The following is a 144179-nucleotide window of genomic DNA, read 5'->3' as shown; positions in this document are numbered from 1 at the left end:
ACCATCATCCCGCTCCGCTGTAATTCAGGCGTTGTAGCACGCTGGGGAGGCACTCGGTCCCCCCAGCGGGGACCCTATGATGAAGCATGTCACCAATTAGTGGTGAGTGAGGGTCCTTTTAAAAAGAGAAAGAATTTTCGTTCTCTTTTTGTGTATGCACAAGGGCAAGGGTTGCCCTTTCTGGGTGTTTTATTATTCCTGGTTTGCCGTTCTAGGGGGCTAAAGACAAGAGAATACGTATATACACTTAAAAATGTCCTTAAAAATTGCTTTTTATTTTTCACTAAGTCACTCTTGAGTTGTTTAACAATTCAGCCACATTGGTCAGGGTGGATAAGGGTCTGGAGAACATGCTTGAGATGTAAGGCTAGAAGGGTTGGGAAGATTTTTACCTTGCCATTGATGAGGGAAACGGGTTGGTAATCTGCACACCTGATTAATGGAGGGTGTGCCTGTTGGAAAGTGGATTATTAGTAGTGGTAAATATGCATCTACCACTGGCAATAAGGCCACTAACAGTCTAGGGCTCAGCATAGGTCTCAGAAAATTATGACACCGAAATGAAAAATCCAATGTAGGGAACTTGAGATATGATTTTATGTTTTTCTTTTAAAAGAATAAACACTTTCTAGCAGTTAGTCACCTTATGGAGATTTTTTCCAAAACGTTTCCAAACTTCTGGAACTTCTTCCTGAAGTTCCACTTGAGTGTCCAAATGGTCCAAAACACAATCCAAGGGTGTGGAAGCTCCAAGATGGTCCTGTAAAGTTTGGAACCACAATTGCCACAATGCACCTGGCCAAAACCCTTAAAGGTCCACTGGATACACTCCATTCAGTCGACTCTTGATGGAGTTGATTCAGGTGAGCTCTGTTATCCTGTAGCTTGCAGGGAGCCCACTCTTTATTCCTCTTGAAACAAGGTACATCCAAAGGGCTGTAGTTCTAGATAATGCAGCAGGCGCAGTCAGTTAGAATGCAGGGCCTGATGGTGCAAATCAAGTTTCCAGCTTGGCGTCCACTCATCGTTCTGCTTGAAGCAAAGCACATCCAAAGGGCTGCAGTTCCAGATAATTCAGCAGGCACAGTCAGTCAGAATGCAGGGCCTGATGGGGTAAATCAGGTTTCCAGCTTGGCAATCCTTCTTCTCACAGTTTCAAGCAGCAGAGCTGAAAGGGTGTCCCCCCTCTCAAATACCTATTTAGTATTCTCTGGGGACAAGCCGGAAGGCACTCTTTTCCAATGAGGTACAGGACAATACAAAGAGCATGACACTTTCCTCTAAAGTATAGCAAAATGGTCTCCCAGAAAGCACTATTTCTTCAAAATTCAATATGCTGAAGTTTCAGCAGGGAAGCAAGAGCCAGCTAAACCAACCTGCAGGATGGCTCATTACATTAACCCCCCTCCCTCCTACATCTGCAAATTCCTTCCTTAAGCCTGCCATGTGGCTGGGTTCAGGGTGTAAAGGAGGTAGATAGACCTGGCTTCTCTGCCTGTCCCTTTCTACCTTTGAAGCTGAAGCTTTAAGAACCTTCCTCCCTGCTCTGGCATTCCTGTTGAGCAGGGCTTCTTACATGAGATAGCCTTTTCTCCCTGGATGTCACTTATCACTTCATCAAAGCAGCCCGACTAATGCACTTAACTCTGACCAATCAGAGCAGACCACCGGAAGGCTGAATTTTGGCTACAGACAAGAACGTCTTATAACTTCTTTTCTGTATATTTTAGGATAAATCTAACAACAGCATATTGTTGGATTTATCAGTACCACTTTCCTAAGTCCTTGAATGATTATTTTGTAGGTTGTCCCTTGTGATAGGTATGGATTCATAAACGTTTGCAATGTTAACCTATGTATCGGGAGATCTACAATGGGGAAAATGAAATGTCCAATTTCTCCAGCACCAGGGAGTAAAAAATGCTTTGAGAAGGACCCTCCTTATAACAACAAACCCCCCACCACCGAAACACCTATGGGAGACTTTAGAGGTCCTGAATTTATAAAAAGGATGTAGAGTCTCACTCCCAACAGCTCCTAGCACAACATTGGAATTTTGGAAGCACTTTACTACAATGAGGGAAGTGAAATGTGCAATGTCTGTATAACCGATAGTTGCGTATGTAACAAGGACCCCCTGAATAGATGAATTCGTAATTCCTAGGTCAGGGAAAAAGACCTATTTGAGAAGTAACAGCCTAGGCAATTAAACACAGTAAATCTCCACAAGATCAAAAGATATATAGCAATGTACTACAGCTGCTTAAAAAACACGTTTTTATTAGTTAATTAACACAAGTAAAAAAAGAGGTTCATTATATGACATTAAAATAACAGTAAAAAAGTTCCATAGGGTACAGTTGACAATCACAAATTAACAATTTATGAACATTAAAAATTCTATGGGATGGGTGGCATGAAAATTCAATCTCTACGCGCGTTTCGGCGGCCAGCGCCTTCTTCCTGGAGCAGCCACACAATATTAAATGGTAATGTTAACAGAAGGTTAGCAGAAGGTAGTTGTTTAAAAATAGATATTCAAATTCTTTCTTTTGGTATTCTTTCGATGTCGGCTATGATACAACTGATTGTATAGGTGTTTGAGGATCTAAGCCCGCCAGCCGGAACCCTTTAGCGTGGATAGGTGCTTGGTAAGGATCGGTCCTTGATGATCTAGATTTAGGATCTATTGCATTATATTCGTTTCTCTTAAGATGTTGGGTTGGACTTGTTGTTTCTTGGTCTATCTTTTCCTTTTTGATACAGTCATGGGCCTTAAAACGATAGGCACTTCTCTTTTCTGTTTTCCGAAATGTAAAAGGTTTCTTGATCCTCTATGGTGCTGAGTTCAAGAGATTAAAGTTTTTGCCGCGCTCATCATCCGACGAGACGTACCGCCCGCCACCGGACATAGGGAGCCCTGCTGATCGTTACTAGGCAGGGAGATCTTTTAATCTCTTGAATCATAGCCGACATCGAAAGGATACCAAAAGAAAGAATTTGAATATCTATTTTTAAACAACTACCTTCTGCTAACCTTCTGTTAACATTACCATTTAATATTGTTGTGATTGTCAACTGTACCCTATGGAACTTTTTTACTGTTATTTTAATGTCATATAATGAACCTCTTTTTTTACTTGTGTTAATTAACTAATAAAAACGTGTTTTTTAAGCAGCTGTAGTACATTGCTATATATCTTTTGATCTTGTGGAGATTTACTGTGTTTAATTGCCTAGGCTGTTACTTCTCAAATATGAACCGATAGTGCCAGTGAGCCGGACGCGTAGACGATAGTGCCGGTGAGTGCGAGGTACAGTCAGCGCTTAGCCTGCGCTTTTAAGTTGCTCGATTTCAGGCTGCTATCCCATTTTTAAACACTGACAGACCTTTCAACTTTCTGCTTATTCTATTGTCATTTAAGCTATTGACTTTTTAACGTGCTGCTTAATCTATTGTACTGGTTCAGGGACCGTAGCCTTAGGGTGAGGGTCAATGAACTTCACGTCATTTTCCTTACAGAGGGTGCATGCTGGGTTGGTGTTGACTCCCGTCGCCACCGCTGCATCCCCGCTCTCCCTCTATGTCTCCGGTCCGCCACAGCATTGCCAATTGCATGGAGACACACAGCCCCTCTCCCTCCCTCCCCACGACAACTTCCGCTCCCGGCCAGCAATATAACTCGGATGCAGAGCCGGACGTGCATACGATAGTGCCGGTGAGTGTGAGGTACAGCCCGTGCTTAGCCTGCATTTTAAATTGCTCCATTTCATGCTGCTATCCCCTTTTTAAACACTGAAAGACCTCTCAACTTGCTGCTTCTTCTATTGTCTTTTAGGCTATTGAGTTTTTAACTTGCTGCTTAATCTATTGTACTGGTTCAGGGACCGTAGCCTTAGGGTTAGGGTCAATGAACTTCACGTCATTTTCCTTACAGAGGGTGCATGCTGGGGGGGTGTTGACTCCCGTCGCCACCGCTGCATCCCCGCTCTCCCTCTATGTCTCCGGTCCGCCACAGCATTGCCAATTGCATGGAGACACACATCCCCTCTCCCTCCCTCCCCACGACAACTTCCGCTCCCGGCCAGCAATATAACTCAGATGCTGAGCCGGACGTGCATACGATAGTGCCGGTGAGTGTGAGGTACAGCCCGTGCTTAGCCTGCATTTTAAATTGCTCCATTTCATGCTGCTATCCCCTTTTTAAACACTGACAGACCTCTCAACTTGCTGCTTATTCTATTGTCTTTTAAGCTATTGAGTTTTTAACTTGCTGCTTAATCTATTGTACTGGTTCAGGGACCGTATCCTTAGGGTGAGAGGGATGTATGACGTTACAACGCAGGCTATTACAACGCCTGCCTTTACAACGCGGTTTTTACATCGCAATCCATTACAACGCATAGCGCTTTGGGGTGCTGGATAGTTAATAGTCAAGTCAAGTCAAGTCAAGTCAAAAACCACTTTATTCGATTTAGTTAAAAATCATAAAAGCATACTACAGCAAATAAACAGATCGAATACATGTTAAAATTTACATACAGTACAATATATAAAAACAGTAAAAAAGTTCAGGTTAAAAGAAGTCAACATGTGCAAAAAAGCAAAAAGTACCACATTCCTCATAGTCCCCATAATATGGCTCATAATTTCATCTAAAAGGGGTCCGAATTGTAAAGAAGGTCATCATGTACAAGAAAGCGAAATATACCACGTCCGTCAAAGTTACCAAAGGATAAATCACAATTTCCTCTTCCTGATTCGTACAGCAGCAACAAGGTAATTTGCTACGCTGAACATCACCAAGGGCGTATCTAGCATTTGCAAGTACAGTAAAGCTGGTTTCGCTTGCATAAAAGCTTTCTCTTTCAACAGAGGTATCAAATACTTCTGCCTTGGGACATTATAGAGGGGACAGAACAGCATATGGTGCATATTATCTTGAATAGAAAAATTGTCACATTTACATACAGGTGCATCCTCCGGCTTAAACCAGCCCTGTCTGTCACAGAGTACCAAGTAAATCTGGATAGTGAATAGTTTAATTTACTATTCCAACTCCAGTCCCCGTGGACACTAGGGAAGGTGTTGGATAGTAAATTAAACGTATTCCCTATCCTAGAGCGCCACCCAGCGCAATGCGTTGTAATGGTTTGCGTTGTAATGACCGCGTTGTAATGGTAGTGCGTTGTAAAAGTTTCGTTGTAAAGGTTGTTCACCGGTGAGGGTCTATCAACTTCACATCATTTTCCTTACCGAGGGGGCGTCCTGGGGCGTGTTGACTCCTGTCGCCGCTGTCGCATTCTCGCTCACCCGCTGTGTCTGCGGTCCGCCACAGCATTGCCGATAGCGCAGAGAGACACAGCCCCTCTCCCTCCCTCCCCACGACAACTTCCGCTACCGGCCAGCAATAGAACTCGGATGCTGAGCCCGGTGCGCTCAGCGGGCGTGCCGCTGGTGCGCCAAAGGCACACCTAAAGCAAGCCCGTCTGCGCCCGTCCGCGCTCGACCTGGACCAGGGGCCAGGAACCCTGATCCTCCATTTGCAGGTCAGTTTAAATACACTAGGGAGCAACTTCTAGAGCTTAGGCCCTCAAAACTCCCTCCGTGTGAACCGCAGTAGTATCCTACCAACCTTCTTGGGCCCAGAGGAGATTGTCAGCAATGTGGATTTAAGACATTCGCCCTTAAGTATAAACAGCCTTCAACTGCACCTCGACCCCACTTTCTCTTCCAGACTGTGAAAGTGTGCAGTTCCACATCAACCTCTCGCCCTCCTGTACTTACTCTGGCATCCTTGTCTATAGACCACCAGGCCCTTGCTCTATGCTCTTAGAGGCATTGCCTGATACTTTAGCTTGCGTGTCTCTAACGAAAAACTCCATTACTCTGTGAGGTGATTTCAATCTTCACTTTGAAGTATTGGATGCCTCCTCCACCAAGAGACTACAAGATGGCCCTTCAACTTACCCAATAGGTCTTTGCACCTACTTATGAAAAAGGACATACATTGGACCTTATTTTCTCAAATGACCCCCAAGTCAATGTATCAGATGTCATCATCCTCGGATCCACCCCCTCGGCCTGGGATGACTCCTGGTGACCGACTGCACTAGGCACACCCCCAACTCCCACCAACCACGCACGCAACCTAGGGATCATCCTCGACCCTACCCTCTCCTTGACAAAGCAGGTCAATGCTGTCTCCTCCTCCTGCTTCACACCCGCTGCATGCTTCGCAGGATTTTCAATTGGCTCCCCACCGAAACAAGAAGGCCGGTCACCCAGGCCCTCGTCAGCAGTAGACTGGACTACGGAAACGCACTCTACGCAGGAGCCCCGGCCAAACTACTGAAATGGCTTCAACGTATCCAGAACGCCTCTGCGCGCCTGATCCTCGACATCCTTCGCTGCAGCCACATCACACCCCACCTGAAAGACCTACACTGGCTCCCTGTCAACAAACGGATAACCTTCAAAATCCTCACCCATGCACACAAGGCACTCCACAACACCGGACCAACGTACCTTAACAGCCGACTCAGCCTCTGCACCCCCACCCGCCAGCTCTGCTCTGCAGACCTCGCCACCGTCCCCCGCATCCGAAGATTGACCGGCGGCGGCAGATCATTCTCCCACCTCGCTGCCATGACATGGAAAACCCTCCCCATCCACCTACAGCAGACCGAAGACCTTATGACCTTCAAAAGGCTTCTCAGGACCTGGCTCTTCGAACAGTAGCACTTCCTCCCACCCCCTCCCCCCAGCGCCTTGAGACCCTTGCGGGTATGTAGTGCGCATTACAAATGCCATGATTGATTGATTGATTGATCTCAGTACCTTGGTCCAGCCACTGTCTTATTTGGTTTGGACAATGGGAAAACTGGATTTGCCAGTCATTGGAGACCTGTGCCCAAACATAAACACCAGACCAGAAAAGTCCCATGGTTCAATCAACATTTGCTATCATTGAAGAAGCACTGTAAAAGATTAGAAAGGGACTGGAGAAAGAAGTTCAACCCTGACAAAAAAATCAATTATAAAACCTCAATCAGATGCTATCACAAAGAACAAAAATTGGCTCAAGATCAATTTTACAAGAAGATTCCTTAAATGCTTACGCAAAATTAAGGAATCGCAAATTTTGCGATTCCTTAATTTTGCAATGAGAAAACATATCATACATCCCGTTTAGCGATTTTTTATTCGCAAACGCTGTATTTTTGCGAATCGCAGCGTTTGCGAATAAAAAGTATTTGATACATATGCCCCTTAGTCTTTTGTGGGTGGGTGCACGCCCCTTCGTAAACCCTGCCTAACTCCTGCATATCCCTTTGTAACACTTCTGTAATCTCCTCCCCTTTAGTCATAAGTATTCTCCATTTTCCAGCCATTAGCATTTGTCTCTCCCACATTTATTACTAAAAGGTATATGTATGTGAGCGCAGACTCTGGTGTTGGGGCAGAGGTCTTCTGACAGATAAAGATAGGAGATTGGGGAGGTGGAACCTCCACACGTAAGCAGTGGCGTCACTACGGGGGTGCGGGGGGTGCGGACCGCACCGGGTGACACCCTTACATGGGGGTGACACCATCTGGGTATGCTGTGTATGTAACACAGCTCTGCAGCCTCGCCTCTGCTCTGCTTTGCTTATCAGGAGGAACCCTGAGCCTAATAAAACATTGCGCCTCTCTCTCTGACAAGCAGAGGCTGATGTGAGCATTTAAATAATGTCTTCACTTGGACTCGCTGTCTGTTTTAACGGACAATCTTTTGAATCGTTCAACTTCTTTGAAATTAATGAGGTATTTAACAGCTTTTTAGCATATGAAATTAATACTGGATAAAAGACGGGCTTTTATGGAATCAAATGGTTGACTCTGAAGAATAAGTGGAATTTTAAATGAGGATAGGAAATGATTACGTACACATTTATAACAGGATATTCATAATTTAATAAGAAATAATTATATAGATATATTGGGGAAGATTAGAAAGAGCATCTTAACTTTTCTTTACAGGAAAGTATACTATCTATATATTTTTCGGTTTCAGTGTATAACTTTAGCAAAGTGTGTTTGTAAAGGGAACACTTATCTGTGGGTTTCGTGGCGCTGAAAAACAGACTTCTTGTTACCCAACTCACTAGCACTCATTTTATCGACCTCAAAAGGATGAAAGGTCAAGTAGACAGATCGGCATTTGAAGGACTGGTCTAAAACAGATGTATGTAATGAGTCAGAGCTCTAAAGACAGACATTATGGGGAATACATCTTAAAAGTAAATCCTATTGAGCAGAAGTATTCAAACATAATTTAAGGGGTTCTTACCAAAGAGGTTACTTTATAGTTGGCTAGAAAATGGAGTCCTTCTTTAGCAGAGGTTAAGTATGACATCGGTCCAAAATATATTACATTCAAAAGGCAATGATCTGCCCCCATCCAGGCCCCCCCACACCCTCCCCTCCCTGCTGCGCTCGTGAGGGCGAGTGTGTCTTCTGTGTCTATTTAAACTTATCCTCAGTGACGCGCGCACGAATTCAAAGCGCATTTCATGAGTTTATTTCAGACACTTTAAGAAGAGCCGAGAACTGTGAGGGAGAAACCATGGGGCCGGGGGGGGGGGGGGGGGGGTTGGAGAAGGAGACGAGGAAAGGGTTAAAAGAGCAGCAGGCGGGGGAGAGATGGTGCAGGCAGAGGGGAGATGGTGCAGGCGGGGGAGAGATGGTGCAGGCGGGGGAGAGATGGTGCAGGCGGAGGGGGAGGGATGGTGCAGGCAGAGAGGGAGATGGTGCAGGCGGAGGGGAAATGGTGCAGGCAGAGGGGGAGATGGTGCAGGTGGAGGGGAGATGGTGCAGGCGGAGGGGAGATGGTGCAGGCAGAGGGGGAGATGGTGCAGGCAGAGGGGGAGATGGTGCAGGCAGAGGGGGAGATGGTGCAGGCCAGAGGGGAGATGGTGCAGGCAAAGGGTGAGAGATGGTGCAGGTTGAGGGAGAGATGGTACAGGCTGAGGGAGAGAATGATGCAGGCAGAGGGGAGATGGTGCAGGCAGAGGGTGAGATGTGCGGGCTGAGGGAGAGATGGCGCAGGCAGGGGGTGAGATGGTGCAGACGCAGGGGAGATGGTGCTGACAGAGGGAGAGATGGTGCAGACAGAGGAAGAGATGGTGCAGGCAGAGGAAGAGATGGTGCAGACAGAGGGAGAGATGGTGCAAACAGAGGGAGAGATGGTGCAGACAGAGGGAGAGATGGTGCAGGCAGGGGGTGAGATGGTGCAGGCGGAGGGGAGATGGTGCAGACAGAGGGAGAGATGATGCAGGCAGAGGGGAGATGGTGCAGGCAGAGGGAGAGATGGTGCAGGCAGAGGGAGCGATGGTGCAGGCGGAGGGGACATGGTGTGGACAAAGGGAGAGATGGTGCAGGCAGAGAGGAGATGGTGCAGGCCGAGGGGAGATGGTGCAGGCAGAGGGTGAGATGGTGCAGACAGAGGGAGAGATGGTGCAGACAGAGGGAGAGATGGGGCAGACAGAGGGAGAGATGGTGGACGCAGGGGGTGAGATGGTGCAGGCGGAGGGGAGATGGTGCAGACAGAGGGAGAGATGGTGCAGGCGGAGGGGAGATGGTGCAGGTAGAGGGAGAGATGGTGCAGGCAGAGGGAGAGATGGTGCAGGCTGAGGGGAGATGGTGCAGGCAGAGGGAGAGATGGTGCAGGTGGAGGGGAGATGGTGCAGGCGGAGGGGAAATGGTGCACGCAGAGGGAGAGATGGTGCAGGCGGAGGGGAGATGGTGTGGACAAAGGGAAAGATGGTGCAGGCAGAGGGGAGATTGTGCAGGCAGAGGGAAGATGGTGCAGACTGAGGGAGAGATGGTGCAGGCTGAGGGAGAGATGGTGCAGGCAGGGGGTGAGATGGTGCAGGAGGAGGGGACATGGTGCAGACAGAGGGAGAGATGGTGCAGGCAGAGGGGACATGATGCAGGCAGAGGGTGAGTTGGTTCATCCGGTAAGTTGTGAGGGGGTGACACCATGAGTTACCCGCACCGGGTGACACCAACCCTAGTGACGCCACTGCACGTAAGTTTGTAAATAATATTTTGTAGTACTACAAATGTGCTACACAACTACTACAAAATGCAGTTGGTGTATAGGCTCCCTCCATGGTTTCTGACACCATTCAAACTACCAAGACAGAGAAGGAAACCCTTCCACTTATTTGGTGCACATGATGTAAATATGGCTGCAAAAAAGATGATCCCATAGAGATCTGTCTTGAAAGCAAGAAGAATACCATTCTGTAGCTTCCATATTCTTCAGCAAAAGGGCACTGTTCTTACACTTTTGTAGCAGAGACAAGCACAAGTGACTCCTCATTGCTCCATAAGACATCATTAGTAATAAAGATATTTGCTGAGGAAAAATTCTGATTGCTGACCCAATGATAACATAAGGTATGCAGGGAAACTATGCACAACTGGGCATAATTTATGCTTAGTAATTCAGCGCAGCCATATACATTAGAATGCTGATAACATTTGGATACTTTGGGTGGGGCTAGGCTAGTAAGTAAGTGATTTGCAATGAAATATGATTAGTATGTATATAACATTTGCCTTAATCTAGGTATTATCTGCTCAGTTGTTTATAATATTAATGACAATAGTGATACACACGATTTGTAGACAAATGCTGCAAAACAAATGATCATATGATAGTAAATGGCTATCTATTGTGTGCATACCAATGTGGGGGTATAAGGGTGAGACTCCTTTTACTATCACCTGCAGATAAGCGATTTATGGACAGGTAGTGTGAGTCTTTCTCTAATAGAGAATAACTTCAGGAGGAATGAGAGACACCTGCCAGTTATACTTTCTCTGAAAAATACTGTTGGTGCTAGGGATCTACTGAGGGTGACGCCAATAATATTGGAGGGAACACGAAATGGGGACTAATGTATGGCCCGGTCCTCAATGGCCCTTCAGGGCACAACACCCCTGAAAATAGGTTGCACACACTAGCCCAGCCAGAGTTGTCTGAAGGTATTTTACAATCCTCCTCAGAAGCAGGAAAGGCGTTCCCTTGTACTTTGTTAAGTGCTTAACAGTTACACATCATATGTCTAATTTGCTACTTCCAATAGTTGTGGCTGAAACAGAGGAAGTAGTGTTGTATGGCGTTTTAGGATCCGAGCAAATTTTCCCAATTCATGCCCTTATATAGATACAATTCACATTGCCCTAATATAGGCATAGAAATCATTCCCTTATTTAGACATAGCCCATGCAGTCCAAATACAGGCATGGCTACTTCCACCCGTACCAAAACATCACAAAGATTTCTTGGAAAATCGGCTTAAGCAGTCAGGGACCTCCCCTTGCTTGAATATTGATTTATCCAAGAACTCATGTACTTTACAAAGAACTACTATTCCCTTGGGGTTCTTTACTGACGTTTTTATGCCCGACTTTTCGTCAAACTAGACACCTTCAAGGTATAAATATGCCTTCACTTGCTCTAGTAAGACACGGTGGTTCAGAGCAGTTCGACTATCTAGTTGCCCGACGCAGCTCGCTACAGCAAGTCCCGAAGGAAGCCGACCCTCCAGCTGACGCACTGATCGAGAAGCTGTCCTTTCTCTTGCTGAGAATCCAGCTCCAGTGTTTCCAAACTCCCCTTGTGGGGTGTTGGGAAATCGAGTCCCGAGACAGAGTTACCAGACCTCCTTCATTCTAAACTAAGGTATGGAGCTGATTAGAACCTAAGAGAACTCTTGGCTAGATTCTTGGCAAAGAAAACCAAACCTATGCTACACAATACTTACTCCCTCCCGCGTACTAGACTTAGGTTAGGTACATTGGGGTAGGCGTATTTTAGAAGCACCAATTGAGTCTTTTTTAGTAATTGTTATTTATGTATGTATTTTTATATGGCTTAGAAACCATACACCGCTCTTACAGTATTATTTTATAATATTGTTCTCGCTGTACGCATTATACTTTGCAGCCTGCATTACAATTGTAGCAGTTCACTTTACTAGCATGAGAAAGAAGACTGTTCAACAAAACCTTTTTTTTTTTTTTTTTTAAATGCCCATCTCTCTGGTTCTCTACACCTCTGTGGAAACGAAGCATGCACGATTGACTGAGTGAAATACTTATCTATTGTTTCCACGACTCTAGAGATACATTTCTTATTCTTGGGAAACAAAGTTGTCATGTTTATGCGGTTGTCAGAGACTAATCCCTTCTTGTGTATTCCAGAAGGTTTCTAGTGACCTCTGGGCTAGCTGGCACTCACTATTAAGTTTAATACATTTGAAAGAGACCTAGTCGACCTCAGTCCTACATCTAAACTATAGGATATATTATTCCAATGCGCAGAGCCTATTGGGAATATAGGAACTACACTACAGTAGAGCTGTAGATAGTAGATATACTCAAAAATATGTACCCAACCCTTACCACTTATTTGCGGGTAACAGAATTCTCATTGATTGGAGGAAAGTCACAGTGGTGAGTGGAGCAGACCCTGTAAGGCTACTCACTCAATATGCAATAATGGATGCTTCATATCACTATGATCCATTTGTTTTTAATGAGGTGCCTCTGTTTTAAGGGAAACAACCACATATGACACAGATTTTTCTTTTGGGTTTTTCACATTGATTGGGCAAACATGGCCTGCATTATTCACTTATTCAGCACACTCAGATAAGGCACACATTCTCAAACCGGGGACTAGAGAAATTCTGTCAGAAATAATAACTAGATCTAGACTGTAAAGACAAGATGTTTGACAGTAGCGATGTACTGAAGTCCCAGGTACCATTCAGACACCTACACCTACACAAACAACTGTCATTATTCCACAGGCATAAATGCAAATATGAGGCATTGTCCAATTAAATAAAATTAAATTCTGCTCTGGGTAGCAAGGAAAAAATGATCAGTTAGAAGTGTTGTATCCACATTCGACCCCACATGGTAAAACAGTGAATAATGAACAAGTGCCCCCCAATTGAAACAGTACCGAAATCCACAGTTGTACTAGACATGAAGAAGGAGATTTGGGGCCATATGTAGGTAAATACTATTTACAGATTCTAAAATACCGAATTTTACCGATTCGGTATTTCAGAATCGGTAAATGGTATGTAGGTATTGATTCGGTAAATTTTACTGAATCGGTAACATCCGGTATTTACCGATTCGGTATTTACCGATTCGGTAATTCCCATTCATTTCTATGGGCCTGGAGGCCCATAGGAATGAATGAGAATTACCTATTCGGTAAATACCGAATCGGTAATAGGGGGAAGACTTACAAGGGTGGCAGGGTGTCACATTGACACCCTGTTGCACCCCCGAATAGTGCATGGGTGCACATGTGGCACACATACATACCCTAAGGGCATGTATGTCTGCCACATGGCACTTTTGGAAAAGCACAAATTTGCTTTTTCACAGGTTTTCGATATTTACCACCAACTTTTAGTTGGTGGTAAATACTGAATCCTTAACTCAGAAATGCACTCACTTGAGTGCTCCCTACATTAAGGATTACCGAATCGGTATTTTAAGGACTCGGTAATTTACCGAATCCTTAAATTTGGCCCCTACATCTCAAATGCCCAATACCGGTCGGTAACGGCCGAAATTCGTTAATTTCGACCATTACCGATCGGTATTGGGCTACCTACATCTGGCCCTTGCTTCCTTAGATACCACCTCTCCTGGGGAAACCTCTGTAGCTGAAACAAATACAGGAAAGGCCTGGTGGTTCACTTGCAGTGGATATGGGCATAAAGTTAGTAGATTAGGATGTTGTTCTTTATATTTCCAAGAAAAATATCTTGGGAATTTAAAGAGCAATGAAGCTCTAGTGGTCATCCACCAAAGATATGCTGTGTCTCCACAGGACCAGAAAAGACACCCTTAACACATACCCACAGAAACTCAAGTTAAAATCCAGATCATAAAAGGGGAGCAATCAGAAGGACAAGAAACGTGAAAATCCAAAGTGAAATTAGGAAAAAGATATCCCCATACTGTTGCTGGGTTGACAAACAAGGAGGATATAACTTGAAGGACAGGACAGACATTAGGGCTCTAGAGAGATCAATCCTCTGATGAACGTTATTCAAGTTTGTCACAGGATCGTGGAGATAGGAGACCAGATCCAAGTAGAGGGGCCCATTCTTTCCAATGACCTGCCAAGTATAGACCTATCGGCAGAGAAGAGGGCTCCTGTTCACAGCCAGAAAAGTTATGTTATGTTATGCTATGTCTTATCGGTAGAGTGCACATCTCACCTGGGATAGATAAGGAAGGAACTGATTTAGTCTGATGTCAAGGCAAAGAGCCAGTGGATCAATAGAATAGAATAGGATAGGATAATATTTGTAGAGCATCCTTATACCCGAGGGTGTCAATGCCCTGGCAGACAGAGAGGGAGAGAGACGCGCCTGCAGCTATCTAAGATACAAATAGCCTTGTTTTCAAAAGTTTTTTAAAAACCGGTAAGTAGTCTGCATTGGAAATGGAGGTGGGCAAAGAATTCCAAAGGTTGTTGGCTGCTACAGAAAAGGAGCTGCCGCCTCATCTGGACCTGCGAAATATAGGAGACACCAGTGTTTTCTGTGAGGAGGATCTCAAGGTCCTCCCAGGAGCATACCATTGAAAAAGGGTTTTCAGATGTGGCGTACCTTGACCTTGCATGGCCTTAAATACCATGCTCAGAACCTTAAAGGAAATACGCTTCCTGATCGGGAGCCAGTGCAAGGAGCAGATCCCCTTCCTGGCTGACTGATGCTCTGGAATATTAAGAATCAGCCTTGCCGCTGTGTTCTGTCCTACCTGGAGCTTATTAAGGGAGACCACATTGATGTTCAGGTACAGAGCATTGCAATAGTCCAACTGAGAGGTGACTAGTGTGATGATGATAGACTGATGCAATTCGGGCGGAATATACAGCAACATCTTTCTGAGAGTTCTTAGAATATAACAGCAAGTGTTAACTCTGCGGCTCACCTGTGCAACAAAGGTCAGACCCTTGTAAAAAATGAGCCCCAGATTTTTGCTGTCCTGACCGGGACAGGCAGGGGACAACAGTATGCAGGCCACTAGGCGTTTGACCAAATGGAATTCTGTGAGCTAAATACCAGGCACCTCAGTCTTGTCTGAGTTGATCTTTAGTGAATTGCCCTTCATCCAGCAAATATGTTATGTTATGTTATGTTAATTTATTTCTTCTATAGCGCTCGGCTACTCCAAGGAGCATCCCGGCGCTTTGGTGAAGAATATCAGCAGGCAAAACAACCACATAACAACTAAAAAGCAGACAGAAGAGAAAGATCAAGTTTATTTAGTAAAAAGCCACGTTTTAAGCTCTCTTCTAAAAGCAAGGAGACTGGGAGCCTGTCTGAGAGAAAGTGGTAGTTCATTCCACTCCTTCGGGACTAAGTAGCGGAAGGATCGACCTCCCATCCTTGCACGTCTAATAGCCGGGACTGTCATTTTGGATAAACAAGACGATCTCAGAGACCTGCTGGGTAAATATCGGGAGAGGCGTTTCCTTATGTACTTAGGGCCAGATCCTTGTAGAGCTTTGAAGGCAAAAGTCAGGCACTTGAAAAGAATTCTTTTAGCGATCGGTAACCAGTGTAAAGAATTCAGTAAAACCGTGGCCCCTGCTCTTCTCGGAAGCCCGTAAATAGCACGGGCTGCTGAGTTCTGGACTACTTGCAAACGGGTCAGAAGATATTTTGGAAGACCTAAGAAAAGAGCGTTTGCGTAGTCCAGTCGAGAACCGATCAAGGCCTGGACAATAATCTTCCTATGCTGGAAGGACACTAGAGGAAGAAACTTCCTCAGCATCCGTAAAATGCCAAAACATTTACCTGAGAGGCACGAAATATGTGGCCCAAAGGACAATTCACTGTCCACAATCACTCCCAAGTTTTTAGCCTTGAGAGACACATTGTCAGGAGGAAACAAGTCTTGTGGCCACCAAGCTTTCCAGTCTGGTCATACACTGTTTGAACTTTTCTGAGACTGATTGCAAATCATTTGAGATGGAGACAATAATTTGTGTATCGTCCGCATTGGAGAGCACCTGAAATCCGAAAGACCGCACAAACTTGGCTAATGGGGTCACATAGAGGTTAAAAGGAGTGGGTCTCAAAGAGGATCCCTGGGGCAACCCACAAGGAACCTACAAGGAAGGCCAAAGGCTTAACTCCAAAGCCTCCACAGCTAACAATGTGGGCCCTGCTTGACATAAAAAGTGAAGAAGCTGCAGGGCCTTTCCCGTGATTCTCACCTCCCCCAAACACTGCACCATGTGCACCGGGGAGACAGTGTTGAATGTGGGCGATAGGTTGAGCATAATCAACACTGCTGATCCACCCTGATCAACCTGTGCGTGAATGCAGTCAGTGGCTGCAAAAAGAGCAGACTTAGTGCTGTGACCTGCGCGGAACCCGTTCTGAGAGAGATTAAAGATCTCCTTGGATTCAACGTATTTCATCAGTTCAATATTGATGCATTTCTCCAGGATTTTATCATGGGCAGTGAGAAGAGTATTGGTCGAGAACTTTTCAGATCTAGAGAGTCAGCATTTGGTTTTTTGAGAAGCGGTGAGACAATGGGTTACTTCCAGATGGCCGGGTAGCTCACAGATTGAAGTATGTCATTGAGCACCTTACACAAGAAAGTTGCTACTAAGTCAGGAGCCAGTTTAAGTATGGAGGGCATAAAAGGGTACAAAGGAGCACCAGACTTTGGGCTCAGTAGAAGTTCCTTTGTTTGCTGAGCCGATCTGAGGGAAAGAGGTGAGAAAACTTATTCCCAGAGTAATAAGTGCATTCCCCGGTGACCGGTTCCTCACCTCCAGTGGGGGTGAGCTCATGAACGATTTTAAGACCTTTGTCATGAAAGTGGACTGCAACCTTATCACAGAATTCTTGGGAGGGGTTCAGCAGCTGTGTCCCTGGTGGCTCAGAGATCACCTTTATGACTTTGAACAGCATGCTAGGAGAATTATCCGCCGACTTAATTTTTTCGGTAAAAAAATTTGAATTTAGCCTGGAAGATGGCATGTTTATATATCCACAGAAGAGATTTCCCCGGGACAGGGGTCATCATGCCATTTACGTTCTTGTCTTCGGCATTCTCGCCTAAGGGGATTGAGTCTTTCTGAGAACCAGGGGGCCGAGGGTTTCAATATTCTAATGACACAACAATGTCTAGGGCCACCTTAATCCAGTCACGGAAACCCTCTGCAGTGTGGGGGGGGGGTAGAATGTGCCTCCCTTTGGATACCTTAGCCAAGGCAGACTGCCAATTTGTGGCTGTGATCTTGTTCAGTCCCCTACAGCGTATATGCCTTGGGGAGGGACCCTTATCCACCTCGATAAGGCATGGTAGAAGAACTTTAAATTCTATCAGCCAGTGGTCAGTCCAACTGAGGGGCTGTAATACCTCGACGACCAAATTATTGTGGTTAGTGAAAATGGCATCCAGAGTGTGATCGGCTGAGTGAGTTGGAGAGCGAACCAATTGCTCGTACCCCAGAGTTGTCATGAGGTCTAAAAGGAGGATTGAGTCATTATCCGGTTTATTTTCAAGATGAAAATTAAAATCCCCTGACCTGACCTGAAAAATCCCCTAGGATGGTGTGATGAGCAATGGTTACAATATCGTTGATAAAAATATTGTGCCAAATAACTCATTTAACACAATATAGGTTTGCTATACTTGTAATGGTAACTACAAAAATACCAGAAAAAAATATCATGAAGAGTAATATTCTCCAAAAACATATAAAAACATTGATTTTGTAGTATAGAAAAACTATATTGTGTTAAATTAGTTATTTGACACAATATTTTTGACAACAATATTGTTTACCATGATATATATATACAGTAAAGTAAAAGTTAAATATCATAATATATAATATAACGTAAATGAAATAAATTCCATTACTATTGAATACCATATATGAATATATATTTATATAACCATGAACACATATGTGTGTGTGTTTATATATATACATAAAATGTATTAATTTCAAACAGAGCATTTTAATCATTTATATAGTGTAACAATTAATAAGCATATCTTTTTTAGATTATATATATATATTTTAATATATTTTAAGTGTACTACTAAAAAACCATATCTATGCATTATATATAGTTAAAATGCCTAGACAGATGTTAAAAAGCAAATATAAACAATTCAATAACACGATAGCATAATTTGTTGAGGTAATAATAAAATATTAAAAATGTAAAACCCCAAACACACATTTACTAAAAATACTATAAACATGAATAAAAGTAAAAACAAATAATATAAATATAAAAAATAAACAATTAATAGAGTAGGAAAAGCGTTGGACTTTCGAGGGGTTCAATTTACTATTCCTACCCCAGTCTGCACAATAGTAGGGCAAGTGTTGGACTTCTGAGGGGTTAGATTTACAATGCCTACTCCAGTCAGCACAACAGTAGGTAAAGTGTTAGACTTCAGGGGGGTTAGATTTACTATTCCTACTCCAGTCAGTGCAACAGTAGGGAAAGTGTTGGACTTTGCAGGGGTTATATTTCCTATTTCTACTCCAGTCTAAGCAACAGTAAGGAAACCATTGGACTTCAGAGAGGTATGATTTATTATTCTCACTCCAGTCTAAACAACAGTAGGGAAAGTGTTGGGCTTTGAAGGGAGTAGATTTACTGTTTCCACTCCAGTCCAAGCAACAATAGAGAAAAATGTGGGCTTTGGAGAGGTTAGATTAACAATTGATACTCCAGTCAGCGCAACAGTAGGGAAAGCTTTGGACTTTGAATGGCCCCAATTTAGGGGCCCATTAGGATGACGGGCGGACTTCGTCCGCCCACCATCCCATCGTAGATAGGGACCGCCCGCTATAAGGGCGGGGGTCCCGTGGGGGAAATTGGGATGCGCCTGCCACAGTGGCGGGTGCATCCTGTATTTTTAACATTGCGGCGGGCGGTGCTGCGCCGCAATGCTAAGAATACATGTTGTGCATTTCAAAGCACAACATGACAGGCACCGTGCGGTGCCTGCCACGTTGTTCTTTGAAATGCAGGGGGGTACCATAGGTACCCCCATGTGCACCCCCCACCCCCCCAGAGTCCCTGGGGGCCCGCAACGGGCCCCCCCATGTAGCCTCTGCATGCCTTTCCGTGGCGGCAATGCCACCACGGAAAGGCATTCCCCAGCGCACATTGTAATATGGCTGGCGGTGTCATACAGACACAGCCACCATATTGCAGCCATTCCGTCCCAGTTGCAAGGCGACCAGGGCGGAAATGCAGCGGACGGTCTTTCCATCCGCCGCGGACCCCCCAGCCATGATAATATGGCGGGGGGTAATTCCTGCAAGGATGGCGGGCGGATCGCCCACGCCAGGCTGGCGGTGGCAACTGCCGGCCTGGCGGGGCGATCCGCCCGCCATCCTAATGGGGCCCTTAGTATTCCTGCTCCATTCAACGCAACAGTAGGCAAAATGTTGGACTTCGGAGAGGCTAAATTTACTATTCCCACTCCAATCTAAGCCATAGAAATGACAGTGTTGGACAGAATATACTTACTATTTCCACTCAAGTCTAAGCAATTGTAGGGGAAATGTTTGACTCAAGCAGGATTACATACTCAAATACAAATCCTATTAAATTAGTAAAACATTTTGTATACTTACTACAAAACATTATTAAATTACGTTACACAGAAATAAATATATATATTTATAAAACAGAAAGAAAGAAATTTAAAATTACGTATAATAGTATCACCTTCACTAACTTAAAAAAACACAGTAGTAAAATCATAGCTTATTTTAGTAACAAATGTAATCTCAGAAACAATAACCATCAAATTAATTACATAAAAAATGGACTATAACAACAATATACATAATTTCCAAATTAAATTGCATTAAATTGCACACATATAAAAATACATTTTTAAAATACAATATAGTTTCCTTTTCTTAATACTTTCTTATTTTTAAAAACTGTTAACAATTCTAAACATTTTGCAAGAAGAGTGGCCGGCTTGAGATATTCAAGCAGAGTACTAGCTAATTTGTACAGTTGAATGGAGCATTGGTTTTTAGGGTACAAGCATAAAGAAGTTTGTTAGTTCTAAAGTATATTTTGCGCCATTTTCTTTCTTTTAATAGTGCCAGCCCACATAGTATTCCACTGTTGAAATTAGAGGGGTATGAGAATTGGAGACTTACTATGTCAGTAAACCTCTAAGGTATTAGGTTATGCTGATACCTTAGAGGTAAAATTAAGCTCTTAATATGAGTGAAAGGTACACACTCCATCCATCACTATTAAGTACACCAAGTCTTTTGTGACAGCACAAGCCATATTCTGGCGTAGTGACCCCACCCCCATAAAACACGTGCCAGCCACCCAGAGTGCCAAGGAGGCGCATGTAGAAGTGAGATTCATATCAGTCTCACTGGTGAAGGGACACCCTTTGTCTACGGGTTCACAAATAAGGATCACACTGGAGTGGAAACAAAAGACAAGTTTATTTCACTCATGAGAGGAGTCCCATCATTCAGACACTGTAAGTGCCTGAGGGAGAGAAGTGATAAGCACAAGTTCAAGTACCGCATTTATACAGTTTGGTGTCTCGTGAAACACATTGGAAACAACTTCGTCATGATGAAATACAGACTGCTAACTCCTGATAAACCCCCACCCACGTCATCTTTGTAGATAGGCAAGGGAAGTTACAGGCATTGGTGGGCTTATAGATTAAACATCTGTGTGCTCAGGCCTTTCGGAAGGACAGGGCCACTACTCTTGCACGCAAGCATTATCAGTACAACCAGTTTTCAGTGAACACGTAACTTCTGACTTTGGAAAAAGTCCCTGCAGGAACACAAAATAGGGGCTGGTAGACAAAATGGAAGAGGAGTATAGGCTAACTTAACAAAATACATTTTTTACCGTTTAACAGTCCCTCCTTTTAGACTCTACTAAACACATTTTGTCTAATTAAATAATAAAAGATATATATTCCAGTTACATAAAACTTCATGAACACAGAAAGCATGAAAGAGAACAAATTAACATACTTAGTGATATAATCACCATGATCACCATATTCCACTACTTCTAAATCTGATCCTTTTGCCTGTGGGTTAACATCATCATCTGGATAACATGCTATATTTAGCTCTTTATTAAGACTTCCTATATCAAAGCTAAAAATCTTATTAGCATGTGCTGCCCACAAGACTCCAAACCAAGCCTTGCAAGAGCCATCGTGGGAGAATGGGAGTGGTATGAGAGGCATTCCCACTTTTTCCTGGTGTGCAGGCAACAATCCACAAACCCAACAATCAGAAATATTAGCAATACTATGCGTATAATGCAACATTTGAATAAATGAATAGTTCTGGTAAGAAAACCCATGTTTCGCATCTAACAGTGAAAGAGTAAAATAATAATGTTCAGGCGGTGTAGGTGTTGGGCGTACAAGTGTATGCATAGGAAATTTCACATGTAGGAACCAAGCTATTACACAAATACTAATAACACTAGATAAACTTGCTGTCAAACAAATAAATGTCCATTTAAATTTGATTTTCTTCTCCGTAGCATGTTGAACGTCCGAATAATATTCTTCCATGATAGGCATTCGCAATATTGAAGTCGACAATGCCTCTCTCTGTATAGTCTCTTATGATTTTTACCAACTCAGTTCATAAATGTTCTTTCTCAAAAGTTAAAGTTATATCCTAACTTCGATACTTAATCAATAAAGGGAACACAGTCACTTGGGCAAAATAAACACAGTTCCACATCAACAGGCTCTGCACCAGGAGCAAAACAAAAATCGTTGATATTTTGCAGTTCAAAGATGACTGTAGCAATGAAAAATCAGTGTAACAAGTACTTCAAGAAAGGTCATCCACAAGTTCATCTGCAACAGCCTGAAGGTTCGTTAAATAGATTGCTTTTTTCAAGAAATATTTCTGAGCCAACTGGTGGAAAGTTCAGATCCTATTTCCAACCCTGGGCAGAGCAAAGTATTGTATGCACGGATAATATCAGCAGTTTTCTGCACAACAAATCTTATTTTTCTTTCCATTCAAAGATTCTTTTTTTCTTCAGCTCTTGACAGTTCTCAGTTGTTTATTTCAGCATTTCTTGACTCTTTGTTATCAGCTTGCAATCCGGGTGGCTCATACACTTCAAGCCTTGCATTACTCAGTTCATTCAATGTGGCATTCTGCACTTTTTCCATGCAATTTGACCACTCAGGTGCTGTGAAACTCTGACAGTATTTCAAAAAGGGGGTGGTGATGGACAGAGTATCTGAGTTAATCAGAACACTCCTACCCAGTCAACAGATCAGGGCTTGATCCATCACCGTTTTTTAGCTCACTGCACCATCCCAGTTCAGAACCTGGCTATATGCAAATTAGTCTGTCCCTGGCCCAGTGCATCATGGGAACAAGGCAGACCAAACTACCAAGCCAATTCTTCACTGGAAAGGAAACAAGCTTCCGGGGACCGGTTTCTGGCATTACAGCCGTCTTCGGCCCGGCTTGCTTGAATCCTGATGGTGCAGTGAGCAAGGGACTCATGTCTGAGCATACACTTCCACACTTGTGGTGGCCAAAATATTTCAAAAAGGGGGTGGTGATGGACAGAGTATCTGAGTTAATCAGAACACTCCTACCCAGTCAACAGATCAGGGCTTGATCCATCACCGTTTTTTAGCTCACTGCACCATCCCAGTTCAGAACCTGGCTATATGCAAATTAGTCTGTCCCTGGCCCAGTGCATCATGGGAACAAGGTAGACCAAACTACCAAGCCAATTCTTCACTGGAAAGGAAACAAGCTTCCGGGGACCGGTTTCTGGCATTACAGCCGTCTTCGGCCCGGCTTGCTTGAATCCTGATGGTGCAGTGAGCAAGGGACTCATGTCTGAGCATACCCTTCCACACTTGTGGTGGCCAAAATATTTCAAAAAGGGGGTGGTGATGGACAGAGTATCTGAGTTAATCAGAACACTCCTACCCAGTCAACAGATCAGGGCTTGATCCATCACCGTTTTTTAGCTCACTGCACCATCCCAGTTCAGAACCTGGCTATATGCAAATTAGTCTGTCCCTGGCCCAGTGCATCATGGGAACAAGGCAGACCAAACTACCAAGCCAATTCTTCACTGGAAAGGAAACAAGCTTCCGGGGACCGGTTTCTGGCATTACAGCCGTCTTCGGCCCGGCTTGCTTGAATCCTGATGGCGCAGTGAGCAAGGGACTCATGTCTGAGCATACCCTTCCACACTTGTGGTGGCCAAAATATTTCAAAAAGGGGGTGGTGATGGACAGAGTATCTGAGTTAATCAGAACACTCCTACCCAGTCAACAGATCAGGGCTTGATCCATCACCGTTTTTTAGCTCACTGCACCATCCCAGTTCAGAACCTGGCTATATGCAAATTAGTCTGTCCCTGGCCCAGTGCATCATGGGAACAAGGCAGACCAAACTACCAAGCCAATTCTTCACTGGAAAGGAAACAAGCTTCCGGGGACCGGTTTCTGGCATTACAGCCGTCTTCGGCCCGGCTTGCTTGAATCCTGATGGTGCAGTGAGCAAGGGACTCATGTCTGAGCATACCCTTCCACACTTGTGGTGGCCAAAATATTTCAAAAAGGGGGTGGTGATGGACAGAGTATCTGAGTTAATCAGAACACTCCTACCCAGTCAACAGATCAGGGCTTGATCCATCACCGTTTTTTAGCTCACTGCACCATCCCAGTTCAGAACCTGGCTATATGCAAATTAGTCTGTCCCTGGCCCAGTGCATCATGGGAACAAGGCAGACCAAACTACCAAGCCAATTCTTCACTGGAAAGGAAACAAGCTTCCGGGGACCGGTTTCTGGCATTACAGCCGTCTTCGGCCTGGCTTGCTTGAATCCTGATGGTGCAGTGAGCAAGGGACTCATGTCTGAGCATACCCTTCCACACTTGTGGTGGCCAAACTATTTCAAAAAGGGGGTGGTGATGGACAGAGTATCTGAGTTAATCAGAACACTCCTACCCAGTCAACAGATCAGGGCTTGATCCATCACCGTTTTTTAGCTCACTGCACCATCCCAGTTCAGAACCTGGCTATATGCAAATTAGTCTGTCCCTGGCCCAGTGCATCATAGGAACAAGGCAGACCAAACTACCAAGCCAATTCTTCACTGGAAAGGAAACAAGCTTCCGGGGACCGGTTTCTGGCATTACAGCCGTCTTCGGCCCGGCTTGCTTGAATCCTGATGGTGCAGTGAGCAAGGGACTCATGTCTGAGCATACCCTTCCACACTTGTGGTGGCCAAAATATTTCAAAAAGGGGGTGGTGATGGACAGAGTATCTGAGTTAATCAGAACACTCCTACCCAGTCAACAGATCAGGGCTTGATCCATCACCGTTTTTTAGCTCACTGCACCATCCCAGTTCAGAACCTGGCTATATGCAAATTAGTCTGTCCCTGGCCCAGTGCATCATGGGAACAAGGCAGACCAAACTACCAAGCCAATTCTTCACTGGAAAGGAAAGAAGCTTCCGGGGACCGGTTTCTGGCATTACAGCCGTCTTCGGCCCGGCTTGCTTGAATCCTGATGGTGCAGTGAGCAAGGGACTCATGTCTGAGCATACCCTTCCACACTTGTGGTGGCCAAAATAATTTCAAAAAGGGGGTGGTGATGGACAGAGTATCTGAGTTAATCAGAACACTCCTACCCAGTCAACAGATCAGGGCTTGATCCATCACCGTTTTTTAGCTCACTGCACCATCCCAGTTCAGAACCTGGGTATATGCAAAGCTAAACAAGCATTAGAAATGCAATCGGGCTCGGATTTATTTGAGTTTGAGCTAATGGCATTGTAAATGCCAATGTATTGTTGCTATGTGTTATGGAGTGTGTTCATGTGGTGTGTACTGCCAGTGATCTCCTTGTGAGTGTGAGAATATTGCACCACTTGCCTGTGATGTCCTTCTTGTGAGTGTGAGAAGCTTGCACCTCTGCTGCCTGTGGTCTCCTTGTGAGTGTAAGAAGCTTGCACTGCTGCTGGAAGCGTGGAAGGGTATACTCAGATGTGAGTCCCTTGCTCATTGCACCATCAGGATTCAAGCAAGCCGGGCCGAAGACGGCTGAAATGCCAGAAACCGGTCCCCGGAAGCTTGTTTCCTTCCCAGTGTAAGAATTGGCTTTTGTAGTCTGGTCTGCCCTGTTCCCATGATGCACTGGGCCAGGGACAGACTAATTTGCATACAGCCAGGTTCTGAAACTGGGATGGTGCAATGAGCTAAAAAACGGTGTTGGATCTAGCCCTGATCTCTTGACTGGGTGAGAGTATTCTGCTTAATTCAGAGACTCTGTCCATCACCACCCCTTGTTGTAAATTATTTTGTCCACCCTAAGCGTGGAAGGGTATACTCAGATGTGAGTCCCTTGCTCATTGCACCATCAGGATTCCAGCAAGCCGGGCCGAAGACGGCTGAAATGCCAGAAACCGGTCCCCGGAAGCTTGTTTCCTTCCCAGTGTAAGAATTGGCTTTTGTAGTCTGGTCTGCCCTGTTCCCATGATGCACTGGGCCAGGGACAGACTAATTTGCATACAGCCAGGTTCTGAAACTGGGATGGTGCAATGAGCTAAAAACGGTGTTGGATCTAGCCCTGATCTCTTGACTGGGTGAGAGTATTCTGCTTAATTCAGAGACTCTGTCCATCACCACCCCTTGTTGTAAATTATTTTGTCCACCCTAAGCGTGGAAGGGTATACTCAGATGTGAGTCCCTTGCTCATTGCACCATCAGGATTCAAGCAAGCCGGGCCGAAGACGGCTGAAATGCCAGAAACCGGTCCCCGGAAGCTTGTTTCCTTCCCAGTGTAAGAATTGGCTTTTGTAGTCTGGTCTGCCCTGTTCCCATGATGCACTGGGCCAGGGACAGACTAATTTGCATACAGCCAGGTTCTGAAACTGGGATGGTGCAATGAGCTAAAAAACGGTGTTGGATCTAGCCCTGATCTCTTGACTGGGTGAGAGTATTCTGCTTAATTCAGAGACTCTGTCCATCACCACCCCTTGTTGTAAGTGAAACTCTGACAGAGCACCATCAATCCTTTGCATGTTTTCAATCCAAGCCTTTCACTTTTATTTTCACTTTGATCAGTTTCAGACGTTTCAGCTATGGGTGCAAATGACTTTTCAAGGGGACACTGCAGACATTTGAATAACCTTTCAGCCAGCTTTTTGCTACCTCCACTCGTAGGACCACAGCACTAATTTTTCCTTCAGAACCAGTACCTGACTCATTCACCCCTTTGACACCGCTTTCATCTTAGTCAGTTTTCACTTTTTGCTTTTCCAGTGCTGTTTGCTTTAGTGCTGCTTCAGACTGTGTGTGTTCTTTTACAGCTTGACTGACCCTCTTCTGTTGGCTTTTGACCACTGCTGGCATCTTTTCTTGAAGAGGAGCTGCTTTATCAGGGGGACACTGGACCATACGTGTGTGAGAGGCATACACCCAATTTGGAAGGCCACCACTGTTCACAACAGTCTTTGTCAGGATCATTTGGAACAGGCCTTTCCATTTCACAGCATCTCTCAGATCAAAGTTTTGGCACCAACCATTATGCAGATCTTGTGTAGCCGCTGCAATCTGGTGAAAAATTGCACGCTCCACATCAGCCAGACCTTCACAGCAATGGCTAGTCTTTTCATCAGTGTTTTCAACAAGTGCATTCGCATGTACATATTCAAGCCACTTCAGTGCTGCTGAAACACAGTCTTTTGAAAAGTGTAACTCTGTGCTGTCTTTGTGTTGCTTTATTGTACTTGAAACTTCAGGCAGATAGCTACAATCCAATCTGTGTCCAATATGTGGTTCTGCACACATCATCTTTGAGACCTCATTATGATCTGATTTCAGAGAAACTGGCAATCTATACCTGGGCATCAGTGTTTTCAATAACACATTTGCTACTATGCAGTTGTCCCTTTTCTCAGATTCTGTTCCGATACAACCTTGTTGTTTTGCTTCTAAAACATTTTCTTGTACCTCTTTTAGTTCTTTACAAGTGTAAGTCATTAACATCAGCATTAAATGAACAGTATCCTTTTCAGATTCACCTGTGAAAAATCCATTGAATGTATATGCTAACAGGGCACAATATTGTACAACTGAATTAGCATCTGTCTTAGATCAAAGTTTTGGCACCAACCATTATGCAGATCTTGTGTAGCCGCTGCAATCTGGTGAAAAACTGCACGCTCCACATCAGCCAGACCTTTACAGCAATGGCTAGTCTTTTCATCAGTGTTTTTCACAAGTGCATTTGCATATACATATTCAAGCCACTTCAGTGATGCTGAAACACAGTCTTTTGAAAAGTGTAACTCTGTGCTGTCTTTGTGTTGCTTTATCGTACTTGAAACTTCAGGCAGATAGCTACAATCCAATCTGTGTCCAATATGTGGTTCTGCACACATCATCTTTGAGACCTCATTATGATCTGATTTCAGAGAAACTGGCAATCTTTACCTGGGCATCGGTTTTTTCAATAACACATTTGCTACTATGCAGTTGTCCCTTTTCTCAGATTCTGTTCTGATACAACCTTGTTGTTTTGTTTCTAAAAATTTTCTTGTACCTCTTTTAGTTCTTTACAAGTGTAAGTCATTAACATCAGCATTAAATGAACAGTATCCTTTTCAGATGCACCTGTGAAAAATCCATTGAATGTATATGCTAACAGGACACAATATTGTACAACTGAATTAGCATCTGTCTCTCCCATGACAATATTGACTCCCATTTGAGCAGTTTTACTGCATGTTACCGTAAGGGCAATCAGTTTAGAATTTTGGGCTGAGGTAACTACTGAAAGCCATGAAGTTTTGACAACATAATGTATAGGGAGCACAGAATGTGCTGCTCCTAATCTGTCATTGTTACCTTTCAATCATGGGCAATCTACAAAATGGACATTTTTGGGCTCAATCAGATGTTCATCCTTAAAGTCTAACCTTGGCTGTATGCATAGATTCAAGGCACCTAGACATTCAGGTTCAGTTTCATCACAAACAATTTTATTTGTTGGCTGTAAGCTGAATGGTGAACAACCTTTATAACGCAACTTTTAGCACGCAGTGCTATTACAACGCAGACTTTAAAACGAAAACCATTACAACGCATTACACTGGGGGGCGCTCTAGAATAGATAATAGTTTTAATTTACTATCCAACACCTTCCCTAGTGTCTCCCGGGACTGGTGTTGGAATAGTAAATTAAACTATTCACTATCCAGCACCCCCTGTTTAATGCATTGTAATGGAATGCGTTTTAAAACTTGCGTTGTTACAGCATGCGTGGTAAAAGCATGCGTTGTAACAACGTACATCCAAGCTGAATACATTTGAATACTGACATTTCTTGGTCACACTATTTTCCCAAAACAAATTCACAAAGGAAGGAACCTTTTCAGCAATTGGACATTTTATCATTATTTTCTCACTCTTTTTGTGACATGAACTTAATAAAAATCCATAACAGTAAGCCACTCTTCAGCACATGGAATGTGAAAAAATATATTGCTGGGTTCGGTACCATAGGACAACCTAGAAAAGTTATTCTGCAACTCTCCTGCATTATTCTGTTCTTTTCATTTAGTTCCTGTGAACCTGTGATCAGAAAAGTTACATAAACTTCCAATCAATTCCATCAAAACTCTTTTACTCGGTTTATCTCCAATTATTAGTAAAAGTTCTGCAACTGATGGTGTTCTTGAACACGTCATCTAGTTCTAATTTGAACAAGACATGTTCTGCATGTTTTATTAATCTGACATATTTCTCTGTGAACTCCCTTACTTCTGTGTTTATTATTTCTTTCAAATCAGAAGGAAAACTTTCAATTGTCATTTCTGCTATAGCTATCTCTTGTTGGGCCATTTTAAAATGTACATCCTCATCAGGAATCTGATAATTAACATCATCTACTACTTTCTGGTGCGCACCACACTTGACAATAGACACTCACTTTGGTAACGTTAATGCAGTCAGAAAATTTTGAACTAACTCTCCATGCTGTCTCCACAATTGTGTGCCGTGTAGTAATAGCATAAGCTGCAGTTGTGGTGCCATTGGGTAGCTTAAAACAAGATCCATCTTCATACAATTCACCCTGAGCATCAGGCAGGGGCATGTCAGTCAGGCCCACTCGACCCTTTGTTTGTTCTTCAGTGGTAAAAATACAATCATGTATGTCACTGGACTGCTCTGAGGGCTAATGCAACAAAGAAGCTGGATTCAAGGTCAGGCAGCATTTAAGTGTAATGTGTGTTGCTAACAAAGTGAATTTGTACCCGGTAAGAAGACCACTCGTCAAATGTTGTGTCTGATTCAATAATTCATCAACTGAATTAGGAACAAAAAACGTAAATTTATGAGTCCTGTCGATTGTCTGATTGAAATGGCAGTTGCTGCCATGGCCTTCAGGCAACCAGGGAGTTCCCTGGCCACATATACTTTTTGCATTTAAAGTTTAACCCTTCTCTCATCACTTTCTACACTCTTTTCTTGTGCTTTTAATTGTAATTCTTAAAGTTTCTATACAATAGTCTGTTCTTCAAATTTCTTCCTATCCTTTTCTTCTTTAATCTGTTTCTGTTTAATTTGTTTTCTCCATAAACCTACGGCATCAAACATACTCTGCCCACTTTTTCTCTTAAAGAGCTGCTCTTTTACATATTGCAATTTGTTTTAAGCAAAAGTACCATTAAATGGCCACTGTAAACTGGCATCTGCCTTCATATATTTGTTCTGCAATGTGCTCAACAGTATGGAAGAATTACCGTATATAATGTACATTTCATAATTCACAGTGCCTTCGCAGTCTGTGCAAAACCAACTCTTTCTAACGGCAGTTCCCAATGGTTCCCAGCAGCCAACCGCCGCTGCTACCCGTAACCCGCTGCAGTCCGCACTTCGCTATCCAGCTATCTGCAACTTTCTCGCAGTTATGTTTCCAGCTCTAGACTACCCGCAGGAGCGAGGTGGGTGAGAAGAGGTGCCAGGAGTGTTGAGGGCATCGAGCCTTGGCCCTGTTCAGCCCAGAAAACTACAACTCCAGCAACCCTAATCCCACCAGAGCTTCACCCCTGACCTTGACCCACGGGGAGGAGGCGGGCAAGCGGGTGAATCTGTTGGATGTGACAGGAGTGGGAAAGTGTGGGGTGTGACAGCTGTTGTATTCTTGGAGTCACCAGGAGCACGGCGGACGCAGCCCAATTGGTGCAGCCTGAGGCGCCTTTAGGGGTCCTATTTGCCACCTGCTACTTGTCACGCAGTGGAGTGGAGTGGAGCGGAGCAGATCAAGGAGAGGAGCGTAGAGGGGAGCAGCTACAAAAGTAATTTAATATCTACAACCCACAATTACAAGAATAAAATGGGAGATACAAAGGAGAGCTACAGTCACACATAATCAGGGCTGTCAAGCAGTTTGGTGCACTATCACAAAGCCAGTTATCAGAAAGTTCGAGAGGAGATTCACTCACATACGAAGCCGGAGCCAAAAAACAACCCACCATGCATTCTGGTTGAAACAAAGGGAATATATCCCAGGGCAAAAAGAGACAAACTAAGAGAGCTTGTCAAGAGTCTTACAGATTTGACTCCACAAGAGAAGTCTGAAAGACAGGGAAAGTTGAAAAAAACTCCGCTGCGAACAACAGCAACAAAAGGGATATTGACAACAGAATCAGAAACAATAATAAACAAGCATTTGCAATGCAATAGGTCTCACATTTATGAGAATTTGAGCTATTGGCATTGTAAATGACAATGTATTTTATTTATGTGTTGTTTTTAAAATAGATGAATAAAAGGTATTGTCATTTACAATGCCAATAACAAACTCCTAAAAATTGTTGGTAATCACAATATTTTACGGTTTCAAAGAGCTGGCCTTGGCATACAGGGAAGTATCAAACTGCATCCGCTCTTAACTCCAAGGCAGACATAGCATTTATTGTACATTATCTGTTAATATCAAGTTCTTTGACTGCACACTGAAGCATCCCAAAGTTGCATCGTCTAAGCACTCCTGTTCACCTTTAAGTGTATGCCCCTACTAGACCAGATCATATCCTTCAACTTTACTTTTTAAAATGTCACTGATGACATACAGACCATGGTAAACCTAGAAAAACCAAAGAGCCCAAAATCATCAGGACTTGACCATAGTCTGCATGCCACAGATGAATGGATGCTGTGTAACCATCTTAAATAGTTCCTCTTAACTTTTGGGCAACGGGGAAACTTCCAATCTACAACCATAAATAAGAGACCCCATCATCAAATGAAGAAAACAATTTCTGAATAGCCACAGATGCCAACCTTTCACTGATGTCTCAAGGAAATCAAATGACAAGAAGCAACTGCACAATGTGTGCAAAGTAACGCATTGCCCCACACTTAGGCTAGCTGCAGAAACCACATGCCACTTTCACCCTTGTTATATTGTGAGAAGACAATGCAAATTAACTGTACCAAGCAACTCCGCTCTAACTACTTAAAAACTGCAAAGGATCCAAAATGCTGCAGCAATAGAGCCCTCTGCATCACTGACCATGGGTACAAATTAAGCCACTGCTACAAGCACTTCACTGGGCCCCACAGACAAACGCTTCTTCCATGCACACCAAGGACCGGCTGATCCTCTGTTGTGGCTGGGTATAGTCTAGAGACTCATTCAATTCAGGAACAGCAATAAATAATGTATAAACTGCATGTGTGTTATCCCTCACACCTCTTCCCACTGTTACACACTGATGCACAGCAACCCAAGAGCACCACTCTGATCAGTCACACTGAACACCAAAATGCTTTGCACATGGATCACACTGCAATTCTACAATCTGCCAATCACTGTCACCCCGCCTCAGCTCCCCAGGTCCGTCAGTGTGCTGACAAATGCAAAAGGGCAGCTATGAAAAACTTGCCAGAAGAGACAGTCATGGGGAAAATACAAAGGTTTTGGAGTAGATGTCTCACCCATTTAATAGTGGCATGCTACACCATCTACGCCTATCCGCACCTTGGTATGAAGGCACAACGAGGGCAGACTCAACCCAAAATATTGTGGGAGTTCTTTTATAAATCACAGCTGGATTTGTGGCAGGGATCCGGAAGGTAAGAGTTAAACATGTCATGGGGTATACAGTTAGAGTGCTACCCATAGGATAATGAGCATCACCACCTAGACAGGGGTATGAACACATAAAAAACAGAAGTACAATACTACATGCGTGTAGGACACTGACTGAAGTGCACACAACACTTACTTCAATGATGGTAACGTGGATACATCTTATGCTTTAGAGAGGAAGGCTTGTACGCATGCAATGTTTAATGTCTTTGGGCAATGAATCGGCTTGAGGTTTTACAATAATGTTAAAGTTCACAGGGCATGTGCTGCACACTGAGGCTCCTGCACACACAAGTGCAGTGCTACAACATATGACTCATACACAACTTGCAGTGCAGCACCGTGATTTCTGAAGTGTTAGGTACAGCAGCACAGGGATTTTATTTCTGAAAAGTTGGTTGCTCAGGAACGAATTGAGCTTTTGGTGATGCCGGATTTGACATGCCAAGCTGCTCTACATACATATGTGCCGTGATTTATGTTGTCAGTCGGGCAATAATGCAACTTTGCTGTGTTGGTCATTGTGAGTTATACGAAGCTGCAATATATGTTTTTGGGTTGAGATATAAATATACAGTGCCTGTGTTCGAGACTCACACAATTCTTGCAGCGCTAGAATCTGCAGTATTAATCAGTGGAATAAGGAACTTAGGGCCATATGTAGGTAAATGGCATTTACCGATTTGTAAATACCGAATTTTACCGATTCGGTATTTACAAATCGGTAAATGCTATGTAAGTATATTTACCGAAATACTTACCGAATCGGTGACATTCGGTAATTGGCCCATAGGAACCAATGGCAATACCGATTCGGTAAAATTACCGATTTTACAAGGGGGACAGGGTGTCACTTTGACACCCTGTTGCACCCCGAATTTAGGCTTGTGTGCCATGAGACACACATACATGCCCTTAGGGCATGTATGTGTGCCACATGGCACAGGTGTACATGCAGAGATGTGCATGTACACAGGAATTCGTTATTTACCATCAAATAGAATTTGATGGTAAATAACGAGGGCCATATGTAGGTAAATGGCATTTACCGAATCGTAAATACCGAATTTTACCGATTCGATATTTACAAAGCGGTAAATGCCATGTAGGTAATTATTCTGTACCAATTACCGAATCGGTAAGAATCGGTAATTACCGATTCGGTATTTAACGAATCAGTATTTGCCATTGATTCCTATGGGCCTTGAAGCCCATAGGATTCAATAGCAAATACCGATTCGGTAATTACCGATTCGGTAAAATTACCGATTTTACAAGGGGGACAGGGTGTCACTTTGACACCCTGTTGCACCTCTGTTTCTGGCTTGTGAGCCATGTGACACGCAGACATGCCCTTAGGGCATGTCTGTGTGCACACATGGCACAGGTGTACATGCACAGATGTGCATGTACACAGGAATTCGTTATTTACCATGCAATACTATTTCATGGTAAATAACGAATTCCTAAGGGCCTGTGGCACTGTTTCCAGTGCCACCTACATCCCATATTACCGATTCTGTACATCTACCGATTCGGTAATTTACAGATTCAGTAAATTTACCGATTCAGTAAATATACAGAATCGGTAATATTTTGGCCCCCTACATCTGAAACTCCAAATACCAGTCGGTAACGGCCGAAATCGGCCGTTACCGACCGGTATTTGGCCACCTACATATGGCCCTTAATGTTTCTGAAGCGCCGGTCTTTAGTTATAAATGTGTAGGATGATTTCACTGGGGAACAAATGATGGTCACTAATACTCCAATGCCTGCTGTCTCTGCAGAGTTGACCACTGTAGTTCCGGAGCACAACAAGTCCGCAATCATATCTGTAGAATGTCTGCAGTGCTGGTCCCTGACCACCTGTACTCTCAAGGCATTCATTCTATAGCATTGGTGAATTAAACTAACACAAAGTATCATGTGAAATGTTGGTCACTTTAGAGCGCACACAGATTGTAACCACATTAGTCAATTTCGCTTGCCTGCTACAGAAGTGATGGCCACTGGGGTCATGTCCTGGTTTTGGTCACTGACTACAGTTGCGGAAGAAGGACCACGCCTCGAACCAAATGCTGCTCACCAGGCGCCATGCAAAGATGGCACTGGGGCACTTAATGCACAAGGGCCGTATGACCAGGCGCGGTGCGTCCATTGGGGCGTAGGGGCGAAGCCCCACTAAGCCCCATGGAATGGACCCACCACGTCCTCACTAGAAGCCAAACACAATTATTTTTAAAAATCGCGCTATCTGCAGGCCGGGAAACCAGGAGACACCCGACCGTCCCGGAGTGCGCAAGCGGGGTGGGGGGGGGGGAAGGATCGGGCTGCTGCAGCTGCGCAAGTGTATTTTTGGGCACAAACATGCCCGCGCATGCGCAGATCGTTTTCTTGTGAATTCCCCCTTAGAGAGAGGACCAGGGGGCGGGCCGCAGCCCCCGGGGTTACACAGGGCGACTGGGCGAGGAGTCATGGTGCCCCCCCAGCCAATCCTGGCGCAGGATTGGCTGGTCACTACATAGCCCGGTTACATAACCCCTGACGGATAGCACGGCCGACTTTGGTGCTGGGAAACCAGGTTCGAGCCTCTTATCGAACAATAAAAATGTATACATGACTTACTTTGGTGTTAAATAAATAGATATTTAAAAAAAAAAAAAAAAAAAATGATGTTCCGACTAAGGTGTGAAATTGGTGTCGAATAAATACATGTTTTTAAAAACAATTAATATTAATCATGTATCATTGGTGCTGGAGTACAAGGTTCGAGACTGGTATTAAACACTGACAAGCTGTGTGCAAGTTATATGGTCATAAAAATACATGAATGATGGATGCAGGATGGGTGGATGCAGGATGAATGATGGGTGGATGAATGGATGGGTGGATGCATGAATGAATGATGGATGCAGGATGGATGCAGGATGGGTGGATGGGTAGATGAATGAATGATGGATGCAGGATGGATGCAGGGTGGATGGATGGGTGCATGAATGAATGATGGATGCAGGATGGGTGGATGGATGGATGATGGATGAATGATGGGTGGATGCATGAATGAATGATGGATGCAGGATGGGTGGATGAATGATGGATGCAGGATGGATGCAGGGTGGATGGATGGGTGCATGAATGAATGATGGATGGATGGGTGGATGCAGGAATGGATGCAGGATGGATGATGGATGGGTGGGTGGATGGATGGATGCATGAATGAATGAATGATGGATGCTGGATGGGTGGATGGATGGGTGGATGAATGAATGATGGATGCAGGATGGATGGGTGCATGAATGAATGATGGATGCAGGATGGATGGATGGGTGCATGAATGAATGATGGGTGCATGAATGAATGATGGATGCAGGATGGGTGGATGGATGGGTGGATGGGTGGATGCAGGAATGGATGCAGGATGGATGATGGATGGGTGGGTGGATGGATGGATGGATGCATGAATGAATGAATGATGGATGCTGGATGGGTGGATGGATGGGTGGATGAATGAATGATGGATGCAGGATGGATGGGTGCATGAATGAATGATGGATGCAGGATGGATGGATGGGTGCATGAATGAATGATGGGTGCATGAATGAATGATGGATGCAGGATGGGTGGATGGATGGGTGGATGGGTGGACACATGAATGGATGCAGGATGAATGATGGGTGGATGAATGGATGGGTGGATGCATGAATGAATGATGGATGCAGAATGGGTGGATGAATGAATGATGGATGCAGGATGGATGGGTGGATGGATGATGGATGGATGCAGGATGGATGGGTGGATGGATGGGTGGATGCATGAATGAATGATGGATGGATGCAGGATGGATGGGTGGATGCATGAATGAATGATGGATGCAGGATGGATGGATGGGTGAATGCATGAATGAATGATGGATGCTGGATGGATGGGTGGATGCATGAATGAATGATGGATGCAGGATGGATGCAGAATTGGTGGATGGATGGGTGGGTGGGTGGGTGGATGGATGGATGGGTGGATGCATGAATGATGTATGGATGGATGCAAGGTGGTTCGGGCTCGTTCGCTCGCTGCGGTGCAATATGCAAATTAGTTTACGCCTCACCACTTTCAAATGTCACCAGCCGCCCCTGCGTATGACCACAATTACGGTATGACCTGCAGAGGATGACTGAATTGTTTTTACACTTAACGCACACTGATGATGGTAGGCTGCATACCTAAACTTACATGTCCGTGTGCTCCTGGGGACAGTCTGTTAGATCTGTGGTGGCTCAGTAAAAGTGTGTAGTGTACACTACGTGTGGTCTGTACAAGTTTTGGCAGAAGCATGGGCTTGCGCTCCACCACCTTTCTGCAGTGATGGGCAATGTAGCAGAGCCTGCCCTTCATCAGGGTACATGCTGCGCTGCGTCACTTCTGCTGCACTTTCCAAAGACAAAAAAACTACGAGCTTTAAGTGCTCGCCTATAAAAGGGTCTTTATCTACATGGTGTACAAAATGTTTGTGCAGCGAAAGTTGCCACACATTCACGTGTTAATATATTTTACAAACACACCCAGACTCGGGGGCGTGGCTTCGCCGGCAACTGAGATGGCCGCACTGAGCTGAAGCTCTCCAGCATTATGTAACCCATCCGACACACCTGGATCACATAGGCGGGCCAAAATCATTCACAGGGCGTCAGAACTGCACAGCACCCGATGGCGATCCGCTAATCCGAGGTTCTACCCGCCTGTAGCGCGATCTGAATGAAATAGTCGAAGAGACGCGCGGCCGCAGAAAAACAAGATGGCAGCCCGGTGACCAGTCCCGGCAACACCCTCCGGCTATCGGCTCCGCGATCGGCGATACGGGGAATAATGGTGGAAATCCTGTGATTGCTAAATCGTGCATCCTACCCAGCGGTGGCGAAGGCTAGCGGGTCGGGCAGACATCGGCACAGCGCCGGGCGGACCATTCTGCAGCCTGGTGTGGATTACTGCCGCGACGAAGGGGAGGCGAGTGTGCTGAGGGCTGCCTTTCAATTCACAGCTATGGCAAGGTGCGGTGAGTAGCGGCCGACTTTACCGCCCCCCCCTGAACACTTCGAACATAGCGTTGCCCAGGGACCGTTCCCCCCTCCTCCCGCTGTGCACCACCCACAAAGCTGCATGCACTTTCCTTGCTGGGCTCTCCACCTCCGACCAAAGGTCCGCCTCTTGCCATAAGAAGACCGCCATTACCTCCTGGGCCACACAGCACACTGTGATACCAATAAGTGTGCACTCCTCTACAGAACCGGCCACTGTGAGAACAGACCACAACCCTGGTGAATTCCCATTTGCACTGCCATGCTCGATTCATTTGCCTACGCACAAACACCGCTTATCGTCACCACACGAGCCCTGGCGGTGTGATTTCCCGCCTGACTCCGATTTTGAGGACTGCACATTACTGGGGTTTGCCACCACGCATCTTCAAGTCTCCGTCTCCCCCACACACACCCCGGCTGGCTGATGCGGCATGGGCCGCAGAGACATGAAACAAAGCCAACTCTCTTTTGAGAAGTCGACGGACGTGCACAAGAACCCACCTCCCAACATGACGACGGGCTGTCAGAACTCCTCCACACCCGCAGAAGACATGGGCCAACCGGGCCCCCTGATACAGGAAATGTAAACAGGGTTCAAAGCGTTGGACGTCCGTTTCGATACTCTGGACAAGCACATAACCGACCTGGGGCTAAACTTCAAATCCACGACCGACGCCTGGAAGTGGTGGAATCTCGGACATCCGACTTAGAAGATGGCATGGCTCAATCCCTGAAGAGGATCGACAGGATGGAGAGAATACTGAAAGAAGTGGCAATAAAAAATAAGGATTTGGAGGACAGGAGCCGCCGCAATAATATCCGCCTCGTGGGCGTGCCGGAATCTACAGCGACTGGACGCATGGACAATCTGGTGGAAACCATCCTAATAGATCTTTTTGGAAAAGAAGCGTTCACCCTAAACTTTGGGGTAGAACGCGCGCACAGGTCGCTTGGCCCGAGACCCAACCCTGGCCTCCCTCCAAGACCCATCATTGCTAGGATAATGAAATTCCGTGACAGAGACATTGCATTGCGGATGGCCAGAGAAAAGGGTGACCTCACCTGGCAAGGTTCCAAACTGTCATTATACCCTGACTTCACCACTATGGTGCAAGATGCCAGGAAGAAATTCCAAGGAGTTAAAGCTACCCTCAGGAACCTGGGATTGAAATATGGCATGTTATATCCTGTCAGGCTGCGAGTGGAAGTCAACGGACGCTCCCGTATATTTGAGACCCCCGCGGAGGCATAGAACTTCTGCCACACTTACAGAAACAATAACAAGGATCCGCCGGACGCTGTTGCTGCTTCCCCTCCTCTGAGCGGGTCCGATGCCAGTGCAGACCTGTTCTCCACGTCCGGCCCAGGCTGAACTCATATCCTTTAGAACATTGTCGCTGCAAGTGTTCCTTAAATTGTACCTTATGATACATTGGAATTATTTGTTCTTGGTTACTAGTATACTGGTTAGTGAACGTCCCCCTGTTTGGTGTAACTGTGCTTATCGCATTATCATGTACCCCATAGATTTAGTTTTACAAACATGTCGACTGTTTTGGGTACTGGGGGGTATTGTTGGCAATTGGATATTGCCTTTCCGATTGGGCGGGAAGGTTGGGTGGGGGGAGGTGGGATGGGAATTATTGTTTTTGCAATGCATTGAGTTCAGGTGAAGTTCACCTATTGACACATTAGCAGAGTACAGACATAGGCTGTTCCTTTGTATCGCGAATGTCATGCAGTTATGGCGCACATAGGACACAATATTGGCCCCTCCAACATCACCCTGGCTACATATTAGAGGCCTGAACGATACTCGAAAACGACGCCAGGTTCTACAATATTTGAATTGGCACAAAGTAGACATAGCACTGATACAAGAGACCCACCTCCCCTCCCCTCCACGGACCGGTCCCGGTTTGCAGCATCATGGGGCCCTAACTATTACTTCACTAACTATAGCAATTACGCCAGAGGTACGGCCATCCTCTAAGCGACTCCCCTTCAAATGCCATTCTGTCATACATGATGACTCCGGCAGATTTGTTATTGTAGAGGGCACGCTTTTTCACTACAAGATTGCATTAGGATGTGTATATGGCCCCAACACTGACTCTCCAGATTTCTTTCATAACCTCTATGCGAAATTTTTACAACTGGGCTCCACACCCCTGTTATTGGGAGGAGACTTCAATGTTACATTTGACCCTATTTTGGACAGTACATCAACGGCCCTTGACCCGAAACCCAGAGCAAGCAAAGCCCTGCATTCCTTGTGTGACCGTCTCTCATTAACAGACCTGGGGCGGATACGTGACCCGAACCACACTACGCACACACACTACACTGGTGCTAGTAATACCTGGACACGGCTCGACTACTAGCTAGCCTCCCCTGAGCTTTCCGGATGGTTCCACAATATACATACCCTACCCAGATCTTACTCTGACCACTCACCAGTACTGTTGGGGCTGCTTATCCCCCGCCCAGAAGGGTACGAACGGCAGTGGAGGTTCCCGACACGTGCTCTAGAGGACGACCAATTTAAGCAGGAACTATCTGTGACCATTGAGGAATACTTTGATATAAACACGGGCTCAGTGGACTCCGAGGCGGTATTATGGGAGGGCTTCAAGGCTTACATGAGAGGCATCTGTATTTCAAAGAGCCCTGGGACACTTAGGGATCTGCGACACACACTATCCCGACTTGAAACAGACTTGACTACACTAGACGCTTCCCAGAGGATGACTACCGATCCTGGGTATGGTATAAAAAGAGCAACTTTACTCCTGCAATATAGAGAGGTGGCTGAAAAGGAAATTTTGTATATGGGTAAATACCATAGCGCAAAGGTTTCCGGAGAGGGGGACCACCCCGGCAGGATCTTAGCTCAGATGCTTAGACCTCCCTATGCGAAATCCTATGTCACAGAACTACAATCCGTATCAGGCCACACAATTACAGACCACCTACTAATACAGGAGGAGTTCCTATCCTATTTCAAAACATTATACACTACCAAGCTGGGGCACGACCACTCTGGTCAAGAAGAATACCTCTCGGGAATAGCATTAGTTTACCTAGAAAAATTCATGCAAGATTTCTTAGCAGAACCCATAACCACTGATAGCATATATGAGGCCATTGATGCACTGAACACATCCACGGCCCCAGGATTAGATGGCTTCACACCCAAATTTTACAAAGCATATAGAGACTTGCTGACCCCTTACTTACTGGATGTTTACGCAGAGGCCCTGGAGACCCAACAACTCCCTTCTACCTTGAGAGAAGCCATAAAATTATTGCTACCAAAACCTGGCAAGGATCCCCTCCAATGTGGCTCCTATCGCCCAATGTCACTATTAAATTTAGACTATAAAATTCTAGCGAAAGCATTAGCATGTCGCCTCTCCCTACTCATGGAATCCATAATCTCCCCAGCCCAGTCAGGATTCATTCCACACCGCTCCACTGCGTTCAATCTCAGGACCTTGTTTAACACCCTACACAGTTTAGACCCAGAGACACCTGCAGAGGCGATCCTACTGGATACTGAAAAAGCTTTTGACTCCCTAGAATGGCCCTTTTTTCTCTCCATAATGCAGCGTATGGGAATGCCCCAGGGCTTTATAGCAACCACAGCCTTGCTCTACACGCGCCCTACAGCTAGACTTCGACTAAACGGGACGCTCTCTGCCCCCTTTGGTCTATCGCGCGGGATGCGTCAGGGATGACCCCCTCCCCTTTATTATTCATTTTAGCAATGGACCCGCTGATTTGGCACTTCCAAGAAAAATACCTTCATAGGAGTTTGGTATTTAGGACTGGCCCCTTATTAGTCTCATTATACGCGGACGACACAATCTTGTATGTCCACGATCCCCAAACAAATCTTGACCCACTACTGAGAGAGATCCTCCGATTTTGGTAACTTTTCCGGCCTGAGAATCAATTGGCGTAAGTCAGTGGTCTTCCCGCTAACTGCAGGAACGCATCACTGGACCCCAGAATTTCCACTAGACTGGTGCACTGACTCAGTGAAATATTTAGGAATCCATATCTATCGAGATACTGAGCAGATAGTGCACCGTAACTATGGGGTAGCAATTCCCCAGCTGGAGACTCGAATTGACTCCTGGCTCAAACTTCCACTCTCCAAGGCGGGACGTGTTGCCCTGATAAAAATGATAGTCCTCCCCAAATACCTATATTTATTTCAGAACATACCAATCCCCCTAACCAACACATTTTTCAGTACTCTGCGATCCTTGTTGATCAAACTAGTTTGGGGTAACAAAACGCCCAGGGTACAATGGCAAGTGATGACTCTTCCTTATGACCGGGGTGGCTTTGGGCTACCTTATTTGCATTTATATTATTTGACTGCACAAGCCAGCTTCGCACATGACTGGTACCATCCCGACGCCAGGGTTTCCTACCTCCGCCCCAAATCTGACTTTGTTCTCCCTGACGTACTCGCCTCGGTACTACCTTCTGGCATCCCCTGCGATCCCCAAGATATTCAGCCAGTTTATACCAGCAGTTGGGCATGGCTTAAGCTAAGTAGAATCCCCCACACGAATATCCTATATTCCTCCTCCCTTCCTCTACCAAATGCTCGCTTGCTACCTATAACTGTAAAAAAACTAGTCCAAAGGACCTGCGCCAAATTCAACTTCCACACAATAGGGGATTTCTTTTCGGCTGGCCATATCTTTGATATAGAGGATATGTCCCTGTTTTCGGAGGCTACATTCATGGACAGGTTTATACTGTCCAGACTGCGAGCAGCACTACGAGATAGGTTCCCAGACTACCCGCTGGAACCAACTTAATTCCACCCATAACATTGGTAATAGACAGCAACAAGGGGCTACACCTCATATCACAGCTTTATAAAGCTTGCTCCGTTGTGATGCCAGTGGATGACACGAGGGTCCGCTCTGCCTGGGAAACCGACCTGGGCAATTCAATCACAGATGAGCAATGGCTGGCATGCTTTAGGGTCACTGAAATGGTATTGTTAATTTTAACCGCTGACGGAGGCCCAGGTATTAAAGTCTAATTTTCACCCTCGGGTACTGGGACCACCGCCTAGCCGTTTTAACATCACTCCCTTAACTATCTTCACTGCACACTCAGCAATATACCAGCTCCGCTGTAGTCAGGCGTCGAAGCACACCCGGGGCACGCTAGGTGCTACTGGGTGGGCCCGATGATGAAGCATGCCACCAACTAGGTTGGTGGGTGAGGGCTTTATGAACACACCTGCCGGGTGTTCACACTCCGTGACAAAACATACCAGAGTCTTCCCCCTCCCTTAATAACTTTTGTAAATTAAGTAATTTGAGCTAGTCTCTTTTTGATTAAACCACATTGTTAAATAGTAAGCATAGACTGCTACACTTTACATTCCTGCGTAGACTTTATGCTACACCCGCCAGAACACACAAGATAGACCCATCCAGACCGCACTCCTGTCAGCCCTGCCAAACCCCGCATGCAGACTTCTCACATCTGGCTTGGAGCTGCTCACGGATCCATGATTTCTTGGTAGAAATCCATAAACTCCTCAGTACAATGATCCACATTCCATTGGAGCCACTACCGAGTTAGCACTATTTGGGTATGTGGTGCAAATCCCTTCGAAGGTTTGTAGATTTGTTGCTATCTCCTTACTCCTAGCTAAAAGGGAAGTTGCAATATGTTGGGGTAGTAAGAGAGCACCGACGAAAAAGGGATGGTTGCAAAGCACAGCAACTTGCACAACGAAAAGTGATATGTATGCCAGCACTATCTCGTCATCTTCTAGACCCAAAGATATCTGGGGGCCTTTTCGAACTTTCCTGGCCTCACAGCAGCAAACCCCTCCGGGGTGGGCTGAAGGGGATATTATACTCCTGACGTGATTGTATACATCCTGTGAAATATGATACGAAATGCTGCAGTTACAACTGAAATTCAGAAGGCTTCTGGAGAATCGAGCGTGTTTACCTTAGACTGTAGATCGACCAGGGTTACTGCTAGGTTTTATGGAATGTATTCGCTGAGATGTGTCACTGATGCGCTGTAATATTATATACGGATGACTTTACTGAACTGCCTTGCCGAGAGGTACTTGATACTTAATGCAATCGAACTCTGTGCTCTGGTTTGTACCTTCAAAACTGCTAAATAAAGTTAAAAAAAAAACACACCCAGACTCGTATGAGAGCATAATGCACCCTGGGCCCGAATACAAATGACAACAATGCCAGTTACCAGTCGGGTTTTAAAAAAAAATCTCCTCTCACGAAAGTTTTTTGGGGAGGATGATTGAAGGTCGAGCCCCGTGAGTGTAACTACAGAGCACAGTAACGAGCAGTGTCCAACAAGTCGTGCACTGGTTCACCGTTAAACGCGAGAGGCATTTGCGACTGACTGCAGTGATGAACATGGGTGTCTATGAACACACAGTGTCTGCTGATTACATAGGAGGTTCAAGTACATATTTCGGTCCATTACACATCGATGATCAGGAAGACACACGGGTTCGTGCACAAGTAACAGCTGCCGTCTGGACACAGATGAGGATTTCAATTCCCAGACACAGAGGCTCGTGCATATACAATGCACATGTTGCACACACAATGCACATGTTGCACCCACACTCATGCACGGGATGATTGCAGGGCTATATCATAACAAGAGCAGTGCGGGAGGGGAAACAGGGGGCCTCCACGATTGTGTTGGTTCTCAGGTCATTCAGCAGTGTCCTCTAGGGCAGGGTAGTGAGTGGAGAAAGCTTTACTCAAAGGCATTAACAGCCTGATTCATGTACATGCCGTTTTGCGTGGCCCTAATAGCGAATCATAGCGACTCGCTATTGAGGACACGCAAAACGGCATTCATGTAGGAATTGCTAATAAAATAGCGATTCCTACATGTTCTTTATTTGCGAGTAGCAATTTGCTACTCGCAAAAACTCCCCATTCATTCCTATGGGCCAAGAGGCCCATAGGAATGAATGGGGAGTATCCCTTATTTGCGAGTAGCAATTTGCTACTCGCAAATAAGATAGCGATTTTAAGGGTGCCAGGGGTGTCCAAAGGACGCCCTGTAGCACCCCTAAAATGCACATTTGGACAGGTGTTGCGCACACACATGTCCAAAGGACATGTGTGTGTGCAACATGCAACTTAGAAAAATGCTTTTAAAAGCATTTTTCTGAGTTTTTGCTATTTACCGACAGGTCTGACCTCTCGGTAAATAGCGGCCCCAAAAGTGCAAAATCGCAATTTCTTGATGTGTCATGAATAGCATTTGAGGAATCTCTATTAGAGATTCCTTAAATGCCATTCCTCGCAAATATGCGAATTCTTAAATAGCGATTTTTGCTTTTGGGATTGTGAATACCAAATGCAAAAATCGCACTCGCAAAGGGCCAGATTCTCAGAATCTGGCCCTTTTGCGAGCGCTATTGCCTACATGAATCAGGCTGTAAGACCCTACACTAAGGACACGCTAAAGTGTAACATGGCCGGCCGGCGGGGGCGCAATCGGCCGTACCGTGTTAAATCCTTACCGTGCACAGCACATGTGGGGTGTGGGGTGTGGGGAGGGCGGGCGGGTTAACACTGTAAAAGTTGCGGCAAAGCTCGTGTGCATTCTGGTAGATTCTTTGTGCAACGTGAATAAAATAAAAAATAGCTATAAAGTATTCTGCGCCTCTTGTTGTGTGCTTTATGACCGTGCAAGGTTTTCACGCCGGAGTAACAGAGACGGTCCGTGAACAGGAAAGCAGTCCCCCAGCATGTACACAGCCGCGTGCGTTACCTGGTGTTGAAGAGGCAAGGCTGGCACCGGCCTGGTGCTCCTCCGGTCTTCGGGATACTAGGCTCCTGGCGAAGCTGCACGGAGATGGAGTGGGGCAGCCCTTTTTCGAGCACACCTCTCAGCTCAACGCTCACGTCCTGCTGGGCGGCCCCTCTCGCCAGTGGTGACGCGGCTGAAGGGAATCCCAGTTCCTTGCCAACACCTAGCATGACAAACAAGGAGCAAGGGGCAGGTGGTGGTGGGGGCTACAACACCGCGAAAAGTGGTGCGTGCATATTAAAGTATGCGCAAACAAGGCGCCATGTAAAAAAAAAAAGAAGTAGTCTCTACATTAAAAGATTCTGCCCTGCAGCGTAGGTTAATTGGAGTTGGTCGATGCTGCTTCCTCCAGAAACAGAAGAAAACGGAAGTGATGCTTCACCCATCCAACCAATAATAAGCAAGATAACAACAGCAATGGCAGATTTCACCAACGGCAAGCAACTAAACAAAGAGAAACTCCATGGGTGGAGTTTGACTACTAATACTAATTACTTAATGCCTCGCAGAGGCAGCGCATGCGCTGCCTACTGCGAGACCTAAAAATAAGGAGGGGTACAAGATAACGGATTTCTTCATATCAAAGCACCCAGCAGTATCAACACCCACACTTAATCCCCAGATAGTTGGACATACAGCAGAGTTGGAGGTAGTCAGTCGGTCACACACAGGAAGTTAAATCACCCCCTGCTGAAAAGAACAAACGCACGAGGAAGCACCTGTGGGACATGACATACAAGGAGCCACAACAACAAATAGAGTAATAATTCAAGCAGAGATTCATAGCGCAGCAATACTAGACCTACTCTTGTTTCCACATCCAATAGGCTGGAACAGTTCGAGTCCAAAGGATTTAAAGGAAGATCACCGGACCCGAACAGGAACATCGGAGACACAGGAATAACCATTTATTGAACTATTTGAAACATCATCCCAAATACAAGAGGTCAGTCATATAAAGTCTAACTTATCAGAGCACCTAATATTAAAATCTACAGGGGAGGTGAGGACACAGAAGGATAAATCTTCAATCAGGCTTAGCCCACTTGTGACAGGTAGAGGAATCCCACAGGCGAATAAGCAATTTATTTTCAAAAACATATCAACATTATCTCAATCACCATTGCTCAAGAACAGCGAGCAAAAGGTACAGGAGGCCACAGGCACCAACAGAGCTTCCCCTATAGGGAACAAAGAGAACCAGGGTCGAGCAGAGAAGGAGCGAGATAAATCCTGGGGAGCTCTCCTTACAACAATTTACGCAATGTTGACAGCTATATTCCACTAAGCAGATAAACAGGATCTTCAGGTAGATTTGTTAAATATCTTGGCAGTACACATAGTGGGCATCGACAAAAAATTACAAGCATTAAACAACCTGATCGAGAGAGCCCAAAAACATAATTACATACAGCAAGTAACATGTCGTTGTGAAACCCTAGGAGGCACGCCCGAAAGCTTGACATCACTTTTTATTGATGTATTGACCGAAGTAAGGGTACAAGAAGCAAGAGTATATACATGACAAATTGTTCAAGAACATGAATCAGAAGATTTAGAAGTCTCATTAGGAAGAAATGAAAGTCAAACACATCAAAGAAATCAGAATACAGTAGTAGAGCGTTCATCCCCCAGACAAAAAACTGGGAGAGAATTAGCAAAAGTTCTAAAGGAAAAGATGTTTGATCTCCAAACAAAATCTAATATTGGACATCAAAGTAAGGAGTGTGAAGAGATAGGAGAGGAGGATCTACAAAACATTACAAAAGGGATAAAAATAGACAAAGGAAAGCTAGAAAGAAGGGAAAATTGATACAACAAAAAAACTTATGGCTGTTGTTCAATCAACATACAAAAAAAAGAAAATCGACGGTGGAGACAACAAAAAAGGTGGAAGAAGACACCTAGGAAACATCGCAGGAACCCAGACGCGAGTCTCGATCTTTTTCAAAGAATGATGAACAACAACTAATTTGCATAGAGGGGACACAAAAGGAAGACCTGGACCTGGGCCCAGCAATAAAAACAAAGCCTCATCAGTCTGGAGGCAAAGCATTGCAGAAAATAAAGGAGAAAAAATACAAGGACATAAATCAGCAAAGTTTGGAAGAAATTAAAGATTAAAAAGAATGGATAGTAACAACTCTTAAGGAAAAACAAAACTTAACAGTGCGCAACGGAAAGCAAAGCGCTGAGCCGAATCAGAGACTCGTGCAATCAACAAATGAACACTGCAGAGAAACAAACCAACAATGAATAAAAGGCGGTGAGGGGGAAGAACGTAGAACACAACAAGATCGCAATTCAATATTGAACATAAAAAAGACTCTATCAGTCAACAGTAATTTGGAGAGGCAAAAAACAAAAAGGGAACCAATCGAAAATAAGTTGCTACTAATACCACACTAGGGGGTCGATTCCGATCCTGGAAAAAAAATGTCCGTACGATTCGTATCCAGAGCCCTCTCCGTACGAATCGTAAACATGCCGTACGACCTGACGAGTACGATCTGGACAGGGGTATGAGGACGCGATTCGTACGGTCGACGTCATGATCGCGGGGGTACGCACCGTACCCCTGCGATCATGGGGTGTACCCACCGTACCCGGGGGGGCCGTTCCGTAACTGTTTCGAGGCAAACTCTGCTTATCCAGATGTTTTCGGCTCCCGTAGAAAAAGCGTAGTACGGTGCGTACCCGACACGAATCGTACTTGCTGGGTCGGAAAAACCAGCCACGAACCGTACGGATGTCGCGTACAGTGGGTTCCGAGGGAGATTCGTACGGGGATTTGATTCGTACGGTCTCTGTATGATTCGTACAGATTCCAGCCCCTGGTACGAATCGTACTTCGTCGTACGTACGGAGGACGTTGCAGGGTACGATTTGTACGGGAAAAATGCTCCGTACGGCTATTCGCAGCGGTTTTTCCCGAATCGGAATCAACCCCTATGTGTCACGAGGCCCAATCGACAACTTGAATAGAGGCACAATTTTAAAACTAACAAAGGAAATAAGAGAACTCACATTAAATCTTCAGATTTGATATCAGTGGAATTTATGCCTCATCCTCTCAGAAACAACAGAGAGGCGACAATGACGAATTGGGCTTCAAAGAAAAATAAAAGAGCAAATCAAGAATAACCACAGTATCTTTAGGGCATGGGGGATAAAGTTACAGTCAATCGAACCCCCTTGCTATGCAGAACCACTACTGCCCGAATATGAAAGAGAATTTTCAATTCTAAAGAGAGCTGCAGGAGCAGGTCGAAATTGGGATTCTTTCGAAAATTTAAGGACTACAAAGTATTCCAGCAATGAACAGGTGAAGGAGGCACACTGGGAGAACTTTAACACAGCAAGGGCTTCAAACCTGGAAGGACCCTGGGCCCCTATCAGTAGAGCAACAACTCAGTCTTGACAATAGGTTAATTAGATCAATATCAGAACAAGACAGGCTGAACTTCTGCTCCTGGAATGTTCATGGGCTTGAGAATCTCCTACAGCATCAAGAAGCTATAGAATTTTTACAACAGTACGACATTATCCTGATGCAGGAAACGTGGTGACATGAGCCAATACAAATAACTGGATATATATCATGTCTTGGTAGAGAAAACGTCAAAATGTGGGCATCCCAAAGGCAGACTAGCACTCTTCTGTTCGACAAAACTCAGATGGCAAACAGAACACTTAGAAATTGGGACAAATTGGGTTCAGGCACAAGTAATAGTAAGAGAGAACGATAGTGGGGAATTGCCAGCATTCATATTAATAAACGTCTACATCCATCCTAGAACAGACCAAAAAGAGAAGTATATAAAATTCCTGTACGAAATACTCAAAACTATTCGGAGACCATACAAACAGACAATTTTCATAATGTCAGTAGATTTTAAAATACATTTAAGTAAAATCACGAAGATGAAGAATCGGTGCCAAAAAGGGAACACATAAAACCAAGTTGAAAAAGCTTGGATTAAGGCTCCTGAATGTGAATTCAAAAGACGATACACCGGCCGCCATTACATTTACCATGGGAATAAGTGCTCCACAATAGATCACACTCTAGTAAATGAATCTGCAATGCAACAGGTATGTCACTTTCAAATTAGCTCCCGGAGGAGAGTGATCATTTTCCACAGATCATTGGAATAAAACACAAGTTTGAGCTGAATCAACAGTTCAACAATCTATTGTCTGCTCCCTTAACACATAATTAAAAAAGCGTGAAATGGAGGGGAACAGGGATTGAAAACCTGCTGAGTGAAGTATATCTGCAAGCTGGGTCATAAAATCTTATGGAAAAAGCAGACAAAATAAGGGGGGGGCAAGAACAAATAAGAGAAGGGTATCTACAAACAGCTTGGGAATGATTAAAAAACATATTACTGGAAAACGTACAACAAAAAATCAGATTCACTGGACCAGTTTTAATAGAAACCAGAAAGCAAACATGGTACAGCAGGAAGCTGTGTAATGAAAAAATGCAAATTCTGTGAGAAAGCAGAATAATAATGAAACAGACAAATCAAGGTACAAGAAGTGATAAAAACAGACTACGTGCACTGAGAACCCAGTACAAGAAACATTGTTGGAAGGCCAAAAAAAGATACCAAGAGGATCTGTGGAATAGACTGCTCTTGGCAAGCCGACAACAGAATATCAAAAACTTCTAGCAACTGATAAACGGGCTGTATATAGGGCATGTATGACATCAAAACTCAGGTATAAATGCAACTATGTGGAAAAAATACAAGGACGAAATGTACGCTAAAACAGCGTCAAAAGAACCGCTGGAGGGAGACTGCAAAATGAACACCTGCCATGTATCACCCAATCAGGCAAAATTCATCAACAACAAAAGGGACATAAAGAATAAAACTAACAGCTACGAGAATCTTTTAGCTGGCGTGGATACTGAACAACTTGAAAAAAACATAACTAATTTAAAATTAGATGGAGCAGCCTACCTAACGCTCAATTCAAGGGAAATCCTCCTTATTGGGCAGAGTATTTTTCACCACTATTTAACGAGCCATATCTCACGGCCTCTGTACCAGATTCCTGGAAAGGCAGCATCTTCCAGACCATATTTAAAAGTGGAAACCCGTCCGTGCCAACAAGCTATATACTTATAGCATTAATAGATGTGGAGGCAGAGCTGGATTTAACCAGTTTACTTCAGCATTTCAAAACCTGGCTAGAAGACATCAATCTTTTACCCCGGCTACAAACAGGGTTTAGGGCAGGTATGGGGACTCTAACAAACCTAACAGCCCCTTCATTATTAGATGAAAAGGCCAAAAAGATGAAAATGAAGTTCTTCGCCTGCTTTGTAGACCGTAAGTCTGCCTTCGATCGAGTACCCCAGGATGGCTTGTGAAACAAAATTGCCTCATGGGGCGTACCAGGTAGCCTTTTGAAGGCGATTAAAGAGTTATACACAGGAACCTGGGCCCAGGTCAAAATTGGAGCCGGCAAGAGTGTAATGAATAAAGTATTCACAAACAAAAGATGAAAACAGAGGTGTGTGTACTTGCTCCATGCCTATTTAACACATATCTAGCAGACCTTGCACAAGCCGCACAGAAAATCAACTTTCATCCGCCTATATTGGCTCAAGAAGAAATAGAATATTTACAGCAGGCAGATGATATTGTCTTATTATTAAGCCAAACTCCAATTGGACTTCAGCGAAGTATGGATGCCTTAAAAACGTAAATGATTTCAAAAAGGGGGTGGTGATGGACAGAGTATCTGAGTTAATCAGAACACTCCTACCCAGTCAACAGATCAGGGCTTGATCCATCACCGTTTTTTAGCTCACTGCACCATCCCAGTTCAGAACCTGGCTATATGCAAATTAGTCTGTCCCTGGCCCAGTGCATCATGGGAACAGGGCAGACCAAACTACCAAGCCAATTCTTCACTGGAAAGGAAACAAGCTTCCGGGGACCGGTTTCTGGCATTACAGCCGTCTTCGGCCCGGCTTGCTTGAATCCTGATGGTGCAGTGAGCAAGGGACTCATGTCTGAGCATACCCGTCCACACTTGTGGTGGCCAAAATAATTTCAAAAAGGGGGTGGTGATGGACAGAGTATCTGAGTTAATCAGAACACTCCTACCCAGTCAACAGATCAGGGCTTGATCAATCACCGTTTTTTAGCTCACTGCACCATCCCAGTTCAGAACCTGGCTATATGCAAATTAGTCTGTCCCTGGCCCAGTGCATCATGGGAACAGGGCAGACCAAACTACCAAGCCAATTCTTCACTGGAAAGGAAACAAGCTTCCGGGGACCGGTGTCAGGCATTACAGCCGTCTTCGGCCCGGCTTGCTTGAATCCTGATGGTTCAGTGAGCAAGGGACTCATGTCTGAGCATACCCTTCCACACTTGTGGTGGCCAAAATAATTTCAAAAAGGGGGTGGTGATGGACAGAGTATCTGAGTTAATCAGAACACTCCTACCCAGTCAACAGATCAGGGCTTGATCCATCACCGTTTTTTAGCTCACTGCACCATCCCAGTTCAGAACCTGGCTATATGCAAATTAGTCTGTCCCTGGCCCAGTGCATCATGGGAACAGGGCAGACCAAACTACCAAGCCAATTCTTCACTGGAAAGGAAACAAGCTTCCGGGGACCGGTTTCTGGCATTACAGCCGTCTTCGGCCCGGCTTGCTTGAATCCTGATGGTGCAGTGAGCAAGGGACTCATGTCTGAGCATACCCTTCCACACTTGTGGTGGCCAAAATAATTTCAAAAAGGGGGTAGTAATGGACAGAGTATCTGAGTTAATCAGAACACTCCTACCCAGTCAACAGATCAGGGCTTGATCCATCACCGTTTTTTTAGCTCACTGCACCATCCCAGTTCAGAACCTGGCTATATGCAAATTAGTCTGTCCCTGGCCCAGTGCATCATGGGAACAGGGTAGACCAAACTACCAAGCCAATTCTTCACTGGAAAGGAAACAAGCTTCCGGGGACCCGTTTCTGGCATTACAGCCGTCTTCGGCCCGGCTTGCTTGAATCCTGATGGTACATTGAGCAAGGGAATCATGTCTGAGCAACCCTTCCACACTTGTGGTGGCCAAAATAATTTCAAAAAGGGGGTGGTGATGGACAGAGTATCTGAGTTAATCAGAACACTCCTACCCAGTCAACAGATCAGGGCTTGATCCATCACCGTTTTTTAGCTCACTGCACCATCCCAGTTCAGAACCTGGCTATATGCAAATTAGTCTGTCCCTGGCCCAGTGCATCATGGGAACAGGGCAGACCAAACTACCAAGCCAATTCTTCACTGGAAAGGAAACAAGCTTCCGGGGACCGGTTTCTGGCATTACAGCCGTCTTCGACCCGGCTTGCTTGAATACTGATGGTGCAGTGAGCAAGGGACTCATGTCTGAGCATACCCTTCCACACTTGTGGTGGGCAAAATAATTTCAAAAAGGGGGTGGGGATGGACAGAGTATCTGAGTTAATCAGAACACTCCTACCCAGTCAACAGATCAGCGCTTGATCCATCACCGTTTTTTAGCTCACTGCACCATCCCAGTTCAGAACCTGGCTATATGCAAATTAGTCTGTCCCTGGCCCAGTGCATCATGGGAACAGGGCAGACCAAACTACCAAGCCAATTCTTCACTGGAAAGGAAACAAGCTTCCGGGGACCGGTTTCTGGCATTACAGCCGTCTTCGGCCCTGCTTGCTTGAATCCTGATGGTGCAGTGAGCAAGGGACTCATGTCTGAGCATACCCTTCCACACTTGTGGTGGCCAAAATAATTTCAAAAAGGGGGTGGTGATGGACAGAGTATCTGAGTTAATCAGAACACTCCTACCCAGTCAACAGATCAGGGCTTGATCAATCACCGTTTTTTAGCTCACTGCACCATCCCAGTTCAGAACCTGGCTATATGCAAATTAGTCTGTCCCTGGCCCAGTGCATCATGGGAACAGGGCAGACCAAACTACCAAGCCAATTCTTCACTGGAAAGGAAACAAGCTTCCGGGGACCGGTTTCAGGCATTACAGCCGTCTTCGGCCCGGCTTGCTTGAATCCTGATGGTTCAGTGAGCAAGGGACTCATGTCTGAGCATACCCTTCCACACTTGTGGTGGCCAAAATAATTTCAAAAAGGGGGTGGTGATGGACAGAGTATCTGAGTTAATCAGAACACTCCTACCCAGTCAACAGATCAGGGCTTGATCCATCACCGTTTTTTAGCTCACTGCACCATCCCAGTTCAGAACCTGGCTATATGCAAATTAGTCTGTCCCTGGCCCAGTGCATCATGGGAACAGGGCAGACCAAACTACCAAGCCAATTCTTCACTGGAAAGGAAACAAGCTTCCGGGGACCGGTTTCTGGCATTACAGCCGTCTTCGGCCCGGCTTGCTTGAATCCTGATGGTGCAGTGAGCAAGGGACTCATGTCTGAGCATACCCTTCCACACTTGTGGTGGCCAAAATAATTTCAAAAAGGGGGTGGTGATGGACAGAGTATCTGAGTTAATCAGAACACTCCTACCCAGTCAACAGATCAGGGCTTGATCCATCACCGTTTTTTAGCTCACTGCACCATCCCAGTTCAGAACCTGGCTATATGCAAATTAGTCTGTCCCTGGCCCAGTGCATCATGGGAACAGGGCAGACCAAACTACCAAGCCAATTCTTCACTGGAAAGGAAACAAGCTTCCGGGGACCGGTTTCTGGCATTACAGCCGTCTTCGACCCGGCTTGCTTGAATACTGATGGTGCAGTGAGCAAGGGACTCATGTCTGAGCATACCCTTCCACACTTGTGGTGGCCAAAATAATTTCAAAAAGGGGGTGGTGATGGACAGAGTATCTGAGTTAATCAGAACACTCCTACCCAGTCAACAGATCAGCGCTTGATCCATCACCGTTTTTTAGCTCACTGCACCATCCCAGTTCAGAACCTGGCTATATGCAAATGAGTCTGTCCCTGGCCCAGTGCATCATGGGAACAGGGCAGACCAAACTACCAAGCCAATTCTTCACTGGAAAGGAAACAAGCTTCCGGGGACCGGTTTCTGGCATTACAGCCGTCTTCGGCCCGGCTTGCTTGAATCCTGATGGTGCAGTGAGCAAGGGACTCATGTCTGAGCATACCCTTCCACACTTGTGGTGGCCAAAATAATTTCAAAAAGGGGGTGGTGATGGACAGAGTATCTGAGTTAATCAGAACACTCCTACCCAGTCAACAGATCAGGGCTTGATCAATCACCGTTTTTTAGCTCACTGCACCATCCCAGTTCAGAACCTGGCTATATGCAAATTAGTCTGTCCCTGGCCCAGTGCATCATGGGAACAGGGCAGACCAAACTACCAAGCCAATTCTTCACTGGAAAGGAAACAAGCTTCCGGGGACCGGTTTCAGGCATTACAGCCGTCTTCGGCCCGGCTTGCTTGAATCCTGATGGTTCAGTGAGCAAGGGACTCATGTCTGAGCATACCCTTCCACACTTGTGGTGGCCAAAATAATTTCAAAAAGGGGGTGGTGATGGACAGAGTATCTGAGTTAATCAGAACACTCCTACCCAGTCAACAGATCAGGGCTTGATCCATCACCGTTTTTTAGCTCACTGCACCATCCCAGTTCAGAACCTGGCTATATGCAAATTAGTCTGTCCCTGGCCCAGTGCATCATGGGAACAGGGCAGACCAAACTACCAAGCCAATTCTTCACTGGAAAGGAAACAAGCTTCCGGGGACCGGTTTCTGGCATTACAGCCGTCTTCGGCCCGGCTTGCTTGAATCCTGATGGTGCAGTGAGCAAGGGACTCATGTCTGAGCATACCCTTCCACACTTGTGGTGGCCAAAATAATTTCAAAAAGGGGGTGGTGATGGACAGAGTATCTGAGTTAATCAGAACACTCCTACCCAGTCAACAGATCAGGGCTTGATCCATCACCGTTTTTTAGCTCACTGCACCATCCCAGTTCAGAACCTGGCTATATGCAAATGAGTCTGTCCCTGGCCCAGTGCATCATGGGAACAGGGCAGACCAAACTACCAAGCCAATTCTTCACTGGAAAGGAAACAAGCTTCCGGGGACCGGTTTCTGGCATTACAGCCGTCTCTGGCCCGGCTTGCTTGAATCCTGATGGTGCAGTGAGCAAGGGACTCATGTCTGAGCATACCCTTCCACACTTGTGGTGGCCAAAATAATTTCAAAAAGGGGGTGGTGATGAACAGAGTATCTGAGTTAATCAGAACACTCCTACCCAGTCTACAGATCAGGGCTTGATCCATCCCAGTTCAGAACCTGGCTATATGCAAATTAGTCTGTCCCTGGACCAGTGCATCATGGGAACAGGGCAGACCAAACTACCAAGCCAATTCTTCACTGGAAAGGAAACAAGCTTCCGGGGACCGGTTTCTGGCATTACAGCCGTCTTCGGCCCGGCTTGCTTGAATTCTGATGGTGCAGTGAGAAAGGGACTCATGTCTGAGCATACCCTTCCACACTTGTGGTGGCCAAAATAATTTCAAAAAGGGGGTGGTGATGGACAGAGTATCTGAGTTAATCAGAACACTCCTACCCAGTCAACAGATCAGGGCTTGATTCATCACCGTTTTTTAGCTCACTGCACCATCCCAGTTCAGAACCTGGCTATATGCAAATTAGTCTGTCCCTGGCCCAGTGCATCATGGGAACAGGACAGACCAAACTACCAAGCCAATTCTTCACTGGAAAGGAAACAAGCTTCCGGGGACCGGTTTCTGGCATTACAGCCGCCTTCGGCCTGGCTTGCTTGAATCCTGATGGTGCAGTGAGCAGGGGACTCATGTCTGAGCATACCCTTCCACACTTGTGGTGGCCAAAATAATTTAAAAAAGGGGGTGGTGATGGACAGAGTATCTGAGTTAATCAGAACACTCCTACCCAGTCAACAGATCAGGGCTTGATCCATCACCGTTTTTTAGCTCACTGCACCATCCCAGTTCAGAACCTGGCTATATGCAAATTAGTCTGTCCCTGGCCCAGTGCATCATGGGAACAGGGCAGACCAAACTACCAAGCCACTTCTTCACTGGAAAGGAAACAAGCTTCCGGGGACCGGTTTCTGGCATTACAGCCGTCTTCGGCCCGGCTTGCTTGAATCCTGATGGTACAGTGAGCAAGGGACTCATGTCTGAGGATACCCTTCCACACTTGTGATGGCCAAAATAATTTCAAAAAGGGGGTGGTGATGGACAGAGTATCTGAGTTAATCAGAACACTCCTACCCAGTCAACAGATCAGGGCTTGATCCATCACCGATTTTTAGCTCACTGCACCATCCCAGTTCAGAACCTGGCTATATGCAAATTAGTCTGTCCCTGGCCCAGTGCATCATGGGAACAGGGCAGACCAAACTACCAAGCCAATTCTTCACTGGAAAGGAAACAAGCTTCCGGGGACCGGTTTCTGGCATTACAGCCGTCTTCGTCCCGGCTTGCTTGAATCCTGATGGTGCAGTGAGCAAGGGACTCATGTCTGAGCATACCCTTCCACACTTGTGGTGGCCAAAATAATTTCAAAAAGGGGGTGGTGATGGACAGAGTATCTGAGTTAATCAGAACACTCCTACCCAGTCAACAGATCAGGGCTTGATCCATCACCGTTTTTTAGCTCACTGCACCATCCCAGTTCAGAACCTGGCTATATGCAAATTAGTCTGTCCCTGGCCCAGTGCATCATGGGAACAGGGCAGACCAAACTACCAAGCCAATTCTTCACTGGAAAGGAAACAAGCTTCCGGGGACCGGTTTCTGGCATTACAGCCGTCTTCAGCCCGGCTTGCTTGAATCCTGATGGTGCAGTGAGCAAGGGACTCATGTCTGAGCATACCCTTCCACACTTGTGGTGGCCAAAATATTTTCAAAAAAGGGGTGGTGATGGACAGAGTATCTGAGTTAATCAGAACACTCCTACCCAGTCAACAGATCAGGGCTTGATCCATCACCGTTTTTTAGCTCACTGCACCATCCCAGTTCAGAACCTGGCTATATGCAAATGAGTCTGTCCCTGGCCCAGTGCATCATGGGAACAGGGCAGACCAAACTACCAAGCCAATTCTTCACTGGAAAGGAAACAAGCTTCCGGGGACCGGTTTCTGGCATTACAGCCGTCTTCGGCCCGGCTTGCTTGAATCCTGATGGTGCAGTGAGCAAGGGACTCATGTCTGAGCATACCCTTCCACACTTGTGGTGGCCAAAATAATTTCAAAAAGGGGGTGGTGATGGACAGAGTATCTGAGTTAATCAGAACACTCCTACCCAGTCAACAGATCAGGGCTTGATCCATCACCGTTTTTTAGCTCACTGCACCATCCCAGTTCAGAACCTGGCTATATACAAATTAGTCTGTCCCTGGCCCAGTGCATCATGGGAACAGGGCAGACCAAACTACCAAGCCAATTCTTCACTGGAAAGGAAACAAGCTTCCGGGGACCGGTTTCTGGCATTACAGCCGTCTTCGGCCCGGCTTGCTTGAATCCTGATGGTGCAGTGAGCAGGGGACTCATGTCTGAGCATACCCTTCCACACTTGTGGTGGCCAAAATAATTTCAAAAAGGGGGTGGTGATGGACAGAGTATCTGAGTTAATCAGAACACTCCTACCCAGTGAACAGATCAGGGCTTGATCCATCACCGTTTTTTAGCTCAGTGCACCATCCCAGTTCAGAACCTGGCTATATGCAAATTAGTCTGTCCCTGGCCCAGTGCATCATGGGAACAGGGCAGACCAAACTACCAAGCCAATTCTTCACTGGAAAGGAAACAAGCTTCCGGGGACCGGTTTCTGGCATTACAGCCGTCTTCGGCCCGGCTTGCTTGAATCCTGATGGTACAGTGAGCAAGGGACTCATGTCTGAGGATACCCTTCCACACTTGTGATGGCCAAAATAATTTCAAAAAGGGGGTGGTGATGAACAGAGTATCTGAGTTAATCAGAACACTCCTACCCAGTCAACAGATCAGGGCTTGATCCATCACCGATTTTTAGCTCACTGCACCATCCCAGTTCAGAACCTGGCTATATGCAAATTAGTCTGTCCCTGGCCCAGTGCATCATGGGAACAGGGCAGACCAAACTACCAAGCCAATTCTTCACTGGAAAGGAAACAAGCTTCCGGGGACCGGTTTCTGGCATTACAGCCGTCTTCGTCCCGGCTTGCTTGAATCCTGATGGTGCAGTGAGCAAGGGACTCATGTCTGAGCATACCCTTCCACACTTGTGGTGGCCAAAATAATTTCAAAAAGGGGGTGGTGATGGACAGAGTATCTGAGTTAATCAGAACACTCCTACCCAGTCAACAGATCAGGGCTTGATCCATCACCGTTTTTTAGCTCACTGCACCATCCCAGTTCAGAACCTGGCTATATGCAAATTAGTCTGTCCCTGGCCCAGTGCATCATGGGAACAGGGCAGACCAAACTACCAAGCCAATTCTTCACTGGAAAGGAAACAAGCTTCCGGGGACCGGTTTCTGGCATTACAGCCGTCTTCAGCCCGGCTTGCTTGAATCCTGATGGTGCAGTGAGCAAGGGACTCATGTCTGAGCATACCCTTCCACACTTGTGGTGGCCAAAATATTTTCAAAAAAGGGGTGGTGATGGACAGAGTATCTGAGTTAATCAGAACACTCCTACCCAGTCAACAGATCAGGGCTTGATCCATCACCGTTTTTTAGCTCACTGCACCATCCCAGTTCAGAACCTGGCTATATGCAAATGAGTCTGTCCCTGGCCCAGTGCATCATGGGAACAGGGCAGACCAAACTACCAAGCCAATTCTTCACTGGAAAGGAAACAAGCTTCCGGGGACCGGTTTCTGGCATTACAGCCGTCTTCGGCCCGGCTTGCTTGAATCCTGATGGTGCAGTGAGCAAGGGACTCATGTCTGAGCATACCCTTCCACACTTGTGGTGGCCAAAATAATTTCAAAAAGGGGGTGGTGATGGACAGAGTATCTGAGTTAATCAGAACACTCCTACCCAGTCAACAGATCAGGGCTTGATCCATCACCGTTTTTTAGCTCACTGCACCATCCCAGTTCAGAACCTGGCTATATGCAAATTAGTCTGTCCCTGGCCCAGTGCATCATGGGAACAGGGCAGACCAAACTACCAAGCCAATTCTTCACTGGAAAGGAAACAAGCTTCCGGGGACCGGTTTCTGGCATTACAGCCGTCTTCGGCCCGGCTTGCTTGAATCCTGATGGTGCAGTGAGCAGGGGACTCATGTCTGAGCATACCCTTCCACACTTGTGGTGGCCAAAATAATTTCAAAAAGGGGGTGGTGATGGACAGAGTATCTGAGTTAATCAGAACACTCCTACCCAGTGAACAGATCAGGGCTTGATCCATCACCGTTTTTTAGCTCAGTGCACCATCCCAGTTCAGAACCTGGCTATATGCAAATTAGTCTGTCCCTGGCCCAGTGCATCATGGGAACAGGGCAGACCAAACTACCAAGCCAATTCTTCACTGGAAAGGAAACAAGCTTCCGGGGACCGGTTTCTGGCATTACAGCCGTCTTCGGCCCGGCTTGCTTGAATCCTGATGGTACAGTGAGCAAGGGACTCATGTCTGAGCATACCCTTCCACACTTGTGGTGGCCAAAATAATTTCAAAAATGGGGTGGTGATGGACAGAGTATCTGAGTTAATCAGAACACTCCTACCCAGTCAACAGATCAGGGCTTGATCCATCACCGTTTTTTAGCTCACTGCACCATCCCAGTTCAGAACCTGGCTATATGCAAATTAGTCTGTCCCTGGCCCAGTGCATCATGGGAACAGGGCAGACCAAACTACCAAGCCAATTCTTCACTGGAAAGGAAACAAGCTTCCGGGGACCGGTTTCTGGCATTACAGCCGTCTTCGGCCCGGCTTGCTTGAATCCTGATGGTACAGTGAGCAAGGGACTCATGTCTGAGGATACCCTTCCACACTTGTGATGGCCAAAATAATTTCAAAAAGGGGGTGGTGATGGACAGAGTATCTGAGTTAATCAGAACACTCCTACCCAGTCAACAGATCAGGGCTTGATCCATCACCGTTTTTTAGCTCACTGCACCATCCCAGTTCAGAACCTGGCTATATGCAAATTAGTCTGTCCCTGGCCCAGTGCATCATGGGAACAGGGCAGACCAAACTACCAAGCCAATTCTTCACTGGAAAGGAAACAAGCTTCCGGGGACCGGTTTCTGGCATTACAGCCGTCTTCGTCCCGGCTTGCTTGAATCCTAATGGTGCAGTGAGCAAGGGACTCATGTCTGAGCATACCCTTCCACACTTGTGGTGGCCAAAATAATTTCAAAAAGGGGGTGGTGATGGACAGAGTATCTGAGTTAATCAGAACACTCCTACCCAGTCAACAGATCAGGGCTTGATCCATCACCGTTTTTTAGCTCACTGCACCATCCCAGTTCAGAACCTGGCTATTTGCAAATTAGTCTGTCCCTGGCCCAGTGCATCATGGGAACAGGGCAGACCAAACTACCAAGCCAATTCTTCACTGGAAAGGAAACAAGCTTCCGGGGACCGGTTTCTGGCATTACAGCCGTCTTCGGCCCGGCTTGCTTGAATCCTGATGGTGCAGTGAGCAAGGGACTCATGTCTGAGCATACCCTTCCACACTTGTGGTGGCCAAAATAATTTCAAAAAGGGGGTGGTGATGGACAGAGTATCTGAGTTAATCAGAACACTCCTACCCAGTGAACAGATCAGGGCTTGATCCATCACCGTTTTTTAGCTCAGTGCACCATCCCAGTTCAGAACCTGGCTATATGCAAATTAGTCTGTCCCTGGCCCAGTGCATCATGGGAACAGGGCAGACCAAACTACCAAGCCAATTCTTCACTGGAAAGGAAACAAGCTTCCGGGGACCGGTTTCTGGCATTACAGCCGTCTTCGGCCCGGCTTGCTTGAATCCTGATGGTACTGTGAGCAAGGGACTCATGTCTGAGCATACCCTTCCACACTTGTGGTGGCCAAAATAATTTCAAAAATGGGGTGGTGATGGACAGAGTATCTGAGTTAATCAGAACACTCCTACCCAGTCAACAGATCAGGGCTTGATCCATCACCGTTTTTTAGCTCAATGCACCATCCCAGTTCAGAACCTGGCTATATGAAAATTAGTCTGTCCCTGGCCCAGTGCATCATGGGAACAGGGCAGACCAAACTACCAAGCCAATTCTTCACTGGAAAGGAAACAAGCTTCCGGGGACCGGTTTCTGGCATTACAGCCGTCTTCGGCCCGGCTTGCTTGAATCCTGATGGTGCAGTGAGCAAGGGACTCATGTCTGAGCATACCCTTCCACACTTGTGGTGGCCAAAATAATTTCAAAAAGGGGGTGGTGATGGACAGAGTATCTGAGTTAATCAGAACACTCCTACCCAGTCAACAGATCAGGGCTTGATCCATCACCGTTTTTTAGCTCAGTGCACCATCCCAGTTCAGAACCTGGCTATATGCAAATTAATCTGTCCCTGGCCCAGTGCACCGTGGGAACAGGGCAGACCAAACTACCAAGCCAATTCTTCACTGGAAAGGAAACAAGCTTCCGGGGACCGGTTTCGAGCATTACAGCCGTCTTCGGCCCGGCTTGCTTGAATCCTGATGGTACAGTGAGCAAGGGAATCATGTCTGAGCATACCCTTCCACACTTGTGGTGGCCAAAATAATTTGAAAAAGGGGGTGGTGATGGACAGAGTATCTGAGTTAATCAGAACACTCCTACCCAGTCAACAGATCAGGGCTTGATCCATCACCATTTTTTAGCTCACTGCACCATCCCAGTTCAGAACCTGGCTACATGCAAATTAGTCTGTCCCTGGCCCAGTGCATCATGGGAACAGGGCAGACCAAACTACCAAGCCAATTCTTCACTGGAAAGGAAACAAGCTTCCGGGGACCGGTTTCTGGCATTACAGCCGTCTTCGGCCCGGCTTGCTTGAATCCTGATGGTGCAGTGAGCAAGGGACTCATGTCTGATCATACCCTTCCACACTTGTGGTGGCCAAAATAATTTCAAAAAGGGGGTGGTGATGGACAGAGTATCTGAGTTAATCAGAACACTCCTACCCAGTCAACAGATCAGGGCTTGATCCATCACCGTTTTTTAGCTCACTGCACCATCCCAGTTCAGAACCTGGCTATACGCAAATGAGTCTGTCCCTGGCCCAGTGCATCATGGGAACAGGGCAGACCAAACTACCAAGCCAATTCTTCACTGGAAAGGAAACAAGCTTCCGGGGACCGGTTTCTGGCATTACAGCCGTCTTCGGCCCGGCTTGCTTGAATCCTGATGGTGCACTGAGCAAGGGACTCATGTCTGAGCATACCCTTCCACACTTGTGGTGGCCAAAATAATTTCAAAAAGGGGGTGGTGATGGACAGAGTATCTGAGTTAATCAGAACACTCCTACCCAGTCAACAGATCAGGGCTTGATCCATCACCGTTTTTTAGCTCACTGCACCATCCCAGTTCAGAACCTGGCTATATGCAAATTAGTCTGTCCCTGGCCCAGTGCATCATGGGAACAGGGCAGACCAAACTACCAAGCCAATTCTTCACTGGAAAGGAAACAAGCTTCCGGGGACCGGTTTCTGGCATTACAGCCGTCTTCGGCCCGGCTTGCTTGAATCCTGATGGTGCAGTGAGAAAGGGACTCATGTCTGAGCATACCCTTCCACACTTGTGGTGGCCAAAATAATTTCAAAAAGGGGGTGGTGATGGACAGAGTATCTGAGTTAATCAGAACGCTCCTACCCAGTCAACAGATCAGGGCTTGATCCATCACCGTTTTTTAGCTCACTGCACCATCCCAGTTCAGAACCTGGCTATATGCAAATTAGTCTGTCCCTGGCCTAGTGCATCATGGGAACAGGGCAGACCAAACTACCAAGCCAATTCTTCACTGGAAAGGAAACAAGCTTCCGGGGACCGGTTTCTGGCATTACAGCCGTCTTTGGCCCGGCTTGCTTGAATCCTGATGGTGCAGTGAGCAGGGGACTCATGTCTGAGCATACCCTTCCACACTTGTGGTGGCCAAAATAATTTCAAAAAGAGGGTGGTGATGGACAGAGTATCTGAGTTAATCAGAACACTCCTACCCAGTCAACAGATCAGGGCTTGATCCATCACCGTTTTTTAGCTCAGTGCACCATCCCAGTTCAGAACCTGGCTATATGCAAATGAGTCTGTCCCTGGCCCAGTGCATCATGGGAACAGGGCAGACCAAACTACCAAGCCAATTCTTCACTGGAAAGGAAACAAGCTTCCGGGGACCGGTTTCTGGCATTACAGCCGTCTTCGGCCCGGCTTGCTTGAATCCTGATGGTGCAGTGAGCAAGGGACTCATGTCTGAGCATACCCTTCCACACTTGTGGTGGCCAAAATAATTTCAAAAAGGGGGTGGTGATGGACAGAGTATCTGAGTTAATCAGAACACTCCTACCCAGTGAACAGATCAGGGCTTGATCCATCACCGTTTTTTAGCTCAGTGCACCATCCCAGTTCAGAACCTGGCTATATGCAAATTAGTCTGTCCCTGGCCCAGTGCATCATGGGAACAGGGCAGACCAAACTACCAAGCCAATTCTTCACTGGAAAGGAAACAAGCTTCCGGGGACCGGTTCCTGGCATTACAGCCGTCTTCGGCCCGGCTTGCTTGAATCCTGATGGTGCAGTGAGAAAGGGACTCATGTCTGAGCATACCCTTCCACACTTGTGGTGGCCAAAATAATTTAAAAAAGGGGGTGGTGATGGACAGAGTATCTGAGTTAATCAGAACACTCCTACCCAGTCAACAGATCAGGGCTTGATCCATCACCGTTTTTTAGCTCACTGCACCATCCCAGTTCAGAACCTGGCTATATGCAAATTAGTCTGTCCCTGGCCCAGTGCATCATGGGAACAGGGCAGACCAAACTACCAAGCCAATTCTTCACTGGAAAGGAACCAAGCTTCCGGGGACCGGATTCTGGCATTACAGCCGTCTTCGGCCCGGCTTGCTTGAATCCTGATGGTGCAGTGAGCAAGGGACTCATGTCTGAGCATACCCTTCCACACTTGTGGTGGCCAAAATAATTTCAAAAAGGGGGTAGTAATGGACAGAGTATCTGAGTTAATCAGAACACTCCTACCCAGTCAACAGATCAGGGCTTGATCCATCACCGTTTTTTAGCTCAGTGCACCATCCCAGTTCAGAACCTGGCTATATGCAAATTAATCTGTCCCTGGCCCAGTGCATCATGGGAACAGGGCAGACCAAACTACCAAGCCAATTCTTCACTGGAAAGGAAACAAGCTTCCGGGGACCCGTTTCTGGCATTACAGCCGTCTTCGGCCCGGCTTGCTTGAATCCTGATGGTACATTGAGCAAGGGAATCATGTCTGAGCATACCCTTCCACACTTGTGGTGGCCAAAATAATTTCAAAAAGGGGGTGGTGATGGACAGAGTATCTGAGTTAATCAGAACACTCCTACCCAGTCAACAGATCAGCGCTTGATCCATCACCGTTTTTTAGCTCACTGCACCATCCCAGTTCAGAACCTGGCTATATGCAAATTAGTCTGTCCCTGGCCCAGTGCATCATGGGAACAGGGCAGACCAAACTACCAAGCCAATTCTTCACTGGAAAGGAAACAAGCTTCCGGGGACCGGTTTCTGGCATTACAGCCGTCTTCGGCCCGGCTTGCTTGAATCCTGATGGTGCAGTGAGCAAGGGACTCATGTCTGAGCATACCCTTCCACACTTGTGGTGGCCAAAATAATTTCAAAAAGGGGGTGGTGATGGACAGAGTATCTGAGTTAATCAGAACACTCCTACCCAGTGAACAGATCAGGGCTTGATCCATCACCGTTTTTTAGCTCAGTGCACCATCCCAGTTCAGAACCTGGCTATATGCAAATTAGTCTGTCCCTGGCCCAGTGCATCATGGGAACAGGGCAGACCAAACTACCAAGCCAATTCTTCACTGGAAAGGAAACAAGCTTCCGGGGACCGGTTTCTGGCATTACAGCCGTCTTCGGCCCGGCTTGCTTGAATCCTGATGGTACTGTGAGCAAGGGACTCATGTCTGAGCATACCCTTCCACACTTGTGGTGGCCAAAATAATTTCAAAAATGGGGTGGTGATGGACAGAGTATCTGAGTTAATCAGAACACTCCTACCCAGTCAACAGATCAGGGCTTGATCCATCACCGTTTTTTAGCTCAATGCACCATCCCAGTTCAGAACCTGGCTATATGAAAATTAGTCTGTCCCTGGCCCAGTGCATCATGGGAACAGGGCAGACCAAACTACCAAGCCAATTCTTCACTGGAAAGGAAACAAGCTTCCGGGGACCGGTTTCTGGCATTACAGCCGTCTTCGGCCCGGCTTGCTTGAATCCTGATGGTGCAGTGAGCAAGGGACTCATGTCTGATCATACCCTTCCACACTTGTGGTGGCCAAAATAATTTCAAAAAGGGGGTGGTGATGGACAGAGTATCTGAGTTAATCAGAACACTCCTACCCAGTCAACAGATCAGGGCTTGATCCATCACCGTTTTTTAGCTCACTGCACCATCCCAGTTCAGAACCTGGCTATATGCAAATTAGTCTGTCCCTGGCCCAGTGCATCATGGGAACAGGGCAGACCAAACTACCAAGCCAATTCTTCACTGGAAAGGAAACAAGCTTCCGGGGACCGGTTTCTGGCATTACAGCCGTCTTCGGCCCGGCTTGCTTGAATCCTGATGGTGCAGTGAGAAAGGGACTCATGTCTGAGCATACCCTTCCACACTTGTGGTGGCCAAAATAATTTCAAAAAGGGGGTGGTGATGGACAGAGTATCTGAGTTAATCAGAACGCTCCTACCCAGTCAACAGATCAGGGCTTGATCCATCACCGTTTTTTAGCTCACTGCACCATCCCAGTTCAGAACCTGGCTATATGCAAATTAGTCTGTCCCTGGCCTAGTGCATCATGGGAACAGGGCAGACCAAACTACCAAGCCAATTCTTCACTGGAAAGGAAACAAGCTTCCGGGGACCGGTTTCTGGCATTACAGCCGTCTTTGGCCCGGCTTGCTTGAATCCTGATGGTGCAGTGAGCAGGGGACTCATGTCTGAGCATACCCTTCCACACTTGTGGTGGCCAAAATAATTTCAAAAAGAGGGTGGTGATGGACAGAGTATCTGAGTTAATCAGAACACTCCTACCCAGTCAACAGATCAGGGCTTGATCCATCACCGTTTTTTAGCTCAGTGCACCATCCCAGTTCAGAACCTGGCTATATGCAAATGAATCTGTCCCTGGCCCAGTGCATCATGGGAACAGGGCAGACCAAACTACCAAGCCAATTCTTCACTGGAAAGGAAACAAGCTTCCGGGGACCGGTTTCTGGCATTACAGCCGTCTTCGGCCCGGCTTGCTTGAATCCTGATGGTGCAGTGAGAAAGGGACTCATGTCTGAGCATACCCTTCCACACTTGTGGTGGCCAAAATAATTTAAAAAAGGGGGTGGTGATGGACAGAGTATCTGAGTTAATCAGAACACTCCTACCCAGTCAACAGATCAGGGCTTGATCCATCACCGTTTTTTAGCTCACTGCACCATCCCAGTTCAGAACCTGGCTATATGCAAATTAGTCTGTCCCTGGCCCAGTGCATCATGGGAACAGGGCAGACCAAACTACCATGCCAATTCTTCACTGGAAAGGAACCAAGCTTCCGGGGACCGGATTCTGGCATTACAGCCGTCTTCGGCCCGGCTTGCTTGAATCCTGATGGTGCAGTGAGCAAGGGACTCATGTCTGAGCATACCCTTCCACACTTGTGGTGGCCAAAATAATTTCAAAAAGGGGGTAGTAATGGACAGAGTATCTGAGTTAATCAGAACACTCCTACCCAGTCAACAGATCAGGGCTTGATCCATCACCGTTTTTTAGCTCACTGCACCATCCCAGTTCAGAACCTGGCTATATGCAAATTAGTCTGTCCCTGGCCCAGTGCATCATGGGAACAGGGCAGACCAAACTACCATGCCAATTCTTCACTGGAAAGGAACCAAGCTTCCGGGGACCGGATTCTGGCATTACAGCCGTCTTCGGCCCGGCTTGCTTGAATCCTGATGGTGCAGTGAGCAAGGGACTCATGTCTGAGCATACCCTTCCACACTTGTGGTGGCCAAAATAATTTCAAAAAGGGGGTAGTAATGGACAGAGTATCTGAGTTAATCAGAACACTCCTACCCAGTCAACAGATCAGGGCTTGATCCATCACCGTTTTTTAGCTCAGTGCACCATCCCAGTTCAGAACCTGGCTATATGCAAATTAATCTGTCCCTGGCCCAGTGCATCATGGGAACAGGGCAGACCAAACTACCAAGCCAATTCTTCACTGGAAAGGAAACAAGCTTCCGGGGACCCGTTTCTGGCATTACAGCCGTCTTCGGCCCGGCTTGCTTGAATCCTGATGGTACATTGAGCAAGGGAATCATGTCTGAGCATACCCTTCCACACTTGTGGTGGCCAAAATAATTTCAAAAAGGGGGTGGTGATGGACAGAGTATCTGAGTTAATCAGAACACTCCTACCCAGTCAACAGATCAGCGCTTGATCCATCACCGTTTTTTAGCTCACTGCACCATCCCAGTTCAGAACCTGGCTATATGCAAATTAGTCTGTCCCTGGCCCAGTGCATCATGGGAACAGGGCAGACCAAACTACCAAGCCAATTCTTCACTGGAAAGGAAACAAGCTTCCGGGGACCGGTTTCTGGCATTACAGCCGTCTTCGGCCCGGCTTGCTTGAATCCTGATGGTGCAGTGAGCAAGGGACTCATGTCTGAGCATACCCTTCCACACTTGTGGTGGCCAAAATAATTTCAAAAAGGGGGTGGTGATGGACAGAGTATCTGAGTTAATCAGAACACTCCTACCCAGTCAACAGATCAGGGCTTGATCAATCACCGTTTTTTAGCTCACTGCACCATCCCAGTTCAGAACCTGGCTATATGCAAATTAGTCTGTCCCTGGCCCAGTGCATCATGGGAACAGGGCAGACCAAACTACAAAGCCAATTCTTCACTGGAAAGGAAACAAGCTTCCGGGGACCGGTTTCAGGCATTACAGCCGTCTTCGGCCCGGCTTGCTTGAATCCTGATGGTTCAGTGAGCAAGGGACTCATGTCTGAGCATACCCTTCCACACTTGTGGTGGCCAAAATAATTTCAAAAAGGGGGTGGTGATGGACAGAGTATCTGAGTTAATCAGAACACTCCTACCCAGTCAACAGATCAGGGCTTGATCCATCACCGTTTTTTAGCCCACTGCACCATCCCAGTTCAGAACCTGGCTATATGCAAATTAGTCTGTCCCTGGCCCAGTGCATCATGGGAACAGGGCAGACCAAACTAGCAAGCCAATTCTTCACTGAAGAGGAAACAAGCTTCCGGGGACCGGTTTCTGGCATTACAGCCGTCTCTGGCCCGGCTTGCTTGAAACCTGATGGTGCAGTGAGCAAGGGACTCATGTCTGAGCATACCCTTCCACACTTGTGGTGGCCAAAATAATTTCAAAAAGGGGGTGGTGATGAACAGAGTATCTGAGTTAATCAGAACACTCCTACCCAGTCTACAGATCAGGACTTGATCCATCACCGTTTTTTAGCTCACTGCACCATCCCAGTTCAGAACCTGGCTATATGCAAATTAGTCTGTCCCTGGCCCAGTGCATCATGGGAACAGGGCAGACCAAACTACCAAGCCAATTCTTCACTGGAAAGGAAACAAGCTTCCGGGGACCGGTTTCTGGCATTACAGCCGTCTTCGGCCCGGCTTGCTTGAATCCTGATGGTGCAGTGAGAAAGGGACTCAAGTCTGAGCATACCCTTCCACACTTGTGGTGGCCAAAATAATTTCAAAAAGGGGGTGGTGATGGACAGAGTATCTGAGTTAATCAGAACGCTCCTACCCAGTCAACAGATCAGGGCTTGATCCATCACCGTTTTTTAGCTCACTGCACCATCCCAGTTCAGAACCTGGCTATATGCAAATTAGTCTGTCCCTGGCCTAGTGCATCATGGGAACAGGGCAGACCAAACTACCAGGCCAATTCTTCACTGGAAAGGAAACAAGCTTCCGGGGACCGGTTTCTGGCATTACAGCCGTCTTTGGCCCGGCTTGCTTGAATCCTGATGGTGCAGTGAGCAGGGGACTCATGTCTGAGCATACCCTTCCACACTTGTGGTGGCCAAAATAATTTCAAAAAGAGGGTGGTGATGGACAGAGTATCTGAGTTAATCAGAACACTCCTACCCAGTCAACAGATCAGGGCTTGATCCATCACCGTTTTTTAGCTCACTGCACCATCCCAGTTCAGAACCTGGCTATATGCAAATTAGTCTGTCCCTGGCCCAGTGCATCATGGGAACAGGGCAGACCAAACTACCAAGCCAATTCTTCAGTGGAAAGGAAAGAAGCTTCCGGGGACCGGTTTCTGGCATTACAGCCGTCTTCGGCCCAGCTTGCTTGAATCCTGATGGTGCAGTGAGCAAGGGACTCATGTCTGAGCATACCCTTCCACACTTGTGGTGGCCAAAATAATTTCAAAAAGGGGGTGGTGATGGACAGAGTATCTGAGTTAATCAGAACACTCCTACCCAGTCAACAGATCAGGGCTTGATCCATCACCGTTTTTTAGCTCACTGCACCATCCCAGTTCAGAACCTGGCTATATGCAAATTAGTCTGTCCCTGGCCCAGTGCATCATGGGAACAGGGCAGACCAAACTACCAAGCCAATTCTTCACTGGAAAGGAAACAAGCTTCCGGGGACCGGTTTCTGGCATTACAGCCGTCTTCGGCCCGGCTTGCTTGAATCCTGATGGTGCAGTGAGAAAGGGACTCATGTCTGAGCATACCCTTCCACACTTGTGGTGGCCAAAATAATTTAAAAAAGGGGGTGGTGATGGACAGAGTATCTGAGTTAATCAGAACACTCCTACCCAGTCAACAGATCGGGGCTTGATCCATCACCGTTTTTTAGCTCACTGCACCATCCCAGTTCAGAACCTGGCTATATGCAAATTAGTCTGTCCCTGGCCCAGTGCATCATGGGAACAGGGCAGACCAAACTACCAAGCCAATTCTTCACTGGAAAGGAACCAAGCTTCCGGGGACCGGATTCTGGCATTACAGCCGTCTTCGGCCCGGCTTGCTTGAATCCTGATGGTGCAGTGAGCAAGGGACTCATGTCTGAGCATACCCTTCCACACTTGTGGTGGCCAAAATAATTTCAAAAAGGGGGTAGTAATGGACAGAGTATCTGAGTTAATCAGAACACTCCTACCCAGTCAACAGATCAGGGCTTGATCCATCACCGTTTTTTAGCTCACTGCACCATCCCAGTTCAGAACCTGGCTATATGCAAATTAGTCTGTCCCTGGCCCAGTGCATCATGGGAACAGGGCAGACCAAACTACCAAGCCAATTCTTCACTGGAAAGGAAACAAGCTTCCGGGGACCCGTTTCTGGCATTACAGCCGTCTTCGGCCCGGCTTGCTTGAATCCTGATGGTACATTGAGCAAGGGAATCATGTCTGAGCATACCCTTCCACACTCGTGGTGGCCAAAATAATTTCAAAAAGGGGGTGGTGATGGACAGAGTATCTGAGTTAATCAGAACACTCCTACCCAGTCAACAGATCAGGGCTTGATCCATCACCGTTTTTTAGCTCACTGCACCATCCCAGTTCAGAACCTGGCTATATGCAAATTAGTCTGTCCCTGGCCCAGTGCATCATGGGAAAAGGGCAGACCAAACTACCAAGCCAATTCTTCACTGGAAAGGAAACAAGCTTCCGGGGACCGGTTTCTGGCATTACAGCCGTCTTCGGCCCGGCTTGCTTGAATACTGATGGTGCAGTGAGCAAGGGACTCATGTCTGAGCATACCCTTCCACACTTGTGGTGGCCAAAATAATTTCAAAAAGGGGGTGGTGATGGACAGAGTATCTGAGTTAATCAGAACACTCCTACCAAGTCAACAGATCAGCGCTTGATCCATCACCGTTTTTTAGCTCACTGCACCATCCCAGTTCAGAACCTGGCTATATGCAAATTAGTCTGTCCCTGGCCCAGTGCATCATGGGAACAGGGCAGACCAAACTACCAAGCCAATTCTTCACTGGAAAGGAAACAAGCTTCCGGGGACCGGTTTCTAGCATTACAGCCGTCTTCGGCCCGGCTTGCTTGAATCCTGATGGTGCAGTGAGCAAGGGACTCATGTCTGAGCATACCCTTCCACACTTGTGGTGGCCAAAATAATTTCAAAAAGGGGATGGTGATGGACAGAGTATCTGAGTTAATCAGAACACTCCTACCCAGTCAACAGATCAGGGCTTGATCAATCACCGTTTTTTAGCTCACTGCACCATCCCAGTTCAGAACCTGGCTATATGCAAATTAGTCTGTCCCTGGCCCAGTGCATCATGGGAACAGGGCAGACCAAACTACAAAGCCAATTCTTCACTGGAAAGGAAACAAGCTTCCGGGGACCGGTTTCAGGCATTACAGCCGTCTTCGGCCCGGCTTGCTTGAATCCTGATGGTTCAGTGAGCAAGGGACTCATGTCTGAGCATACCCTTCCACACTTGTGGTGGCCAAAATAATTTCAAAAAGGGGGTGGTGATGGACAGAGTATCTGAGTTAATCAGAACACTCCTACCCAGTCAACAGATCAGGGCTTGATCCATCACCGTTTTTTAGCTCACTGCACCATCCCAGTTCAGAACCTGGCTATATGCAAATTAGTCTGTCCCTGGCCCAGTGCATCATGGGAACAGGGCAGACCAAACTAGCAAGCCAATTCTTCACTGGAAAGGAAACAAGCTTCCGGGGACCGGTTTCTGGCATTACAGCCGTCTTCGGCCCGGCTTGCTTGAATCCTGATGGTGCAGTGAGCAAGGGACTCATGTCTGAGCATACCCTTCCACACTTGTGGTGGCCAAAATAATTTCAAAAAGGGGGTGGTGATGGACAGAGTATCTGAGTTAATCAGAACACTCCTACCCAGTCAACAGATCAGGGCTTGATCCATCACCGTTTTTTAGCTCACTGCACCATCCCAGTTCAGAACCTGGCTATATGCAAATGAGTCTGTCCCTGGCCCAGTGCATCATGGGAACAGGGCAGACCAAACTACCAAGCCAATTCTTCACTGGAAAGGAAACAAGCTTCCGGATACCGGTTTCTGGCATTACAGCCGTCTCTGGCCCGGCTTGCTTGAATCCTGATGGTGCAGTGAGCAAGGGACTCATGTCTGAGCATACCCTTCCACACTTGTGGTGGCCAAAATAATTTCAAAAAGGGGGTGGTGATGAACAGAGTATCTGAGTTAATCAGAACACTCCTACCCAGTCTACAGATCAGGAGTTGATCCATCACCGTTTTTTAGCTCACTGCACCATCCCAGTTCAGAACCTGGCTATATGCAAATTAGTCTGTCCCTGGCCCAGTGCATCATGGGAACAGGGCAGACCAAACTACCAAGCCAATTCTTCACTGGAAAGGAAACAAGCTTCCGGGGACCGGTTTCTGGCATTACAGCCGTCTTCGGCCCGGCTTGCTTGAATCCTGATGGTGCAGTGAGAAAGGGACTCATGTCTGAGCATACCCTTCCACACTTGTGGTGGCCAAAATAATTTCAAAAAGGGGGTGGTGATGGACAGAGTATCTGAGTTAATCAGAACACTCCTACCCAGTCAACAGATCAGGGCTTGATCCATCACCGTTTTTTAGCTCACTGCACCATCCCAGTTCAGAACCTGGCTATATGCACATTAGTCTGTCCCTGGCCCAGTGCATCATGGGAACAGGGCAGACCAAACTACCAAGCCAATTCTTCACTGGAAAGGAAACAAGCTTCCGGGGACCGGATTCTGGCATTACAGCCGTCTTCGGCCCGGCTTGCTTGAATCCTGATGGTGCAGTGAGCAAGGGACTCATGTCTGAGCATACCCTTCCACACTTGTGGTGGCCAAAATAATTTCAAAAAGGGGGTAGTAATGGACAGAGTATCTGAGTTAATCAGAACACTCCTACCCAGTCAACAGATCAGGGCTTGATCCATCACCGTTTTTTAGCTCACTGCACCATCCCAGTTCAGAACCTGGCTATATGCAAATTAGTCTGTCCCTGGCCCAGTGCATCATGGGAACAGGGCAGACCAAACTACCAAGCCAATTCTTCACTGGAAAGGAAACAAGCTTCCGGGGACCCGTTTCTGGCATTACAGCCGTCTTCGGCCCGGCTTGCTTGAATCCTGATGGTACATTGAGCAAGGGAATCATGTCTGAGCATACCCTTCCACACTCGTGGTGGCCAAAATAATTTCAAAAAGGGGGTGGTGATGGACAGAGTATCTGAGTTAATCAGAACACTCCTACCCAGTCAACAGATCAGGGCTTGATCCATCACCGTTTTTTAGCTCACTGCACCATCCCAGTTCAGAACCTGGCTATATGCAAATTAGTCTGTCCCTGGCCCAGTGCATCATGGGAAAAGGGCAGACCAAACTACCAAGCCAATTCTTCACTGGAAAGGAAACAAGCTTCCGGGGACCGGTTTCTGGCATTACAGCCGTCTTCGGCCCGGCTTGCTTGAATACTGATGGTGCAGTGAGCAAGGGACTCATGTCTGAGCATACCCTTCCACACTTGTGGTGGCCAAAATAATTTCAAAAAGGGGGTGGTGATGGACAGAGTATCTGAGTTAATCAGAACACTCCTACCAAGTCAACAGATCAGCGCTTGATCCATCACCGTTTTTTAGCTCACTGCACCATCCCAGTTCAGAACCTGGCTATATGCAAATTAGTCTGTCCCTGGCCCAGTGCATCATGGGAACAGGGCAGACCAAACTACCAAGCCAATTCTTCACTGGAAAGGAAACAAGCTTCCGGGGACCGGTTTCTAGCATTACAGCCGTCTTCGGCCCGGCTTGCTTGAATCCTGATGGTGCAGTGAGCAAGGGACTCATGTCTGAGCATACCCTTCCACACTTGTGGTGGCCAAAATAATTTCAAAAAGGGGATGGTGATGGACAGAGTATCTGAATTAATCAGAACACTCCTACCCAGTCAACAGATCAGGGCTTGATCAATCACCGTTTTTTAGCTCACTGCACCATCCCAGTTCAGAACCTGGCTATATGCAAATTAGTCTGTCCCTGGCCCAGTGCATCATGGGAACAGGGCAGACCAAACTACAAAGCCAATTCTTCACTGGAAAGGAAACAAGCTTCCGGGGACCGGTTTCAGGCATTACAGCCGTCTTCGGCCCGGCTTGCTTGAATCCTGATGGTTCAGTGAGCAAGGGACTCATGTCTGAGCATACCCTTCCACACTTGTGGTGGCCAAAATAATTTCAAAAAGGGGGTGGTGATGGACAGAGTATCTGAGTTAATCAGAACACTCCTACCCAGTCAACAGATCAGGGCTTGATCCATCACCGTTTTTTAGCTCACTGCACCATCCCAGTTCAGAACCTGGCTATATGCAAATTAGTCTGTCCCTGGCCCAGTGCATCATGGGAACAGGGCAGACCAAACTAGCAAGCCAATTCTTCACTGGAAAGGAAACAAGCTTCCGGGGACCGGTTTCTGGCATTACAGCCGTCTTCGGCCCGGCTTGCTTGAATCCTGATGGTGCAGTGAGCAAGGGACTCATGTCTGAGCATACCCTTCCACACTTGTGGTGGCCAAAATAATTTCAAAAAGGGGGTGGTGATGGACAGAGTATCTGAGTTAATCAGAACACTCCTACCCAGTCAACAGATCAGGGCTTGATCCATCACCGTTTTTTAGCTCACTGCACCATCCCAGTTCAGAACCTGGCTATATGCAAATGAGTCTGTCCCTGGCCCAGTGCATCATGGGAACAGGGCAGACCAAACTACCAAGCCAATTCTTCACTGGAAAGGAAACAAGCTTCCGGATACCGGTTTCTGGCATTACAGCCGTCTCTGGCCCGGCTTGCTTGAATCCTGATGGTGCAGTGAGCAAGGGACTCATGTCTGAGCATACCCTTCCACACTTGTGGTGGCCAAAATAATTTCAAAAAGGGGGTGGTGATGGACAGAGTATCTGAGTTAATCAGAACACTCCTACCCAGTCAACAGATCAGGGCTTGATCAATCACCGTTTTTTAGCTCACTGCACCATCCCAGTTCAGAACCTGGCTATATGCAAATTAGTCTGTCCCTGGCCCAGTGCATCATGGGAACAGGGCAGACCAAACTACAAAGCCAATTCTTCACTGGAAAGGAAACAAGCTTCCGGGGACCGGTTTCAGGCATTACAGCCGTCTTCGGCCCGGCTTGCTTGAATCCTGATGGTTCAGTGAGCAAGGGACTCATGTCTGAGCATACCCTTCCACACTTGTGGTGGCCAAAATAATTTCAAAAAGGGGGTGGTGATGGACAGAGTATCTGAGTTAATCAGAACACTCCTACCCAGTCAACAGATCAGGGCTTGATCCATCACCGTTTTTTAGCCCACTGCACCATCCCAGTTCAGAACCTGGCTATATGCAAATTAGTCTGTCCCTGGCCCAGTGCATCATGGGAACAGGGCAGACCAAACTAGCAAGCCAATTCTTCACTGAAGAGGAAACAAGCTTCCGGGGACCGGTTTCTGGCATTACAGCCGTCTCTGGCCCGGCTTGCTTGAAACCTGATGGTGCAGTGAGCAAGGGACTCATGTCTGAGCATACCCTTCCACACTTGTGGTGGCCAAAATAATTTCAAAAAGGGGGTGGTGATGAACAGAGTATCTGAGTTAATCAGAACACTCCTACCCAGTCTACAGATCAGGACTTGATCCATCACCGTTTTTTAGCTCACTGCACCATCCCAGTTCAGAACCTGGCTATATGCAAATTAGTCTGTCCCTGGCCCAGTGCATCATGGGAACAGGGCAGACCAAACTACCAAGCCAATTCTTCACTGGAAAGGAAACAAGCTTCCGGGGACCGGTTTCTGGCATTACAGCCGTCTTCGGCCCGGCTTGCTTGAATCCTGATGGTGCAGTGAGAAAGGGACTCAAGTCTGAGCATACCCTTCCACACTTGTGGTGGCCAAAATAATTTCAAAAAGGGGGTGGTGATGGACAGAGTATCTGAGTTAATCAGAACGCTCCTACCCAGTCAACAGATCAGGGCTTGATCCATCACCGTTTTTTAGCTCACTGCACCATCCCAGTTCAGAACCTGGCTATATGCAAATTAGTCTGTCCCTGGCCTAGTGCATCATGGGAACAGGGCAGACCAAACTACCAGGCCAATTCTTCACTGGAAAGGAAACAAGCTTCCGGGGACCGGTTTCTGGCATTACAGCCGTCTTTGGCCCGGCTTGCTTGAATCCTGATGGTGCAGTGAGCAGGGGACTCATGTCTGAGCATACCCTTCCACACTTGTGGTGGCCAAAATAATTTCAAAAAGAGGGTGGTGATGGACAGAGTATCTGAGTTAATCAGAACACTCCTACCCAGTCAACAGATCAGGGCTTGATCCATCACCGTTTTTTAGCTCACTGCACCATCCCAGTTCAGAACCTGGCTATATGCAAATTAGTCTGTCCCTGGCCCAGTGCATCATGGGAACAGGGCAGACCAAACTACCAAGCCAATTCTTCAGTGGAAAGGAAAGAAGCTTCCGGGGACCGGTTTCTGGCATTACAGCCGTCTTCGGCCCAGCTTGCTTGAATCCTGATGGTGCAGTGAGCAAGGGACTCATGTCTGAGCATACCCTTCCACACTTGTGGTGGCCAAAATAATTTCAAAAAGGGGGTGGTGATGGACAGAGTATCTGAGTTAATCAGAACACTCCTACCCAGTCAACAGATCAGGGCTTGATCCATCACCGTTTTTTAGCTCACTGCACCATCCCAGTTCAGAACCTGGCTATATGCAAATTAGTCTGTCCCTGGCCCAGTGCATCATGGGAACAGGGCAGACCAAACTACCAAGCCAATTCTTCACTGGAAAGGAAACAAGCTTCCGGGGACCGGTTTCTGGCATTACAGCCGTCTTCGGCCCGGCTTGCTTGAATCCTGATGGTGCAGTGAGAAAGGGACTCATGTCTGAGCATACCCTTCCACACTTGTGGTGGCCAAAATAATTTAAAAAAGGGGGTGGTGATGGACAGAGTATCTGAGTTAATCAGAACACTCCTACCCAGTCAACAGATCGGGGCTTGATCCATCACCGTTTTTTAGCTCACTGCACCATCCCAGTTCAGAACCTGGCTATATGCAAATTAGTCTGTCCCTGGCCCAGTGCATCATGGGAACAGGGCAGACCAAACTACCAAGCCAATTCTTCACTGGAAAGGAACCAAGCTTCCGGGGACCGGATTCTGGCATTACAGCCGTCTTCGGCCCGGCTTGCTTGAATCCTGATGGTGCAGTGAGCAAGGGACTCATGTCTGAGCATACCCTTCCACACTTGTGGTGGCCAAAATAATTTCAAAAAGGGGGTAGTAATGGACAGAGTATCTGAGTTAATCAGAACACTCCTACCCAGTCAACAGATCAGGGCTTGATCCATCACCGTTTTTTAGCTCACTGCACCATCCCAGTTCAGAACCTGGCTATATGCAAATTAGTCTGTCCCTGGCCCAGTGCATCATGGGAACAGGGCAGACCAAACTACCAAGCCAATTCTTCACTGGAAAGGAAACAAGCTTCCGGGGACCCGTTTCTGGCATTACAGCCGTCTTCGGCCCGGCTTGCTTGAATCCTGATGGTACATTGAGCAAGGGAATCATGTCTGAGCATACCCTTCCACACTCGTGGTGGCCAAAATAATTTCAAAAAGGGGGTGGTGATGGACAGAGTATCTGAGTTAATCAGAACACTCCTACCCAGTCAACAGATCAGGGCTTGATCCATCACCGTTTTTTAGCTCACTGCACCATCCCAGTTCAGAACCTGGCTATATGCAAATTAGTCTGTCCCTGGCCCAGTGCATCATGGGAAAAGGGCAGACCAAACTACCAAGCCAATTCTTCACTGGAAAGGAAACAAGCTTCCGGGGACCGGTTTCTGGCATTACAGCCGTCTTCGGCCCGGCTTGCTTGAATACTGATGGTGCAGTGAGCAAGGGACTCATGTCTGAGCATACCCTTCCACACTTGTGGTGGCCAAAATAATTTCAAAAAGGGGGTGGTGATGGACAGAGTATCTGAGTTAATCAGAACACTCCTACCAAGTCAACAGATCAGCGCTTGATCCATCACCGTTTTTTAGCTCACTGCACCATCCCAGTTCAGAACCTGGCTATATGCAAATTAGTCTGTCCCTGGCCCAGTGCATCATGGGAACAGGGCAGACCAAACTACCAAGCCAATTCTTCACTGGAAAGGAGACAAGGTTCCGGGGACCGGTTTCTAGCATTACAGCCGTCTTCGGCCCGGCTTGCTTGAATCCTGATGGTGCAGTGAGCAAGGGACTCATGTCTGAGCATACCCTTCCACACTTGTGGTGGCCAAAATAATTTCAAAAAGGGGATGGTGATGGACAGAGTATCTGAGTTAATCAGAACACTCCTACCCAGTCAACAGATCAGGGCTTGATCAATCACCGTTTTTTAGCTCACTGCACCATCCCAGTTCAGAACCTGGCTATATGCAAATTAGTCTGTCCCTGGCCCAGTGCATCATGGGAACAGGGCAGACCAAACTACAAAGCCAATTCTTCACTGGAAAGGAAACAAGCTTCCGGGGACCGGTTTCAGGCATTACAGCCGTCTTCGGCCCGGCTTGCTTGAATCCTGATGGTTCAGTGAGCAAGGGACTCATGTCTGAGCATACCCTTCCACACTTGTGGTGGCCAAAATAATTTCAAAAAGGGGGTGGTGATGGACAGAGTATCTGAGTTAATCAGAACACTCCTACCCAGTCAACAGATCAGGGCTTGATCCATCACCGTTTTTTAGCTCACTGCACCATCCCAGTTCAGAACCTGGCTATATGCAAATTAGTCTGTCCCTGGCCCAGTGCATCATGGGAACAGGGCAGACCAAACTAGCAAGCCAATTCTTCACTGGAAAGGAAACAAGCTTCCGGGGACCGGTTTCTGGCATTACAGCCGTCTTCGGCCCGGCTTGCTTGAATCCTGATGGTGCAGTGAGCAAGGGACTCATGTCTGAGCATACCCTTCCACACTTGTGGTGGCCAAAATAATTTCAAAAAGGGGGTGGTGATGGACAGAGTATCTGAGTTAATCAGAACACTCCTACCCAGTCAACAGATCAGGGCTTGATCCATCACCGTTTTTTAGCTCACTGCACCATCCCAGTTCAGAACCTGGCTATATGCAAATGAGTCTGTCCCTGGCCCAGTGCATCATGGGAACAGGGCAGACCAAACTACCAAGCCAATTCTTCACTGGAAAGGAAACAAGCTTCCGGATACCGGTTTCTGGCATTACAGCCGTCTCTGGCCCGGCTTGCTTGAATCCTGATGGTGCAGTGAGCAAGGGACTCATGTCTGAGCATACCCTTCCACACTTGTGGTGGCCAAAATAATTTCAAAAAGGGGGTGGTGATGAACAGAGTATCTGAGTTAATCAGAACACTCCTACCCAGTCTACAGATCAGGAGTTGATCCATCACCGTTTTTTAGCTCACTGCACCATCCCAGTTCAGAACCTGGCTATATGCAAATTAGTCTGTCCCTGGCCCAGTGCATCATGGGAACAGGGCAGACCAAACTACCAAGCCAATTCTTCACTGGAAAGGAAACAAGCTTCCGGGGACCGGTTTCTGGCATTACAGCCGTCTTCGGCCCGGCTTGCTTGAATCCTGATGGTGCAGTGAGAAAGGGACTCATGTCTGAGCATACCCTTCCACACTTGTGGTGGCCAAAATAATTTCAAAAAGGGGGTGGTGATGGACAGAGTATCTGAGTTAATCAGAACACTCCTACCCAGTCAACAGATCAGGGCTTGATCCATCACCGTTTTTTAGCTCACTGCACCATCCCAGTTCAGAACCTGGCTATATGCACATTAGTCTGTCCCTGGCCCAGTGCATCATGGGAACAGGGCAGACCAAACTACCAAGCCAATTCTTCACTGGAAAGGAAACAAGCTTCCGGGGACCGGATTCTGGCATTACAGCCGTCTTCGGCCCGGCTTGCTTGAATCCTGATGGTGCAGTGAGCAAGGGACTCATGTCTGAGCATACCCTTCCACACTTGTGGTGGCCAAAATAATTTCAAAAAGGGGGTAGTAATGGACAGAGTATCTGAGTTAATCAGAACACTCCTACCCAGTCAACAGATCAGGGCTTGATCCATCACCGTTTTTTAGCTCACTGCACCATCCCAGTTCAGAACCTGGCTATATGCAAATTAGTCTGTCCCTGGCCCAGTGCATCATGGGAACAGGGCAGACCAAACTACCAAGCCAATTCTTCACTGGAAAGGAAACAAGCTTCCGGGGACCCGTTTCTGGCATTACAGCCGTCTTCGGCCCGGCTTGCTTGAATCCTGATGGTACATTGAGCAAGGGAATCATGTCTGAGCATACCCTTCCACACTCGTGGTGGCCAAAATAATTTCAAAAAGGGGGTGGTGATGGACAGAGTATCTGAGTTAATCAGAACACTCCTACCCAGTCAACAGATCAGGGCTTGATCCATCACCGTTTTTTAGCTCACTGCACCATCCCAGTTCAGAACCTGGCTATATGCAAATTAGTCTGTCCCTGGCCCAGTGCATCATGGGAAAAGGGCAGACCAAACTACCAAGCCAATTCTTCACTGGAAAGGAAACAAGCTTCCGGGGACCGGTTTCTGGCATTACAGCCGTCTTCGGCCCGGCTTGCTTGAATACTGATGGTGCAGTGAGCAAGGGACTCATGTCTGAGCATACCCTTCCACACTTGTGGTGGCCAAAATAATTTCAAAAAGGGGGTGGTGATGGACAGAGTATCTGAGTTAATCAGAACACTCCTACCAAGTCAACAGATCAGCGCTTGATCCATCACCGTTTTTTAGCTCACTGCACCATCCCAGTTCAGAACCTGGCTATATGCAAATTAGTCTGTCCCTGGCCCAGTGCATCATGGGAACAGGGCAGACCAAACTACCAAGCCAATTCTTCACTGGAAAGGAAACAAGCTTCCGGGGACCGGTTTCTAGCATTACAGCCGTCTTCGGCCCGGCTTGCTTGAATCCTGATGGTGCAGTGAGCAAGGGACTCATGTCTGAGCATACCCTTCCACACTTGTGGTGGCCAAAATAATTTCAAAAAGGGGATGGTGATGGACAGAGTATCTGAATTAATCAGAACACTCCTACCCAGTCAACAGATCAGGGCTTGATCAATCACCGTTTTTTAGCTCACTGCACCATCCCAGTTCAGAACCTGGCTATATGCAAATTAGTCTGTCCCTGGCCCAGTGCATCATGGGAACAGGGCAGACCAAACTACAAAGCCAATTCTTCACTGGAAAGGAAACAAGCTTCCGGGGACCGGTTTCAGGCATTACAGCCGTCTTCGGCCCGGCTTGCTTGAATCCTGATGGTTCAGTGAGCAAGGGACTCATGTCTGAGCATACCCTTCCACACTTGTGGTGGCCAAAATAATTTCAAAAAGGGGGTGGTGATGGACAGAGTATCTGAGTTAATCAGAACACTCCTACCCAGTCAACAGATCAGGGCTTGATCCATCACCGTTTTTTAGCTCACTGCACCATCCCAGTTCAGAACCTGGCTATATGCAAATTAGTCTGTCCCTGGCCCAGTGCATCATGGGAACAGGGCAGACCAAACTAGCAAGCCAATTCTTCACTGGAAAGGAAACAAGCTTCCGGGGACCGGTTTCTGGCATTACAGCCGTCTTCGGCCCGGCTTGCTTGAATCCTGATGGTGCAGTGAGCAAGGGACTCATGTCTGAGCATACCCTTCCACACTTGTGGTGGCCAAAATAATTTCAAAAAGGGGGTGGTGATGGACAGAGTATCTGAGTTAATCAGAACACTCCTACCCAGTCAACAGATCAGGGCTTGATCCATCACCGTTTTTTAGCTCACTGCACCATCCCAGTTCAGAACCTGGCTATATGCAAATGAGTCTGTCCCTGGCCCAGTGCATCATGGGAACAGGGCAGACCAAACTACCAAGCCAATTCTTCACTGGAAAGGAAACAAGCTTCCGGATACCGGTTTCTGGCATTACAGCCGTCTCTGGCCCGGCTTGCTTGAATCCTGATGGTGCAGTGAGCAAGGGACTCATGTCTGAGCATACCCTTCCACACTTGTGGTGGCCAAAATAATTTCAAAAAGGGGGTGGTGATGAACAGAGTATCTGAGTTAATCAGAACACTCCTACCCAGTCTACAGATCAGGAGTTGATCCATCACCGTTTTTTAGCTCACTGCACCATCCCAGTTCAGAACCTGGCTATATGCAAATTAGTCTGTCCCTGGCCCAGTGCATCATGGGAACAGGGCAGACCAAACTACCAAGCCAATTCTTCACTGGAAAGGAAACAAGCTTCCGGGGACCGGTTTCTGGCATTACAGCCGTCTTCGGCCCGGCTTGCTTGAATCCTGATGGTGCAGTGAGCAAGGGACTCATGTCTGAGCATACCCTTCCACACTTGTGGTGGCCAAAATAATTTCAAAAAGGGGGTGGTGATGGACAGAGTATCTGAGTTAATCAGAACACTCCTACCCAGTCAACAGATCAGGGCTTGATCCATCACCGTTTTTTAGCTCACTGCACCATCCCAGTTCAGAACCTGGCTATATGCAAATTAGTCTGTCCCTGGCCCAGTGCATCATGGGAAAAGGGCAGACCAAACTACCAAGCCAATTCTTCACTGGAAAGGAAACAAGCTTCCGGGGACCGGTTTCTGGCATTACAGCCGTCTTCGGCCCGGCTTGCTTGAATACTGATGGTGCAGTGAGCAAGGGACTCATGTCTGAGCATACCCTTCCACACTTGTGGTGGCCAAAATAATTTCAAAAAGGGGGTGGTGATGGACAGAGTATCTGAGTTAATCAGAACACTCCTACCAAGTCAACAGATCAGCACTTGATCCATCACCGTTTTTTAGCTCACTGCACCATCCCAGTTCAGAACCTGGCTATATGCAAATTAGTCTGTCCCTGGCCCAGTGCATCATGGGAACAGGGCAGACCAAACTACCAAGCCAATTCTTCACTGGAAAGGAAACAAGCTTCCGGGGACCGGTTTCTAGCATTACAGCCGTCTTCGGCCCGGCTTGCTTGAATCCTGATGGTGCAGTGAGCAAGGGACTCATGTCTGAGCATACCCTTCCACACTTGTGGTGGCCAAAATAATTTCAAAAAGGGGATGGTGATGGACAGAGTATCTGAGTTAATCAGAACACTCCTACCCAGTCAACAGATCAGGGCTTGATCAATCACCGTTTTTTAGCTCACTGCACCATCCCAGTTCAGAACCTGGCTATATGCAAATTAGTCTGTCCCTGGCCCAGTGCATCATGGGAACAGGGCAGACCAAACTACAAAGCCAATTCTTCACTGGAAAGGAAACAAGCTTCCGGGGACCGGTTTCAGGCATTACAGCCGTCTTCGGCCCGGCTTGCTTGAATCCTGATGGTTCAGTGAGCAAGGGACTCATGTCTGAGCATACCCTTCCACACTTGTGGTGGCCAAAATAATTTCAAAAAGGGGGTGGTGATGGACAGAGTATCTGAGTTAATCAGAACACTCCTACCCAGTCAACAGATCAGGGCTTGATCCATCACCGTTTTTTAGCTCACTGCACCATCCCAGTTCAGAACCTGGCTATATGCAAATTAGTCTGTCCCTGGCCCAGTGCATCATGGGAACAGGGCAGACCAAACTAGCAAGCCAATTCTTCACTGGAAAGGAAACAAGCTTCCGGGGACCGGTTTCTGGCATTACAGCCGTCTTCGGCCCGGCTTGCTTGAATCCTGATGGTGCAGTGAGCAAGGGACTCATGTCTGAGCATACCCTTCCACACTTGTGGTGGCCAAAATAATTTCAAAAAGGGGGTGGTGATGGACAGAGTATCTGAGTTAATCAGAACACTCCTACCCAGTCAACAGATCAGGGCTTGATCCATCACCGTTTTTTAGCTCACTGCACCATCCCAGTTCAGAACCTGGCTATATGCAAATGAGTCTGTCCCTGGCCCAGTGCATCATGGGAACAGGGCAGACCAAACTACCAAGCCAATTCTTCACTGGAAAGGAAACAAGCTTCCGGATACCGGTTTCTGGCATTACAGCCGTCTCTGGCCCGGCTTGCTTGAATCCTGATGGTGCAGTGAGCAAGGGACTCATGTCTGAGCATACCCTTCCACACTTGTGGTGGCCAAAATAATTTCAAAAAGGGGGTGGTGATGAACAGAGTATCTGAGTTAATCAGAACACTCCTACCCAGTCTACAGATCAGGAGTTGATCCATCACCGTTTTTTAGCTCACTGCACCATCCCAGTTCAGAACCTGGCTATATGCAAATTAGTCTGTCCCTGGCCCAGTGCATCATGGGAACAGGGCAGACCAAACTACCAAGCCAATTCTTCACTGGAAAGGAAACAAGCTTCCGGGGACCGGTTTCTGGCATTACAGCCGTCTTCGGCCCGGCTTGCTTGAATCCTGATGGTGCAGTGAGAAAGGGACTCATGTCTGAGCATACCCTTCCACACTTGTGGTGGCCAAAATAATTTCAAAAAGGGGGTGGTGATGGACAGAGTATCTGAGTTAATCAGAACACTCCTACCCAGTCAACAGATCAGGGCTTGATCCATCACCGTTTTTTAGCTCACTGCACCATCCCAGTTCAGAACCTGGCTATATGCACATTAGTCTGTCCCTGGCCCAGTGCATCATGGGAACAGGGCAGACCAAACTACCAAGCCAATTCTTCACTGGAAAGGAAACAAGCTTCCGGGGACCGGATTCTGGCATTACAGCCGTCTTCGGCCCGGCTTGCTTGAATCCTGATGGTGCAGTGAGCAAGGGACTCATGTCTGAGCATACCCTTCCACACTTGTGGTGGCCAAAATAATTTCAAAAAGGGGGTAGTAATGGACAGAGTATCTGAGTTAATCAGAACACTCCTACCCAGTCAACAGATCAGGGCTTGATCCATCACCGTTTTTTAGCTCACTGCACCATCCCAGTTCAGAACCTGGCTATATGCAAATTAGTCTGTCCCTGGCCCAGTGCATCATGGGAACAGGGCAGACCAAACTACCAAGCCAATTCTTCACTGGAAAGGAAACAAGCTTCCGGGGACCCGTTTCTGGCATTACAGCCGTCTTCGGCCCGGCTTGCTTGAATCCTGATGGTACATTGAGCAAGGGAATCATGTCTGAGCATACCCTTCCACACTCGTGGTGGCCAAAATAATTTCAAAAAGGGGGTGGTGATGGACAGAGTATCTGAGTTAATCAGAACACTCCTACCCAGTCAACAGATCAGGGCTTGATCCATCACTGTTTTTTAGCTCACTGCACCATCCCAGTTCAGAACCTGGCTATATGCAAATTAGTCTGTCCCTGGCCCAGTGCATCATGGGAAAAGGGCAGACCAAACTACCAAGCCAATTCTTCACTGGAAAGGAAACAAGCTTCCGGGGACCGGTTTCTGGCATTACAGCCGTCTTCGGCCCGGCTTGCTTGAATACTGATGGTGCAGTGAGCAAGGGACTCATGTCTGAGCATACCCTTCCACACTTGTGGTGGCCAAAATAATTTCAAAAAGGGGGTGGTGATGGACAGAGTATCTGAGTTAATCAGAACACTCCTACCAAGTCAACAGATCAGCGCTTGATCCATCACCGTTTTTTAGCTCACTGCACCATCCCAGTTCAGAACATGGCTATATGCAAATTAGTCTGTCCCTGGCCCAGTGCATCATGGGAACAGGGCAGACCAAACTACCAAGCCAATTCTTCACTGGAAAGGAAACAAGCTTCCGGGGACCGGTTTCTAGCATTACAGCCGTCTTCGGCCCGGCTTGCTTGAATCCTGATGGTGCAGTGAGCAAGGGACTCATGTCTGAGCATACCCTTCCACACTTGTGGTGGCCAAAATAATTTCAAAAAGGGGATGGTGATGGACAGAGTATCTGAGTTAATCAGAACACTCCTACCCAGTCAACAGATCAGGGCTTGATCAATCACCGTTTTTTAGCTCACTGCACCATCCCAGTTCAGAACCTGGCTATATGCAAATTAGTCTGTCCCTGGCCCAGTGCATCATGGGAACAGGGCAGACCAAACTACAAAGCCAATTCTTCACTGGAAAGGAAACAAGCTTCCGGGGACCGGTTTCAGGCATTACAGCCGTCTTCGGCCCGGCTTGCTTGAATCCTGATGGTTCAGTGAGCAAGGGACTCATGTCTGAGCATACCCTTCCACACTTGTGGTGGCCAAAATAATTTCAAAAAGGGGGTGGTGATGGACAGAGTATCTGAGTTAATCAGAACACTCCTACCCAGTCAACAGATCAGGGCTTGATCCATCACCGTTTTTTAGCTCACTGCACCATCCCAGTTCAGAACCTGGCTATATGCAAATTAGTCTGTCCCTGGCCCAGTGCATCATGGGAACAGGGCAGACCAAACTAGCAAGCCAATTCTTCACTGGAAAGGAAACAAGCTTCCGGGGACCGGTTTCTGGCATTACAGCCGTCTTCGGCCCGGCTTGCTTGAATCCTGATGGTGCAGTGAGCAAGGGACTCATGTCTGAGCATACCCTTCCACACTTGTGGTGGCCAAAATAATTTCAAAAAGGGGGTGGTGATGGACAGAGTATCTGAGTTAATCAGAACACTCCTACCCAGTCAACAGATCAGGGCTTGATCCATCACCGTTTTTTAGCTCACTGCACCATCCCAGTTCAGAACCTGGCTATATGCAAATGAGTCTGTCCCTGGCCCAGTGCATCATGGGAACAGGGCAGACCAAACTACCAAGCCAATTCTTCACTGGAAAGGAAACAAGCTTCCGGATACCGGTTTCTGGCATTACAGCCGTCTCTGGCCCGGCTTGCTTGAATCCTGATGGTGCAGTGAGCAAGGGACTCATGTCTGAGCATACCCTTCCACACTTGTGGTGGCCAAAATAATTTCAAAAAGGGGGTGGTGATGAACAGAGTATCTGAGTTAATCAGAACACTCCTACCCAGTCTACAGATCAGGAGTTGATCCATCACCGTTTTTTAGCTCACTGCACCATCCCAGTTCAGAACCTGGCTATATGCAAATTAGTCTGTCCCTGGCCCAGTGCATCATGGGAACAGGGCAGACCAAACTACCAAGCCAATTCTTCACTGGAAAGGAAACAAGCTTCCGGGGACCGGTTTCTGGCATTACAGCCGTCTTCGGCCCGGCTTGCTTGAATCCTGATGGTGCAGTGAGAAAGGGACTCATGTCTGAGCATACCCTTCCACACTTGTGGTGGCCAAAATAATTTCAAAAAGGGGGTGGTGATGGACAGAGTATCTGAGTTAATCAGAACACTCCTACCCAGTCAACAGATCAGGGCTTGATCCATCACCGTTTTTTAGCTCACTGCACCATCCCAGTTCAGAACCTGGCTATATGCACATTAGTCTGTCCCTGGCCCAGTGCATCATGGGAACAGGGCAGACCAAACTACCAAGCCAATTCTTCACTGGAAAGGAAACAAGCTTCCGGGGACCAGTTTCTGGCATTACAGCCGCCTTCGGCCTGGCTTGCTTGAATCCTGATGGTGCAGTGAGCAGGGGACTCATGTCTGAGCATACCCTTCCACACTTGTGGTGGCCAAAATAATTTAAAAAAGGGGGTGGTGATGGACAGAGTATCTGAGTTAATCAGAACACTCCTACCCAGTCAACAGATCAGGGCTTGATCCATCACCGTTTTTTAGCTCACTGCACCATCCCAGTTCAGAACCTGGCTATAAGCAAATTAGTCTGTCCCTGGCCCAGTGCATCATGGGAACAGGGCAGACCAAACTACCAAGCCAATTCTTCACTGGAAAGGAAACAAGCTTCCGGGGACCGGTTTCTGGCATTACAGCCGTCTTCGGCCCGGCTTGCTTGAATCCTGATGGTACAGTGAGCAAGGGACTCATGTCTGAGGATACCCTTCCACACTTGTGATGGCCAAAATAATTTCAAAAAGGGGGTGGTGATGGACAGAGTATCTGAGTTAATCAGAACACTCCTACCCAGTCAACAGATCAGGGCTTGATCCATCACCGTTTTTTAGCTCACTGCACCATCCCAGTTCAGAACCTGGCTATATGCAAATTAGTCTGTCCCTGGCCCAGTGCATCATGGGAACAGGGCAAACCAAACTACCAAGCCAATTCTTCACTGGAAAGGAAACAAGCTTCCGGGGACCGGTTTCTGGCATTACAGCCGTCTTCGTCCCGGCTTGCTTGAATCCTGATGGTGCAGTGAGCAAGAGACTCATGTCTGAGCATACCCTTCCACACTTGTGGTGGCCAAAATAATTTCAAAAAGGGGGTGGTGATGGACAGAGTATCTGAGTTAATCAGAACACTCCTACCCAGTCAACAGATCAGGGCTTGATCCATCACCGTTTTTTAGCTCACTGCACCATCCCAGTTCAGAACCTGGCTATATGCAAATTAGTCGGTCCCTGGCCCAGTGCATCATGGGAACAGGGCAGACCAAACTACCAAGCCAATTCTTCACTGGAAAGGAAACAAGCTTCCGGGGACCGGTTTCTGGCATTACAGCCGTCTTCAGCCCGGCTTGCTTGAATCCTGATGGTGCAGTGAGCAAGGGACTCATGTCTGAGCATACCCTTCCACACTTGTGGTGGCCAAAATAATTTCAAAAAGGGGGTGGTGATGGACAGAGTATCTGAGTTAATCAGAACACTCCTACCCAGTCAACAGATCAGGGCTTGATCCATCACCGTTTTTTAGCTCACTGCACCATCCCAGTTCAGAACCTGGCTATATGCAAATGAGTCTGTCCCTGGCCCAGTGCATCATGGGAACAGGGCAGACCAAACTACCAAGCCAATTCTTCACTGGAAAGGAAACAAGCTTCCGGGGACCGGTTTCTGGCATTACAGCCGTCTTCGGCCCGGCTTGCTTGAATCCTGATGGTGCAGTGAGCAAGGGACTCATGTCTGAGCATACCCTTCCACACTTGTGGTGGCCAAAATAATTTCAAAAAGGGGGTGGTGATGGACAGAGTATCTGAGTTAATCAGAACACTCCTACCCAGTCAACAGATCAGGGCTTGATCCATCACCGTTTTTTAGCTCACTGCACCATCCCAGTTCAGAACCTGGCTATATGCAAATTAGTCTGTCCCTGGCCCAGTGCATCATGGGAACAGGGCAGACCAAACTACCAAGCCAATTCTTCACTGGAAAGGAAACAAGCTTCCGGGGACCGGTTTCTGGCATTACAGCCGTCTTCGGCCCGGCTTGCTTGAATCCTGATGGTGCAGTGAGCAGGGGACTCATGTCTGAGCATACCCTTCCACACTTGTGGTGGCCAAAATAATTTCAAAAAGGGGGTGGTGATGGACAGAGTATCTGAGTTAATCAGAACACTCCTACCCAGTGAACAGATCAGGGCTTGATCCATCACCGTTTTTTAGCTCAGTGCACCATCCCAGTTCAGAACCTGGCTATATGCAAATTAGTCTGTCCCTGGCCCAGTGCATCATGGGAACAGGGCAGACCAAACTACCAAGCCAATTCTTCACTGGAAAGGAAACAAGCTTCCGGGGACCGGTTTCTGGCATTACAGCCGTCTTCGGCCCGGCTTGCTTGAATCCTGATGGTACAGTGAGCAAGGGACTCATGTCTGAGCATACCCTTCCACACTTGTGGTGGCCAAAATAATTTCAAAAAGGGGGTGGTGATGGACAGAGTATCTGAGTTAATCAGAAAACTCCTACCCAGTCAACAGATCAGGGCTTGATCCATCACCGTTTTTTAGCTCACTGCACCATCCCAGTTCAGAACCTGGCTATATGAAAATTAGTCTGTCCCTGGCCCAGTGCATCATGGGAACAGGGCAGACCAAACTACCAAGCCAATTCTTCACTGGAAAGGAAACAAGCTTCCGGGGACCGGTTTCTGGCATTACAGCCGTCTTCGGCCCGGCTTGCTTGAATCCTGATGGTGCAGTGAGCAAGGGACTCATGTCTGAGCATACCCTCCCACACTTGTGGTGGCCAAAATAATTTCAAAAAGGGGGTGGTGATGGACAGAGTATCTGAGTTAATCAGAACACTCCTACCCAGTCAACAGATCAGGGCTTGATCCATCACCGTTTTTTAGCTCAGTGCACCATCCCAGTTCAGAACCTGGCTATATGCAAATTAATCTGTCCCTGGCCCAGTGCACCGTTGGAACAGGGCAGACCAAACTACCAAGCCAATTCTTCACTGGAAAGGAAACAAGCTTCCGGGGACCGGTTTCTGGCATTACAGCCGTCTTCGGCCCGGCTTGCTTGAATCCTGATGGTGCACTGAGCAAGGGACTCATGTCTGAGCATACCCTTCCACACTTGTGGTGGCCAAAATAATTTCAAAAAGGGGGTGGTGATGGACAGAGTATCTGAGTTAATCAGAACAGTCCTACCCAGTCAACAGATCAGGGCTTGATCCATCACCGTTTTTTAGCTCACTGCACCATCCCAGTTCAGAACCTGGCTATATGCAAATTAGTCTGTCCCTGGCCCAGTGCATCATGGGAACAGGGCAGACCAAACTACCAAGCCAATTCTTCACTGGAAAGGAAACAAGCTTCCGGGGACCGGTTTCTGGCATTACAGCCGTCTTCGGCCCGGCTTGCTTGAATCCTGATGGTGCAGTGAGAAAGGGACTCATGTCTGAGCATACCCTTCCACACTTGTGGTGGCCAAAATAATTTCAAAAAGGGGGTGGTGATGGACAGAGTATCTGAGTTAATCAGAACGCTCCTACCCAGTCAACAGATCAGGGCTTGATCCATCACCGTTTTTTAGCTCACTGCACCATCCCAGTGCAGAACCTGGCTATATGCAAATTAGTCTGTCCCTGGCCCAGTGCATCATGGGAACAGGGCAGACCAAATTACCAAGCCAATTCTTCACTGGAAAGGAAACAAGCTTCCGGGGACTGGTTTCTGGCATTACAGCCGTCTTCGGCCCGGCTTGCTTGAATCCTGATGGTGCAGTGAGAAAGGGACTCATTTCTGAGCATACCCTTCCACACTTGTGGTGGCCAAAATAATTTCAAAAAGGGGGTGGTGATGGACAGAGTATCTGAGTTAATCAGAACACTCCTACCCAGTCAACAGATCAGGGCTTGATCCATCACCGTTTTTTAGCTCACTGCACCACCCCAGTTCAGAACCTGGCTATATGCAAATTAGTCTGTCCCTGGCCCAGTGCATCATGGGAACAGGGCAGACCAAACTACCAAGCCAATTCTTCACTGGAAAGGAAACAAGCTTCCGGGGACCGGTTTCTGGCATTACAGCCGTCTTCGGCCCGGCTTGCTTGAATCCTGATGGTGCAGTGAGAAAGGGACTCATGTCTGAGCATACCCTTCCACACTTGTGGTGGCCAAAATAATTTAAAAAAGGGGGTGGTGATGGACAGAGTATCTGAGTTAATCAGAACACTCCTACCCAGTCAACAGATCGGGGCTTGATCCATCACCGTTTTTTAGCTCACTGCACCATCCCAGTTCAGAACCTGGCTATATGCAAATTAGTCTGTCCCTGGCCCAGTGCATCATGGGAACAGGGCAGACCAAACTACCAAGCCAATTCTTCACTGGAAAGGAACCAAGCTTCCGGGGACCGGATTCTGGCATTACAGCCGTCTTCGGCCCGGCTTGCTTGAATCCTGATGGTGCAGTGAGCAAGGGACTCATGTTTGAGCATACCCTTCCACACTTGTGGTGGCCAAAATAATTTCAAAAAGGGGGTAGTAATGGACAGAGTATCTGAGTTAATCAGAACACTCCTACACAGTCAACAGATCAGGGCTTGATCCATCACCGTTTTTTAGCTCACTGCACCATCCCAGTTCAGAACCTGGCTATATGCAAATTAGTCTGTCCCTGGCCCAGTGCATCATGGGAACAGGGCAGACCAAACTACCAAGCCAATTCTTCACTGGAAAGGAAACAAGCTTCCGGGGACCCGTTTCTGGCATTACAGCCGTCTTCGGCCCGGCTTGCTTGAATCCTGATGGTACATTGAGCAAGGGAATCATGTCTGAGCATACCCTTCCACACTTGTGGTGGCCAAAATAATTTCAAAAAGGGGGTGGTGATGGACAGAGTATCTGAGTTAATCAGAACACTCCTACCCAGTCAACAGATCAGGGCTTGATCCATCACCGTTTTTTAGCTCACTGCACCATCCCAGTTCAGAACCTGGCTATATGCAAATTAGTCTGTCCCTGGCCCAGTGCATCATGGGAACAGGGCAGACCAAACTACCAAGCCAATTCTTCACTGGAAAGGAAACAAGCTTCCGGGGACCGGTTTCTGGCATTACAGCTGTCTTCGGCCCGGCTTGCTTGAATACTGATGGTGCAGTGAGCAAGGGACTCATGTCTGATCATACCCTTCCACACTTGTGGTGGCCAAAATAATTTCAAAAAGGGGGTGGTGATGGACAGAGTATCTGAGTTAATCAGAACACTCCTACCAAGTCAACAGATCAGCGATTGATCCATCACCGTTTTTTAGCTCACTGCACCATCCCAGTTCAGAACCTGGCTATATGCAAATTAGTCTGTCCCTGGCACAGTGCATCATGGGAACAGGGCAGACCAAACTACCAAGCCAATTCTTCACTGGAAAGGAAACAAGCTTCCGGGGACCGGTTTCAGGCATTACAGCCGTCTTCGGCCCGGCTTGCTTGAATCCTGATGGTTCAGTGAGCAAGGGACTCATGTCTGAGCATACCCTTCCACACTTGTGGTGGCCAAAATAATTTCAAAAAGGGGGTGGTGATGGACAGAGTATCTGAGTTAATCAGAACACTCCTACCCAGTCAACAGATCAGGGCTTGATCCATCACCGTTTTTTAGCTCAGTGCACCATCCCAGTTCAGAACCTGGCTATATGCAAATTAGTCTGTCCCTGGCCCAGTGCATCATGGGAACAGGGCAGACCAAACTACCAAGCCAATTCTTCACTGGAAAGGAAACAAGCTTCCGGGGACCGGTTTCTGGCATTACAGCCGTCTTCGGCCCGGCTTGCTTGAATCCTGATGGTACAGTGAGCAAGGGACTCATGTCTGAGCATACCCTTCCACACTTGTGGTGGCCAAAATAATTTCAAAAAGGGGGTGGTGATGGACAGAGTATCTGAGTTAATCAGAAAACTCCTACCCAGTCAACAGATCAGGGCTTGATCCATCACCGTTTTTTAGCTCACTGCACCATCCCAGTTCAGAACCTGGCTATATGAAAATTAGTCTGTCCCTGGCCCAGTGCATCATGGGAACAGGGCAGACCAAACTACCAAGCCAATTCTTCACTGGAAAGGAAACAAGCTTCCGGGGACCGGTTTCTGGCATTACAGCCGTCTTCGGCCCGGCTTGCTTGAATCCTGATGGTGCAGTGAGCAAGGGACTCATGTCTGAGCATACCCTTCCACACTTGTGGTGGCCAAAATAATTTCAAAAAGGGGGTGGTGATGGACAGAGTATCTGAGTTAATCAGAACACTCCTACCCAGTCAACAGATCAGGGCTTGATCCATCACCGTTTTTTAGCTCAGTGCACCATCCCAGTTCAGAACCTGGCTATATGCAAATTAGTCTGTCCCTGGCCCAGTGCATCATGGGAACAGGGCAGACCAAACTACCAAGCCAATTCTTCACTGGAAAGGAAACAAGCTTCCGGGGACCGGTTTCTGGCATTACAGCCGTCTTCGGCCCGGCTTGCTTGAATCCTGATGGTACAGTGAGCAAGGGAATCATGTCTGAGCATACCCTTCCACACTTGTGGTGGCCAAAATAATTTCAAAAAGGGTTGGTGATGGACAGAGTATCTGAGTTAATCAGAACACTCCTACCCAGTCAACAGATCAGGGCTTGATCCATCACCGTTTTTTAGCTCACTGCAACATCCCAGTTCAGAACCTGGCTACATGCAAATTAGTCTGTCCCTGGCCCAGTGCATCATGGGAACAGGGCAGACCAAACTACCAAGCCAATTCTTCACTGGAAAGGAAACAAGCTTCCGGGGACCGGTTTCTGGCATTACAGCCGTCTTCGGCCCGGCTTGCTTGAATCCTGATGGTGCAGTGAGCAAGGGACTCATGTCTGAGCATACCCTTCCACACTTGTGGTGGCCAAAATAATTTCAAAAAGGGGGTGGTGATGGACAGAGTATCTGAGTTAATCAGAACACTCCTACCCAGTCAACAGATCAGGGCTTGATCCATCACCGTTTTTTAGCTCACTGCACCATCCCAGTTCATAACCTGGCTATACGCAAACGAGTCTGTCCCTGGCCCAGTGCATCATGGGAACAGGGCAGACCAAACTACCAAGCCAATTCTTCACTGGAAAGGAAACAAGCTTCCGGGGACCGGTTTCTGGCATTACAGCCGTCTTCGGCCCGGCTTGCTTGAATCCTGATGGTGCACTGAGCAAGGGACTCATGTCTGAGCATACCCTTCCACACTTGTGGTGGCCAAAATAATTTCAAAAAGGGGGTGGTGATGGACAGAGTATCTGAGTTAATCAGAACAGTCCTACCCAGTCAACAGATCAGGGCTTGATCCATCACCGTTTTTTAGCTCACTGCACCATCCCAGTTCAGAACCTGGCTATATGCAAATTAGTCTGTCCCTGGCCCAGTGCATCATGGGAACAGGGCAGACCAAACTACCAAGCCAATTCTTCACTGGAAAGGAAACAAGCTTCCGGGGACCGGTTTCTGGCATTACAGCCGTCTTCGGCCCGGCTTGCTTGAATCCTGATGGTGCAGTGAGAAAGGGACTCATGTCTGAGCATACCCTTCCACACTTGTGGTGGCCAAAATAATTTCAAAAAGGGGGTGGTGATGGACAGAGTATCTGAGTTAATCAGAACGCTCCTACCCAGTCAACAGATCAGGGCTTGATCCATCACCGTTTTTTAGCTCACTGCACCATCCCAGTTCAGAACCTGGCTATATGCAAATTAGTCTGTCCCTGGCCCAGTGCATCATGGGAACAGGGCAGACCAAACTACCAAGCCAATTCTTCACTGGAAAGGAAACAAGCTTCCGGGGACCGGTTTCTGGCATTACAGCCGTCTTTGGCCCGGCTTGCTTGAATCCTGATGGTGCAGTGAGCAGGGGACTCATGTCTGAGCATACCCTTCCACACTTGTGGTGGCCAAAATAATTTCAAAAAGAGGGTGGTGATGGACAGAGTATCTGAGTTAATCAGAACACTCCTACCCAGTCAACAGATCAGGGCTTGATCCATCACCGTTTTTTAGCTCACTGCACCATCCCAGTTCAGAACCTGGCTATATGCAAATTAGTCTGTCCCTGGCCCAGTGCATCATGGGAACAGGGCAGACCAAACTACCAAGCCAATTCTTCACTGGAAAGGAAACAAGCTTCCGGGGACTGGTTTCTGGCATTACAGCCGTCTTCGGCCCGGCTTGCTTGAATCCTGATGGTGCAGTGAGAAAGGGACTCATTTCTGAGCATACCCTTCCACACTTGTGGTGGCCAAAATAATTTCAAAAAGGGGGTGGTGATGGACAGAGTATCTGAGTTAATCAGAACACTCCTACCCAGTCAACAGATCAGGGCTTGATCCATCACCGTTTTTTAGCTCACTGCACCATCCCAGTTCAGAACCTGGCTATATGCAAATTAGTCTGTCCCTGGCCCAGTGCATCATGGGAACAGGGCAGACCAAACTACCAAGCCAATTCTTCACTGGAAAGGAAACAAGCTTCCGGGGACCGGTTTCTGGCATTACAGCAGTCTTCGGCCCAGCTTGCTTGAATCCTGATGGTGCAGTGAGCAGGGGACTCATGTCTGAGCATACCCTTCCACACTTGTGGTGGCCAAAATAATTTCAAAAAGGGGGTGGTGATGGACAGAGTATCTGAGTTAATCAGAACACTCCTACCCAGTCAACAGATCAGGGCTTGATCCATCACCGTTTTTTAGCTCACTGCACCATCCCAGTTCAGAACCTGGCTATATGCAAATTAGTCTGTCCCTGGCCCAGTGCATCATGGGAACAGGGCAGACCAAACTACCAAGCCAATTCTTCACTGGAAAGGAAACAAGGAAGCAAGCCGGGCCGAAGACGGCTGTAATGCCAGAAACCGGTCCCCGGAAGCTTGTTTCCTTTCCAGTAAAGAATTGGCTTGGTAGTTTGGTCTGCCCTGCTCCCATGATGCACTGGGCCAGGCACAGACTAATTTGCATGTAGCCAGGTTCTGAACTGGGATGGTGCAGTGAGCTAAAAAACGGTGATGGAACAAGCCCTGATCTGTTGACTGGGTAGGAGTGTTCTGATTAACTCAGATACTCTGTTTATCACCACCCCCTTTATGAAATTATTTTGGCCACCACAAGTGTGGAAGGGTATGCACAGATGTGAGTCCCTTGCTCACTGCACCATCAGGATTCAAGCAAGCCGGGCCGAAGACGGCTGTAATGCCAGAAACCGGTCCCCGGAAGCTTGTTTCCTTTCCAGTAAAGAATTGGCTTGGTAGTTTGGTCTGCCCTGTTCCCATGATGCACTGGGCCAGGGACAGACTAATTTGCATGTAGCCAGGTTCTGAACTGAGATGGTGCAGTGAGCTAAAAAACGGTGATGGATCAAGCCCTGATCTGTTGACTGGGTAGGAGTGTTCTGATTAACTAAGATACTCTGTCCATCACCACCCCCTTTATGAAAATATTTTGGCCACCACAAGTGTGGAAGGGTATGCTCAGATGTGAGTCCCTTGCTCACTGCGCCATCAGGATTTAAGCAAGCCGGGCCGAAGACGGCTGTAATGCCAGAAACCGGTCCCCGGAAGCTTGTTTCCTTTCCAGTAAAGAATTGGCTTGGTAGTTTGGTCTGCCCTGTTCCCATGATGCACTGGGCCAGGGACAGACTAATTTGCATGTAGCCAGGTTCTGAACTGGGATGGTGCAGTGAGCTAAGAAACGGTGATGGATCAAGCCCTGATCTGTTGACTGGGTAGGAGTGTTCTGATTAACTCAGATACTCTGTCCATCACCACCCCCTTTATGAAATTATGTTGGCCACCACAAGTGTGGAAGGGTATGCTCAGATGTGAGTCCCTTGCTCGCTGCACCATCAGGATTCAAGCAAGCCGGGCCGAAGACGGCTGTAATGTCAGAAACCGGTCCCCGGAAGCTTGTTTTCTTTCCAGTAAAGAATTGGCTTGGTAGTTTGGTCTGCCCTGTTCCCATGATGCACAGGGCCAGGGACAGACTAATTTGCATGTAGCCAGGTTCTGAACTGGGATGGTGCAGTGAGCTAAAAAACGGTGATGGATCAAGCCCTGATCTGTTGACTGGGTAGGAGTGTTCTGATTAACTCAGATACTCTGTCCATCACCACCCCCTTTATGAAATTATTTTGGCCACCACAAGTGTGGAAGGGTATGCTTAGATGTGAGTCCCTTGCTCACTGCACCATCAGGATTCAAGCAAGCCGGGCCGAAGACGGCTGTAATGCCAGAAACCAGTCCCCGGAAGCTTGTTTCCTTTCCAGTAAAGAATTGGCTTGGTAGTTTGGTCTGCCCTGTTCCCATGATGCACTGGGCCAGGGACAGACTAATTTGCATGTAGCCAGGTTCTGAACTGGGATGGTGCAGTGAGCTAAAAAACGGTGATGGATCAAGCCCTGATCTGTTGACTGGGTAGGAGTGTTCTGATTAACTCAGATACTCTGTCCATCACCACCCCCTTTATGAAATTATTTTGGCCACCACAAGTGTGGAAGGGTATGCTCAGATGTGAGTCCCTTGCTCACTGCGCCATCAGGATTCAAGCAAGCCGGGCCGAAGACGGCTGTAATGCCAGAAACCGGTCCCCGGAAGCTTGTTTCCTTTCCAGTAAAGAATTGGCTTGGTAGTTTGGTCTGCCCTGTACCCATGATGCACTGGGCCAGGGACAGACTGATTTGCATGTAGCCAGGTTCTGAACTGGGATGGTGCAGTGAGCTAAAAAACGGTGATGGATCAAGCCCTGATCTGTTGACTGGGTAGGAGTGTTCTGATTAACTCAGATACTCTGTCCATCACCACCCCCTTTATGAAATTATTTTGGCCACCACAAGTGTGGAAGGGTATGCTCAGATGTGAGTCCATTGCTCACTGCACCATCAGGATTCAAGCAAGCCGGGCCGAAGACGGCTGTAATGCCAGAAACCGGTCCCCGGAAGCTTGTTTCCTTTCCAGTAAAGAATTGGCTTGGTAGTTTGGTCTGCCCTGTTCCCATGATGCACTGGGCCAGGGACAGACTAATTTGCATGTAGCCAGGTTCTGAACTGGGATGGTGCAGTGAGCTAAAAAAACGGTGATGGATCAAGCCCTGATCTGTTGACTGGGTAGGAGTGTTCTGATTAACTCAGATACTCTGTCCATCACCACCCCCTTTATGAAATTATTTTGGCCACCACAAGTGTGGAAGGGTATGCTCAGATGTGAGTCCCTTGCTCACTGCACCATCAGGATTCAGGCAAGCCGGGCCGAAGACGGCTGTAATGCCAGAAACCGGTCCCCGGAAGCTTGTTTACTTTCCAGTAAAGAATTGGCTTGGTAGTTTGGTCTGCCCTGTTCCCATGATGCACTGGGCCAGGGACAGACTAATTTGCATGTAGCCAGGTTCTGAACTGGGATGGTGCAGTGAGTTAAAAAACGGTGATGGATCAAGCCCTGATCTGTTGACTGGGTAGGAGTGTTCTGATTAACTCAGATACTCTGTCCATCACCACCCCCTTTATGAAATTATTTTGGCCACCACAAGTGTGGAAGGGTATGCTCAGATGTGAGTCCCTTGCTCACTGCACCATCAGGATTCAAGCAAGCCGGGCCGAAGACGGCTGTAATGCCAGAAACCGGTCCCCGGAAGCTTGTTTCCTTTCCAGTAAAGAATTGGCTTGGTAGTTTGGTCTGCCCTGTTCCCATGATGCACTGGGCCAGGGACAGACTAATTTGCATGTAGCCAGGTTCTGAACTGGGATGGTGCAGTGAGCTAAAAAACGGTGATGGATCAAGCCCTGATCTGTTGACTGGGTAGGAGTGTTCTGATTAACTCAGATACTCTGTCCATCACCACCCCCTTTATGAAATTATTTTGGCCACCACAAGTGTGGAAGGGTATGCTCAGATGTGAGTCCCTTGCTCACTGCGCCATCAGAATTCAAGCAAGCCGGGCCGAAGACGGCTGTAATGCCAGAAACCGGTCCCCGGAAGCTTGTTTCCTTTCCAGTAAAGAATTGGCTTGGTAGTTTGGTCTGCCCAGTTCCCATGATGCACTGGGCCAGGGACAGACTAATTTGCATGTAGCCATGTTCTGAACTGGGATGGTGCAGTGAGCTAAAAAACGGTGGTGGATCAAGCCCTGATCTGTTGACTGGGTAGGAGTGTTCTGATTAACTCAGATACTCTGTCCATCACCACCCCCTTTATGAAATTATTTTGGCCACCACAAGTGTGGAAGGGTATGCTCAGATGTGAGTCCATTGCTCACTGCACCATCAGGATTCAAGCAAGCCGGTCCGAAGACGGCTGTAATGCCAGAAACCGGTCCCCGGAAGCTTGTTTCCTTTCCAGTAAAGAATTGGCTTGGTAGTTTGGTCTGCCCTGTTCCCATGATGCACTGGGCAGGGACAGACTAATTTGCATGTAGCCAGGTTCTGAACTGGGATGGTGCAGTGAGCTAAAAAACGGTGATGGATCAAGCCCTGATCTGTTGACTGGGTAGGAGTGTTCTGATTAACTCAGATACTCTGTCCATCACCACCCCCTTTATGAAATTATTTTGGCCACCACAAGTGTGGAAGGGTATGCTCAGATGTGAGTCCCTTGCTCACTGCACCATCAGGATTCAAGCAAGCCGGGCCGAAGACGGCTGTAATGCCAGAAACCGGTCTCCGGAAGCTTGTTTCCTTTCCAGTAAAGAACTGGCTTGGTAGTTTGGTCTGCCCTGTTCCCATGATGCACTGGGCCAGGGACAGACTAATTTGCATGCTGCCAGGTTCTGAAATGGGATGGTGCAGTGAGCTAAAAAACGGTGATGGATCAAGCCCTGATCTGTTGTCTGGGTAGGAGTGTTCTGATTAACTCAGATACTCTGTCCATCACCACCCACTTTATGAAATTATTTTGGCCACCACAAGTGTGGAAGGGTATGCTCAGATGTGAGTCCCTTGCTCACTGCACCATCAGGATTCAAGCAAGCCGGGCCGAAGACGGCTGTAATGCCAGAAACTGGTCCCCGGAAGCTTGTTTCCTTTCCAGTAAAGAATTGGCTTGGTAGTTTGGTCTGCCCTGTTCCCATGATGCACTGGGCCAGGGACAGACTAATTTGCATGTAGCCAGGTTCTGAACTGGGATGGTGCAGTGAGCTAAAAAACGGTGATGGATCAAGCCCTGATCTGTTGACTGGGTAGGAGTGTTCTGATTAACTCAGATACTCTGTCCATCACCACCCCTTTTATGAAATTATTTTGGCCACCACAAGTGTGGAAGGGTATGCTCGGATGTGAGTCCCTTGCTCACTGCGCCATCAGGATTCAAGCAAGCCGGGCCGAAGACGGCTGTAATGCCAGAAACCGGTCCCCGGAAGCTTGTTTCCTTTCCAGTAAAGAATTGGCTTGGTAGTTTGGTCTGCCCTGTTCCCATGATGCACTGGGCCAGGGACAGACTAATTTGCATATAGCCAGGTTCTGAACTGGGATGGTGCAGTGAGCTAGAAAACGGTGATGGATCAAGCCCTGATCTGTTGACTGGGTAGGAGTGTTCTGATTAACTCAGATACTCTGTCCATCACCACCCCCTTTATGAAATTATTTTGGCCACCACAAGTGTGGAAGGGTATGCTCAGATGTGAGTCCCTTGCTCACTGCACCATCAGTATTCAAGCAAGCCGGGCCGAAGACGGCTGTAATGCCAGAAACCGGTCCCCGGAAGCTTGTTTCCTTTCCAGTAAAGAATTGGCTTGGTAGTTTGGTCTGCCCTGTTCCCATGATGCACTGGGCCAGGGACAGACTAATTTGCATGTAGCCAGGTTCTGAACTGGGATGGTGCAGTGAGCTAAATAACGGGGATGGATCAAGCCCTGATCTGTTGACTGGGTAGAAGTGTTCTGATTAACTCAGATACTCTGTCCATCACCACCCCCTTTATGAAATTATTTTGGCCACCACAAGTGTGGAAGGGTATGCTCAGATGTGAGTCCCTTGCTCACTGCACCATCAGGATTCAAGCAAGCCGGGCCGAAGACAGCTGTAATGCCAGAAACCGGTCCCCGGAAGCTTGTTTCCTTTCCAGTAAAGAATTGGCTTGGTAGTTTGGTCTGCCCTGTTCCCATGATGCACTGGGCCAGGGACAGACTAATTTGCATGTAGCCAGGTTCTGAACTGGGATGGTGCAGTGAGCTAAAAAACGGTGATGGATCAAGCCCTGATCTGTTGACTGGGTAGGAGTGTTCTGATTAACTCAGATACTCTGTCCATCACCACCCCCTTTATGAAATTATTTTGGCCACCACAAGTGTGGAAGGGTATGCTCAGATGTGAGTCCCTTGCTCACTGCACCATCAGGATTCAAGCAAGCCGGGCCGAAGACGGCTGTAATGCCAGAAACCGGTCCCCGGAAGCTTCTTTCCTTTCCAGTAAAGAATTGGCTTAGTAGTTTGGTCTGCCCTGTTCCCATGATGCACTGGGCCAGGGACAGACTAATTTGCATGTAGCCAGGTTCTGAACTGGGATGGTGCAGTGAGCTAAAAAACGGTGATGGATCAAGCCCTGATCTGTTGACTGGGTAGGAGTGTTCTGATTAACTCAGATACTCTGTCCATCACCACCCCCTTTATGAAATTATTTTGGCCACCACAAGTGTGGAAGGGTATGCTCAGATGTGAGTCCCTTGCTCACTGCACCATCAGGATTCAAGCAAGCCGGGCCGAAGACAGCTGTAATGCCAGAAACCGGTCCCCGGAAGCTTGTTTCCTTTCCAGTAAAGAATTGGCTTGGTAGTTTGGTCTGCCCTGTTCCCATGATGCACTGGGCCAGGGACAGACTCATTTGCATGTAGCCAGGTTCTGAACTGGGATGGTGCAGTGAGCTAAAAAACGGTGATGGATCAAGCCCTGATCTGTTGACTGGGTAGGAGTGTTCTGATTAACTCAGATACTCTGTCCATCACCACCCCCTTCATGAAATTAAAAACGTACATGGACATCCATTGTTTAGAATTAAACTTGAAGAAAACCAAAGTGGTCCGCCTGGAAGAACCCATAAAAAAGAAGCCTTTGTGGTTCTTGAAAGGGAAAAAAGTTGAGGAAGTCAAGTCTTACAAATATTTAGCATTCAACGTGGATTATCAAATGAAAGGCAAACAACGCATAGAGGCAGCGCAGATGACAGTGCAATCTTTGAATTACTGCTTAAAAATTCTAAGAGCGAAAATATGCTGCCCCTCATTCAGACATCTGTTAACGGTGTTGAGTGTTCAGTTAATGCCAACAGTGACCTATGGAATGAAAACACTGAAAGGACGTGAAGAAGGCATTTTAAATAAAAGCCAAACAAGAGTTTACAAATCAGTGTTTGGTATAACAAAAACAGCATCCCCAGCACAGGTGTGCTTAGAGTTCGGATTGTTGAATCAAAAATATCAATGCAAAGGAGTCTTTATAAAACTATGTTGGAGACTACGCTCCTCTGATATGTGACAATCAACTACATATGCTGGCAGGAAATAGAGGAGCAAAGAAAGAAGAATAAAAAAGATATCTGGGGGCTACATTTAAAACAGGCTATAGAGGAACTGGGATTTACAAGAAGTCTGGAGTGCAAGTATTGGGAAACAGGCCTTTTACAAGGTAATAAAATCCACAAATTAGCACCTCTCATGTTTAACAGAAAAGACCAACCTTGCACTCAGAAGACATGCCTGGACAGTTATTAATTCCTACAAAAAGCTACAGCCCCAGGAATACCTTGCAGCACATTTTTCATTAAAAATAAAACATTAGTTCATGCAGTACCGCTTTGGAAAATAGGAGACAAAAGATCTAAAGCCATCCTGGAAGGAACAGACATCAAATAAGGAATGCCGCCTATGTAAATATAAGGAAGAAAGAATAGCTCACATTTTTTGCATTTGCCCGAGGTATCTGAAAGAAAGGAAACAAATGCTGAAAGCAATTTTTAGAGAGCTAGAAATAAGTACATGCAAGCAGTTACGCGTTGGCTGGGCGGCACGTCTATACCGCTTACATGTCGTGGAGTAAAATTTGCAATATTAAACACGAATACAAAAGAACAATCAATATAAGTCATCTGAACTTTAAGAAACGGATCACTAATGGGAAGCAAAACCATTAGATACATTTTCGAATAAAAAAACAACAACAAATTTGCTCAAAGCATCAGCACCTTAATTCAGGGTCACTGTATCAATCAATCAAACAATCAATCTGGGGTTTTATAAAGCATGCTACTCATCCGTGAGGGTCTCAAGGTGCCTGGGAGGAGGAGGGAGGGGTGCAGCTCCGGTTGAAGAGCCTGGTCTTGAGGTTCTTCCTGAAGTTATGGAGGGTGGGGGAGTGTCTGATGTTCACAGGTAACTCGTTCCAGGCTTTGGCTGCGATGTAGGAGAAGGCTCTTCCTCCTGCTCTGGTTCTGCGGATGCGTGGGAGTCTCTGCAAGGGCGAGGTCTGCGGAGGTATTTAGGTCCGATGTTGTGGAGGCATTTCAAAAGCATGGGTGAGCAGTTTGAAGGTAACTCTCTTCTTGACTGGGAGCCAGTGGAGGTCATATAGGTGTTGGGTCATGTGTTCGTACCGTGGTTCTGCAGCGTTCTGGATGGTCTGAAGTCTGTAGGAGAGTTCTGTTGATTCCGGCGTAGAGGGTGTTACCATAGTCCAGTCTGCTGGTTATGAGTGCGTGGGTGATGGTTTTTCTGCATTCTGGGGGTATCCATTTGAAGGTCTTGCGGAGGATCCAACGCAAGTTGAAACTGGTGGAAGCGATTTGATCTTTTGGCTCATGGTGAGGGAAGAGTCAAGGATGATGCCAAGGTTCTATGCGTGGTCTTTCGGGGTGGGGGGAACTCCCGAAGGCAGAGGGCCAACAGGTGTACCCCTCTGCCACCCTGGCAAAAAACACCCCGGAAAGCAGCTTGGTTCACCACCGATCTACAAGCAGCCAGGTGCTCCTGCAGACGCCTCGAGAAAACCTGGCAAAATTGGAAAACCACCTGAACTGTTACCGGAACGCCCTGCAGGAATACCACCAGCGTCTAAGAGACACCAAGCGAACTTTCATCAGAAACAAAATCCACACCAACGCAACCAATGCCAAAGAGCACTTCAACATCATACAGCAATTCACCAAGCCCCCCAGCGTAGCCACGGACATCACATCATCTCAGGAACTCTGCGACAAGCTCAGCTCCTACTTCCACCCGAAAATCAAGGCCTTCTTTGACAACTTCAGAGGACAGACACTGGACACCACCCCACGCTCCACCACCACCGGCAATGAGACGAACATCACTACCTGGAATCCTGCCACTGTCGAACACACCACTGTGACCATGAAGAACACCCACTTAGGAGCCCCATGGACCCCTGCCCATCACACATCTACCACAGAGATGCAGCCGCCATCGCACCCGAACTAGGATGCACCATCAACGCCTCTTTCGAATCCGGCATCTTCCCTGACAACTAGAAGCGGGGGGAGGTTAAACCTCTCCTCAAGAAGCCCACGGCCGACCGGACAGACCTGAAAAACTACTAGCCCATCTCTCTCCTCCTTTTTCCACCAAAGTCACAGAGAGAATTGTGAACACCCAGACTCTCATGAGGAGGTAGAGGGTCCGAGGATGAGGACCTCAGTCTTCTCTGAGTTGAGCTTCAGGCAGCAGCTTTTCATCCAGGTGGCTACGTCTCTCATTCCTTCCTGGAAACAGAGTCTGGTGTCTTCGGGGTTTTTGTGAGGGAGAGGAGGAGTTGGGTGTCGTCGGCGTAGGATAATATGCTGAGCCCGTGTTGTCCTGATGATGACGGCGAGGGGGGCCATGTAGATGTTGAAGAGCGTGGGGCTGAGCGATGATCCTTGGGCAACTCTGCAGTTGATCTGTGTGGGTTCAGAGAGAAAAGGAGGGAGTCTGATCCTCTGTGTTCTGCCGGAGAGAAAGGATCGGATCCAGGAGAGGGTGGTTCCTCGTATCCCTGCGTCGTGGAGTCTGGCTGCGAGAGTGCGATGTGAGACAGTGTCGAAAGCTGCGGAGAGGTCATGGTGGATGAGGGCTGAGGTGTGCCCCTGGTCTAGTAGCATGTGGATGTCATCAGTGGCAGCAAGGAGGGCCGTCTCAGTGCTGTGGTTGCTGCGGAATCCGGACTGGGTGGCATCTAAGATGAAGTTTTCTTCGATGGAGGCGGTCAGCTGGGTGTTCACAATTCTCTCTGTGACTTAGGTGGAAAAAGGAGGAGAGAGATGGGCTAGTAGTTTTTCAGGTCTGTCCGGTCGGCCATGGGCTTCTTGAGGAGAGGTTTAACCTCCCCCCGCTTCTAGTTGTCGGGGAAGATGCCGGATTCGAAAGAGGCGTTGATGGTGCATCCTAGTTTGGGTGCGATGGCGGCTGCATCTCTGTGGTAGATGTGTGATGGGCAGGGGTCCATGGGGCTCCTAAGTGGGTGTTCTTCATGGTCACGGTGGTGTGTTCGACAGTGGCAGGATTCCAGGTAGTGATGTTCGTCTCATTGCCGGTGGTGGTGGAGCGTGGGGTGGTGTCCAGTGTCTGTTCTCTGAAGTTGTCAAAGAAGGCCTTGATTTTCAGGTGGAAGTAGGAGCTGAGCTTGCCGCAGAGTTCCTGAGATGATGTGATGTCCGTGGCTACGCTGGGGGGCTTGGTGAATTGCTGTATGACGTGGAAGTGCTCTTTGGCGTTGGTGTGGATTTTGTTTCTGATGAAAGTTCGCTTGGTGTCTCTTAGACGCTGGTGGTATTCCTTCAGGGCGTTCCGGTAACAGTTCAGGTGGTTTTCCGATTTTGCCAGGTTTTCTCGAGGCATCTGCAGGAGCACCTGGCTGCTTGTAGATCGATGGTGTGGGGTGCGACGTGGTCAGCGATGTTGGTCGCAGACTGGGTGCATGGTCTGGGGGGTCTGTAGGCGAGGGTGCCCCATAGTGTGGTCCTGGGGTTGGTCTGGATCTGGAAGTGGACATGTTCTGTGTTGGAGTGGGGGTCGCTCAGGTTGGAGGTGGAGAGTCAAAGGGAGGTCTCGTGAGCGATGGAGAGTCCTCCTCCTGGGCGGTGGGGGCGGTCTTTTCTCTGGATCTTGTAACCATTGGGGATAGCGGTGGCAATGTTGGGGCAGAGGTGGCGCTTGTCAATGTTTTGGTGAGGTAGGCGACATTGGGCGAGAGGGTGTCGAGCAGCTCCCAGATCTCTATGGCGTGCCTGTGCAGGGAGAGTAAGTTGAGGAGGATGCATGCCAGGGCTCCGTTCGTGCGGGCGTCCAGCGAGTTATCAGCAGTCTCGGGGGCGCAATCGAGGGTGAAGGATCGTCGGCAGTGTCTGCAGGAGAACTGTCCTTGGGTGGTGTTCGGTGTGGCTCTTACACAGCTGTTGAGTCTTCCGGGATTGCGCGCATGGAGGGCGGCGGAGGTGTATCGGCGTGGTTCCGGAGATCAAGGGTTCCGGGTGCTGGCCACGGACGGGCGCAGACGGGCTTGCCTTCGGCGCGCCTTCGGCGCATATGCTGCGCAATCGCGCAGCGGCCGCCATTAAGTAGGGAAGGGGGCGGGATTGGAGGAGAGGAGGCGGGGCTGTGTCGGGGGCTGGGCCGCAGGGGCAGCAACGGCGGGAAAGGCAGATGCAGTCAAGAAAAATGAAAAAAAACAGCAAGGGAATAAAAATTAATAAATAAAGTTATCCAAGGAGAAGGTAGAAAAACGGAGGACCAGGTGGCAAGAGCCTGGTGCAACTGCTAGCAACCAGGAAACCAGAGAGCAGGGGGCGAGGGGGACCCCAACTAGGGCTGTCACCAGTATTCGCCTGTGCTCTACGGCGGACTGCGGGCACGAACCCTGATGGGGGGAGGGCTCTGCAGCACGGCGAAGCGGCACAGAAGCGGAGCTGCTGGGGAGACTGCTGGCCTGGACCAGATGTCAAGGTCTCACACGCGCTCCCCTGCAGCCGCCGCCATTATGTAACTTACAAAAGAAGAACAACAACCTCCTGGGGCAATAAAACTTAAGATCTATCAACTTAAACCAAGCATTGGAATGGGCCTTGAAAAAAGAATAAAGCCATCACTCCAAAAACCCCAGGGCAACAAGAAGGTAGACCAACGAACTGAAACGTATTTCAATATAATAACCCCTTATATTTTAAAGGACGACTCCAACTAGTTTTTCATCATATTTTCATATGGAATTGTAAGAATTTATTTTTTTTAGGACAATATTAGGTAACGGTTAATTTGCACAAAGCTCTTGTACTTTAAAATAAGGGGACTATATTAAAAAACTAAAGAAAACGGTATTTAAGTGAGGCATTGACTTGCAAGACCTGTACAAATGCAAACGGTTCAAAATGTAACTATACATTACCTTTTTTTAAATATTTTACAGGTATTCATGAACAGATTAACTATTATGTAAATTAAGGAATGTACTTTTGTGTAATGATTTTTATTGCTTATATACCTAAATAAATAAATATGAAATACGTGCAAGAATCTACCGCCACCAATATAGATTTGTATTTATTTATTGGCTTGGACAGACCAACATGATCCAGGTAAATGGTGTGGAAGGGTTGTGGTGCTTTCTCCAGCGGAATTGCTGTGTCCTCACTATGATGGAATGTTTCATTTGCTTAAAAATCTCACATTGTGGGATATCCTGCTTAATTTTTTTAGGCATGAAAGGCCACAATTTATGTCTCCACAAGATTTGAAGTGTAGCTGAAAATTCTGCAGGCGCTGAACATATCCATTCACGGGCTGCTTTGATCAAACTGTGCCAGTTTGATTGAATGGCTATTTCCCAATCACCTATCATTGGAATAATGACTTTCTTGGTTCCATCTTTTCTTAGGAAGTGATTGCACTTCTCAGAGAAGCCAGGATGAAGAATTTTTTGTGTGATGATTGGGTGATGAGACTTTTTTGAGATCAGACTTAATTTATGACAAGATTACGGATGCTAATGTATGTATCTACGACTGTATAACAGACTTTGCTGCCTGATTGGATTAGAATAATCTTTTGATTGAGTTTCCTCCGTCTCCTGTGTCAGAGTGTACTGTGTGTCTTCCAACTGAACCTTTGGAAGCCAGCTTCCTGCGCCCAGAGCTGTTTAACTCTTATAGAATTCAATCTTGATTCTTTGCAACCATTGAATTCCCAGTGTTGTTGTACCCTTGAACACAGAATGATGAGCTGCATACTATTCATATAGGCACTGAAGCATTAAGGGTCCATTAGGATGGCGGGCGGGCTTTGTCCGCCCGCCACCCTAACGGAGATCGGGACCGCCCGCCATAAGGGCGGGGGTCTCGTTGGGGGTATTAGGATGTGCCCGCCACAGTGGCGGGCACATCCTATATGTTTTACATTGTGGCGGGCGGGTGCTCTCTGCACCGCCCGCCACAATGCAAAACATAAGTTGATGCATTTACATATGCAAAGCGGCAGGCACCGCGCGGTGCCTGCCGCTTTGCATATGTAAATGTGGGGGGGTACCATAGGTACCCCCCATGTGCCCCCCCGACAGTGGTGGCAACCTGGGGGCCCTGCAGGGGGCCCCCGTAGCAATATCCGCCTGCCTTTCTGTGGCGGCATTGCTGCCGCGGAAAGGCCCCTACATTGTGCCATCGTAATATGGCTGGCGGTGTCCACCATATTAATCTATTACCGCCGCGGTCACAAGGCGACCGCGGCGGCAAAGCGGCGGACGGTCTTTCCGTCCGCCGCTGTCCCCTCCGCCATCCTAATCTGGCGGAGGGGAAAACGACAGTGGTTGTCGGGCGGATTGCCTCCGCCAGGGTGGCGGTGGCCACCGCCACCCTGGCGGAGGCAATCCGCCCGACATCCTAATGTACCCCTTAGTGTTCGGCAAGGCTACAAGAAGATCATTCAATTTTGCTATTTGTACAGTTTCGTCACCTAAGGGCTTAATGTGTATATGCTTTACCTTAAATTATGAATCCTTGAAAGCACTTTGCACAACTGTGCAAGCCACGGGGTACTGGAGTTTGGTGTCTACTGCAGTCTGCTGACCGATTTGCGTAAAAACATTACAATAGTCATGTAATGGCCTTAATAGCAATGTCTCAGGAATTGTTTCTTAATATTGGAGTTCTTGCATTTTTAAAGTCGGATCATATACACATTGTACAAGCAAATTGGTTGTCTACTAGCAGAGTTACAGGTCAATATTTGAAATGACTGTCATTAGGTCTCGCCTGCGACAACACATGTGCTGCATGCACTCTCGCTTGTGAGATATATGGTATATAACAAGGGGCTTGTAGCCAATCTTACCTAGGGCCAGATGTAGGAGCCATTTACCGACCGGTAAATGGGTTTTTGGGATGTAGGGGCACTTTTTTACAGAATCAGTAAATTTACCGATTCGGTAAATTTACCGATTCTGTAATATACCGAATCGGTATTTTTACCAATTCGGTAAATCTCAGATGTAGGTGGGACTCTTCAGAGTCCCAAAGGCCCCTACAAATTCGGTATTTTACCACCCAATCCAATTGGGTGTTAAAATACCGAATTCAGGTGTGCATGCACATGTGTGCATGCACATGTGTGCATGCACACCTATGCCATGTGACCTATGCCATGTGACAGACAGACATGCCCTTAGGGCATGTCTGTGTGCCACATGGCGCACATGTCAATTTTCGGGGTGCCAGAGGGTGTCAAAGTGACACCCCCTGCACCCTTGCTAAAATCGGTATTTACCGATTCTGTAATTACAGAATCGGTATTTCCCATTGATTCCTATGGGCTTCACAGCCCATAGGAATCAATAGGAAATACCGATTCGTTATTTACCGAATCGGTAAATACCGAATATTACCGATTCGGTAATTCCACATCTGGAATTACCTAGATCTCCCCCCCTCTATTTTACCACTTCTTAAATACCGAATCGGTAAAATTCGGTATTTAAGAAGTGGTAAAATAGATTTACCTACATCTAGCCCCCAGAGCCTTGTGGGTCCGGATTTCACACCATAAATGCTATTTTGCTGGGACAGTCTAACTCCCAGTCCCTCTCAGTAACCCCCTCCCGTCTCCGCAGTCATGCTCTAGCGTCCATGATAAACCTCCGATGACTTGAGGCTATGCCAGTGTTAAGAAGGGTAAACACCCAAAATATCGAATTTTAAATATCAACTGTGCAGAATATCGAAACAAAATATTGAGAGGACAGAATATCGAATCCCCAAAATATAGTTGTGTAGAATATCGAATTTGAGGTAAGAAATATAGTTTTCCATAATATTGAATTTAGAAATATCGTTTTCCATATCGAGAGAAAAAAATTGTGTTATGTATGCTAGTATATGTGTTAAAAGTATATATTATGCTTGTAATGTATGTTTGAATTTTTTTTGTTATTAATTTTATGTTACATATATTTTTCAGTATTTTGCTTCCGTAGCGGGTTGCGGGTTTATAGGGGAATAGGGTGGGAAGTAATCTAATTATAATATATTTTTTAATATTTATTTATCATTAATTAATTATATGTAAATACATTTTTGTGTAATTTAATTATGTGGTGGGTTGTGGGTTTATAGGGGAATAGGGTGGGAAGTAATTTATTTGAAATTAATGAATTAATTATTTTATTATTTAATATGTAATAATTTATATTGTTAATTAAGGTAACTTATTAATTTTAAATTATTTACTCATTGATTATTAACCGGTAATAATGAATGTTAATTATGTTAATTGTGTTAAAAATGTATTAATTAGTCATTAATTAGGCATTAATTATTAATAATTAATTTGTTAATATGTTAATTGTGTAAACAAAAAACTTAGGAGTAGGTTGAGCGTTGATAGGGGGAGTAGGCTGCGAAGTAATTTAATTTAAAATCAAATTTTCTTTTTGTATATAATACTTATTAAAAGTTATTTTAGAGTGTTAATTGTGTGAATTAATTTAGATATGATGGTTATTATTTTTATTGTTAATTGTCATAAGCTAGTTAATTAATTGTTAATTAACTATGTTAATTGAGTAATATTTTACAATATTGGAGGTGACGTTTATAGAGGAAAATGGTGGGAGGTAAATAAATTGTTATTAATTAAATGTTAATTCATTTTAATTATGTTGCAGGAGTGTGTATACTAAGTTATTCCCCTATGCTATCCAACACTTTCCCTATTGTTCCACTCACTGGAGTGGGAATAGTAATTTTTACCCACCCACTATCCAACACTTTCCCTACTTTTCCACTCGCTGTTGTTGGAATAGTAATTTGTACCCACCCGCTATCCAACACTATCTCTACTGTCCACTCACTGGACTGGGAATAGTAATTTTTACCCAGCCGCTATCCAACACTTTCCCTACTGTTCCACTGACTGGAGTGGGAATAGTAATTTTTACACATAAGCTATCCAACACTTTCCCTACTGTTCCCCTCACTGGAGTAGGAATAGTAATTTTTACACTCCCGCTATCCAACACTTTCCCTACTGTTCCACTCGCTGGAGTGCGAATAGTAATTTTTACAATCCCGCTATCCAACACTTTCCCTACTGTTCCATGCATTTGTTTGGCATTGATATTCTGGACAGTCAATATTCTGTCGCTCGATATTTTGGCATCGATATTCTGGACAGTCAATATGCTGTCCCTCGATATTTTGGCATTGATATTCTGGACAGTCAATGTTCTGTCCCTCGATATTTTGGCATCGATAGTCTGGACAGTCAATATTCTGTCCCTTGACATGTAGAGGCCCATTAGGATGACGGGCGGACTTTGTCCGCCCGCCATCCCATCGTAGAAAGGGACCGCCCGCCATAAGGGCGGGGGTACCGTGGGGGAAATTAGGATGCGCCTGCCACAGTGGTGGGCGCATCCTGTATTTTTAACATTACGGAGGGCGGTGCTGAAAGCACCGCCCGCCCCAATGCTAAGAATACATGTTGTGCATTTCAAAGCACAACGTGACAGGCACCGCACTGTGCCTGCCACGTTGTTCTTTGAAATGCAGAGGGGTACCATAGGTACCACCCATGTGCACCCCCCACCCCCCCGGAGTACCAGGGAGCCCGCAACAGGCCCCCTCAGGTAGACTCCTCATGCCTTTCGCCGCCACAGAAAGGCATTCCCCAGCGCACATTGCAATATGGCTGGCGGTGTCAAACAGACACCACCACCATATTGCTGCCTTTTCCGCCCCGATCGCAAGGCGACTGGGGCGGAAATGCGGCGGACGGTCTTTCCGTCCTCCGCGTACCCCCCAGCCATGATAATATGGCGGGGGGTCATTCCTGCAAGGATGGCGGGCGGATCGCTCCCGCCAGGCCGGCGGTGGCTACCGCCGGCCTGGCGGGGGCGATCCGCCCACCATCCTAATGGAGCCCTTAGTCACTGATCCATCATAAGAAGTGATACCAGTGTACACTTCTGCTGTTAAGTGGCTGTTTATGTAGTAACATGGTATTGTAGTCTAGCTACTTAAAGGTGATAAATGACTACAAACCCCATAATTCAGCAAATCATACATAGACTACAGCTGCCAGAATGTATGGTATTATTACTTCGAAATCAAGGATTGGAATTGTGGTATCTCCCCCGTGACTCAAAGTCCTGTTAAATGTGCTGCATTTAAACAAATCAATGTGTTGAAGTACGCAGGCCTCAGAACGCATTGCTTTGTTAAATGACAAATAACAGACGGGGGCTGCAGTTATTATTTGACAACAATAACAATGTGGGAGTTTGTTTCGGCTCAACACTTGTGTTTTTGCTTCGTTAACTGGCTCATAAAGCCTTATGAAAAGGATGCATTCTGATTGGCAGCACTGGCGTCAGTATTTACCTGAGTCAGACCATGATTCATAGAATCAGGATGTGTTGACCTTTACTGTTACAGATGGAATTTTCAACTATAGATAGTAAGTCAGACGAACCACATTTTCAATTACCTTAAGCATGGCAAAGGAATGGAATGTTGCACAATGGCAAAACATTCACCCCCAGTCACAGATCTGGGTTTAATCCATCGTTATTTTGCACACCAAGCCACCCCAGTTCAGACACGGCCATATGCAAATCAGTCTTGACCCTGTGCCTCATGGGAACAGTCCAGTGCAGAGTAGAGTAGAGTGGAGAAGTGTGGCTCAATGGTTAGAGCAGGCAGACCTCGATGCATAGCTCTGGCCAGGGACCAGGGTTCGATTCCCGCCTCGGCAGGTCTCGGGCTCATTAATTCCCCTGACCGGATATTCTCGCCTCAGTGCCTGTTCTGATCATGGGTCCCACGCTGCAACTCTGGGCAATAGCTTGCTTAGTCTCCACAACGGCCCCCACAACACGAGGGATGCCTGGTCTGCACCATGGGGGTGCCCAGGAGTGGACACTTCACAGGGAAAGCCAGGAAGGGTTCCCTTGCGGTATTCGTACAAGCGCCGGGAAACCCACTGCGGGTAGCTGTGCGCTATACAAGTACAAAAAACATAACAACAACAACATAAAGTGTAGTAAAGTGGGTTTGGAGTCGTAGAGTACAGTGGTGTAGACTGGAGTAGCGTACAGTACAATGCCATAGAGTAGAGTGGCATACAGTACAGTGGTTTAGAGTGAAGTGGGGTAGAGTGAAGTGGAGTAGAGTGAATGGGGTATAGTGAAGTGGGGTATAGTAGATAACGTAGAGCACAGGGGTGTACAGTAGAGTGACATAGAGTGAAGTGGTGCAGAGTAGACATAGAGTGGAGAAGAGTACAAGAGACTAGAGTGGCGTAGAATGAAGTGGAATACAGTGTCTTGAAGCTGTGTACAGTAGAGGGGCATAGAGTTCAGTGGAGTGGCATAGAGTACAGTTGTGTAAAATAGAGCAGCATACAGTGAATTTTAGGTAGAGTGAAGCAGGTTAGAGTAGATTGGAGAAGAGTATAGTTTTGTAGAGTACAGTGCTGTACATTAAAGTGGGATACAGTGCAGTGGGGGTAGAGCAGAGGGGCGTACAGAAGAGTGGCATAGAGTGAAATGCGGTAGCATAGAGCAGCATTGAGTGGAGGAGAGTCGCAGAAAGTGGTGTGGGGTAGAGTTGGTCTGAGTGCTGTAGAGTAGAGTGGGGTAGGCTGTAGTGCTGTAGAGTAGAGTAGCATACAGTAGAGTGAAGTGGGCTGGAGTAAAGTGGTGTAGAGTAGAGTGGCATAGAGTGGTGTCGTGTATTTCTATAGGTTCTGAATCGATCCCCCTATTCCTGACCCTATTCTGGTTAAACTACCTAGCTAGTTAACTAACAGTCAGCCCATGAGGCAAGAAAACCCCCATGATGCAGATACCGTTATCTGACGCAGTCACACTACGGCACAGGAACGTGTTATCTGATTAGGTCATAACGCTTGAGATCTAATTAGACAAGCGACATTCCTCCAGCCCCTGATAAGGCATACGACGTTCTCATAACAAATCAAACCTATGACAACCTGGATAATCCGTGCGGCCATTGTTTTGATTTCACAGAGAACTTTAGTAAAGAATGTGCTAACGGGCAAGTCGTATGACATCTTTATTGACGTACCTATGTCCATCCTTACGTCAATCCCGGCACCTTTAAGGTATAAATATTGCCGACCTTGCCCTATGCAAACACACGCGTGGTGACAAGACGGAGCAGCCATACTTGCCGAAGCCGAGAGCAGAAGCAGACCCCGCAGGCAACAGCCCCGCCTTCCTGACGCGCTGAGAGACGCGCTGCTATCTCAAGCCGAGAGACCCAGCGCCGGCGCTTCTGGGCAGCCCTCGCAGGCAGCGTGGAATATCGAGAGCAGAGAAAGAGATACCATTCCTCATTCATCCTAAATTCCAGGTACAGAACTGAATAACCCCTCACAGAGAATTCTTTAGTTATTCACTTGGCAAAAACAAACTTAACTTAAACTGTAACTTTCTATTCCCGCCCACGCATTAGACTTAGGTCAGGTACACGGGGTAGGCGTATTTAGAAACACCAGTTGAGTACGTTTAGTCAAATGTATATGTGTATGTAAATATATTTTAATCATTTTAAACATCATATGGCTCAGAAACCATATCAATGTTTTTACAGTATTATTTTATACTATTGCTTCTAATGTATGCACTTTACTTAACAATAAGTATTGCAATAATATCGATCCATTTCTCTTGTACGAGAAAAGAGACTGATCAATAAATAACATCTTTTATTGAACACGCCCGTCTCTTCCTTTTCTCTACATTCTGATGAGACTAAGAATGCACGTACTGACTGAGTAAAATAATTGCCTTGTGCTCACACGACTCTTGAGATTGACTCTTGATTAGGGGAGAGCAAAGTTGTCATGTTCTATGGTTGTCAGAAACTAAATCCCTTCTTGTCTAATCAGGGGAGTTAATCCTTCCTTGAACATTCGAGAAAGTTTCTAGCGAACTCTGAGCTTAGCTGGCAAACCCAAAAATTAAGTCTAGTATCGACAGTAGTAGACCTAGTTAACGTCTGGCCTAGGCCTTTACTGCTGTAGGTACTATTCCAATGCGCAGAGCCTATTGGGAAAATAGGAGCTACACTACATGGCGCCCAACGCGTTTGGAAAGGGCGATAAAACTAACGTAAGACATTTAGAGTAACTCAGTCGTGCTTTCTCACTCAGACCCCTTTTCCCAAATGCTCCAAAGACGTCTGGAGTGGGTGAAAGGTTATATCCTCCAAAACCTCGCAGGAGGGAACTCCTATGTATGGTTCTTGGTATAGTCAACGTTGAAGGATAAACAGTTCCAAAATATTGTGCATCTAATCTCTGATTCCATAAGAAACCTGATCTGCAAATAAAAATAATACCATCCTGTCAGTAAAATGGGAGACAGTGATGGAGAAAGAGAGGCAATTAGATTAGCTACTGAAATAGCAGATGCTGATGCTACCATGCAAGCAGCAGACGCGGATATAATACTCATTCCGGTCATTAAAAGGAGATCTATAACCTTAAAACTTATAGAAAATGGACTGACACCTAGAGGTGGCACAGTCATATTCGTAATTGAGGCACACGAATATCGGCAGACAGAGGTATACTATACATGGATACATTTTCCAGCAGCAAATGCTGTAACAAAGTACTTCCACTATTACAAAATAGAGGAACCTCCTAATGAGTACACTCCTTTCGAGGAGGTGGAAGTACCACTCAAATTCCAAGAGCATTTGCTCTTATTTGATGGCGCCCTAAAACATAATAATCACATTACAAGGCTCGGTCCTTTAGGAAGACCAGGAGCAACGTGGCCGGTCTTAGCCGGATACACACCACATCCAGACATCGAAAGAATGCCTGCAGCAGAGCTGTTAATACAGCTAAAACAACTACTAAAAATTCACAGACAATTAGTTCAGTATGTAATGCGGACTTCAACAATTCAGCCAGCGATTAAACTTCCACAGCTGACCCCTCACCAGGGGAACACAAATAAAATTACACCACAGAACATCCAATCCTGCCTAGGTAAAGTTCCAGCTAAACAGGAACAGATACCATTCTGGTTGGCACAGAAAATCACCCAAATAGAGGCGGTGTTTCCTGACACCACCCCGCTGGAAAAACACAGGATTCTGACTATATGTCTCCCAATGGGAATCGCACCACACATTGAGGACTGTGACACTTGGGGTACAGTCTTTGCTTCCATCTATACAAAAACGCACGGTGTTCCATCCATTTCGGTAATACCAGATGTGCTAAAACAAATTCAAGATGAATATGGTCCAGAACCTGCTTTAACTCTTGGTATGAAATTACTGAAAGACTTCAAGCAGGTCTCGGCTATATTATTAGCCAACATAAAAGGTGAAGCAGCAAACGTGGCGATCCGCCAGAGGTTAAAAGAGACAGATATAGCAGACCAACCAGCTGAAATTGCCAGAATCATAGAAAAATCCTATGAAGAACTAGGCAGAGATAGTCTAGGTGGAATACCAGTAAAACCGCAACTGACTACAAGTCCAGAAAAAATGTTTTTTAATAATAATAATAATTCACCAAAAAAGAACTGGGATGGAAATAAACAATCCAATCCTAAAGAAAAGAAATTCCAGTCCAGAGGAAGGTCTCCTAGGCGAAGAGAGAAATCTCCAAACCCGAGACAAAGGTCACCCCAGAGTGACCCCTCTGGGAATAGATATAACCTTAGAAATAGGGATAATATTAAAAAACCTGATAGATATCAAGACATTGATACACGTCCCTCTCAATCTTTTCAGAATTCCTCGCAGAAATCGGAAAGAAGAGGACGATCAGAAGAGCACGCCAAGTCCAAAGACAAGGAACCTGCTCAACTGAAAAAGAAATCACAATTTCCAAAAAAGAAGGTAGCCAGTATCAAGGTAGTTAAAAATGCCGAGAATACTGAGGACACAACTGAAAAACGGAGAGTGGGCTCAGACAATGCTAGACAGCGCAGCAGAGGTGAGCATAGCTCGCAAAGTCCTTATGAATCATCTGGAGACAGTGGACACGAATGAATACCTTCAAGTGGAAACTGCAGATACCAGAGTTAGCAAGCCCCACAAAATATACGAGATAACATTACGTATAGAGGGAGATAAGACTAGGAAAATAAGGGGACTATTTTGGGATAACCTCTCCAAAGGCTATGACATCCTTCTAGCTGAAAAAGACTGGCCACCAGAGTTTGTCAGGGAGTGCCCTCATGGCGAAGAAGTAATTATGCCTGCCTTCTCGAATCAAATACCGATTCATAAAAAATATACACTTGCTAGAAAGTGGGCAGTGGCCTTAGCACCTGCTTTATATAAAAATCATGTAGGATGGGATGAGGATTCTCCTCCTCACAAAATCCAGTTAAAATCACAACCAACTGCACAAAGGCAGTACCCAATTAAGCAAGAAGCTAAAAAACAAGTAAATGAAATACTAGATCAGCTAGAATACCAGGGGGTGATTGAAACTTGCACCTCACAAATGAACAATCCTTTGTTTCCGGTCGCCAAACCAGACAACTCATATCGTCTAGTTTTGGATTACCGACACCTTAACACATGTTGCAAAACCTTTGCAGTGCAAAACTCACACAGTGCTGCACTAATGAATAACATAGTGCGCAAAAAATACAAAACAACCTTGGACATCTCCAATGGATTCTTTTGTCAAAACATAGCACCAGAGAGCAGATATTTAACAGCTTTCTCAGTAAATGGCACTCAAAAACAATTCTGTCGGTTAGCCCAGGGGTACAAGAACAGCCCGGGGGTATTCTCAGCGAGAGTAACAGAATTACTACAACTATATGATGATGAAGCATTATCTTATGTCGATGACATTTACTTAACAGATGATGACTTGGAGACTCACTTGAAAAGAGTGAACACCATAATACTTGGTTTCGCTGCAGAGGGTTACAAATTCAACTTCAAAAAGTCCAGAATTGCCCATCTGACGGTCCTATTCTTAGGATATGAGTTATCAAGTGAAGGTAAAAGCCTGGCAGACAATTTCCTAGAGAAATGTGCCGTTATCCAAGCTCCTAAAACACTAAAAAACCTACAGTCAATTCTAGGCTTCCTAAATTTCGGAAGAACATATATTGCAAATTACGCAGAAAGGGTCAAACCCCTTTATGATCTAATTAAACCAGACTTTAAAAGATCCAGTTGGACTCAAGCACACACAGAAATTTTGAGATCCTTACAAACAGACATGCTAATTAAAACAAAATTAGAAACCCGTGATAATACACGCAACCTTGTGATCCGAGTCATCCCAGGGAGATGCGGATTCACATACCTAACCTCTAATGAGGGAGAAAAGGTACCAATTGCATTCAAATCACATTTGTACACAAAAGCTGAACAGAGATTCAACAACAAAGGAAAAATTGTTCAAGCAGTTCAAACCGCAATAGCTAGAGAAAAAGACATAGCTGACGGTAGACATATCACAGTCAGAACAGCTGAATCAGCCTTTGAGGCATTAACAACACCGTGTAATTTACCAACAACAACATTGGATCCAGAATGGTTACAATGGGTAAATTCAATCACAACGGACAAAGTATATTACTTCTTTGATCCAGAACTAGAAGAATTAAAAAATCTAAAATATGAAAAAACGTATCCTCTGCCAATCGACATTCTGCCTCTACGACATTACGCCTGTGTAATATATACAGACGGACATGCTCAACCCTCAGTTTGGGGAGAACATGCATACAATCCCACATGTGAGATTACAAAAGAAGTGTGGCGCGGAGGTAAACTAAGACCTCTATTAACAAAGACACACTCAGTAGAAACCAATTCAGAACAACAAACTGAAATATTAGCCTTGAAAATGGCGCTAGATAATACGGATCGCGAATTCCCGACACTTATAGTGTCAGATTCGTATTACTGCGTCAAAGCATATAACAAGGATTTGCAGACATGGATTCAGAACGGTTACAAAGATGACACAGATGCACCAATAAAGCAGAGACTGCTCTGGGAACAAGTAGCTCTTTTGAAAAAAGAACTACCAAAGACTCACGTGACACACTCACTGAGTCACCAGCGTGATGGCGTTCACGTTGTAGGGAATTCATTGGCTGAAACAGCCGCAGCGACAGCCAGTAAACCGGCTCCCGTAGATCGAAAAAAGCGTACATTAAAATACATTGACGGCGAAACATTGCTGGCGGTGAAAACGTCATCAAAAGGCGACTGCTCAGCGTTACCGATCAATTATCCACTCAATTATACATACATAATCGATGCAAACTCCGTCCCTTTTGCTCGAATCCCTGGAGTGGGGGATAGAGTGATTCCAAACATGGACAGGAGAAACTTGTTAATCGCAGACGCACACATGGGCGAGGGTCACAGACACCTTAAATTAAAAGATTCTCTGGAAGAATTACAATCACGGTACTGGTGGCCAGGCATGAGCCTGCACTACACCATGTTTGTAAAAAACTGCCCAAACTGCAACATAGATCGCAGTGGGGAGAGAAGCAGTTTAATACCTCGTCGTATCAAGGCAGATAATATTACCAACAAAAAGAATGGCTTGCGATTAACATATACAGGCTAGTTTCCACTTATAATGTAGATCACCAGCACTCGGCTGACGTCCGGACTATTATACAAGATTTGCGAGTCTAAATGGCATATACGCTAAGAGCATGCTACGTTCGACCATTTATTTCACTCAAGCAAACCAGCCTGGGGGGGAAACATGGCCAAATGAGCACAGCCCAGCGGGAATCTTCTCACTTCCTTCCTGAGGGTATGGGACGGTGTAAAGAAAAAACCAAGGCAGAAAGCAATCTATAATAGAAAGGATATTAGGTTCGGGAGCTGGGTGGGTCAAACATCTAATAAGTGTCCAACATAGTCTAAATAACTTGCCAAGAAATTCTCTGAAGGGATTCAGTCCGTACGAATTATTATTCGGAACTAGGATGTTGATCTCTGACCTTGATAGTCAGACTTCAGTGGTAATAGAAAAAACCTTTGATGTCAAAGACCGTTTGGCTATTTTGCAGGACTTAAACAAAACAAGAAAAGACCTGAGCAACATACAGTTGAAACAACAGCCAACAACCACTGAAGAATCACCACCTGTCCCAGCAAGACCTGTCTGGATTCCAAAAGTCGGGGATCTAGTCAGGGAGAAGATCGCGGTAAAGAAGGAATTTGGGCCTTCTTACAGAAAAGCAGTTCCTGTCTTGTCTGTCAACGGGACAAGATCAGTTGTACTACCGCCACTTGCTGGAAAAAAGGAGAACCGAGTTGTATCCATCGACCTGGTAAAACCACAACATGTGGCCGATAACAAACAGTAGGCCAAGTGGACTCCCAATAAGTAGCAGAACACCAAGGTTTGCTACCAGTACAGAGGTCCTATCAAAGAGGCTCATCACATTCGAAACGCCTACAGAAGAACAACAAGGACTATGCAACAATGCAATAGAACTAAGACCTCTGAAAACCCAAATAAAGACATTTAGCAGAGAGACACCAATCTATACTGAAGTACCAAGTGAAAATGCAAAAAACAAAAATCCTGAACCAATTGGAACAATTGATAGAACTGCATCTGGTTACTTCATCAACTTCGATGATTCCTCTGACGGCTTCAGTGAACAAAAGACACAGCCATCATCAAAATCCTTTAAAGACAAAGCAAAGGAACTTTTGAAACAACTAAAAGAAACATATCTGATTTCTCCATGGATTGAATTTTGGGTGGGTTTTGGTGCATTTATCCTCATACTTTGGCTCATCATGGTATTTACCTTGGGACGCTTCATTGAGGGAAAATATGCTAAAATGGACACAGCAAGTCAGAACATCAACTTGGTCCTCAAACCACACACATCTTCACACGTCAAGAAACGAGAACTTTCTTCAGAACTTTCTTCAGCCAACTTCACAGCAATTCCAATACCTGGTGGGGTAGCCTGGGACAACACTGACTATGAAATTTATGGTCCAGTCGAGATCCTGAAATATCCACACCAAATCAAGATCTCCTTGAGTGATTTTGCAAAACCAAACTCATTTGCTGATGATTGGGACTTTGAAAGTATAAATAATATGATGTCTGACTTAGTAATGTCTGCTAAATTTACAAAACATGATTATTTGCAGGGTTCTACAAATTATGATAGTATGTATTGCTATAACCATTATGGTAACCATTTCTTGCATAAATCTGCACAACCTAGAAATGTTTTAAATTATAATCAATGGGAACATTGTGCTACACCTCCAAAAGGGAGCTCTAGAACCGTTTATGACAAATATTCATATTTTTCAGGTTTTAACATAACTAATGCTGAAACATTTTATTACAAATTGTCAAACAAGACAGGGATGAAAACCATGATAACCAACACAAAATTGATTTATTCTGATTCGTTCTTTGAAAAAATGAATACTTTTGGATTTGATTATTGGGACAAAAATGTTGATTTGAAAAGTGTTTGGGGTACAAAAGAATGGCAAGTACAGGGTTTAGAAGCTTTGTTTAGAGCCTGCATGATCCCAGAACAAATGATATTTTTAAATGACACTGTTCAACAAACCACCTGTCTTGGCTTAGCCAAAATCAAAGATTTAAATAACCTGTCTATTCCAAAGCCAACAATGTTTAGCAATAGCTCTGAAACAGATGAAGAAATAGACATAAACCATATACTTAACCAAAACAGAACACATCCTGATTGGAAACAATGGTTGATCTGGCCCACAGATACAAATAACTGTCAAGATAGATTCCTGAATAAAACACAGGGTTTCAAAATGACCAGGCCAGACCCTAGATATCCCCAAAGACATCACCCAGGGATAATAACAACCTACAGTGTGGGCAAATTATACCTTCAATGGCTACAAACTTCCACACTGCCTGTAATTAAGCAACACCTAACTTTACTTACTGATGGTGCTGACTTGCGTGATTTCATACTGGGACCACGCAAACAGCGTCATAAGCGTTTCATAGCAGCCTCTGTATATGCAGCATACAATGAGGCCTGGAAGGTTACTCAAATTGAGACAGCAGAGAGAATACGTGAAATTGATCGTATTAATTTGGAAAAATCACTTTCTGTAGTGGACAATGGGTTAATGACTCTGTCCTCCAGAATTTTTTCATTGGACAGCATTGTGTCTTCAGCAATCGATATATTATCGCAAGACTTACTGTTATTACAACATGGACAGTCACAATTGCGTTCTATTGTACAGCTTGGCTGGACGTTACAAAATCTGCGTTCAGGCTACGTGCCTTGGCGTTTAATCAACACAACGTCACTATTCCAAATCTTTAACCTTACTGATAGACAAATCGGTATGGCGCAGAAGGGTGCTGATTATACAATCTTGAGCATTGAAAAACTAGAAAGATTACCAATGACAATGTCAGAACGACCTGTCAGTGAATGGATAATCCACGGAATCATAAATATTCCAATCTCAACCTTCAGGTTTCAATACTGCCAAAAATATATACAGGCTGGCATGTACGAGAAATTGGGAAAGGGGTACCTTAAAACAACTTGGAACCTGCCCTATTCACATGCATGTGTCAGTAACAAAGGACAGAAAGTGTTTCTTAGTGGCAACAATTGTGCTATGTCACTAAGCGGCACGCTTCTGTGTAACGGTATTAGTTTGCATGGAGCCTGTGAAGGGAATTCATACAACCTTTCATGTCACCAGCAAGGCGCACCTGCAACTGAAATAGAACCATTCTTTCAAAGACTCTATAATGGGAGTTACATTCTTATTGTAGACCGCAGATGTTGTAGTCTTATGCCCGGGACTCCTTATCTCGTCACTACGACGGCGAAGGTCAAGTGCTGTGGACGTTCTTTGTTCCCCAGCTCCTTTCCAGACAGGGAGGCAAGGGCATGGCCCGGTTTGAAAATTACTTCTATTCGAATAGATACTTTAAGCAGAATGAAAACAGTGCTTCTTCAGACGCCTACAAGGCTCACGTCATCTAAAGAAACGTATGATCTACAAGTCGCAAGGACGACTGCAGAGATACATACATTATTATCAACTAATTCCCCCGTACATTTCGCGGAAATCCTGAGCGAAATCTTAAATATTTCTGATACCACTGGGGTCTCAAAGGTATTTAAGACAGTATTTTCGATGGCATTAACACCATTCAAAGCCATACTGGGTATTTTTCCAGATTTCGTCCATTCGATTTTTGGCGGACTTCCCCTGATCCTAGGAATAATTGCAGGAATCCTATTCCTAGTCCTTATTTTCCGTTATGGCAACCCATGTCACAGATCAAACTCTCGCGACAATGGAAGATACGATCCTAGCCATTGGATACCGGGACCGGATATCAAAAATCCTGGGACTCTCCCGGCTTAGAGACCTAAACATGACTTGGTTTCTATCATTTCGACCAATGTGGCAAAGGTGTGTTTTACCTGTACTAAGGTGTCTGCTATGCGGAGAAGAATGCGTGTTAGACACCTGTCTGACGCTACAATCGGATGCGCCGGTGGATGCAGATACACTGTTGGTTCCTACCAAGGTTCACGCACTGTGCTGCCCTCAAAGGCTGCCAATTCTGATGACGGCATTCCTGGAATCTTCACCACTGCGATTGAAGAGTAGTGAAGTTCAAGATGAAAGCAGCATCGAACAGGTACGACCTTCTGTCAGCAATGTAAATCAGAATGTCAATGGAGACAATCATGCGCACGAATGCATGGTTACCCCTATTTCCGACTTAGAGGAACTTTCCCATGAAGCTGTTGACAGTTTTTTCGAAAGCCTGAATGATATGATGTTCTCTCCGGAACAGAAATAGAGACTTTTGAGTAAACTCGCACACGGCGTTCCCTGAATTCGGCCTTCAACTTTAAAAATAAAGTCACATGAACAATTACAATCCAGTTCACGGACAGCAACCTTTTTCAGCAAGCCCTTAAAATATTTTTCTATATATTTTTTCCCCGGGACACTGATCTTCTGCTTAAAGTAAGAAACTATTCCTAGAGAACTAAGATTTCTATTTTTAGATACTTTATATAGACTTTAGCTGCCCGCTGGTATGTTCACAAAATATATTATGTGATGAAATGGTTTTGACTTTTCTTTCTGTATAGCCATATTAAGAGCCATTTCATGTGTATTTCTCATATACCAACAAGCAATAATGCATAAAATGCGTGCTTACTTTTGCATTTAATTCATAGCTTAAGTGCATACAATATATGACTGCAATTTTTCAGTATATTTGAAAATTTCAAAATGCATTTATGTATTTTGGGGTGGTAAGGTATACACTATACTCTATAGTATGTTGTACTATGTTATACTATGCATAGATTAGTAGATATGACCATAGTTAGCGTGGAGTGGGTGTCGTGTATTTCTATAGGTTCTGAATCGATCCCCCTATTCCTGACCCTATTCTGGTTAAACTACCTAGCTAGTTAACTAACAGTCAGCCCATGAGGCAAGAAAACCCCCATGATGCAGATACCGTTATCTGACGCAGTCACACTACGGCACAGGAACGTGTTATCTGATTAGGTCATAACGCTTGAGATCTAATTAGACAAGCGACATTCCTCCAGCCCCTGATAAGGCATACGACGTTCTCATAACAAATCAAACCTATGACAACCTGGATAATCCGTGCGGCCATTGTTTTGATTTCACAGAGAACTTTAGTAAAGAATGTGCTAACGAGCAAGTCGTATGACATCTTTATTGACGTACCTATGTCCATCCTTACGTCAATCCCGGCACCTTTAAGGTATAAATATTGCCGACCTTGCCCTATGCAAACACACGCGTGGTGACAAGACGGAGCAGCCATACTTGCCGAAGCCGAGAGCAGAAGCAGACCCCGCAGGCAACAGCCCCGCCTTCCTGACGCGCTGAGAGACGCGCTGCTATCTCAAGCCGAGAGACCCAGCACCGGCGCTTCTGGGCAGCCCTCGCAGGCAGCCTGGAATATCGAGAGCAGAGAAAGAGATACCATTCCTCATTCATCCTAAATTCCAGGTACAGAACTGAATAACCCCTCACAGAGAATTCTTTAGTTATTCACTTGGCAAAAACAAACTTAACTTAAACTGTAACTTTCTATTCCCGCCCACGCATTAGACTTAGGTCAGGTACACGGGGTAGGCGTATTTAGAAACACCAGTTGAGTACGTTTAGTCAAATGTATATGTGTATGTAAATATATTTTAATCATTTTAAACATCATATGGCTCAGAAACCATATCAATGTTTTTACAGTATTATTTTATACTATTGCTTCTAATGTATGCACTTTACTTAACAATAAGTATTGCAATAATATCGATCCATTTCTCTTGTACGAGAAAAGAGACTGATCAATAAATAACATCTTTTATTGAACACGCCCGTCTCTTCCTTTTCTCTACATTCTGATGAGACTAAGAATGCACGTACTGACTGAGTAAAATAATTGCCTTGTGCTCACACGACTCTTGAGATTGACTCTTGATTAGGGGAGAGCAAAGTTGTCATGTTCTATGGTTGTCAGAAACTAAATCCCTTCTTGTCTAATCAGGGGAGTTAATCCTTCCTTGAACATTCGAGAAAGTTTCTAGCGAACTCTGAGCTTAGCTGGCAAACCCAAAAATTAAGTCTAGTATCGACAGTAGTAGACCTAGTTAACGTCTGGCCTAGGCCTTTACTGCTGTAGGTACTATTCCAATGCGCAGAGCCTATTGGGAAAATAGGAGCTACACTACAGTGGTGTGGCATAGCATAGAGAGCAGTGGGGTAAAGTGCATTGAGTGTGGTAGAGCGGTGTAGAGTGTAGTGGAATACAGTGACTTGAAGTTTAGTAGATTAGAGTGGAATACAGTAGAGTGGCATAGAGTAGAGTGGTGTAGAGTGAAATGCGGTAAAGGGAAGTGATATAGAGTAGAGTAGCATAGAGTGAAGTGGGGTAGAGTGATGTAGAGTACCTTAGAGTGCAGTGGTGCAGAGTGGAGTGCAGTAGCATGGAGTACAGTGGCATACAGTGTTGTAGAATGGAGTCCAGTGCCTTGGAGTGGCGTAGAGTGCAGTGGCATAGAGTACAGTGGAGTAGAGTGCAGCGGCATGCAGTAAAGTGAAGTAAAGTAGAGCAGGGTGGAGTAAATTCGGGGAGAGGAGTTGGCCTAACAGCTAGGGCACTCGACCTCGGACCTGGGGATCTGGGTTCGAGTCTCGGTAACGACGCCAAAACCTCCTGTGATTCTGGGCAAATCACTTAATCTCCCCGTGCCTAAAAAAATGAAAGTGTGTCCTCATGTAACGTAACTGGAAAAATATGTAAAGCGCTCTAATACCTGATTCGGTTCGGGTCTAGTTCGCGCTATATAAAACTCTGCCAAAAAAAATAAAAAAATAAAAATGTAAAGGTCATGGTACTTATAGAGCTCACTGTCACCAGACAGTCACCTTGCGGTGTCGCCTATTCGGCTTCCTGGCGCTGATACTCATACCGCTGTGGAACCCCTCCTGGCTTTCCCTCTGAAGTGTCCACTCCTGGGCACCCCCAGGGTGAAGCCAGGCATCCTTAGCGCTGTTGGGGCCGGTGTGGAGGCTAAGCAAGCTATTGCCCAGAGTTGCAGTGTGGGGCCCGTGATTAGAATAGGCACCGAGGCGAGAATTAACAGGTCCAAGGAAATTGAGCCCGAGACCCCGCAGAGGCAGGAATCGAACCCTGGTCCCTGGCCAAAACTCTGCATCAGGGTCTGCCGCTCTAACCATTGAGCCACACTCCTCCACGTAGACTAGAAGTAGAGTGACATACAATGCAGTGGCATAGAGTGCAGTGGCATAGAGTTGTGCAGAGTGGCGTACAGTGGAATAGAGTAAAGTAAAGTGACATAGGGTGGAGTGGAGTTGAGTGGCTTGGAGTGGGGTAGAGTAGAGTGACAGAGTACAGTGTCATAGAGTAGAGGGGGTAGAGTAGAGTGGGGTAGAGTACAGCAGCATAGAGTGGCATACAGTACAGTGGCGTATAATAGACTGGTTTTGGTTTATAGAAGAGTGGCATTCAATGAAGTGGGGTAGAATGAAATAGGGTAGAGTAAAGTGGGGTAGAGTAGAGTGTAGTAGAGATGGGTGTCGTAGAGTGAAGTAGGGTAGAGTGAAGTGGCATTGAGTGGTGTGGAGTGGCATTGAGTGGAGTTGACTAGAGCGCCACAGAGAGGAGTGGAGTGCTGTGGCTTGGAGTGGCATATAGTAAAATGGCATGGAGTGGTGTAAGGTTGAGTGGCATTATGGGGATAGGAGCGGGGTTGAGTAGCATACAGAGGTACTGTGTGGAGTGCAGTAGCATGGCGTAGATTGGAGTGGCATAGAGTGCAGTGACCTAGAGTAGAGTGGTGCAAAGTATAATAGAGTGGCGTACAGTGCAGTGGCGTAGAGTAGAGGGCAGTGGCGTACAGTGCAATGGCATACAGCACAGTGTCATACAGTGCAGTGGTGTAGAGTGCAGTTGCATAGACTGCAGTGGTGTACAGTGCAGTGGCGTAGAGTGCAGTGGAATACAGTCCAGTGGCTTACAGTGCAGTGGCGTGCAGTGGTATACAATTTAAGGATGCAAGTATAGGAGTGCATTATATTACACTACACTGCTCTACTGTACACCACTGCACTGCAGTTGAATAGAGTGCAGTGCTGTATAGTGATGTACAAAAGAGGATGATGGACGGAGCGTTTGAACAAATCAAACACTCACCCCCAGTCAACTGATCTGGGTTTAATCCATCACCATTCTTTAGTTCACTCAGCCACCCCAGTTCAGACATGGCTATATGCAAATCAGTCTGACCCTATGCCTTGTGGGAACAGTCCAGCCCGAACTGCCAAGCCATGTCTTCCCTGGACCGGAAACAAGCATCCTGGGACCGGTTTCGGATTCATAATCCTCATCAGCCAGGCTATCTTGAACCCAGTGGCCAAGTGAACAAGGGACTCACGTCTGAGCATACCCTGCCACACTTCGGGCGAACAAAGCGATACAAAAGAGGATGACGGTCCAGGGAAGACATGGCTTGGCAGTTCGGGCTGGACTGTTCCCATGAGGCACAGGGTCAGACTGATTTGCATATGGCCATGTCTGAACTGGGGTGGCAGAGTGGGCTAAAGAACGGTGATGGATTAAACCCAGATCTTTTGACTGGGTGTGAGTGTTTGATTGACTCAGATGCTCCGTCCATCACCACCCCCTTTTGTACCGCTTTTGGCCACTATAAGTGTGCCAGGGTATGCTCAGGCGTGAGTCCCTTGCTCACTTTGCCACTGGATTCAAGCAAGCCGGGCTGAAGACGGCTGGAATGCCAGAAACCAGTCCTCGGAAGCTTGTTTCCGGTCCAGGGAAGACATGGCTTGGCAGTTCGGGCTGGACTGTTCCGATGAGGCACAGGGTCAGACTGATTTGCATATGGCCATGTCTGAACTGGGGTGGCAGAGTGGGCTAAAGAACGGTGATGGATTAAACCCAGATCTTTTGACTGGGTGTGAGTGTTTGATTGACTCGGATGCTCCGTCCATCACCACCCCCTTTTGTACCGCTTTTGGCCACTATAAGTGTGGCATGGTATGCTCAGACGTGAGTCCCTTGCTCACTTTGCCACTGGATTCAAGCAAGCCGGGCTGAAGACGGCTGGAATGCCAGAAACCGGTCCTCGGAAGCTTGTTTCCGGTCCAGGGAAGACATGGCTTGGCAGTTCGGGCTGGACTGTTCCCATGAGGCACAGGGTCAGACTGATTTGCATATGGCCATGTCTGAACTGGGGTGGCAGAGTGGGCTAAAGAACGGTGATGGATTAAACCCAGATCTTTTGACTGGGTGTGAGTGTTTGATTGACTCAGATGCTCCGTCCATCACCACCCCCTTTTGTACCCCTTTTGGCCACTATAAGTGTGGCAGGGTATGCTCAGACGTGAGTCCCTTGCTCACTTTGCCACTGGATTCAAGCAAGCCGGGCTGAAGACGGCTGGAATGCCAGAAACCGGTCCTCGGAAGCTTGTTTCCGGTCCAGGGAAGACATGGCTTGGCAGTTCGGGCTGGACTGTTCCCATGAGGCACAGGGTCAGACTGATTTGCATATGGCCATGTCTGAACTGGGGTGGCAGAGTGGGCTAAAGAACGGTGATGGATTAAACCCAGATCTTTTGACTGGGTGTGAGTGTTTGATTGACTCAGATGCTCCGTCCATCACCACCCCCTTTTGTACCCCTTTTGGCCACTATAAGTGTGGCAGGGTATGCTCAGACGTGAGTCCCTTGCTCACTTTGCCACTGGATTCAAGCAAGCCGGGCTGAAGACGGCTGGAATGCCAGAAACCGGTCCTCAGAAGCTTGTTTCCGGTCCAGGGAAGACATGGCTTGGCAGTTCGGGCTGGACTGTTCCCATGAGGCACAGGGTCAGACTGATTTGCATATGGCCATGTCTGAACTGGGGTGGCAGAGTGGGCTAAAGAACGGTGATGGATTAAACCCAGATCTTTTGACTGGGTGTGAGTGTTTGATTGACTCAGGTGCTCCGTCCATCACCACCCCCTTTTGTACCGTATAGTGATGTACAGCACAGTGGCATACAGTAGAGTGGTGTAGTGTTATATAACACACCCTTCACTTGCATACGTTAGTTTTTTTTTAAGCATTTCTAAGTACCAAAGAATTTTTGCGGAAGTACCGCGGTACTTTAAAGCAATATAAATAATGTTAACTACCTGAACACACTATTCTAAACTGGCTCATATCTTATACCTTAAAAACATGTGAATAAGCTAAATTGTACATACAAAGCTAAAACACAGCTTTTTTGATCATGAAGGGGCCCAGGTACCTACTGGACTATCAGAAGATCTCTTACCTACCAATGGTTTGTCACATCATACTGTTACAGACTCTGTTCCTATAGTGGCATCCTCGGAGTCGATTTCTGAAGCTATACATCCTGAATGGATATACCAGCCGGGGTAGTTTCTCCAGACAATTTAAGGTCTAATGCCCTTACACACCCTGCTTAGGTAATGCCAGCAACCTCACCTGTGTTACTAACTTCCCTGGGATCTCCAATACCTGCAAATACGACCGGATCAATATCAACAGGCGAGCAGGAAACTGTTAATTCATCTTTTGATGTTATCCTGCAAACATTAACGAACCACCGGAAGGAAGCCCAAGAACACTTTTTGTTGTTACGGGATGATAAAACTAAGCTACAGAGCAGCTTGCAGGACATTACCCTTAAGATTGGGGGACTGTCTCAAGAAATAGATGAGTTACAGCAGCGGGTGGTTAAGGTTGAAGAGGGATCGACACGAACAGAATCTGTTATTAGCCAACACGATTCCCAGCTAGTAGCATTACAATTAAAAGTTGAAGATTTGGAAAATCGCCAACGGCGATCCAATCTGAGACTTTTTGGAATACCGGAGGGAATCGAGGGGGCGGACCCTAGGGCATTTGTTGTGAGTTTATTCCAGAAAGCTTTTACAGACTTGTCTGATTGGGACTGGGACTCCCAACTCCAGAGAGTTCATAGGCTACCATTGGTTCAGAGGAATAAACAGGGTAAATACCCCCGGCCATTCCTTGTTCATTTTGGGAATTTCCTTTTGAGACAGGCAGTTTCATTAAAAGCTAAATCAAATTCACCTGTCACAGTAGGAAATTCGACCTTCTTTGTAAGATCAGAACTTAGTAAGGCCACTATGGACAGATGGTGGCAATTACGCAAATTCATTGATCCGTTTAAATCCCTGGGCGCTCAAGTGTTCCTACAGGAGCCTGCTCGCCTAAAGGTTATCAAAGGAGGACACACATTTTTTCTTATGGATGTAAAGGAAGCCCAGAGGGTATTAGCCACATTTTCTTAATTTAAATGATGAGGAAAATCAGGTTCTTATACATCTTATACTCTTGTAGGGGCTGACTGTTTTTTTTTTCCTTCTCTGATTTTTTCTTTTTCTTTTTTTTTTTATTAGCTGGGTTGAGTGTAGGTTGAGCCGATGCTGCTTCTCCAGTTAGCTGCCAATACTCCGGGAGCAGGTTTTTTGGGGGGGGGGGGGCGCTCCCTCTTGAGGGAGGGGAGGGAGCTGGGTGAGAGAGGGGTGGGGGGGCTGGGGTGAGTGGGGTGGCATTTTTTTGGGAAAAAGCATCTCAGGAAGGAAGATTCTTTGAAACTGATTGAGGGAGGATTGCACGAAGTAATACTACAGATTGAAAAGATTAATTTGAAATGTATCTTTAAATGCCATTACTGTTAAAGTGTTTAGCATGGAATGTTGCAGGACTCAATAATAGAAATAAAAGACGTTTGGTAAGGGAAGAATTAGCATTGTATAATCCCCATTTTGTTTTTCTGTCTGAAACTCATATTGCTTATAAGGATAAAAAGATTTTGGGTCAGTTGGGGTACGAGGTTATAATTTGATCTAATTTTAACGCTTCTATAAGGAGAGTTGCTGTTCTTAAAGATACACGCTTTAAGACTGAAATTTGTAAATCTGTATGTGACAAGAAGGGCCGATGGGCTGTCGTCCAACTAATGATTGAGAAACGTAAATTTGTTTTTTGTGTGGTTTATGGACCCAATACCGATGAAGCTTTTATCTTCGACCAACTGAATATGGAACTGCTGGGATGTGAAGGCAAATTAGTTATTATGGGTGATTTCAATTGCATTATGAATTATCAACTTGGCACTACTAGACGAGATGCCTTTCAACGCATGCGTCGAACTCGGGCGGCCTTTCTAGAAATTGGATGCATCCACAATGTCAAAGATGTTTGGCGTAGCATCTATCCGGATATACCCGGTTACCTGCTATTCTGCCCCTCACAGACTCCGCTCGCGCATAGATATAGTCTGGTCATCGAATACTCTTTCGAACTCTTGCTCTATAGAACTTCTCCCTCGTGTCACATCAGATCATAATCCTATTTTATGTTCATTTAATATTGAGCGCAATTATCCAACACCTCGGGCATTTTCTTTTCCTAGACACTTGTTTACAAATACTTTATTTATATCTCAACTTAAAGCACATATTTTGGACTTTATTGAACTTAATATTAACTCCACTAGATGTACTATAGTGTGGGATGCCTATAAGGCAAGTATACGGGGCTTCACTCAGTAATTCCTCTTCCGAGAGAATTCCGAACTCCGTAAAAAAGACAAATCGCTGATCAATGAGATTCTGTCTGTAGAGCGTTTGCTGGCTGAGGCTCTTCGGGTGCGCTCACCTAATGCTTTTGAACTATGATTACAATTAGGAAGGTTAAAAACGACTCTTAAGACAATCTTTTGGGAAAAAAGTAGCATAAAATGGCATAAGTATCATGTTACTCATTATGAGAGCGGGGACAAAATCGGGAAATTATTAGCTTATAAGGCAGCGGATGAGAGAGCTAATACTCTGATTAAGAAATTGATTGGTCCAAATAATATCACATATGAAGAACCATCACAGATATTGGATCAGTTTTCTAAATTTTATAAGAAACTATATACCCCAGAAACTTACCCGACACCGACTAATATTCAGGATTATTTAGCTGACAACATTCCAAGAAACTTAGACTTACCCGAGCTTGATCAGCTGTCTGACTAGATCAACCAGTTATAGATTAGACAGGCTATTTTCGCCCTACCATCAGGGAAAGCGTCTGGGGAAGATGCCATACCCGTTGAAATCTATAAGATCTGTATTGAAGAATTATTACCTCTTCTTCACCAAGTTATTAACTTTATTGGGGATAACGGAAAAGCACCTGGTTCTTGGAATGTTGTTAAACTAGTTTTCTTTTAAAAAAAAGATAAACCGGCGGAGGACTGTGGCTCATACCGCCCTATTTCATTAGTTAAAGCTGACGCTAAGGTGTTTGCCAAGGTTTTAGCTACTCGCCTGGCCCTTCTTGTCCCTAAAATAGTCAACCCGCAACAACATGGGTTTGTAATTGGTAGAGATACTACGGCTCATATTAATATGGCCATTACCGCCTTTGACATTGCAGAGACAGAGACCACCCCACTCGGTATGATCCTGCTGGATGCAGAAAAGGCTTTTAACTGAGTGGGGTGGGACTATCTTTGGCAGGTAATGACAAGCTTTGGCTTCAGTGGCAAATTTTTAAGTTGGATTCAATCTTTGTATGACAACCCAACTGCGAAGGTGAGCTATGCGGGCCTGACTTCAACTAGCTTTTCTATATCCCGGGGCACTCATCAGGGGTGCCCTTTGTCACCGCTTTTGTTTGCTTTATCTATGGAACCTTTTCTTTATGCCTTACAGTCACAATCTGATATTATTTCTTTTAAATGGGGCCCTCATTCACTGAAGATTACGGCATATGCCGATGACATCGCCATTTATTCTACTGATGTTATAAAAGCAGTCAAGGGAATCATTGGCGAAGCAAGCAGATTCGGTGATGTCTCTGGCTATAAATTAAACTTAAATAAAAACCAAATAATTGCTAATTATAAACCGGAGGTTGTGATACCCGGATTGGGTAAGACGGCCACATACCTAGGGGTGAAAATTTCAGCCAAAATTAAAGAAATAATAACTATAAATTATGATGCCTTAGTTAAAGCTACGATAAAGTCGTTAAAAAAACGGCATAAAATTCCCATTAATATTATAGGTAAGATTAATTTGATAAAAATGAAAATATTACCTAAATTAAATTATTTATTCCGTTCTATCCCTTTGTCACTGAGTAATTCTTTTTTTTAAAAACTAGACGGAATATTTAGCAGCTTAATTTGGGGTATCGTAAAGCCCGGCGGTCTATGGAGCTGCTCAAGGCTGCACCTGATAACGGGGGACTGAATTTCCCAGATTTTAAGTTGTATTTTTGGGCAACTTTTTTAAGATGCCTATGGGGTCTACTTGGCACAGACAATAAACTTTATTTCTTTACTTTTATGTTAAACTTGGACTCTAAATTATTCTTGTTTAGGGTAAACGATCCTAATTATTTCAAAAGGGTGAAATTTAAGTCTGCTAAGGATTTAGTTCAAATTTGGCGTAATATTTTGGTTTTCTGGACTTCTTTTTTTCACCCTAAACTCTTATTATGGGGAAATCCTGGCCTACCTGGAATTTTTAATGATGGCGCAACTAATAGTTGGGGTGCATGCAGTATAAAAACACTGGGGGACTTATATGGGGCACAAGGTTTTTTGAGCTTTGAGTCACTTAAGATTTTACATAAGGCTACGGAACCTATGAGGTTTATATACATACAATTATATGATTTTTTTATTCGGAAGATGAAACTTTTTGAATTACTGGACTCGGATATTTGGGACTGTTTGTATTCTGACAAGAATAAATCTTTAATTAGTATTGGGTATAAATGTTTTAATGCGTATAAGGTTGCTGATTGCTCCAAGCTGGCGGTAAAGTGGAGTCAAATGTTGGGGATTAACATTACCCCGAATATGATTAGCATATCCCTTCGCAACAGCAATGGCTCCACTTCCTCTTCTAGCTTGAGGCTTCAGCAATTTAAAACTACCTGTATGCTGTATCATACCCCAGAAAAGATATCAAAATGGTCTACAAATGCCTTATATACTGAACGAACTAAATGCCCTAAGTGTGCCCTCGTGGCTGCAGACTTGCATATGTTTTTTTCGTGTCCCAAGCTATCAGAATTTTGGATGGCTTTGGACATAGTTATTAAACGAAAAATTGATTTGCTCCCCGTCTCTTACAGCACCTTTAATTTTACTTGATATTTACTCTGTTAATGTCCCACAGCAAACTTTAATCACTTTCATATTGTCATGTGCCAAGTTAACAATTGCCCATGCTTGGATTTCTCTTACTCCTCCACATATCATGGAATGGTGGTCTCTCCTTAATGAAATCTATGTGATGGAATTCGCTCTGGCTAAACAAAGAGGTACAAAATCACTAATGAAATTTGAGAAAATTTGGGACTCTTTTTGTAAGTGAAATCCAATATGTGTTTAAGTCATTGTTATTGTCTGCAACATTTGGTTTGGTCATATGGCTCTCCAGCTAGGATTTATATTTATGAATTCTGTACCAAAAGTAATTTTCATTCTGTCTATTTGTGTATTCTTTTTATGTTTTTGTTATGTAACAATGTGTATCTTCTGTTCAATGAGTCGCAATAAAAAAAATTTATAAAAAAACCAAAGCTAAAACACAGCCAAAGTGTGGTCTAAGCAATATGACTGCCTTTTTTTTGTAAAGATTTCCATTAGCCAATCATATACTGTTTTGTAAAAACATTTCATTGGTATGTGCCGCAGTATACCGCGAAAGTACAGGAGTATACTGTGGCTCAATAGCTAACCAAGATTTACTCCCTTAATACTACAAAACTACTGAACAGATTTTCATAAAATACCAACAAGGATCCTTTCCAGACTATGATCTGTTTTCTAGCAAATTTCAGGAAAATCGTTCAGCCGTTTTGTCGCTACATTTGTGTCAAAAGTTTAGGGAAATGCATTGTTGAAAAAACATATTTTGGCTCCCCCTTTTTTCTTTGCTACACCCCTTAAGCAGTCACCGGGAAACTAGTTCAACTCTGTACACACTGTTGTCAACTTGCTATTCAAACTACATTAACTATGTCTTGCACCTTCTCCATACACTGCTTATACCCTTTTATATTACATCACTTATAACGTTATATCCTAGCATTCCTAACAACACTCATGACTTGTCTAATGTAATCATTTATAAACATTGTGCTTTATAGAGTGGTCAGTTATAGTTAATGCAGTATGGGTGCAGAGTTGACAACAGTGTGTATGGAGGAACGTTTGTTATAGGAATTTGAAGATGGTGTGTAAATCTTAAATGTAAGGTCTAACTGTAAGTTTAGAATTTGTAATGTTTGGGTTGTGTGTGTTTGGTTTGAATAGAAAGAATAAATAAAGTTAAAGTAATTTGAAAGTGGCGTGTAAATTATAAATTTAAGGTATAACTATTACTTTAGAATTTCTGTCTGTGCAGTAAACCTTGGTTTGTATAGAAATAATAAATACAGTTAAAGTAATCTGAATGTGGTGCGTAAATTATACATTTAAGGTACAACTATTACTTCAGAATGTCTAATGTTTGTGTAGTTAAACCTTGGTTTGTATAGAAAGAATACATCAAGTTTCTCTAACTAGAACTAATCTTTAACCTTTGTGTGTGTCAATGAATTTCAATGGTTTTTAATTTTTAATAAAAATATGTTTCTAATTGTAGAGTGGAGTGTCGGCGAGTGTAGTGTTGTTAAGTGGGCTGTCATGAACTACATTAAAGTAGAGTGTAGTGTTGTACAGTGAGTGTCATAGGATGGAGTGGAGTGGTGTAGAGTAGTGTCATACAGTGAAATAGCATACAGAGTTATGTTCAGTCATTTACATGCGGTTCTCACCATATTAATCACTCTAACTCAAAACCGGTCAAAGCGAAGATGCTGTTTACATCTAATTCCAATCGTAATATAATGTGTGTGGAACCTACCCTGGCCAAAATGCTGACCAATGGGTTAGTGTGATTAATATGGTGGGAACTGCATACAAATGACTGCACATAACTCTGTATTCCCCGGACTTGATCTAAAGAAGCCATTTGGCTTTTATTTTCCGCTGTCATTTTTTTATATTATTTTGAGGAGATCGTGAATATTGACATCACACTATAGGACTGATTGTGATATCGGAATGCATGCTCTCATAGCAATGGACAGGGGTGCAGTCAGGGGAGAGGATGTAGCCTTACGGCTAGAGTGGTTGACGTCGAAGCTGGTGAACCGGGTTTGAGTCTTGGCAACAACGCTCAACATCCTGTGAGTCTGGGCAAATCACTTAATCTCCCCGTGCCTAACAAAAATGAATGTATCCTCATGTAACGAAACTGGTGCTATGTAAAGCGCTCTGATAGCCAGTATCTTTAGTTCTAGTTTGCATCATATAAAACTCAAAACAAATGTTAAATCCCGGCACCCCATGACAGGGCACAGGGTGCAGGAATTAACATTCGGCAGTCTTGCACCCATGGGGGCCCTGCTGGGGGAACCCAAAGACCGTTTCTCAATACCTTTCTGTGTTGGAAAGGCCGGCACAGAAAGGCAGTGGGAAACTGCAATCGTAATCTCTTGGCCGGAAAGAGCCGGGCGAGAAATTACTGCAGGCCTTCCAAATGGTGGACGGGCTCCCCGAGCTCGTCGTCAGCCATTTGGAACTCTTGTTTGTAATAATTTCTGACTGAATCCATCAAAATGGGTCTGCAACTGAAGCCGTGACTCCTTTCTTGAGTCATGGCTTCAGTTGCAGCGTGTGCGGACGGAGCTAGGCTGACAGCTCGCGGTCTCTTGATGTTAATTAAGTTACATCTTAAATCAATTCTTTGGATTCTTCACGTGAAATCTATTGTGGTGCTGACAAGCACGTTGGAATAGCTTGAGTTATACCATAGCTATTGGGTGCTGACTGAGTTCGCACAAGTGGCACACCAGTGAAGGTTGCCCACTCACTTTGGGGTTACTTTGTTTTCGTGCATATTGAGTCCCCATCCTCTTCCCGTCCTGATGAAGATCCGTCCCTGAGGAAATCAGCCACCCTGTTTGTTTTTGGGTCGAAACGTCGACAACTTTCCCCCGAGCCTGTACCTGTATTGCTCTTCCAACGTTCCTTTCCCTTGTGCCAATTACAATACGGAGGATCAACCAATCACGTGCCAGCAAGGAAGAGTTACATTTTTTGCGATTAAAACATCAAGGGCAGGCTCACTCGTGTTTTATACTAAGGATTGAACATTAGTCCCTGTTTTAAAAAAAACCTTGTATATCAATCTATATCCTTTAATAGACCTTCTTGGTCGCTCTACCTACACGAGCACTTACTATCACTCTTTTCTGTGCACGTCACTTGACAGTGAACCCCTTGTGTAAATAACTGTATTTTTTACGTTGCGAAAGCATATTATGTCATTTTTCCAAGTATATATTAAATAAGAGAGTCTCTCGGACCTTGGTGAGACACAGTTTTTTGTTTCAAGTGTGGTTTTCTTGCATCAACGAATACTTCGGGCTAATATGTTTGTTGTGTTTTGACTTGTATCAACCATAACGGATTTAATCGGATGGTGATCAGAAGTAAAATGAATATTTGATATAATTTTACATTGTATATGTTGAATCAACGTCTAGGACAATTTCTGTCTATAATACTTGATACCCAGGTCCTTTGACTCCAATTGGGTTACCCCCCCTGTTAATAACGGGTCCCTTTTATTGGCTTACTGGAGGGACAGGTCAGGTTTGGGGCTATTAGGTCCCAGGTTTGGCTGTGCCCAACAGTGTCCATATGGGGGAGGTCCCTAACTAAATGTAAGGGAGATCCCTCAGGAGTTTTTAAAACATTCACCTTGCTAGGGCTCCTAGCTTTGGTGCCCCTAATCTGCTGATGGGGGAGTTCTTGTGGACAGGGGGCCCTTTGGGGTCCACTGGCCTTCCTGACCTCTACAGCCCTGGGCTGACTGAGGCAGGGTAGAGAGGGGCAGGTTACCTGCTCCAGACTGGGTCCCACCTTGGAAGGGTCCACTGACATCAGGGGCTCTGCCAGGCTAGGCCTGACTACCTCTGGGGCAGTTTCTTCACAAGGGGTAGGGTCAGTTCCCTGAAGAGGCTGACTCTCACCTAATGTCTGGTGGGAGGGAGACTTTTCTTCCTCCCCAATGCTCTCTGTTTGAGTGGAGTGATCCAAAGTTTCAGGCTTCACAACACTGAAATCTGTTTGAGTTTGGGCTATGACCATCACAGCCCTACCAACCTTTTCAGGGAGGAACTCTGTTTGGGTGTGGGCTGTTACCATCACAGCCCTTCCAACCTCTTTAGGAAGGAATTCTGCTTGAGCTGGGGCTGTAGCCATCACAGCCCCACTAACCTTTTCTGGAAAGCCTACCATTCTGGAATGGGTTTCTTGTTCTACCTCAGCCCGGGCTGAGATCTCTAGATCATTTCCCAGTAGACAATCTACAAGCACGTTTGTAGACACTGCCACTCTCCATGGGCCAGTGACACCTCCCCAGCTGAGATTTACTACTGCCATGGGATGATCTTTCTGCACTCCATCAATGTTGGTCACCTGATAGGTGAACCCAGGTAAAAGTTGTCCTGAGGGGACTAGACTGTTAGTCACCATAGTGATGCTAGGCCCTATGTCTCTATATGCTTCAACTTTCTGCCCATTGATGAGGGGCTCTTGTCTGTACTTTCCCAAAGTGTTGGGACAAGCAGTGAAGTTGGCAAACCCCATGCCATTCTCACAGACAAGAGTAGCTGTGGTAGGGGACATGGTTAGGCCAGAGTCCACCTGAGTTCCCAAAGTAAACCCAGCCAAATTCTTGGGGGCACTCCCACCACCTGGGGGATTACTACTAACAGTAACAGGAGGTCTGGGAGTATTACTTGGGGGAATGTTTTCCTTATTGTTGGCCATTGGGCAACTGCTGTCAGTTTTCCAGTGTCCAGGCTGTTTACCGACATGGCAATAAGGTTTCTTTTGGTTAGAGGAAGTGTTTTGGGACCCACCCCCACCACTGGAGTTTTGGGGCCCTGTGGAGGATTTGTCTTTTGCTTTATCCCCACCTTTCTCTAAAGGCTTGGTAGAATCTTTCTTCTGGTCACCACCCTGATTTTTAGGCCTAATCCTGGTTCTGACCCATTTGTCTGCCCTCTTATCGAATTCTTGTGGAGACGTCAGATCAGAGTCCACCAGGTGCTGGTGTAGAAGCTGGTTTTGACAATTACTAAGGATCTGCTCCTTCATAATAAAATTATACAATCCTGTATAGTCATGTACTTTGCTGCCCAATAACCAGCCCTCCAGAGCCTTAGCAGCACAATCCACAAAATCACTCCAGTCCTGAGTCTGTGTCTTCTGGGTATTCCTGAACATCAACCTGTACTGTTCAGTGGTTAAGCCAAACCCATCAATCAGAGTACTCTTCAGGACAGAGTAGTTGTTAGCATCCCCATCACTAACTGTGAGGAGCTTATCTCTACCTTTTTCTGAAAAGGAGAGCCATAAGATTGCTGCCCACTGACTTTGGGGTACCTGCTGTACTTTGCAGGCCCTCTCCAAAGCAGTTATCCATTTGTGGATGTCATCCCCTTCTTTGTAGGGGGGCACAATCTTGCTTAGGTGTCTATTCTCATAGGACCTATCTTTATCCCTAGGGATATTGCTGCCACCAGTGGGTTCTAACCCACTTTCTCTATGCTCTCTAGCACGAGTAAGCTTCTCTTTGGCCAGGGCAACCTCAAGTTCCTGCCTCTCAATCCTAAGAGCAGCTTCTCTCATCTTTGCCTCATGTTCCCTTCTCTGAGGGGAAGTCATCCCTCTCTGAGCAAGGCCATGAGAGCTGTTTGAAGCATGAGAGACGAGAGATTCCCTGGAGTGGGATCTTCCTCTTCTCTGCCTCTGGTTAAGCCCACTTGGGGGTCTGTATGAGGGCTGCCCATACTGACTCCCATGTATGCTTAAGTTAGCCTGGCTAAGTCTTCTGACTGCTACCTAGCTGTTTAACTCAGGATCAGACTCATCCTCTTCCACCCCCTCCTCTTCTTCTTCCTCTAGTACAACAGTATCAGCATTATCATCTGAGGAGGGAAGGACTTCATCTGCACTACCTGTATCACATGTCTTAGGTGGCTGTCGAGCATCATACTCTTCTAAGAGCTCGACCAGGAACTTGAGGGTAGGGTTTGGACCCTGTTTTAGCCTTCTAGAAGTACACAATTGCCTCAATTCTTGGAAGGCTAAGGTGTCATATCTCGAAGCAGTCCCCAAGGGATCCACTTCTGCAGGCATAGAACCACTGGGGTTCACTGTCTAAGACACCTACCTACACTATGTGTTTTGCTACAGAACCTGTCTAGGAGTTGTAGTCAGGGTGTGCTAGGCCCAGGCTCTACAATAGCTAAGTTCAGTAGAACTTAAGTATACTAAGACTTGTTTTTATATGTACCTACAGGTAACTATCTGATCTTTCAAATGATATCTCAAGATTACAAGTGGTAAAACAACAGCAAGCTCTAACCCAACCGCTGCACACCAATGTGAGAAGTTGGCCTGGTATATGATGTTCACTATTCTAGTGAGCACCTTGCACCAGTCCAAACAACCCTTATGGTGATGGTTGTAAGTCAACCTTATAGACCAGCTATCCTAGTGGTAGCGTGGACAGAACAGTCTTAGGCTAAAAGACTCTTGAGGGCGTGTAAAGCCAGCAGTTTTACCATATGTAACCCATTGAATATCAAATGAAAGGACACCACACAGGATATATATAAAATATATATGTATTTATTTACTAACACACTCCTCTGAACTTTTTATGAGATCAGAGGCCAAAGCACATAAAAAGTTACTCTTAGAAACACTTTAAATACCACAATTTACAGTTAGGCCCTAGGGGCGCGTAAAACCATATACTAAGTAAGTGGTATAAGAACCACGACTCGGGAAAAGGAAAGGCCTAGGGCCTAGAGAATCGCTGGGGCTACACTATCTGACCCTTAGGTTAGGAGTAGGAGGCCCACAGGCGGCGCGTGCAGTGTCAGTACACTCACGCGAGAGTCAATAGAAAGTCAATGGGAACTTAAAAGGTAAGTAATTGAAGTTTTAGGACACTTCCAGTCTAACTAGGAATATACAACTAACAAAACTAGACACTAGGATAGTCAATCCCTACAGGAGCACCGAAGTACTCGCGTTACCTCACCCACGGGCTGCGGGTGCATAGGTGTCAAAGTGTGTCGGGTTTCGCCGTTGAAGTCTGTGGAGCCTGTGAAGAAAGATGCCGCAGGCGACCAAGAGGAAGATGTCCGGGTTGATCCAAGGGTGGATCGAAGATGAAGGAGACCTGAAAGCAGAGGGGACAGAGTCTAGGTCACTAGCCAGTGACCGGGTGGAACCAGGAAGGAACCAGACGTTATCGAGGAGCAATCAGGTGCTGCCGTGAAGCTTGTCTTTGCAGCCACGCAGACCAGGAGGCGTCGAGGACGACCAGGTGCTGGAGAGGAGCTGTCCCACGAAGGTTCTCTCAGATGGAGGGGTCGACTTCCGGATTGGAGCCAACAAGCCTAAGCAAAGGCAACCTACGCAGGATACACAAAAGGCTTCTGGTGCAGACCAGGAGGGTCTGAGATACTTCACCTTTTTAGGGAAGCAAGTGCCAGTCTGGAGCAACCAGACCAGCGATGGATTTTCAAAAGGATCATCGTCACAGGGCTACTAGCCAACTGGCCAGCAACCGGGGCAACGCGTCGAGTAGAACACAAGCAGAAGGGCCCCACGCAGATCTCGTTGAGTGTGGAGGGCTGGTCTTCAGTGCAGGTGGAGCTCAGTGTTGGGGTGTCTCAGTCCCCAGTGCACAGCTTCGAGGAGGCCTCGGGAGTTGAGCTGTTAGAAAGTTGAAGACTTTCCAAGTTGCCTGGTTCCACAGGTTCCGACGCCTTCCACGGGGCTCAGCTGTGCTGGAGTCGTGCAGTGGGGTCAGAGAGGTCCGGATGTTGAGGTCTTGTCAGGCTCTGAGCTCGGGTTCCGGCGGGAACGGGGACAAAGCAAGCCGTTGAGTTGCCGGATGGTGCCTGGTTGCCCAGGGTGGTCACTCCTTGACCACAAGGGAGATTCTTCAGTCTTCAGCTCAGGTGAATGTGGAAGGGTCCAGAGTTTTGTTTCAAGTCGATATCAGGATAAATCTAAAGTCTCCTGGGTCAGCTACTACCTTTATACAACTAAAGGGGGCTGGTTTACTCACTAGGTCCCTCCTATGGGTGAGACCAGGAAGGGGGGTGGTTACACACCCTTTCCTTTGTCCAGTTTTGCGCCAGAGCTGGGGCTGGAGTGCCCCAGCAACCGGTTTGAACTGGGGTATGCATGGAGCACCTAGTGTGCCCCAGGCAGTGTC

Source organism: Lissotriton helveticus, chromosome 1_1, assembly GCF_964261635.1.
Source record: "Lissotriton helveticus chromosome 1_1, aLisHel1.1, whole genome shotgun sequence".
In the NCBI taxonomy this organism is placed as follows: Eukaryota; Metazoa; Chordata; class Amphibia; order Caudata; family Salamandridae; genus Lissotriton; species Lissotriton helveticus.
Note: the sequence above shows the minus strand (reverse complement) of the source record.